Here is a 141,299-nt window from a genome sequence, read left to right on the forward strand (position 1 = left end):
CTGGTTCCCTCCACGAACAACTGCAATGGCCAGGGCCTAAGCTAGGAGCCTGGAGCTTCTTCCAGGTCGCCCATGTGGGTGCAGGGGCCTAAGCACTCTGGCCATCCTCCACTACTTCCCCATGCCATTAGCAAGGAGCTGGATCGGAAGAGGAGCAGCAAGGATTCGAACCTTTGCCCATATGGGAAGCTGGCACCACAGGCAGAGGCTTAACCCGCTACATCACAGCGTCCGGCCCCCCAGTGTCGGTTTCTTGAAAGTGTCTGTGCTGGGGCAGGTGTCTGGTGCAGGGATTAGGACACCGTTGGGGACGCCCGCACCCCACAGCAGAATGTGTGCGTTTCGGTCCGGCTCTGCTTCTGATTCTGTTAGGGAGGAAGGCAAACACCCAGGTGTGTGAGAATGGAAACAGGAAGAAGTGGAAAAGTAGGCCTTGGAAGCTGCCCACCATTTTCACATTAAAAGCCCTACAACAATGTCCCAGGCCTCCTCTGGGGAGTCTTCCCAGCCCTGTGCCAGGGGAGCTATTAGGTCCAATAACACTGTGCTGGTAAAGCCCAGGGAGGGATTCCACAAACTCCATGCCTGGAAAGCCTGTGCCTGGCAATATCACACAAGAAGGGGGCAGGGGAGGAAGAACAGTGGCCCCAACCCATAAACACTCCGGTGTGAACGCACTCTGAGCGCTCGGTTCTTTGCTGAGACGCCCGCCTGGACTGCCAGGCGCATTCTCTGGGTTAAATTTGCTAACACACTTGCTGCTGATTTCTGTCTCATGTCTGCAATTCTTCCCTTACCTGAAGACAGGAAGGTCTGTTCAGCCACCTCTGGTAACGATTCCAGTGTCCTGCCGAGGAGCACCCTGGGAGGCAGCAGGCAACATTCCAGGTGTGGGACCGGGACTGAATTCCTGGCTTCTGGCTTTAGCCTGGTCCAACCGCAGGTGCTGTAAACATTTGGGGAGTGAACCAATGGATGGGAGACACTTCTCTGTCTCTCTCCCTCTGTGTGCGTGTGTATATGAGTGTGTATGTGTATGTGTGTGTGTGTTTCTGTCTCTGCCTGTCAAAAGAAGAGAAATAAATTTTAAAAATTAAGAATAATATTTGTGGCCGGTGCTGCGGCTCAATAGGCTAATCCTCCGCCTTGCGGCACCGGCACTCCAAGTTCTAGTCCCGGTCGGGGTGCCGGATTCTGTCCCGGTTGCCCCTCTTCCAGTCCAGCTCTCTGCTGTGGCCCGGGAGGGCAGTGGAGGATGGCCCAAGTGCTTAGGCCCTGCACCCCATGGGAGACCAGGAGAAGCACCTGGCTCCTGCCATCGGATCAGCGCGGTGCGCCAGCTGCAGTGCGCCAGCCGCGGTGGCCGTTGGAGGGTGAACCAACGGTAAAGGAAGACCTTTCTAAACTCTGTCTGTCTCTCTCTCTCACTGTCCACTCTGCCTGTCAAAAATAAATAAATAAATAAATAAATAATATTTGTGCTGGATACCCCACGGAAAATCTTCATGAACCCTGGCCTGAAAGGGGAGTTATCTGTGGAAGGTGGCCCCAGGACATTAGGAGGGGTCCGTAAACTAAAGATAGTATATGCTCCCCAGCTCTGCCCAGATATGCAAATCACCTGCTTGGAAAAAACTGTTGGGCCACAGGAAACTCACCCTAACTGTAAAGCACTGACATTACAAGTATGCCTCTTGGATTGTTGTCCATATCGCCCCACTGCTCCATTGCAAGCATGTGGCACCAGTCACCCTAAAGAGAGACTACCGCTACGGGTAGATCCCTCAGCTTACAGTCTGTCCCATAACAGCGGCCAGTTCCTATGTTCTGCTGATTTTCTGTGTTCAACAAGTTTAGGGTTACTCTCTAGCTTCCTTGGTGAATTATTTCACCACCTGCAACACCAGCTCCAGTTAGTGACGAGGTAATATATACACAGCAACTTTCACAGTGAGAGAAAGAGGCTGGAGTCTGAGAAATTCCCACTCCGCACCCTCTAGGGCCACCTCAGGGACCCTCTGGCAGGTACTGGTCACTTGCCCTTAGATGGCTGCCTCTTCCATGTGGCCCAGTGCCCAGCCTGGTACCTGGAGGTCGGTAGTGCTTAGGAAATGGTTGACTCACTGGCTACAGGAGCGAGTGAACAGCATTTGGAGGCCAGGTAGTACTTGACCTAGGAAATGGGAGAAGGAGAGAATGAGTATTCCTGAGAGAGTTAAAAATAGAATTTGAAATTTTAAAGGGGCTGGCGCTGTGGCATAGCAGGTAAAGCTGTGGCCTGCAGTACTAGCATCCCATATGGGCGCCGGTTCAAGTCCTGGCTGCTCCGCTTCCGATCCAGCTCTCTGCTATGACCTAAAGGGCAAAAGATGGCCAAGTGCTTGGGCCCCTGCACCCACATGGGAAGGTTTGGAGGAAGCTCCTGGCTCCTGGCTTCAAATTGGCACAGCTCCAGTTGTTGTAGCCATCTGGGGAGTGAACCAGCAGATGGAAGACCTCTCTCTCTCTCTCTACCTCTCTCTCTCTCTCTCTCTACCTCTCTCTCTGTGTGTAACTCTGACTTTCCAATAAATGAATAAATCTTTAAAAAAATAAAGTGAACCTGCAGATGATTCCTGGGGGACCCAGCTTTTCCTCCCAAATAGCATCCTTAAGTCATTGTCCCCTTTTCCCAGAAAGGATGTTGAGGTGGGCCTGCAATTGAAAACCCCCAAAAACAATTGGAAGAGTTGCTATAGAACCCCAAAACTGGGCCCGCTGACCTGATGACAATCACTGACAGCAGAGCTGTGGGAAAAGCAGGTGGGCACTGCAAAGCACAGGAGAAATGAGCCGGGCAGCCGATGCTCCATTCCCAGGCTCCCTGGGGGATGAAGGCAGTGAGTTCCAGCTGGAATTTAGGGATGAGCAGTGCGTGATCCACTCCTGCATGGGCCACAGCGCACGAGGGCTTCCTGGGATGGGTCAGTGCTAGGGGCCAACATGTTTCCTCTGGAGTGGCAAGGGTGGACCTCGGTGTGGTCTAAGGGTAGATTAGGGGTCAGCTCCTTTGATCAGGGCCTCTGAGCTCCTGGAACACTTCTCCACTGACGTCCAGCAGCAGCATGTTAGCTCTAGGGATGATACAGGAACTTCAAGGCCTGCCTGGGAGTTCTTACAAAAGGTCTTAGGGCAGCGAGCACTGTGGTGGAGTGGGTAAAAGCCACTGCCTGCAGTGCCTGCCTCCCATATGGGTGCTGGCTTGAGTCCTGGCTGCTCCTTCTGATCCAGCTCTCTGCTATGGCCTGGGAAAGCAGTGGAGGATGGCCCAAGTCCTTGGGCCCCTGCACCCGCATGGGAGACCTGGAGGAGGCTCCTGGCTCCTGGCTTTGGATCAGCATAGCTCTGGCCATTGTGACCATCTGGGGAATGAACCAGCAAATGGAAGTCCTCTTTTTCTCTCTTTCTCTTTCTCTCTCTCTCTCTCTCTCTCTCTCTCTCTCTCTCTCTCTCTCTGCCTCTCTGTAACTCTGCCTTTCAAATAAAACAATCTTTAAAAAAAAGTCTCAGGATAGAGGCCAGCATTAAACCTGAACTATGCTAACTACAGAGACAACCATGGTGTCACTCCCTTCACTTAATGAGTTAATGTTTAGAGGAAGTGCAGGCTAAGGGAGAGGTCCTGGGACTTGATGACATCTACAGGAGAAGCTTAGGGATGGGGCTTGGTTAGACCTCACCCTGGGTGCACCACTCAAGCAGCCCTCAGGACCAGAACAGAGTGAACCAGCGATCACTGTTTTCCTGTGCACTTGGTTGAACCTGGCCTCTCCTGGGCCCAGAGAGCCTAATTACACGCAAGGTGGACCACACAGGGCAGGGCTGGTCTTGTGTACACAGAAGACCTTTAGGTCTCAAAGCAGATGCTGGTTACTTTCAGAAGCTCAAACAGCCAGCCGCTGGGAGACTTGCCTCCGGGCATGGGGACAGAGCCCTGATCCTCTGGCCCTGCTCCCCAGTCCTCAGTGGCTGTAGCCCTGCCTTGTCTTGCCTTTTTTCTTCTGCTTTGTCCTTTCATTTACTCATCTCCCCCCTGTGTTGTGGGATGGGGTCCCCAGCCAGATTTATCTCAAATCCTTGTCTCAGCATGAGAGATGAATTCAAAGCAGAGACGCAGATAAAGTGCAAGAATGAGAGCAGGATTTATTTAAAGAGAGAGTACCCATTCAGAAAGAATGCGGGCAGCCTCCCACCAGGAGAGAAGGCACTTGCCCCCAAGTTCGATTGCCCCTCTATCAGGTAGAGAGTGGTGCCCTAATTGAATGTACAACTGGGGTGGAGTTTGGGCGGGGCTTCAGTGCACATGGTGATCTCTGGGAAGGTTTCATGGCAACTCAATGGAGAACTCAGCATACACGTGGCCATCATGGAGTCTTGTGCATGTTGAGGGAGCGAGGGCAAGTGGACGTGCCCAATCAGCACACGTGGGGTGGGGATTTAGTAGCTAGATATGAAGTAGGGGAGCTGGGTGTTAATTTTTATTCCATACTCAGATCCATAGAAACTCCAGTCTGAATGCAGACTGGGTGCTTAATTCTTTACTGAGAGGCCCGCCTGGTCGATCAGGTGTATTTCTCTTCATTCACCTCTGCTACCTCACCGTCCGCATCGGAATTCATGCTTGCACAAAGAACCTCTGAGCTGCCATTTCCAGTAGCACTGGCAGTCTCTTAGGGCTGACACATATAGAGGAAACTTTATTCAAAAGGTGAGAAAGTGAAAACACACACACACACGCCCGCACGTACACACACACAGATATGTGTTGTACAGGTTGCCCCACACAGAGGCATACCCATCATGAGTGGGCAGTGGGCCAGAGGAGAAAGGGGAGACAGGGGCAGGACCCCAGCACCTCCTCCAGTTGTACTCTCAGGAGCAAGAGACAGCCGCCTCCCCCCCATCCAGCTGGCCTCTTGTATGAGGTCGGCCAGGGGCCCTCTACAGGTGGTTTTATGACACTTCCGTGAAATTCCAAGTGGAGCTTAATATATTTATCTCCATGGCGGCTTCCCCCAGGTCTTGGATGAAACAGATGCAACCCAGGAAAGGGAGTGCTATGATTGATGTGTAGAATAGAGTTACACATGGGGCAGGGACTTGTGACTTGCAGGTACCTCCAGCTCAGCAGATCCTAAACCAGGTGCCTGCCTTGCCTTTATCAGGTAGCCATGAGCCTGTGTGTGCAAGAGGGGCCAAAGGAAATGGGAATTTTTTTAAGAAAACAGGAGTTTTGCACAATGGAATGCAGAAGCAAGCCCTGGAAGCAGACCAGCAATGGCATCTGAAATATTGCTCTTGTTCAATAACCTTGATAGCCAGGTCCCAGCCTCTGCTGAGGGCCGCTGTGGGGAATGTTCCCCGCCCTGTGCCAAGGGGGCTAGGAGGTCCAATAACACTGTGCTGATAAGGTCCTGGGAGGATTTTTGGGAAAGCCACACCCAGAAAGCCTCCACCCAGCGAGTTCCCAGAGGACGGAGGAGAAGGAGGGGAGGAGAAATGGGGCAGGGGAGGGCTTGCAGGGGGCTCCCATTCCTGCCCATAAAACCCCAGTCTGAATGCAGACTGGGCTCAGTTCTTTCCTGAGATGCCTGCCTGGTCTGTCAGGTGCACTCCCTTCATCACCAGCCTCAATGCCTGCTGGGCACCCAAGCACTTGAGCCATCATCTGCTGCTTCCCAGGTGTTAGCAGGGAGCTAGATCAGAAGCATGGAGTATCCAGGACCATGATCAGCACACCAATATGGGATGCAAGCATCCCAAGTGTTAACCCACTGTGCCACAATGCCCACCCCTAGACCTGTTATATTCATTTGCTTATTAGCTTCACATGGCTGGTGAACAAAACACAAATACAGAGGGAATCAAGTTGATCCTCAGCCTCTCTGGCAGTACAAGAGGTTTCCCTGGATGGTAGAGCACGAGGGCTGATTGGTGTCTTCTCTAAGTTTTCCTTCATCTTCTGAGTTGTTAGCCACAGACCAGATTAGAATGAGTACCAGCTGCTCCTGCGGGGGCACCCGATCCTGGCTTTGTGGTCAAACAAGGCAGGGCCATGACCAATGCCAAAAACGGATTTGGTTGTGCTGAGTTTATAATTATTCCTTAAACTGTACTTGCATGTTCAGTGTGCTCGTAGTGCACATATGATATATTTTACAGTTTAACAACACAGGGCTGCTCCCCAGAGGCAGAGAGCACATGACAGTGGCTTCTGAACACTGTTCTCCAATAAAGGAATCAGGAGTCTTTGGAGAAAGAGCTGATCTAGGGGGTGGGCAGGGAAAAGACAAGATGAGCCCAGAACATCTTGCAGTACCAGAAAGCAAAGAGGCTCTCAAATGGCAAAAGTGTGGGGGCGTGGCCAGGGGACACGGGAGTCCACCTGGGAGCACTCCCCGTGGCAAGCTGGGCAATCCGAGCACCACAATGAATAATGCAGTATTGAACTATTCCCCCAGAGCATAAAACAAATATGCATGTCTGTTCTATGTAAGTAAACAAATAAATAGGGGAGAAGGGATCCCTATTTTTTTTCCAAATATTTATTTAAAAGGCAGAGAGAGAAAAACAAAGAGATCAGTCAATCTTGCATCCAGGAGTTTGTTCCCCCAATATCCACAAGAGCTGGGGCTAAGCCAAGTCAAAGTCAGGAGCCTAGAACCCCTCAATTCTCCCTGTCCAGGTGAATACAGGATAGGCAGGCAGCTAAGTTAGGAGCATGGAGCTGGAAGTCACAAGCCACTCCCTGCCATCATCCACTGCCTCCCAGGTGCATGAGCAGGGAATTGGACTGGAAGCACCGAATCCAGAACTTCCACCAGGCACTCCACTCCAGGGTGCAGGCATCCCAAGTGGTAACCTAACCTACTGCGCCACAACACTTGCCCCATGGACAAAACTTTAAAGGAGAATTCCAAATACTTCCATCCAGGATCGCCTCTCCAAGAGGTGGTTAAGCCCCCACCCCTCTCACCCCTTGAGTGTGGGCCGGACTTAGCAACTTGCTTCAGTGGAACAGGATGGAAAAGGAAGTGGATCAGGCAGGGGGAGGGGAGTGGGTTGGGGCAGAAGTAACTGTCCAGTGGAGGAAGCTGGCAAACTGCACCACGTGCTCAAGGTTAGCGTCGCCAGTGCTATATTCTGTGGGTGGCGTGAGCTGCCTAATGAGCATGTGATGAGAAGGGAACCTCCCCTCTGCGAATTCTTCCCAAAACCCATGACCCTGCTCAAGACAGGAGGGAAACACTGGACAAACCTGCATGGGGTGACGTTCTGCCAGACACCTAGCCAGTGCTCCTTGAGACTGCCAAGGTCATAGGAGCAGGAAAGTTCTAGAAACGCTCACTGACCAGAGGAGGTTAAGGAGATGCAGTGCTAAATGCAACATAGTAGCTGGGGCAGGGCCCAGGAACAGAGAGAGGACATTCGTGGGAAAACTAAGGAAATCCAAGTAAGTCTAGAGTTTAGCTGATGATAATATTTCTTTTCTAAAAAAAGATTTAGGGGCCAGCGCTATGGTGTAGTGGGTAAAGCCACTGCCTGCAGTGCCAGCATCCCATATGGGCACCGGTTTCAGTCCCGGCTCCTCTACTTCAAATCCAGCTCTCTGCTATGGCCTGGGAAAACAGTGGAAGATGGCCCAAGTGCTTGGGCCCCTGTACCCGTGTGGGAGAACTGGGAGAAGATCCTGGCTCCTGGCTTTGGATCAGCACAGCTCCAACCATTACAGCCATTTAGGGAGTGAACCAGCAGATGGAAGACCTCTCTTTTTCTCTCTCTCTCTCTCTTTCTCTCTCTCTGCCTCTCTGTAACTCTGCCTTTCAAATAAATAAATAAATCTTAAAAAAAAAAAAAAAAAAAGATGTATTAGGGCTGGTGCTGTGGCACAGCGGGTTAAAGCCCCGGCTTGCAGAGCCAGCCTCCCATATAGGCACTGGTTGGAGTCCCTGTTAGTAAAATGGTGCCATCTTCCTAAGCCCGGCCTGGCTTACTAGAAGTCAGGTGACCAAATGGCCCAATCCCAAGCATCAGCTCCACCCGCATCCCAACAAGATCTGCCACTCCCACTTCCTCACCCCTGCAAAGCTGTGTAAGACCTGTTTCTCCCAGTACTGGCTGCTGTTCTCTCTGTGCACAGGGAGGCAGCCTGTTTGGTTTCCCTGACCCAACAATGAACCTCCCTTACTCCAGTGTCTGGTGTGTTTTTGTGGAGGCCTTTCCTTTCAGTCCCCAATGCTCCTTTGCTAATGTGCCTGGGAAAGCAGCAGAGGATGGCCCAAGTCCTTGGGCCCCTGCACCCACATGGGAGACCCAGAAGAAGCTCCTGGCTCCTGGCTTTGGCCTGGCTCAGCCATCTGGGGAGTGAACCAGCAGATGGAAGACCTGTCTCTCTGTTCTCCCTCTCTCGGTAACTCTGTTTTTCAAAATAAATAAAATAAAACTTATTTTAAAGATTTATTTAAAGATTTATTTTATTTGAAAGAGTTACAGATGGAGAGAGAGAGAATCTTCCATCCGCTGGTTCACTTCCCAGATGGTTGCAATGGCCAGGGCTGGGCCAAGCTGAAGCCAGGAGTCAAGGCCATTTTCCAGGTCTCCCATGTGGGTGCAGGGGCCCAAGCACTTGGGCCATCTTCTGCTGCTTTCCCAGGCCATTAGCTGGGAGCTGGATTAGAAGTGGAGCAGCCAAGACCACAAAAAAACCAGTGCCTATCTGGGATGTTGGCATTGTAGGCAGTGGCTTCACTCACTACACAACAACACCAGTCCCAGCTAAGGACAACATTTCAATGCTGATGTCTTAGCTTTGAGAAATACAAAAATGGTCAGATCAGATGTTAATGTCAGGGGAAACTGGAGGGGTACACAGGAACTCTCTTTGCAACTTTGTGTACGTCTAAAATGACTCCAAAGGAGAATGTGTTAGTATGTATCACAGTGAGTGTGTTATGTATGTATCACAGTGAGTGTGTACAGAATGAATGAGACCCGAGGGCAAAGACACAAGAGAGAGCAGGTCTGGCTTACTCCAGAGACCTCTGGTGAGGTGGCCTTGCGGGAAGCATGGGGAAGGGCGGGTGGGGTTACTGGCCCAGGGGACTTGCAGGTTATCTCCAAGTCAAGTCACTTTATCTGCGGCAGTGGGGAACCACCACCGACCATTAAGCTGGCGTGTGGCCCTGATCACACAGAGACTCAGCCAGGGTCACCCCTCCAAGCCTCCTGTCTCTCACCCAGCGCCCCTTCCTTCCATTAGCTCCTTCTCCTTGGCCTCCAGAGGCCTAGCTCTGGTCTGGCATGAATCTGTCACCTGCTCGAGATGACCACAGCCCGCCTCCCCCCCCACCAACTTGGTTCAGCCAGCTGCAAAGGAGGGACATACCACACCCATGAGGCCTGCACGCCTTTCCTCACGCCCAGCAGAGAGCCTTCGGCAGGGAGTTGTAGGGTGGAGCCTTCTATAAGATTCCACACCTCCCCACCCGGCTGAGTCACCTCTCACAGCACCCTCCCCCTGCCACTGTGAAGTGAATCCAGTCCGTTGGTGAGGGAAGAGGGAGCTTCCAGACTGAGTCGGGACATCATGGCCAGAACTGTCCATTTTCAGTCTCTCTTCAACGCACCTGCTGGGAAAACACAACTCCATCCAGGTCAGAAGCTGGAGGAGGGACAGAGGGGAGAGAAGAGCAGGGTGAGGGAGAGGAAATGACACTTCTGCCAGCCATAGAACCACGAGTGTTAGAATTAATCCCGCTCAGGGCCGGCGCTGTGCACAGCAAGTTAAGCCGCCGCCTGCAGCACTGGCATCCCAAGTCCCCGGTGCGCCATTCTGATCCAGCTCCCTGCTAATGCGCCTAAGAGAGCAGCGGAAGATGGCCCAGTGCTTAGCCCCTGCCACCCACATGGGAGACTGAAGAAGCTCCTGGCTCCTGGCTTTGACCTGGCTCAGCCATCTGGGGAGTGAACCAGCAGATGGAAGACCTCTCTCTTTGCTTCTCCCTCTCTCTGTGGCTCTGACTTTCAAACAAAACAAATAAATCTTTTGGAGGAAAAAAACCAAATAAGACACATTGAATGCAGAGCGGCTTGGCCCAAAAAGGCGAGGTTTGGGCAAGCGAGGGCAGATTTTGCACAGGCTGAGGGTCACTGGCTGAGAACATGACTGGCGAGTTACAAACAAGTCAGATGTGCCGAGAGTCGGGTGTACAGGAAAGCAGGCCACGGCTGAATTTTTAGAAGGCTGTTTCTGGGCCCCGGTCAGGAACCTGCAGATAAAGAACCCAGGATTGTGCAAGGTGCTGCACACGGCTCAGGTGCAGCCACCCCCATGCCTGCCACCTGTTACCCGGCCCAGCAGCCGGGTCCTCACCTCCTGGGATGCTCTCAGCAGGTGCTTCTCTTGAACAGGTTGCAGGCTTTTTGGAGGCGGTTTGTTCCCACTCCTCATGATGTATTTATAGACGTAGTTCTTTGCTTGTTATCTGTGCCCACCTGCCAGGATGGAAACAGCTGTGAGGTGGAGGATCTGCTCTGTTGTGTTGACGGCTGGATTCCCAGGGCCCAGGAGATGGCTTGGTCCCTAACACACGAGCACGGGATGAATGAAAAGGGCAAGTCCAGTTTCCTTCCCCGAGAGCGTTCGGCCCTCACCCTGCGAAGCCTCGCTGCTCTGATAACCCCTCAGGGTTCCTTCTGCGTCCTCTTCCCCAGCCCAGGGTTGACACAGCACCCATGCAGGTGCTCCAGCCAGAAACCAGAGCTCTGGCTCAGATCACCTGGGTAAATGCCTCAACAGCCTGCCACCCAGGCCAGGATCCTAACGTGGCTTCAAGGTGCTGCCCGACCTGGCCGGCCACTGCCTCGTTTTTTGTTTTTGTTCTTTGACAGGCAGAGTGGATAGTGAGAGAGACAGAGAGAAAGGTCTTCCTTTTGCCGTTGGTTCACCCTCCAATGGCCACTGTGGCTGGCACATCGCGCTGATCTGAAGCCAGGAGCCAGGTGCTTCTCCTGGTCTCCCATGGGGTCCAGGGCCCAAGGACTTGGGCCATCCTCCACTGCCTTCCCGGATCATAGCAGAGAGCTGGCCTGGAAGAGGAGCAACCGGGATAGAATCCGGCGCCCCAACCGGGACTAGAACCCGGTGTGCCGGCGCCGCAAGGCGGAGGATTAGCCTGTTAAGCCACGGTGCCGGCCGACTGCCTCGTTTTTTAACCTCACTCTGCTCCTGCCTGGGTGAATGGCTCCGAGTTCCTCCAATGTGCCCATGGTATGCCTGCTGCTGGGGAGCTGGCCACACCTGCCCAGCACTCAGCTCTCAGCCTGGGTGCCACTTTCTCCTGGGAGCCCTCCCCACGTTCTTCAGCCACAGCACCAGCCCCCATACATACTTTTAATTCTCAAGATTACCCAAGACATAGATATTTTTATTCCCATTATGCACCAGAGGCTCAGGTCAAGTGCAATAACTCGGCCAAGGTCACAGAGATGTGATGACCGTGGGGCAGGGGATCTTTCTGGCACTGTTAAGGGGCTTGTGGCATTCCACCTGCTGACTTGGTCATCAGCTGAGCTGAGTGCAGAGAAGGCAAGAACGCCAAGCCGGGGTCCTGGTCGAGAAGGCGGCTGTCCCGCTGCGGACAAGATGGGCTAAACACAGGAGACTTTTGAAATGGAGGTTAAGGTTTGGCTTCTGCAGATGCAGGGGCTGCGAGGGGTCGGGAGGAGCCCTGGGATACTTTCCAGCCGTGTCAGCACTGAGCCACTGCCCACACCTTACATGAGGAGGGTAGGCTGGGGTGGCAGTTGATGGCCAGAACGCTCACAGGAAGGGGACGGTCAACTGTTCCCAGGGCTCAGCGCCACCTTGACCTGCTCCACCAAGAATTTGATCCTGGAGGAGAAGGTGCAGGATGCATCGTGAGCCGCTAGGTGGCACTGTGAGAGGAGGCCACACAGACGACTCCGCGAGAACTTGTCTGCAGAGCAGAGCGCTCAGGGCCGGGAAAGGTCAGCTCCTCCTCCTCCAGGAGGCTCAGAGATGTTATCCAGCTTCCTAAGTCTGCGCTGGAGCCAGGGCCGAGACCTGGGCCTGCCGGTGACGTCCAGGTCACTCGACCTTTCCAAGCTTATCACGTCGTGTCTAGACATGCGCGTCCACCAATGGTGTGAGCTCACTCAGGACACTGACATCCCCCTGGGCCTCTGTCTTTCCATCCGTGGAATGGAAGATTAGGCTGGATCCCTGATGAGAAAAAGTAGCCACTAGCCACATGCACTATTCGAATTAAATCATTAAACTAATTAAATGAAAAATTTAGCTTTCAGTCACACTAGCTAGGTTTCTTTATTTATGTATTTGAAAGGCAAAGTTACAGAGAGAGAGAGAGATCTTCATCTGCTGGTTCACTCCCCAAGTGACCACAGTGGCCAGGGCTGGGCCAGGTCAAAGCTGGGACCTAGAACTCAGGCTGGGTCTCCCGCGTGGGGGCCAGGGACCCAAGTACTTGGGCCGTCATCTGCTGCCTCCAGGGTGTGCACTAGCGGGCAGTGATATGGGAGGCAAGGGTCCCAAGTGGCTACTTAACTACCACATCGATCACCTGCCCCTAAGCCTGAGTTCTTGACCGTCTGCACTGGGAAATACAGTAGAGAATAAAATCAATAAAAAGCCTCCGTTTGTGAGTTGATATCTCAGTGGGTCTGATTAGAACAAACGACGTCTCCTGGGGCCGGCCTGGCAGCACAGCTAAGCCACTGCTTGTGAAGCTGGCATCCCGTATCTGAGTACCTGATTGAGTCCTGGCTGCTCCACTTCTGATCCCACAACCTGCTGATGCACCTGGGAAGCAGCAGATGCTCATTGCCAGAGTAGCTGGGTCCCTGCCACCCATGTGAAACCTGGATGGAGTTCCTGGCTCAGAGCTTCAGCCTGGCCCAGCCCTCATTGTTGTGGCCATTTGGGGAGTGAACCAGTAGTTGGAAGATCTCTCTCCTTCTCTCTCTTTATCTCACTCTTCCTTTCACTAAATAAATAGATAAGTAAATACTTTAAAACATTAAATAGAGGGGCTGGCGCTGTGGCATAGCAGGTAAAGCCACCACCTGAAGTGCTGACATCCCATATGGTGCCAGTTCGAGTCCTGGCTGCTCCACTTCCGATCCAGCTCTCTGCTATGCCCTGGGAAAGCAGAAGATGGCCGCAGTCCTTGGGCCCCTGCACCCACGTGGGTGACCCAGAGGAAGCTCCTGGCTCCTGGCTCCTGGCTTCAGGCTGGCACAGCTCTAGCCATTGCGGCCAATTGGGGAGTGAACCAGTGGATGGAAGACCTCTCTCTCTCTCTCTCTCTCTCTCTGCCTCTCCTCTCTTTGTGTATCTCTGACTTTCAAATAAATAAATAAATCTTTTTTAAAAAATCCACCATCTATCTATTTTAAAAAATAAATAAAAAAATAAAATAGAAACCACACCACCTGCCATCAAGGTAGCTTAGAACAGTGTGTATTAAACTTTAATATTGAAGTAGATAGGCATCAATATGATGCATATCTAATTAAAATGCAGCTTAAGGACATGGCATAGAGTCCCTGAACTTACATTTATGTATTTTTCTTAAAGATTTCATGTTACAGGGAGAGAGAGAGAGAGAGAGAGAGATCCATCTTCTATCCGTTGGTTTACTCCCCAAATGGCCACAACAACCAGCCTGGGCCGAGTGGAAGGCAGGAGCCAGGAGCTCCATCTGGATCTCCTACGTTGAGTGGCAGGGGCCCAAGTACTCGGGGCATCTTCCACTGCCTTCCCAGGTGCATTAGCAGGGAGCTGGATGGGAAGCGGAGTAACCAGGACTGGAGTTGGCACTCCGAGGTGGAATGCCAGCGTTGCCCACTGTACCCAGTGCTAGCCTCTCTTTTCTTGGAATCTGAATTTCTGATAAGTTTCTGGGTGATGCCAGTGTTGCTGATCGTGTTAGGTAGCAAGTCAGAAATTGAGCCTATGTGTGTGTGTGCGCATGAGACAGGCCTCAAGACCAGCACCTACCGAAGCTCCAGAAGCCCGGCATCTTGCACTTCAAAGTCCTGCTCAGACCCGATAATGATAACCTCCCAGGTGGTCCCAGCCCTTCCCCCAAGGAAAGCTCCTAGGAGAACTCTCTCTCCAAATGGACTACCTGATAATGCGGGGCACTAAAACCTCAGACGCCCTAAGGGAAGCCCCCCTGTTCTGCCCCCAGCCACCAAATCTGGGGAGGAATTTGCTAATTTTCACCCAACAAACCCTTTGGCTAGGGCTCTCCATCCTTTGTCCTTAAAAACCTAGGGAGTCCAAACAGACGGTGAGCTCAGCCCTCAGCCTCTCTGCTGAGCCCGCCTGGCCTGCCCAGGTGAATTCTCTCCACTCAGCCATGTAACCTCGCTCTCCCCCAGTCCAAGAGACTGGGCGCTCTCTGTCCCTTCTGTTCTGATGGAAGCCCTATCCCCAGTAAAGCCTCTGTCACTTTGCTCTCTGTCTCACGCCTGAATTCTTTACGGCCTTTCCTCCGGTGACAGTCCTGGAGCACATTTTAAATAACAAGTGAAGTGGGCGGGGTTAAAATTGCCAGGTTTGTGAGCTGGAAGACCACGCCTTCACCACGCCTCTGTGTGACCTCACACCCTGCCTGGCCACACCTGTGCACCCACCGGCCAATCAGGTTAATTAACCACTCCCCTTTGGAAGTGGATTAAAAGCCTGAGACAGGGTGTGTCTGGCCCTTTCCTCCATTTTCCTCACCCTGGCCTCTTGCCAGGAGGGGGCTGGCTGCAGCCCTGTGCCTCCAGGACCCTTGGGCCACCCACCCCATGCTTCCTGGCATAGATGCTCTTCCACATGGCTGGATCCTGGTACTTGGTATGAATCCAGATGTATCCCTCTCTCTTAGATAAAGCCCTCACTCTCCTATGCACCTTCACACTAAATAAAAGCTTAAAATGTACCATGCTGCTGCATTCATTTATGTGGTACTCAGAATTCTCTAAATATTAGGCAAGAACCCACTTATTAATATGGGGAAATTTAATTAATTAATATGGCTTATTAATATGGGGAAATTATTAATAAGAATATGGTGATATCGTATGGCACCCCAAATTCCGGCATCATATATGGCTCTTTTGGGGGACTTTAAGGAGCCACACATTCTGGTATCATATTTTAGGGGGTCAAGAACGATATCACAAGGACTTACAGAGGTTTGGGGCAAGAGAAAATCGCCATGTGTGAGTTCCTTAATACCAGGTGTTCATGTGTGGCTCTTCCCAGGAGGCCCTTTCTTCCCGGTCCTTAGTCCTAGGTCAGGAAGGCTCTTCTGGGCCTCTCACCCCTCAACTCCCCTGGGCCTTGCCTTTGTCTCAGCTTGTCCCATGCAGGCACAACCTGTGTCAGTCTCTTTCACTTCTTGCTTTAAGATTTATTTATTGGAAAGGCAGAGTTAGAAAGACAGGGAGAGACAGACAGATCTTCCACCCACTGATTCACTCTCCAGATGGCTGCAGTGGCTGGGGCTGGGCCAGGCCAAAGCCAGGAGCCAGGAGCTTCTTCCGGGTCTCCCACATGGGTGTGCAGGGACCCAAGCACTTGGGCCAGCTTCTACTGCTCTCCCAGGAGTATTAGCAGGGAGTCGGACTGAAGTCGGCCCTCTGACATGGGATGCTAGTTTTGAGGCAGTGGCTTAGCCCACTACTCCACAATACTTGCCCCCACACACACTATTTTTTAATAGTTATTAAATTTTTTAAAGTTTCATTTATTTTCATCTACCTGGAAGGCAAAGTGACAGAGAGCAAGAGATCTTTTCATCCTCAGTTCATTCCCCAAATGCTCACAACAGCCAGAGCTGGACCTCGATGAAGCCCGGAGCCAGGAACTCCATCCAGGTCTCCCACCTGGGTGGCAGGGACTCAAGAACTTGAGCCATCATCTGCTGTCTCCCAAGATGCATTAGGAGGAAGCTGGACTGGAAATAGAAGAGCTGGGACTTGAACCAGGCACTCTGGTATGGAATAGAAGCACCTACTGCACTACGATGCCCACCCTGTGATTATTAAACTTTTAGCTGACATGTAATAATTACAGATATCTAGGGGCTATAGCCCTATCTAGGCTATATAGCCCAGTGGTGTAGCAGGTGAGGGCGCCGCCTGCAGTGCCAGCATCCCGTGTGGGTGCTGGTTTGAGTCCCGGTTATTCCACTTTCTGATCCAGCTCTCTCCTATGGCCTGGGAAAGCAGTAGAAGATGGCCAAGTGCTTGGACCCCTGTATCCACATGAAAAAACCCGGAAGAAGCTCCTGGGTCCTGGCTTCAGATTGGCGCAGCTCCAGCTGTTGCGGCCAACTGGGGAGTGAACCAGCGAATGGAAGACCACTCTCTCCCTCTTTCTGCCTCTGCCTTTCAAATAAAATAAATACATCTTTAAAAAAAAAAAAAAGGAAAAATATACAATTCATTGTTGTCAACCAATGGCTTGCCTGTGCTATAGAACATAAGAAGTTACTCTTCAACTGCACCCCTGCAAACATTCTTTTTTTTTTTTTTTTTAGATTTTATTTTATTTATTTGAAAGACATAGCTACAGAGAGAGGTAGAAGCAGAGAGAGAGGGGCCTAAGGACTAGGCTATCTTCTACTGCCCTCCTAGGGCATAGCAGAGTTGGATCGGCAGAGGAGCAGGCAGGACTTGAACCGGTGCCCATATGGGATGCTGGCGCTTCAAGCCAGGGCTTTAACCTACTGCACCCAACGCTGGCCCCGCCAACGTTATGTTTTAAAGAATAGAAGTTCTTAATTTTGATGTTCAATTATTTATATTTTTCACATGGATCACACTTTTGATGTCATATTTAAGAAATATTTATGGCCGGCGCCTCAGCTCACTTGGCTAGTCCTCCGCCTGCAGCGCTGGCACCCCGGGTTCTAGTCCCAGTTGGGGCATCGGATTCTTTCCCGGTTGCTCCTCTTCCAGGCCAGCTCTCTGCTGTGGCCCGGGAAGGCAGTGGAGGGTGGCCCAGGTCCTTGGGCCCTGCACCCCATGGGAGACCAGGAGAAGCACCTGGCTCCTGGCTCCTGGCTCAGATCAGCGCAGAAAAGGAAGACCTTTCTCTCTGTCTCTCTCTCTCACTGTCTAACTCTGCCTGTCAAAAAAAAAAAAAAAAAAGAAGAAGAAGAAGAAGAAGAAGAAATATTTACTTAACTACCTAATTCAAGGTCACAAAGCTTTTTTTAATTATTCCCAATATTTATTTATGTATTTATTTGAAAGGCAGAGAGAAATGGAGAAGGATAGGTAGAAAGAGAGGCTTTCCATCTGTTGGTTCTCTCCCCAAATGGCTGCAATGGCCAGAGCTGGGCCAGGCTGAAGCCAGGAGCCCGGAGCTTCATCCGGGTCTCCCGCAGGGGTGCAGGGGCCCCGCTGCCTGGGCCATCATCCGCTGTTTTCCAGGCTGTGCATTAGCAGGAAGCTGCAACTGGGAGTGGAGGCGGAACTCAAAGGCAGGCACTCCACTCTGCGCACTCGCCAGGCGGCATTTCACCTTTGTGACCGAGCAGTATCCCGCTGTGTGTATATGCCACATTTGCCAGTCATCCCTACACAGACACTTCAGTGGATTTCATATCTGGGCTACTATGAGCAGTGTGGCAATAAATGTGAGAGTGCAGGCCAGTGTTGTGGCTTTGAAGTAGGCAGGCATATAGGTATATCAGCTTGGCAGGTAAGGCCGCCACCTGTAGTACCAGCATCCCATATGGGCGGTGGTTCGGGTCCCAGCTGCTCCACTTGCAATCCAGCTCTCTGCTATGGCCTGGGAAAGCAGTGGAAGATGGCCCAAGTCTTTGGGCTCCTACACCCATGTGGGAGACCCGGAAGAAGCTCCTGGCTCCTAGCTTCGGATCTGTGCCGCTTCAGCTGTTGCAGCCAGTTGGGAATGAGCCAGCGGATGGAAGCCCTGTCTCTCTCTCTCTCTCTCTCTCTCTCTCTCTCTCGGTAAGTCTGACTTTCAAATAAATAAAAATCTTTTTAAAAAAGTGCAAAGTCACTGTATTTTTTTTATTACAAGCATTTATTGCTTGCTATGTGAATTTAGTCCTAAAGTGAATAATTTTTCCAGTTGTATTAACACAGAATCTACAGTGCAGCCAGGTGAAGTAGTGTTGAGTCATTTTGTGAGGACTCAGATCGGTTAATAAGCAGTCTGGAATTGAGGGTGGAAAATGTTCTCCCCAAAAGTTATCCTTAGCGAGGTCAGAAGAGCCTGTCTGCCCACTCCTAGGGAGTTTCCAATCTTATGAGAATAACAAGAGAGTGACGACTTCATTGTGAAAACAAATTAGGTAGCCCACCCTCGAGATGGCTCTTTTGTTTTATCTTGAGCAAGCTAGACAGGATAAAGGATTGCAAAAAGGGTTTTGTCCCCTGTCTTGTAACTGAATGTCAATCAAAATTGAGCTTAAAAATTGCCATGGGCCACTTCGGGCTTTTTCCTCTCTTGGAAGCCCCTCTCCTTGACACTCTGGCTAGAGATCTTTGACTCTAACAAATCTTGCTTTTAAATCTCTCTGCTGGGGCTGACACTGTGGCGTGGCAGGAAAGGCCGCCATCTGCAGTGCCAGCATCCCATGGGGCGCCGGTTCGACTCCTGGCTGCTCCACTTCCAATACAGCTCCCTGCTATGGCCTGGGAAAGCAGTGGGAGATGGCCCTAGTCCTTCTGCACCTGCACCCGTGTGGGAGACCCAGAGGAAGCTCCTGGCTTCAAATCGGCACAGCTCCGATATCGGAATTGCCCCTCTAAAATATATACGAAAATGTGGCCCTTTAAAGTTCTCCAGAAATCCCATCTGGGGTGCCACATGCTATTGGAATTTGGGGTGCCATACGATATCACCGTATGCTTATTAATAAATCCCCAATATTAATAAGCCCGAGTGGGTTCTTGCCTAATATTCAAAGAATTCTAAATACAGGCATAAATGAATGAGGCAGTGTGGTACATATTAAACTTTTATTTAGTGAGAAAGATGCATAGGAGAGTGAGAGCTTTATCTATAGGAGGGAGGGGTAAATCTGGGTTCATACCAAGCACCAGGAACCAGCCACATGGAAGAGCATCTAGGCCAGGAAGCCTGAAGCGGGTGGCCCAAAGGCCGCGCACCCTGGGTGCGCAGAGCTACAGCCAGCCCCATCCTGGCAAGAGGCCAGGGCAAAGAGGCCGGACACACCACGTCCCAGGCTTTTAGCCCACTTCCAAAGGAGAGTGGTTAATTAACCTGATTGGCCAGTTGGTATTCAGGTGTGGCCAGGTAGGGGCAAGCGGTCACATAGGGGCGTGGTGAAGGTATCAGGTAGGGTGTGAGGTCACACAGGGGCGTGGTGAAGGCGTGGTCTTCCAGCTCACAAACCTAATTAACTTTTTTTTTTTTTTTTTTTGACAGGCAGAGTGGACAGTGAGAGAGAGAGAGAGAGAGAGAGAAAGGTCTTCCTTTGCCGTTGGTTCACCCTCCAATGGCCGCCGTGGTAGGCGCGCTGCGGCCGGGGACCGCGCTGATCCGATGGCAGGAGCCAGGTGCTTCTCCTGGTCTCCCATGGGGTGCAGGGCCCAAGGACTTGGGCCATCCTCCACTGCACTCCCTGGCCACAGCAGAGAGCTGGCCTGGAAGAGGGGCAACCAGGACAGAATGAGAGTATTGTAGACATGGAAAGCCAAGACACTCTGGGGGAAAAAAAAAAAAAAGAAGACCTAAATGTAAGATCTATGTGAGTAAGATCCCAGTGGAAAGAATGGGGCCATCAAAGAAGGAGGTACCTTTCTCTGAAGGGAGGAGAGAACTTCCACTTTGACTATGACCCTGTCTGAATAAGATCGAAGTCAGCAAACTCAGGAAGGTTCCATAGCCTTGGCAACTCATGACTAGAGCCTAGGGAGATTACTGACACCACAATCAAGAGTGTCACATTGTTAAGTCAACAACAGGAGTCACTGTGTAGTAATTCTCATGTGGGATCTGTCCTTAATGTGTTGTGCAATGTGAAGTAATGCTATAACTAGTACTGAAACAGTATTTTACACTTTGTGTTTCTGTGTGGGTGCAAACTGATGAAATATTTACTTAATATATACTAAATTGATCTTCTGTATATAAAGAGAATTGAAAATGAATCTTGATGTGAATGGAATGGGAGAGGGAGCGGGAGACGGGGGGGTGCGAGTGGGAGGGAAATTATGGGGGGGGCCATTGTAATCCATAAACTGTACTTTGGAAATTTATATTTACTAAATAAAAAAAGACTGTTTTGTTACAAAGAAAAAAAAAAAAAAAAAAAAAAAAAAAGAATCCGGGACTAGAACCCAGTGTGCCGGCGCCGCAAGGCAGAGGATTAGCCTAGTGAGCCGCAGCGCCAGCCCAAACCTAATTAATTTTAACCTGTATGTCTGCCAACAGATGAAAGACCTCTCTCTCTCTCTCTGTAACTCTGCCTTTCAGATAAATAAATAAATCTTTTAAAAATTAAAAATAAACCTATTTTATTTCTTTGAAAGGGATGAAGAGAGATTCCCCATCTGCTCGCTCACTGTCTAAATGCCCACAAGAGGTGGGGCTGGGCCAAGCCAAAGCGTGGACACTCCACCTTGCTCTCCCATGTGGGTGGCAGGGACCCCAGTTATCAGCGGCATGAGCAGGGCCTTTTAGGGGAATTGGCTGAATTGTTCATGGTGGCTGAGGCCCAGCACAGGCCATCTGCAGGCTGGAGACGCTGGGAGGCCAGCAGCATGGCTCAGCCCGAGTCCAAAGGCCTCGGAAGCAGGAAGATCAATGGTGTAACCTCAGCTAGGGCCAAAAGCTGAGAACCCACTAGTGTCCGCTCCGCAGTCCAAAGGCCGGCAAGCCTGCAGATCTGAGTCCTAACCCGCAGAGAAGAGGTCACGTCACCTCCCGCGCCCTGATTGGCGGCGGCCGCCCACATCGAGGGCGGGTCTTCTCCGCCTAGTCCAATCAGATTCCCACTTAATCTACTGGAAGCACTTCACAGACAAACCCAGAATAACACTTCACCACGTTATCAGGTCTTTTTTTTTTTTTTTTTTTTAGATTTATTTATTTGAAGGTCAGTTACACAGAGAGAGGAGAGGCAGAGAGAGAGAGAGAGAGAGAGAGAGAGAGAGGTCTTCCATCTGCTGGTTCACTCCCCAATTAGCTGCAACAGCTGGAGCTGCACCGATCCGAAGCCAGGAGCCAGGAGCCTCCTCGGGTCTCCCCGCACGGGCGCAGGGGCCCAAGGACCTGGGCCACTCTCCACTGCTTTCCCAGGCCATAGTGGAGAGCCGGATTGGAAGTGGTGCAGCCGGGTCTCGACCTGGCGACCCAGGCCAGGGCGTTGACCCACTGCGCCTCAGCGTCAGTCCCCATCAGTCAACTACACCTTGAATTAGCCTTTAACCCTCTACCTGGAGATGGCGGCTGACCTCACAGGTGCGCAGCTGGGTGCCAGGACCGATCCCTCCACACGCATCAGTCGCCAGCCCCGAGCTGTCTCGCCTGTGACTCTCACTGACAAACCATAACCCAGGGTTCCCACAAGCCCCTCCACACAGCCCACAGAACTCAGGGCAACACTTGGTGATGTTTGCTGGTTTATGAAAAGGGATGTTATAAAGAGATGCAGAGACGCGGAGGGCACGCTGTGGGGGAAGGGACTTGGACTTCGCACACCTCCAGGAACCGCCCGGAAGCACCGCCCCCACTCTGTCCTCTCCGTGTTTTAGGGAGACCTCACTGAACGGCGTGACCGCTGACACTGGGTGGGGAGAGTCAGCATGGTCTGTCCGTCCAGATTCCTCAGCAGTCCATCTCCGGGTGTGGGACAGGACCCCTCTGGAATAAAGAGATTTTGTTTGTTTGTTTGTTTTTTGAGAAATACAAAGAGATCTTTCACTCCCCAAATGGTCTCAACAGCCAGTGTTGGGCCAGCTGGAAGCCAGGAGCCAGGAACTCCATCCAGGTCTCCGACAAGGGTGGCAGGGGCCCAGGAGCCTGAGCCAGGGTGCGCACCAGCAGGATGCAGCCTGATACAGAATGCAGGCATTTTAATTTCTGTGCCGACTGCCTGCTCTTGCATTTCATTTTTAAAGGTTAGAGATCCCCTATAATCGGTTGTAACTGTTTTTGCTTTACTCAGTTGTTTTGAAAAGAGATTAAAAACAAGACAGCTGTCTTTCATGTACGCCTTGGTTTTGTTTTCACTCTCAGTACTCTTCACTGGTCTGTGTGGCTCCCGCGCCCTCTGGCCTCACCCTCTTCACCTTTGCTCACCGAGGTCTGCGTCAGCACCACTTCCCCGCCTTTGTTCCTTGCCTTGCTAGCTTCGGGGCAGCCCTGGACACCTGTGCCACCAGGGAGCAGCGGGGTGGACCAAGCTGCCTGTCCTGTTGGCAAAGAGGGGAGTTATCCTGCTGCCCTGACCCTGCCTCAGTCCCAGGTGGGCTCTGGGCCTCTGAGCCTCACTGCTGCCCTTCTTCATGGCAGCCCAAATCCACCTACTGCTTTTTGAGTGGGGGAGCTCAGACTAGTTTTTTGTTTTGTTTTGTTTTAATACTTACTTATTTGAAAGGCAGAGTTACAGAGAGTCAGAGGCAGAGAGAGAGAGAGAGGCCTTCCATCCACTGGTTCACTTCCCAGATGACCACAATGGCCAGAGCTGCTCCAATCCGAAGCCAGGAGCCAGGAGCTTCTTCCAGGTCTCCCACATGGGTGCAGGGACCCAAGGACTTGGGCCATCTTCTACTGCTTTCCCAAGCAATAGCAGAGAACTGGATCGGAAGTGGAGCAATCAGGACTTGAACTGGTGCCCATATGGGATGCCAGCACTGCAGGTGGCTGCTTTACCTGCTACGCCACAGCGCCAGCCCCTTCAAACTAATTTTACTGCAGGGTCCTGGACCACCAGACTATTTCCTGCCCTTGCTGAAAAAGTGGAGGTTCGTTGCTTCTGCCCCTCCCCCACCCACCCACCCACCACCAGGGGATGTATTTTGCTTCTACTCCTTCCTCAGAAGCAATACATTGGAGTGGGTATTTAGCCTAAGAGTAAAGGCCCCCACATCCAATAGCAGAGTGCTGGGGTCTGGTCCCAGCTATTCCATTTCAGACCCAACGTCCTGCTAATGTGCATCCAGGCGGCAGCAGATGATGGTTTCGAGAACTTGGGTGTCTGACACCCAGATGAGAGACCTGGATGGAGTTCTGGGTTCCTGTTCTTGGCCTGGCTTGGCCCCAGCTGTTGTAGGCATCTGGGGAGTGAACCAGTGGATAGAAGATCCTCTCTCTCTCTCTCTCTCTCTGCCTTTCAAATAAAATAAAAATAAATAAATTAAAATAATTTTTAAATTCTGTAGACTAGAAATGCACCTTTTTTATTTAAAACAAGAATTTAAGGTTTAGCTGATTTCCTGTCCTCTTGGATGGCAGCCACTTCCTCTCATGCTATGGCAAAGGTAATGCAATTTGTGTGTCCCATCACATCTAGGAGAGGATTGTCCCTCTATGGAATCAAATTTACTTGGTTTCCTTGCAAACTAAGCTCTCTAGTGAGCTCAAGAAAAATTGAGGGTTAGGGGGAGTGGCACTGGTACAGCAGGCTAAGCTGCTGCTTGTGATGCCGGCATCCCATATCAGAAACCCTGCTCAAGTCCCAACTGTTCTGCTTTCAACCTAGCTCCCTGCTAATGCATCTGGGGAGCCAACAGATAATGTCTCAGTTACTTGAGTCCCTGACACCCATGTGGGAGACCTGAATGAAGTTCCTGGCTCCTGGCTTTTACCTGGCCCAGATCTGGCCATTTGGGGAGTGGACCAGTGGATGAAGGATCTCTCTCTCTCTCTCTCTCTCTCTCTCTCTCTGTGTGTGTGTGTGTGTGTTGAAGCTTACTTTTTGTTACTGGGCACTATATCTTGGATCTGGCTTTATGGCAGTAGGAAAGGATTTATACAGTAAACCCCAAACCACACTGGCTGTTATGGAGCAGCCCAGCCAGGGGTGTTGCCAAAAATAGTCCCCAAAGCCTCAAGAATGGATACAACAGTTGCTGCATTCCTAGTCTTTGTGCCAGGCACTGCGGGGCAGTGTCCTTCCGTGCACGCAGTAAGCGTTTGCTGAGAGCACCCTGTGTGAGGCACCCACCAGGCTGGTGCTGGAGCGTCTGCAGGCAGACACAGCTCCAGACGTCACAGGGCTCACAGCACGGGGAAGCTGATGGTGAGAAAAAGGAAATCGTGATGGGGGTGATAAGCGGGACAAAAGCGGGAGCAGAGGGTGCCGGGGAGATTCTGACCGGGGAAATCACCCCGGCCTGACATGCAGAGCCTTCCTGAAGTAGAGGCATTTTTGCTGAGAGTGAAAGAGCAAAGTGATGGTTGGCCAGGCAAAGAAAGCAGGTGTGGGAATGCATAAAATTCCTCCAAACCTGATTGGCATGAAGCAGCCATTCCTTGTCAACATGCATTCTCTGGAGCACGGATGTGAGCAGGGTACTGCAGGATGACCCGCCCTGAATCTGGGTCTGGGGCTTCCGCAGAAGGCTTGGCCACTCATCCCGTGGCTGATGCAGGCTCTGGGAGGGGGGTCTCAGCTCTTCCTTACATGGGTCTCGCCCAGTGGTTGCTCTACATGAGCTAGTTTGGGCATCCTTAGCAGAACTGTGAGGTTCCAAGGCAAACATCCCAAAAAAGAGAGCCACACAGAGCAATATCATCTTAAAAAACAAAGCAGACCGGTGCCGTGGCTTAACAGGCTAATCCTCCACCTTGCGGCGCCGGCACACCGGGTTCTAGTCCCGGTTGGGGCGCCGGATTCTGTCCCGGTTGCCCCTCTTCCAGGCCAGCTCTCTGCTATGGCCCGGGAAGGCAGTGGAGGATGGCCCAAGTCCTTGGGCCCTGCACCCACAAGGGAGACCAGGAGAAGTACCTGGCTCCTGGCTTCGGATCAGCGAGATGTGCCGTCCGCAGTGGCCATTGGAGGGTGAACCAGCGGCAAAAAGGAAGACCTTTCTCTCTGTCTCTCTCTCACTATCCACTCTGCCTGTCAAAAAAAAAAAAAAAAAAAAAGCAAAGGCCGGCTCCGCGGCTCACTAGGCTAATCCCCCGCCTGGGACGCTGGCACCCTGGGTTCTAGTCCCGGTTGGGGCGCCGGATTCTATCCCGGTTGCCCCTCTTCCAGGCCAGCTCTCTGCTGTGGCCAGGGAGAGCAGTGGAGGATGGCCCAAGTGCTTGGGCCCTGCACCCCATGGGAGACCAGGATAAGTACCTGGCTCCTGGCTTCAGAGCAGCGCAGCACGCCAACCGTAGTGGCCATTTGGGGGGTGAACCAATGGAAGGAAGACCTTTCTCTCTGTCTCTCTCTCTCACTGTCCACTCTGCCTGTCAAAAAACAAACAAACAAAAAGCAAAACAAAAAAACACATGCTTGATTGAATGAGTTAAAAGGCAGAGTAACAGAGAGAGAAAGAGACTTCAACCGGCGCCCATATTGGATGCAGCATTGCAGGCGGTGACTTAACCTGCTATGCCACAATGCCAGCTCCTCAATACCGTCTTTTATGATCCAACTTTGAAAGTCAGTAGGCATCATTTCTACTCGTTCTAATTGTCGAGGCAGTCAGAAAGTCCCACTCAGCTTCAAAGGAAGGGAAATAAGATGCCATCTTTTTAAAAATGTTTGTTTATCTTTTCATCTGCTTGAAAGGCAGAGCGAGAGAGCCACTTCATCCTCTGGTTCATTCTCCTAATGCCACCAACAACCAGGGCTAGGGCAAGCTACAGCCAGTGGCTTGTAGCTGCACCTGAGTCTTCCAAGTAGGTGGCTGGGGCCTACAAAGCACTTGAGCCACCATCTGCTGCCTCTCTGGGTGCTGAAGTAGAGCAGCCAGGACTTGAACTAGCTCTTGGATGTGGGACGGGAGCATCTCTAGTGATGGCTTACTCCGTCACACCACCACACCCTGCCCATCCATTTTTGATGTGGCAGTGGCAAGATTACAGAAGAGCAGAAATGTTGCTGGGGCAATTTTTGGAGAAGCAACCTGCTACAGTGGGAAGTGATCTCAGGGGCAGGGAATGTGTTTGAGCAAAGCTTTTCCTGTGAGGGGAGGGCAGGACCTGCTGGAGGACCAAAAAGGAGCCATTAGAGCTGGCACACAGCCAAGAGAAGCTGGTGGAAGATGAGGCTTACGAGACCAAACACCAAAATCCTCATCCTCACCTTGGTGTCTCCCTCTGTTTGATGCTCTACAAACAACCACGTGGTTCCTGGACTATTTCCTTGTTTGTTTCTAACAATCTTGTAAGGGATGTATTATTAAACCCATTTCACAGATGAAAAGACCAAGCGTCTGTCGGGTAGAGCGGGAAGTATTTCAGATATTTTAGGAACTACATGGATAAAATTTTATGTGTTAATAATTGTCTTGGGGCCGGCACTGTCACATAGTGGGTTAAGCTGTCGCCTGCTGTGCCGCCATCACATATGGGTGCCAGTTCAAGTCCTGGCTGCTTTACATCTGATCCAGCTCTCTGCTATGCCCTGGGAAAACAGTAGAAGATGACCCAAGTGCTTGGGCCCCTGTGCACATGGGAGACCTGGAAGAAGCTCCTGGCTCCTGGCTTTGGTCTGACCCAGCTCTGGACATTTCGGCCATTTGGGTAGTGAACCAGTAGATGGAAGACTACCTGCTAATGGCCTGGGAAATCAGTGGAAGATATCCCAAGTCCTTGGGGCCCTGCACCCACATGGGAGACTCAGGAGAAGTTCCTGGCTACCGGCTCCTGGCTCCTGGCTTTGGCCTGGCCCAGCCCTGACAGTTGCAGTCATTTGGGGAGTAAACCAGCAGATGGAAGCTCTCTCTCTCTCTCTGCCTCTCTGTAACTCTGCCTTTCAAATAAATAAATTAATCTTTTTTAAAAAAATTAACATCACAGGACCGGCGCCGTGGCTCACTTGGTTGATCCTCTGCCTGTGGCGCCAGCATCCCATATGGGCACCAGGTTCTGGTCCCAGTTGCTCCTCTTCCAGTCCAGCTCTCTGCTGTGGCCTGGGAGTGTAGTGGAGGATGGCCCAAGTGCTTGGGCCCCTGCACCCGCATGGGAGACCAGGAGGAAGCACTTGGCTCCTGGCTTCAGATTAGCATAGCTCCAGCTGTAGCAGCCATTTGGGAGGTGAACCAATGGGAGGAAGACCTTTCTCTCTGTCTCTCTCTCTTGCTGTCTATAACTCTACCTGTCAAATAATTTTTTAAAAATTAACATCTTTTCCATAGAAAAATATGTTTGGGACATCAAACTTGTGATTTCACTAACATTACAGCTGATAAAACAGATAAAAAGAAGTGAATTGATTGTTTCAAAATTTCTTTTAACTTTCTGCAACTACTTACATACATATATTTTAAACAATCTCAAGGTATTTTAAATTTTAAAGTTAAAATAAGGAAAATATGAGCAGTTCATGACACTAAACTCAACTGTTTATGGCACAAGTACCTTTTTAAAAAAAGATTTATTTATTTATTTGAAAGTCAAGGCCAGTGCCGCAGCTCACTAGGCTAATCCTCTGCCTGCGGCGCTGGCACACCAGGTTCTAGTCCCGGTCGGGGCGCTGGATCCTGTCCCGGTTGCTCCTCTTCCAGGCCAGCTCTCTGCTGTGGCCTAGAGGTGTAGTGGAGGATGGCCCAAGTGCTTGGGCCCCTGCACCCCATGGGAGACCAGGATAAGCACCTGGCTCCTGCCTTCGGATCAGCGCGGTGCGCCGGCAGCAGCGCGCTAGCTGCGGCGGCCATTGGAAGGTAAACTAATGGCAAAAGGAAGACCTTTCTCTCTGTCTCTCTCTCTCACTGTCCACTCTGCCTGTCAAAAAAAAAAAAAAAAAGTCAAAGTTACACAGAGAGAAGAGAGGCAGAGAGAGAGAGAAAGAGAGAGAGAGAGAGAGAGAGAGGTCTTCCATCGGATGGTTAACTCCCTAATTGGCCGCAACAGCTGGAGCTGTGCCGATCCTAAGCCAGGAGCCAGGAGGTTCCTCTGGGTCTCCCATACAGGTGCAGGGGTCACACCCAAGGACTTGGGCAATCTTCTATTGCTTTTCTAGGCCATAGCAGAAAGCTGGATCGGAAGTGGAGCAGCCGGGTCTCAAACCGGTGCCCATATGGGATGCAGGAGCTTCAGGCTAGGGCGTTAATCCACTGCGCTACAGTGCCAGCCCTGATGGCTCAAATACCTTAAACCGCAAGTTAGGAATTAAATTCCCTTGTGACTCCAGGCTCTAGTTATATCTTTTTTTCTACTGGTGTTATTTCCATTTTACTCTACAGAAACACTCCCTTCTGTGCCAGAAATGTGACATTAGCAACTCTATTTTTAAAAAAATTAAATTATTCATTTGAGAGGCAGAGTTACAGACAGAGAGGGAGAGAGAAAGAGAGAGAGAGAGCTTCCATCTTCTGGTTTACTCCCCAAATGGCTGCAACTGTCAGGGCTGGGCCAGGCCAAAGCCAGGAGCCAGGAGCCGGTAGCCAGGAGCTTCTCCTGAGCCTCCCATGTGGGTGCAGGGCCCCAAGTACTTGGGATATCTTTCACTGATTTCCCAGGCCATTAGCAGGTAGCTGGATCAGAAGTGGAGCAGCTGGGACTTGAACTGGTACCCATATGGGAAGCCAGGTGCTGCAGGCAAAGGCTTAACCAACTATGCCACAGCGCTGGACCAACAACTCTAGTCTAAAGGGTGAATAAACTTCTACATGTTAATAATTAATATATTAATATATTTTTTCATAGGAAAATGTCTTGCTGGCGCTGTGGCTCAATAGGCTAATCCTCCGCCTGCAGCGCTGGCACTCCGGGTTCTAGTCCTGGTTGGGCACCGGGTTATGTCCTGGTTGCTCCTCTTCCAGTCCAGCTCTCTGCTGTGGCCCGGGAGTGCAGTGGAGGATGGCCAGGTCCTTGGGCCCTGCACCCACATGGGAGACCAGGAGGAAGCATCTGGCTCCTGGCTTCAGATCAGCGCAGCGCGCCGGCTGCAATGCGCCGGCCATAATGCGCCAGCCGTAGCGGCCACTTGGGGGGTGAACCAACAGAAAAAGGAAGACCTTTCTCTCTGTCTCTCTCTCACTGTCTACTCTGCCTGTCAAAAAAATAAATTAAAAAAAAGAAAAATATGTCTGGAACATCAAACTTGTGATTTTTTTAAAAACAATTCTTTTTTATTTTAAATGTTTATTTCTTTTTTTTTTTTTTTGAGTTAAAACGCCTTTATTTTACAACCCCAAACAGTAAGTTAAATCAATACATGTATAAGCTTAACTTTCAGGTACAGTCTGCTGAACTCACAAGTATTAAAATGATTTCCCAAGGACTAGAAAAATTAATTGCTAAGGACATGCTACTGACTAGGTCACAAAACCAAGCTGAATTGGAGAGTTTCTTCGTGTGTGCCTGATGTGTGTGGCATATATGTATGTCCTGTGTGTGCAGACAAAACAGAGGAAATGGGAAAAAGTTCAGTTTCATACCATGCTGTGCTGTGAGACTACTACAAAGTTTTTACTCCAAAAAGTAGACAGGTTAAATGTTTATTTCTATATATAAAAAAGTGTATTTGTTTGTTTAAAAGGCAGTGTTACAGAGAGATGGAGAGACACAGAGAGAAAGATCATTTATCTGCTGGTTCACTCTCCAAATGGCTGCAACTGCCAAAGCTGTACTGATCCAAAGCCAGGAGCCAGGAGCTTCTTCCAGGTCTCCCATGGGAGTGCAGGGGCCCAAGGACTATGCCATCTTCTACTGCCTTCCCAGGCCATAGCAGAGAGATGGATTGGAAGAGGAGCAGTCGGGACTAGAACCAGCGCCCATATGGGATGCCGGTGCCACAGGCAGAGGCTTATCCTACTGCGCCACGGTGCCAGCTCCAAATTGATTTTCTTAAAAATTTATTTATATGAAAGGCAGAGGGATGGAGAGGAGAGACAGGCAGAGACATCTTCCATCCACTGGTTCACTCTCCAAAAGGCTGTTAACAGCCAGGTCTGGACCAAGTCAAAATCAGGAACTAGGAACTCTACCTTCCTCTGCCTTCTCAGGAGCATTAGCAGGAAGCAGGATTGGAAGCAGAAAAGCTAGGACTCCAACTGGGGCTTCCATATGGGATGCCGGCATCATAAGCAGCAGCTTAAACTCGCTGTGTCACAGCACTGGCCCCAGTGAACTGATCTAAAGTGGATGTGATGCTTAATTTTAGATGTCAGCTTGACTGGTTAAGGAATACCTACCGCCTTTTACTGGGGGAAAGGAAAATAATCAGATCTTTCAGGAGCTACTGGACACTGGCTCTGTACTGACATCGACTCCAGGAGACCCAAAATGTCACTGTGGCCCTGTATTTAGAGTGGGAGCTTACAGAGGTCCAGTGACACATAGTGGGTGCAGGGGCCTCTGAACCCATCCTGTGGTCACTTCTCCAGTTCCAGACTGTGTAAATGGAATAGACATGCTTAGCAACCAGCAGAATCCTCATTTTGGATTCTAACTTGTGGAGTGAGGGTGATCATGATGGGGAAAGCCAAAGGGAAGTCAGTGGAGCTGCCTCTGCCCAGGAAACTGATAAATCAAAAATGATACTTGAGACCACTTGGGGCCGGCACCGCGGCTCAATAGGCTAATCCTCCACCTGTGGTGCCAGCACACCAGGTTCTAGTCCCAGTCGGGGCGCTGGATCCTGTCCCAGTTGCTCCTCTTCCAGGCCAGCTCTCTGCTGTGGCCCGGGAGTGCAGTGGAAGATGGCCCAGGTCCTTGGGTCCTGCACCCCATGGGAGACCAGGAGAAGCACCTGGATCCTGGCTTCAGATCAGCACAGTGCGCTGGCTGCAGTGCGCCAGCCGCGGCAGCCATTGGAGGATGAACCAACGGCAAAAGGAAGACCTTTCTCTCTCTCTCTCACTGTCCACTCTGCCTGTCCAAAAAAAAAAAAAAAAAAGATAGTTGGGGCCAGCACTGTGGACTCAGCGGCCAGTTTGAGTCTCAGCTACTCTGCTTCTAATCCAGTTTCCTGCTAATGTGCCTAAGAAGTCAGAGGAGATAACCCAAGTATCTGGACCCCTGCTACCCCTGTGAGAGACCAAGATGGAGTTCCTGGCTCCTGGCTTTGGAATGGTCCAGCCTGGCTATTGCAGTCATTTGAGGAGTAAGCCAGCAGATGGAACATCTCTCTACCTCCACCTTTACCTCCACCTCCACCTTCATCTCCCTCTCTATCTCTATTTCTATCTATCTCTGTCTTTCAAATAAATCTTTAAAAAAAAATACCATATTCCTGAAAGGGATAGAGGAGGTGAGACGCATGCCACCATCGAGAACTTGGAAGATGCAGAGGCGGTGATTCCCACCATGTCCCCTTTCAGCTCTCCTGGTGCAAAGACAGATGGACCCTGGAGGTGGTGGATTATTGTCATTTAACCAAGCCACAGTGCCAGTTGCAGCCCCTGGGCCACATGTGGTTTCCTTGCTTGAGCAGATGAACACACCTTGTGCTTGGTATGGAACGTTTCATCTGGCCAACGCTTTTTCTCCATACTTATCTATACGGCTCACCAAAAGCAGTTTGCTTTAAGCTGGGAAGGCCAACTACCCACCTTCACTGTCCCACCTCGGGGTGTATCAGCTCTCCAAACCCAATTCACAATTTACTTCTCAGGGATCCTGATCTCTTTTCCCTTGTGCAGCCACACGGGTCCCTTACACTGGTGACCCAATCATGATGATCGGATCCGATGCCCGTGGTGCAGCAGCCACTCTGGAATTACTGGTAAGACTCATGTATGTCAGAGAGTGAGAATAAAGCTGACTAAATTCAGGAGGCTTCCATTTCTGTCAAATCCCCAGCAGAGATGTAGGGAGTGTGGAAATGCTCCTTACTAAGGTGAAGGGTAGGTTGTATCTGGCTCCTCCTATAACCAAGAAAGCAGTACAAGGCCCCTTTGGATTTTGGAGGCAGCACATTCCCCATTTGGCTGTGTTACTCTAGCGCATCTACCAAGTGACCCGAAAGCTGCCAGTTTGGAGGGGGGCCCAGGACAGGGAGAAAACTCTGCAGCAGGTGCAGGCTGCTGTGCAGCTTGGGCCATGTGACCTGGCAGATCCCATGGAGCCTGAGATGTTGGGGGCAGACAGGGATGCTGTTGGGAGCCTTTGGCATCAGTAATTGACAGAAGAGGTCCTTAGAGATTTTGGAGGAAGGCCCTGACACTATTCATGGATAGCTTTCTTTTTGGGAAACAGCTCTTGGGTGTGCCACTGGGCTTTCGTAGAAACTGGATGCTTGACCAGGGGCCATCAAGTTACTTGTAACCTAAACTGCCACGTCTTGAACTGGGTGTTATCTGATCCACCAAGCCATAAAGCTGGGTGTGCACGGCAGCACTCTACCACCGCCTGGAAGTGGCATGGGCGTGACTGGGCCCGAGCAAGTCAGTCACACGGAGAGTAGCCCAGATGCCCCTGGATTCCACTCGGGCTATACTGCCTTCCCTGCCCAGCCTGCACCTAGGGACTCGTGAGCAGTAACCTATGTTCAATTCAGTTGAGAGAGGAAACACCTAGCACAGTAGCTGGACTTAAACCAGCACTCCCAAAGGGGATGTGGGATCCCAAGCAGTGGTAACCCACTGTGCCATAGCACCTGCTTTCCCCATACTGGAACAGCCTCTTAAAGTCACAAATACACTACCAGCTGGGTGACAACACCTTGTAAGGCTAGGGAAGGGTTCTCCAGAAGGCTGTATGTACTTTGAATCAGCATCCAATACATGGTACCACTTCTCCTATAGCCAATATTCATAGGTCCAGGAATCAAGGGATAGAAATAGGAGTGGCACCAATTACCATTACCCTTAGGGGCCCACTCACAAAAATTTTGTTTCCTGTTCCCATAATTGTATGCTCTGATGGCCTCGAGGTCTTAGTTCCACAATGAAACTGCTCCCACCAGGATACACAATCATGGTTCCATTATGCTAGAAGCTAGCCACTTTGGGTTCCCCATGCCTCTGCCGAACAGGCTAAGAGAGTTATCAGGGTTGCTGCTATGGCACAGTAAGTTAATCCTCCGCCTGAAGCGCTGGCATCCCATATGGTTGCCAGTTCACGTCCCGGCTGCTGCTCTTCCGATCCAGCTCTCTGCTATGGCTTAGGAAATCAGTAGAGGATAGCCCAAGTGCCTGGATCCCTGTACTCACATGGGAGACTGGGAAAAAGCTCCTGGCTCTTAGCTTTGGATTGGCCCAGCTCCAGCTGATGCAGCCATTTGGGGAGTGAACCAGCAGATGGAAGATTTCTCTCTCTCTATCTCTCCCTCTCATTGTCTGTAACTTTACCTATCAAGTAAATAAATAAATAAATCTTAAAAGGGGGGAGGGGGGAGTTGTGGTTGACCCAGACTACCAAGGGGAAATTGGGCTAGAACTGAACTATGGAGGTGAAGAAGAGTATGTCTGGAAAATGAATGTGAGAGATCCCTTAGGTTTTCTCCTAGGATTACCACGCCTGTGATTAAGAGCAATGGGAAACTATGACATCCCAAAGTCCACACAAGACTGCAAGTGGCCCAGACTCTGAGGACGAAAGTTTGGGTCAACCCACCAGGTAAAGAGCTATATCCAGCCTAGGTGCCCACTGAAGGCAACAGGAATACAGACTTGGTGGTTGAAGGTGGCTACAAACAACAGCCAGGTGACTAGTTACAGAATCAAAGGCTGTTAACTCTTATAACTTAATTGTTATAACTACTGCCTTTTTTATTATTATTTATTTGAAAGGCAGGGTTTCACAGAGAGAGAAGGAGAGACAGAGATCTTCCATCTGCTGGTTCACTCCCCAAATGGCCACAATGAATGGGTGGGGCTGGACCTAAGTCAGGAGCTTCTTCCAGATCTCCCATGTGGGTGCAAGGCCCCAAGCACTTGGGCCATCCTCCACTACTTTCCCAGGAGCATTAGCAGGGAGCTGGATCAGAAGTAGAGCAGCTGGGACTCAAATCAGTGCCCACATGGGATGCTGGTGCTGCAGGCCATGGCTTTAACTCGCTGTGCCACAGCACCAGCCTCTATTGCTTTTCAATTTTGGTAAAACTATACCTGTGTACATATATTGAGCAATATCCATTTTCATTTCTCTTTTGTTCCTTTGTCATGTACGCGCGATTATTGACTTTACATCAGTGTTTAAGAATTGTTGATTTCACGTCGCAGTATTCACGAATCTCAGAAGATGAGCAAACACCACCCAGGACTCTACCTCCTCTCCAGGCAGGAGGGAGTGTGTGTGCAGTTGTACGCAGGATGGCTGCAGCTCGTTAGGTGAAACTATTACCTTGTTGTCTTTATTTGGAAAAAGAGTGTGGTTCTAGGAGATGCATATGGGAGCCAAGTTGACAAGGGACAGGCTCATGTGCTTTATTTTTAGATATCAACTAGATCGGATTAAAGACTATCTGGAAATCTGGAAAAGCATTGTTTGAGCTGTATCTGTGAGGGTGTTTCCAGAGGAGATTAGTGTTGGAATCTGAGTGGTTTAGGTGGGAAAGGTCGGTCTCAAGGTAGGCGGGCACCATCAATGGGCTGGGCTCTGCAAAGAATAAGTTGGTCCCTAGCTCTGAGAGTTGGGATACAGCTAGCTCCTGCCTTGGGCGTCACTTGCTGGCCTTTGCACTCCAGGGCCTGCACCAGCAGCCCCCTTGCTGGGGCTCAGGCCTTCAGCTTCCATCAGAGAGCTACGCCCTCAGGCTCCCTACTTCTGAGACTTCGCACTTGGACCAAGCTTCGCTTCCAGCATCCCAGGGCCTCCAGCCTGCAGGTGGTCTGTGGTGGGACTCGGCTGCCAGGATTGGTGAGTCAGTTACCCTCCTAAGTCCACCTTCATACACCCCTAAACATCCTATGGCTTGTGTCTCTCTACACAACTCTTCCTAACACAGCTGACTTAAAGAAAACTACTGGGGCCGGCACTCTGGTGTGGTAGGTTAAACCTCTGCCCGCAGTGCCGGCATCCCATATAGGCACTGGTTTGAGTCCTGGCTGCTCCACTTCTGATCCAGCTCCCTGCTAATGCACCTCAGAAAGCAGTGGAAGATGGCCAAAGTGCTTGGGCCCCTGCACCCTCATGGGAGACCCGGAAGAAACTCCTGGCTCCTGGTTTTGGCCTGGCTCAGCTCTGACGTTGCGGCCATTTTGGGAGTGAACCAGTGAGATAGAAGACCTCTCTCTCTCTCTCTCTGCCTCTGTTTTGCCCTCCTCGTAACTCTTTCAAATAAATAAATCTAATTAAAATTGTTAAAATGGACACCATCATTGTGGTGCAGTGAGTTAAGCTGCTACTTGGGATGCCAGCAACCCATATTGGATCACCAGTTTGAGTCCCAGCTGCTCTACTTCTGATCCAGCTCTCTGCTAATGTGCCTGGGAAAGCAGTGGAGGATGGCCTAAGTTTTTTGGCCCCTAGTCCCAGGTGGGGGACCCAGAAGAAGCTCTTGGCTTTCAGGCTACCCCAGCTCTGAGTATTGTGGCCATTTGGGGACTGAGCCAATATATGGAAGATCTCTTTCTGTCTCTTCTTCTCTGTATCTGTAACTCTGCCTTTCAAATAAATAAATAAAATTTTTTTAAATTAAAAAAGAAAAGAAAAAGGAGGACAATATATATGACTGTGCCCACACAGTGGAGTCATGGTAAGGATTAAATAAGATAAACACTAATGCTTAGGAACACACTAAAAGTACTCATTAAATATTAATTATTAATAGTAACCCTAGGCCGGCGCCGTGGCTCAACAGGCTAATCCTCCACCTTGCGGCACCAGCACACTGGGTTCTAGTCCCAGTCGGGGCACCGGATTCTGTCCCGGTTGCCCCTCTTCCAGGCCAGCTCTCTGCTGTGACCAGGGAGTGCAGTGGAGGGCCCTGCACCCCATGGGAGACCAGGATAAGCACCTGGCTCCTGCATTCGGATCAGCGCGGTGTGCTGGTCGCAGCGCGCCAGCTGCGGCGGCCATTGGAGGGTGAACCAACGGCAAAGGAAGACCTTTCTCTGTCTCTCTCTCTCACTGTCCACTCTGCCTGTCAAAAATTAAAAAAAAAAAAAATAGTAACCCTAGTCACAGATACAGAAAATGGTAGAGGATTTCAACCTACATTTTCTTTTTTCAATTTTGTTTTTTTTTTTGTTTTTTTTTTTTTTTTTTTGGACAGGCAGAGTTAGACAGTGAGAGAGAGAGAGACAGAGAGAAAGGTCTTCCTTTTTCCGTTGTTTCATCCTCCAAGTGGCCATAGCGGCCGGCGCGTTGTGCCTATCCGAAGCCAGGAGCCAGGTGCTTCCTCCCAGTCTCCCACGCGGGTGCAGGGCCCAAGGACCTGGGCCATCCTCTACTGCACTCCCGGGCCACAGCAGAGAACCGGACTGGAAGAGGAGCAACCAGGACAGAATCTGGCACCCTGACCGGGTCTAGAACCCGGAGTGTCAGCGCCACAGGCGGAGGAATAGCCAAGTGAGCCGTGGCTCTGGCCTTTTTTTTTCAGTTTTAACAGTTTTTAAAAATTTATTTATTTGAAAGGCAGAGCAATAAAGAGACAGAATTCTTCTTTTTTTAAGATTTATTTATATATTTATTTGACAGAGTTACAGACAGTGAGAGAGAGAGAGACAGAGAGAAAGGTCTTCCTTCTGTTGGTTCACCCCTCAAATGGCCGCTACTGCTGGCGCTGCGCCGATCTGAAGCCAGGAGCCAGGCGCCTCCTCCTGGTCTCCCATGCAGGTGCAGGGTCCAAGCACCTGGGCCATCCTCCACTCCCTTCCTGGGCCACAGCAGAGAGCTGGACTAGAAGAGGAGAGACTGGGACAGAATCCGGCGCCCCAACTGGGACTGGAACCCAGGGTGCCGGCACCGCAGGCTGATGATTAGCCAAGTGAGCCACAGTGTCAGCTGTCACTTTCAAATATACAAATGTTAAAAACAAAAACAGGTCTTCCACAGGAACTGACAGGAACCCAGTTAGTTGAGACATGATTTATAGTCTGAATTGAGAGGGAGTTGGAGGGGCTGCACTGTGGCACAGCAGGTAAAGCCACTGCCTGCAGTGCTGCATCCCATATGGGCACCAGTTTGAGTCCCGGCTGCTCCACTTCCGCTCTAGCTCTCTATTATGGCCTGGAGAAACAGTAGAAGATGGCCCAAGTCCTTGGGCCCCTGCACCCATATGAGAGACCTAAATAAGCTCCTGGTTCCTGGCTTACAATCTAGCTCCCTGCCAATGTGCCTGGGAAAGCAGCGGATAGTGGCTCAAGTACTGGGAGCCTAGCCACCTATATGGGAGACCCGGATAGATTCTGGTTTCTAGTTTTGCCTTGGTACAGACTTGGCTGTTGCAGGCATTTGTGGAGTGAACCAGCAGATGGAAGATCTCTCTGTATGTCACTCTGCCTTTCAAATAAATAAATACATGTTTTTGTTTTTAAGGTTGATTTATTTATTTTGAAAGTCAGAGTTACAGAGAGAGTGAGAGAGAGTGATATTCTGTCCACTGGCTCACTCCCAAATGGTTACAATGGCCAGCATTGGACCAGGCTGAAGCCAGGAGCTTCATTCACGTCTCCTACATGGATGACAGGGGCCCAAGCACTCAAGCCATTTTCTGCTGTTTTCCCCAGGCCTATTACAGGGAGTTAGAAAGTGGAGCAGCTGAGACACAACTGGTTACCATATGAGATACTACCCCAACGCTGGCTTTACCTGCTATGCCACAACGCTGGCCCCAATAAGTCTTAGAAAAACGATGGCTCCATCTGTATGAGCTAACAGCCTTTCAAAGGCCCTCCCTCCAAACACCATCACCTGGGGGTTAGGATCTCAGTATCTGAAATTTGGTGGGAATACAAACATTCAGACTGTTACACTAGATTCACTTTTTCATGTGGAATCCAGTTGTTACAGCACTTGTTGGCTTAAACGTCTACCTTTTCAATTCAGTTCAATTCAACTGCCTTTGCTGCTTTATTGAACGTTGATGTGAGTCTTTCCCCGAGTTCTCTACTTGATTTCATTGATGGATTTGGCTATTCTTTCACCAGTACCACATTATCTTAATATTGTAGCTTTAGAGTAAGTCTTGGGGTTGATCAGTGTCAGCCTCCCAATTCATTGGTATTTTAAAATTTGAATTTCATAATTTCACTGTGTTCCACAGCATACTGTGAGTTTCTACTTAGAACTCTTGTTAAGTAGGGTGGTGACGAATGGTCTGCCTTATTTACTGGGCATAAGGAGGCTAAAGAAGCTGCTCACCCAATAGGCAGTGCGCTTGGTTTCTTGGTGCTTCGAGGTACTAACCTGCTCCCTGAGAGCCTTGTGCCCTGCTCCTTGCTCTAACATCAGCGAGGTTAACAACGCTTCCTTATTGCACAGCAAAACCCTGGAATTCTGGGGTGAGTGTTTGGTGCAGTGGTTAAGTCGCTGCTTGGAACGCACATGTCCCATCTTGGAGTGCCTGGTTCGAGGCCCTGCTTATCCACTGTGATCCAGCTTCCTGCAGATGCACACTCTGCGAGGCTATAGTTGATGGCTCAAAGTACTCAGGGTCCTGCCCCCAGCACGGGCAGACCCAGATGGAGTTCCGGGCTCGTGGCTTTGGCCTGGTGCAGCTCTGGCTGATAGGAGCATTCAGAGAGTGAATCAGTGGATGGAAGATCTTTCTCCGCTCTGCTGGATCTCCCCTTTTTGAGCTTGGTTAGCAGAACTCATCTCCCTGATTTTGATTAGCGCCACAGACAGTCTGACCATAGAGAACGAGACTGCCTAAAACCACCAACTCAGAACAATCTGGTGGATGCTCCAAGCTGGTTACTCCAAATTCATTTCTTTTCCTTTGTCTCCTCAGTAAGATAGAGGCTGGTGATGCTGGATAATTGCTCTCAAGACTCTTCCCGACCTATCTTGTGGATAGACGTAGTTACAAGAGATAGTTTGGCCAGTGAGATATAACCAAAAAGCTCTTAGACTTCTAAAGAACTTTTAAAAAGTCAAAAGCAGCTAGTGCCTCTCCCTTTCCCTGCTCTTCTTATCTGGAACATAATATAATACTTGGTGCCACGGCAGCCATTTTGTAATTACAGTGAAAAACAAAGGATCCTGGAGCAGAAAAAGTAGCAATGAGTTATGTTGAGCACCAGAGCTGATGACAACATTCATTTGCCCCAGGACATCTCATGGCATGCAGAAACACAACCTCATATATTTTAGCCCCTGCCAGTCAGGTCACGTGTTACCTGAAACTAATGGCAGTCGTGGGGCCGGTGCCGTGGCGCAGCAGGTAAAGCTGCTGCCTGCCGCGATGGCATCACATGTGGGCGCCGGTTCCAGTACTTCAGACCCTGCTCCCTGCTCATGTGCTGCTGGGAAAGCAGTGGAAGATGGTCCAAGTGCTTGAACCCCTGCCATCCACCTGGGAGACCCAGAAGAAGCTCCTGGCTCCTGGCTTTGGCCTGGTTCAGCCCCTACTGTTGTGGCCGTTTGGGGAGTGAACCATCAGATGGAAGATCTGACTCTCTGTCTCTCCCTCTCTTTCTGTAACCCTGCCTGTCAAATAAATAAACTTTAAAAGAAAGACAGAAATAAACCACTGGCAGTCTTAACTGATCTGCTAACGATTCTAGTGGGGCCATCATCACATAGATATCAGGCATGGCTGGAGTACCTCTTGGGGATACCACAGAATTCCTTGAGATATTCTCTGGAATGTCCCTGCTGGTGGCAGTCATTGCCTTGTTCTGGTTGAAGCAGAGGGAAAAGGAGACATTTAGTCTAGGAAAGTGAAGATTAGGGAGGGAAGGGCAGAAGCGTTTCATTACCTGAAGCTCATTTAAGAGTAAATGGGGGCCGGTGCCACGGCTCACTAGGCTAATCCTCCGCTTTGCGGCGCCGGCACACCGGGTTCTAGTCCCGGTCGGGGAGCCGGATTCTGTCCCGGTTGCCCTTCTTCCAGGCCAGCTCTCTGCTGTGGCCCGGGAGTGCAGTGGAGGATGGCCCAAGTGCTTGGGCCCTGCACCCCATGGGAGACCAGGAGAAGCACCTGGCTCCTGGCTTCGGATCAGCGCGGTGTGCCAGCCGCGGTGGCCATTGGAGGGTGAACCAACGGCAAAGGAAGACCTTTCTCTCTGTCTCTCTCTCACTGTCCACTCTGCCTGTCAAAAAATTTAAAAAAAAAAAAAAGTAAATGGGATTATTATGATCACTTTCCACCAAACTGGCCCAGACCTTTTGCCATTTACACACACATTACCTTATTTAATATACAAAATCCATGTTGTCACAGAGGGCAGAGTTGGGACAAGTAAATGGCAGTAGGAATTATTAAGAACCGGTTAATGATCAGAGTAATTAAAACAAGGAAATGTTGGGTAGGTGTCTGGCATAGAAGCTGCCGCTCAGGATGCCCACATCCTATATCAAGAGTTTCTGGGATTAGCCTCACCCACGCTCCTCATGCAGCTCCCTGCTAATAGGACTGGGAGGCAGCAGGTGTTGGCTCGTGTACTTGGGTCCCTGCCACCCACATGGGAAACCAGGATGAAGTTCCTGGCACCTGACTTCTGCCTGGCCCATCCCTGGCTGTTGTGGCCAGTTGGGGGAGTGCGCAGTAGATGAAGGATCTCTTTCTCTCTGTCTCTCTGGCACGCTGCCTTCCAAACAAATAAAACAAGGTAATGTGTTACCCTTTGAGACAGAAAACTCACTTTCCTGGGAAGGGCTGAACAGAGACCTGACAATGCAGATTAGGACCCACTTGATTCTAAGATTCAGACTCAAATCTGGGGAGTAAGATTGCCTGATTCTTTCTTGGCTTAGCCAGGTGGAGTTTTTGAGAGGGAAGATAAATGGGAGTAGGGGAGTGATTCCAGGTAGAGGCAACAGCTTGAACACAGGCGCACTGTGTGCAGGATAAACTTGGATTCTCTCTATGGGGGAGTAGGACATGAGTATAGAGTTTGGGTCCATGGCAAGACTTCAGGCAAGACACCAAATTGTTCTGGGCCACGTTTCTCCTTGGTCAGATAAAGGGACTAACTAAAATCAATGAGTCTCAACCTTTTCTTATGATGACCTGGATTATACTTTACATCCAGAAGTTGTATAGCTGCAAGTCCTAAAGAAAATACAAGGATAGTAACTCTTTTTTAAAAAAAAGATTTGTTGGGGCAGGTGCTCTGGTGCAGCGGATTAAAGCCCTGGCCTGCAGCACCAGGTCGAGTCCCACTTCTCCACTTCCCCTCCAGCTCTCTGCTGTGGCCTGGGAAAGCAGTAGAAGATGGCCAAGTGCTTAGGCCCCAGCACCCCTGGAAGAAGCTCCTGGCTCCTGGCTTCAGCTTAGCTCTGGCCATTGCCATTTGGGGAGTGAACAGTGGATGGAAGACTTCCTTCTCTCTCTGTCTCTCTCTCTCTCTCTCTCTCTCACTTTACCTGTATCTGTAACTCTATATTTAAATTAATAAAATAAATCTTAAAAAATTATTTGTTTATTGGGGCTGGCGCTGCCGTTTATAAGCACCTAAAGGATGCTGCCAGTTTGATTCTCTGCTGCTCCACTTCTTTTTTTCATTTTGTTTTGTTTTTGTTTTAATTTTTTTTTTGACAGGCAGAGTTAGTGAGAGAGAGAGACAGACAGACAGAAAGATCTTCCTTTTTCCATTGGTTCACCCCTCAAGTGGCCACTACAGCTGGCGCCGATCTGAAGCCAGGAGCCAGGTGCTTCTCCTGGTCTCCCATGCGGGTGCAGGGCCCAAGGACTTGGGCCATCCTCCACTGCACTCCCGGGCCACAGCAGAGAGCTGGCCTGGAAGAGGGGCAACCGGGACAGGATCGGTGCCCCGACCGGGACTAGAACCCGGGGTACTGGCACCACAGGCGGAGGATTAGCCTAGTGAGTCGCGGTACCGGCCGCTGCTCCACTTCTGTCCAGCTCCCTGCTGATGGCCTGGGAAGGCAGCAGAGGCTGGACCAAGTGCTTGAGCCCCTGCATCCACGTGGGAGACTCTGAGAAAGTTCTTGGCTTCTTGCAGCCATTTGGGGGAGTGAACCAAGTACAGAAGATCTTTCACTCTTTCCTCCTCTTTCTATAACTGCTTTTCAAATAAATAAATCTTTTAAAAAGAGAGAGCCAGAGATCTTCTATCCACTGATTCACTCTCCAAATGGCTGCAATAGCCAGGGCTGGGCCAGGCTGAAGCCAAGAACAACTTTGGGGTCTCTCACATGGGTGACAGGGGTTCAAGCTCTCCCATTTAACTTCTTGTACTTTTCTATCCATGTCTGTAAATATCTAAATTTTTATGTTACATCTTACGCAAATATAAAACTAAACTTTCACTATTTTAAACATTTAATCAATTTTTAAAATATTATTTTTATTTATTTGAAAGACAAATGGACAGAGAAAGAGCTCTTCCATTCACTGGTTCACTTTCCAAATGGCCAAAATGACCAGGGCTGGGTTACACTGAAGCCAGAAGCCTGGAATTCCCTCTGTGTCTCCCACAATGATATCAGGGGCCCAAGCACTTAGGCCATCATCCACTGCTTTCCTAGGTACATCAGCAAGGAGCTGAATCGGAAACAGAGCAGCTGGAACTGGAACAAGCACTCCCCGTATAGGATACCAGGATCATAGGTAGTAGCTTCACCTGCCTTGTGCCACAACGCCAGCCCTAAGATTTAGCTATCTCGATTATATGCATGCAAATCACTGAATTGGTTGTGTAGTACTTCCCTGTATGAATAAACTACAATTCATCCAGCCACTTGCCTACAGAAAGACAGTTAGGTTTTGACCTTCTGCTGTTATCAAAGGGTTGGAAGGCGTGTCCTTGCCCATATCTCTGTGTGCACATGTGCGACAGTTCCTCTAGGGTGATAACAAGTAGAATAGCTGAGTTGGAAAATAAGAGCATCTTCTATTTGAGTTTGCATATGCCTGCTTTTGCCCCAGAGTCAAATCAGGAGATGAAAATGGTATACATACCTCTCAGCTCTAGATATTTTGAGATGAACTTAAGAGCGAGCTTCCTAACTGATGGAGCTGGGCTACTCTGGGAGTTTGTGAGCTCTGTCTCTGATAGTATCCATGTATGGAGAGTTAGAGAGAGAGGAGGAGAGTACACGAGTGGGCATGAGAGCACAGGAAAGTACCTGGTAGGAAATAAGCGATCAGAGGCCAGTGCTGTGGCACAGGGGGTTAAACTGCTGCCTGCATCCCATATGGGCACTGATTTGAGTCCCAGCTGCTCCACTTCCGATCCAACTCCCTGCTAATGTGCCTAAGCAGCAGAGATTGGTCCACATGCTTGGGCCTCTGCACCCATGTGAGAGACCTGGAAGAAGCTCCTGGCTCCTGGCTTCAGTCTGGCCCAGTCCCAGCCATTGCGGACATCTGGGGTGTGAATCAGCGGATGGAACATTTTTCCCTCTGTGTCTGCTTCTGCCTCTCCTCTGTATAACTCCATCTTTCAAATAAAATGAATCTAGGAAAAAAGGAAATAATCCATCAATATGAGCTGCAGCTATTATTCATTCATAATCTTAATCTTTCTGTCATCCACTCCCTACCAACTAAAGTTCCTTCTAACAACAAATATTTACATGCCCTAGGCGGCACTGGGGGTCTCAGAAACGTCAAGTGCCCTTCCCAATCTGTGTTTCTGATATCTTCCGTGACCTTGCCAGCCTAGAACAAAGGTGTAAAATGAGGGTTCTGGATTAGAATAATATGGATTTTAAAAATTTATTTATTTTAATTTTATTTCAAAGAGAGAAAGAGATGGAGAAAGATCTACTAATTCACATTCCAAATGCCCACAACAGCCCCAGCTGGGCCACTCTGAAGCCAGGAGCCCAGAACTCCATCCAGGTCTCCCACGTGGGCGGGGCAGGGACCCAAGTACTTGAGCCATCATCTGCTGCCTCCCAGGACGAGCATTAGCAGGGAGCCAGATAAGAAGAAGAGGAGGCCCAGATTCCAACCAGGCTTTCCACTATAGGATGTGGGCATTGCAGGCAGCAATTTAAACCACTGTGCCAAACTCCTGCCTCATAATCTAGGTTTTAATCCTGACTGTACTACTTTCTAATCACATGACTGTGGAGCATTGCTTAATCCACTGGTAAGCACTTGTCTCCCATGATTAAGTATTCACAAAATGTTTGCTACTATTCATCTTATTTGACTTGAGCATGGGGATTTATGGATTTATGATCTCAAAGCTTTCTTCTAGTACTTAAGTCTAGGATTTTTTTTTAAGATTTATTTATTTGTTTGTGAGACAAACAGAGAGAGGGAGAGACAGAGTAAGAGGTCTTCCATTTGCTGGTTTACTCCCCCTAAATGGCTGCAACAGCTGGAGCTGGGCCAATCTAAAGCCAGGAGCCAGGAGCTTCCTCTGGGTCTTCCACATGGATGCAGGGGCCCATGCATCTGGGCCATCTTCCACTGCTTTCCCAGGCCATTAACAGGGAGCTGGATCAGAAGTGGAGCAGCTGGGACACAAACCGGTGCCCATACAGGATGCCGGGGCCACAGGCAGAGACTTTACCCACTACGCCACAGCCCCGGCCCAGTCTATGATTTTTAGATATGCAGTGGAGTAGTTTTGGGGGAGAGATCAGGAAGAATGGTCCATATTTTTAGGAGAAAAGCTTACAAGTCTTCGTGAGGTGCATTCACAAGAGTAGGTTCCCACTCCTCACATGGGGAAAAATCCCCTTTTGGGAGACCACATACTAAATTTGTACTCGTGATATTTGCAGAATTGGGGGAGAAAAGCCAATCAGAGTGATAAACACAGTGTTAGGCTGTCATGAAACACAAACACCGGGTTAGGGAAAGGGTTTATTGGGGAAAACCAGCAGGCTGGAGGGAAGGAGTGAAGAAGGAAAAAGAGAGAGAAGAAGAGTATAAGGGAGAGAGAGAAAGAGAGGAGAGGAGCTAGCGAGAAGAGAAGAGAGAGAGCAGAGAGAAGAGAGACGAGAGAGGGAGAGGAGAGGAGAACAGAGAGAGCAGAGAAGCGAGAGCGAGAGGCGCCGCGTGTTCAGGAACAGGTCCTTTTAAAAATTTTCCGGAGGGCGGGCAGGGAAGCAGGAGCAGTGAATCCCATTAAGATGGGGGTGGAGCTTGACACCGGTGGTTGGGCCAGGCGGCCACCTGGCTTCCAGCAATGGCGGCTGGGGCTAGAGCCTAGGGTGGTGTCAGGGTGTAGATTGCGCCATAGATAAAACTGCACCATTTTCCTAACACACGGGACAAACAGTAACAAATGCTAAATATAAGGGGCTTTCAAAGTTCATGGAGAAAATTGCTTATCCATGTATAGTTTTCCCATAACACATTCCATTATCTTTCGAAGACCCTTGGATTCAAAAAAAATATTTTTTGCACCAAAATACTTATTTTCTAAATTCAGTTTCCCGCGACCTTTCTGAAGCACCCTCGAAGGTTCGTTCTCCTAGGGGTGCGTGCTGCCTGGTTTTCACGGAGGGCCAGGCTGTGTTCAAAGACTGAGACTGGCGCCGGGCCCGTGAGTTTGATTCCCAACTTGCTTCCTTCTCAATTATGTGACCCTGAGCAAGTTCGCTTTTACCCGCCTTATGCTTTAAGTTCCTCTTTTGGAAGCCAGGGACTGTACCCCATAGTGTGAATAAAAGCAAACTGCCCTCCTCATCTGACAGATGACAGACACCCTCCCGAGGAGCGATGTCTCCCCTCTCAGAAGGTGAGGACAAGGTCTCTTTCGGACTGGAGGCTCCTCGTGCGGAACCCTGGCCTGCTCAGAAGTGAAGCGCTTTACCTCCCTCATCACCTTGAACTTCCTCCGAGAGGAGGGTGTCACCTTCATCAGACCTCAGAGGAACAGCGGGGACCCCCAAGTCTCGCCCATCGACCTGGGGGTTCCCAGAGTGTGGCTGCCTCCCCTCCAGGCCACCAGTGTAGGGCCGATTCCTTCCTATCCTCTTCGTCTAGGCCCAAGAGGCGTGAGTTGACTTCAGCAGCCCCCAGAGCAGGAAGGTGTAGACAGGCTCGGCTCTTGGGACGCGAGTCTAAAGGGGTCCTGTAGCCCAGAGGCACAGGAAAGTCTTGTGGGTTTCCTGGGGACTCTGAGGGGCTCTAGACTAGCGTGTGTGTGGGTGTCCCACAAGTGGTGTGAGGGAGTATTTCCCGCGGCGGTGGAGGGGGGGGGTGGTGCGTCTGGGTAACTAATGGCAACCGGGTTGGGCCAGCCCGCTCCGGAGGAGCTCCCCGACGGCGAAAAACTACGACTCCCAGGATGCCCCGGGGCAAAGCCAGGCTTTCCCGCCCGCCCACTGGCTGCCGGTCCCTCGAGCGGCGAAGCGGATTGGCCGCGGCGGAGCGGGGCTCCCCCACTAGCAGGTTAGTGGGCGCCGCCGGCAGCAGACGTTGACCGGGCGCGGAGTGGGGGGGCACGGTGGGGGGGGCCCAGCTCGCCATTCTGGAAGCGGCCCGGCGCCGTCTCCGTAGCGTAGCCGCCGGCGGTGAAGCGCGGGGCAGGGGCGGAGACTGCGTGGCGCAGGCGCGGTGCGGGGCTTCTCCTGGGTCCCCAGACAGCTGGAGGAGATAAACAGAGGAGGAGGAGGGAGGGGAGTGCGTGTGTGAGAGCGCGCGAGGGAGTGTGAGTGTGTGTGAGCGCGGGTGTGAGGCGGTGCGCAGGGGCGGGCGGAGGCGCTGTCCGGCCCCGGCCAGGCGCCGGGCGGGGAGCATGGGAAGGGGCTAGAGCTGCCTGGGCCCCCCAGCCCCCTTCCCGGGATCCGCGCCCGCACTCCCGGGAGAGGGGCCGGGCCCCCCGGACGGACATGGGCTCCTGAAGTTGCGCTGCCGCTGGATCGGGGAAGAGACCTGACAGGTACGGGTCTCCGCCGCCCCCTGCTCTCCGCGGGCTCCGAGGCGGGGACCGGCTCCCGCAGCTCCGGCACACGGGCCGCCCGCTCTGGGCCGGCTCCAGCCCTGCCGGCCTGGGGGCCTGAGCCGGCCCGCCTCGGAGCCCCGGGGTGTCCCGAGAAGGGGGCAGGCCTCGTCGGGGCGGAGGGGCAGAGCGGGCGGGGGCGGGGTGGGGGCCGAGGACTGGCCGGGGCGCGGAGGGAAGGCAGTGGGAGTCCCGGGAGGCACTGCCGAGAGAGAGAGGTGGAAGTCGTCCCACTACGGGACTCTCGCGGAGTTTTTGTTTGACATCTGATCTGGCGCTGGTCTCAGTTAGAAGGGGGCAGGTGAAAGTGCCGGGAGGGTAGCACTGACTTGACCTGCACCTTAGCTTCCCCCACCCCCTCACCCCCCTCCTCCCTCTCTCTCTCTCTCTCTCTTTTCCTCTTTCTCCCCCGTGTGTTGTGGTCAGGCTCTGGCAGCCGCAGATGCCTCCCAGCGACCCATCCTGGCACTAAACTGAACTTTGCCAAGGTGTTTCCACCAGGCCATTGCAGTGGCTGGGAAGGGCCTCTGCCCTCGATTCGGGAATTGGGTACCCACTTCAAAGGGAAACTAGGGAGTGAGGAGAGAGAAGGTAGCGGACCCGTGGGGCTCGGTTCTTGGGACTGAACGCTGCCGTGGGACACCCCCCTGCCAGCTCGGTGCCCTCTGGCTTTCCGCCCCTCGCCTGCGCCAGCAGGGCTTCTGGAGAAGAGCTATCAGGGCTTATGACTAATGTCTAGCAGCACGGAAAGGCTGCCTCCCCGAGAGCTCTTCTGTGACTTTCACCTGCCGCGGCGGTGGTAGAGCAGCTTGGAAGTTCCCTTCTCAGCTCGGAGTTGAGAAGCCTGGTGGGGCGGCTGTGCCGTCTCCATTTGTTCCAGGGGTGAGGTGTGTGATCAGGGTAAAGCGGTGGTGAACACAGCCTCAGACCGGTTTGAGAAGAAACCTCTTCTGAGGGTACCTTCTGACGCAAGACCTGATAAAGCGCCCACATGGTGCACAGGGGTGTCCTTGGTCCGCACCAAGCTTCTCTTTCACTACTTTACAGCCCTTGAGTGGCCAGGCTCTGCTAACTGTGGTGAAGGAACTGCCCAACACTACTTCTGGTTTGAGTTCTGGCTGACTCTGCAATTCCTGTGCCTTTAGAAGGCTTGCATGGGATCTTTGCTGTTGAGTGTCATACCCAGATCCTCTGAACAGAGCGAGGAGTAACTCCTTTGGGCTGCATTGAGACCAGCAGTGGATTTCTTCTTTGTTGTGTTTTATTGGCAGGCAGGAGACAACCTTTTCTGTTACAGTTGCGACTGGGCTGCTTTAAGTCTGGGGGTCCTGCTGTTACTCTTGCAACTTATTTTGGAGACACAGGTTCAAGTCGTATCTCAATTTGCAGTGCTTTTTCTGCAGAATGACTGAGCGCGGTCCATATTTCTGCCTGGTGCTCTCATTCGCCGTCACAGAGGGAAAGAGAATGTATGTATTGATTATGAGGATGGTATTCACGACGGTTTGCCAGTTTTGAGCTTTAGAGTTGTCATGCAATTGGCAGATTTCCTAGCTGAAAGGAATTCAGTATTGACTCGCTGTGAGTGTTTTCACACACCTGGACTTCAGGACCTGGGAGGTCACAACTGACGATCTTTTTTTTTTTTTTAAAGATATATTTATTTTATTTGAAAGGCAGAGTTACAGAGAGAGAGATGGAGAGAGAGAGAGCTTCTATGCACTGATTCACTCTGCAAATGGCCCCATTGATCAGGGCTAGGCCAGGCTGGAGCTAGGATCTAGGAACTCCATCCACGTCTCCCACATGGGTAACAAGGGCCCAGGTACTTGGGCCATCTCTCGCTGCTTTCCCAGGTGCATTAGCAGGGAGCTGGATCAGAAGTGGCTCATATGGGATGCCAGCATTGCAGGTGATAGCTTAAGATGCTGTGTCACAATGCTGTCCCCACCGCTGACCATCTTGAAGCCCACTACCAGACATCTATGAATTGTGAGGGGCCACCTGCTGAGGAGGATACAACTGTGACTTGTTCTTTATTTTTTAAATACTTATTTATTGGCACTGGTACTGTAGCATAGCAGGAAAGGTGCCGGCATCCCATAAGGGCACTGGTTCGAGTCTCAGATGCTGGACTTCTAATCCCACTCCGGCTAATGCACCTGGGAAAGCAGTGGAAGATGGCCCAAGTACTTGGGCCCCTGCACCCAATTGGGTGACCTGGGAGAAGCTTCTGGCTTCTGGCTCCTGGCTTTGGGTAGAACCAGTGGGTAGAAAATCTCTCTCTCTCTCTCTCTCTCTTACTCTGCCTTTCAAATAAATGAATCTTTTAAAAAAATGTTTATTTATTTATTTGAAAGGCAGAGAGAGAGAGAGATCTTTCATCTGCTGTTTCACTCTCCAAATGGCCGCAATGGCTGGGCCTGGGACAGGCTGAAACCAGGAACCTGGGACTCCATCTGGATCTCCCCAGGTAGCAGTGGCCAAAGTACTAGAGCCATCTTCTACTGCCTTCCCAGGTGCCTTACCAGGGAGCTGAATTGGAACCGAGAAGTCAGGACTCAGCTGGCACACCAGTATGGAATGCTGGCACACAAATGGTGGCTTAACCTGCTGTGTCAGAGCACTAGCCCTTAATTATTTTTAAAATTGGGGAAGATGGCCCACATGCACAGTTCTGGGTTGAGAGAGGGGACTGCAGACAACGTATCATTTGGTGATACTGTCTTCTTTGTGCTACTGGTTTAGTCACCTGTCCCGTTTCCATCCTCTCATCTTCATTGTTCAGATCTTCCGCTGGGTCTTCAGGCTGCCACTGTAAATTGCTGGATCCACAGAACCTTGCTCATAGCTATCACCACTTTTTAAAATACTTTTTTAAAAAAAATTTATTTTATTTATTTGAAAGACAGGGTTACAGAGAGAGGTAGAGACAGAGAGAGGTCTTCCATCCGCTGGTTCACTCCCCACATGGCCACAACAGCCAGAGCTGTGCCGATCCGAAGCCAGGAGCCAGGAGCTTCCCCCGGGTCTCCCACACTTGTGCAGGAGTCCGAGGGCTTGGGCCATCTTCTACTGCTTTCCCAGGCCATAGCAGAGAGCTGGATCGGAAGAGGAGCAGCTGGGACTAGAACTGGCACCCATATGGATTCTGGCACTTCAGTTCATGGCATTAATCCGCTGCTCGACAGCTCTGGCCCTGCTATCACCTCTTTTAAAAAAAAAATAGATTTATTTATTTGAAAGGCAGAGTTACAGAGGCAGAGGCAAAGAGAGAGCGAGGTCCTCCCTCCACAGGTTCACTCCCCAGATGGCTGTAACAGTCGGAGCTACACCGATCCAAAGCCAGGATCCTGGCGCTTCTTCCAGGTCTCCCATGTGGATGCAGGGGCCCAAGGACTTGAGCCATCGTCCACTGCTTTCCCAGGCCATAGCAGAGATCTGGATCATAAGTGGAGCAACCGGGACTCGAACTGATGCCCATATGGGGATGCCAGCGCCTTACCCACTACATACAGCACTGGCCCCTAGCTGTCTTGAAAAACCAAGTCCTTGAAATTACTATGAGAAACCAGCCCCTTGATTTTTTTTTTTTTTAAGATTTATTTTTTACTTGAAAGTCAGAGTTACGCAAAGAGAGGAGGAGAGGCAGAGAGAGAGAGGTCTTCCGTCCACTGGTTTACTGCCCAGTTGGCCGCAATGGCTGGAGCTGTGCTGATCCAAAGCCAGGAGCCAGGGGCTTCTTCTGGGTCTCCCACATGGGAGCAGGAGCCCAAGGACTTGGGTCATCATCTACTGCTATCCCAGGCCATAACAGAAAGCTGGATTGGAAGTGGAGCTGCCGGGATGTGAACTGGCACCCATGGGATGCTGGCTTTACCTGCTATGCCATAGCATTGGCCCCATCCCCTTGATTTTAAGATTTATTTTTAGGCACTGGCATTGTGGTGTAGCAGGTAAAGCCACCTCCTATAATGCCAACATCCCTTATGGGCACTGGTTCATGTCTTGATTGCTCCATTTCTGATCCAGCTCCCTGCTAATGGCCTGGCAAAAGCAGTGGAGGGTAGCCCAGGTGCTTGAGAGACCTAGATGAAGCTTCTGGTTTTGGCCTGGCCCAGATCTGGTTCTTACTGCCAAATGGTAAGTGAAACAGCGGATAGAAAATCTCTCTCTCCTGCTCTGCCTTTCAAATAAATAAATAATCTTAATTATAAATATACCAGCTATAGTCCTTATCTTGGCCTATAAGGGTCTGTATTGTCAGCAAGAGCTTAAAAAAAAAAAAAAAAGATTTATTTATCTGAAAGGAAGAGTTACAGAGAGAGAGAGAGAGATCTTCTATCCTGGTTTACCTTTCAGGTCACTGCAATGACCAGGGTTGGGCCAGGCTGAAGCCTAGAGCTTGGAACTCCATCTGTGTCTCCTATGATAGCAGGGGCCCAGGCACACTGGCAACGCTGCTGCCTTCCCAGGCACATTGACAGGGGCTGGCTGGGAAGTGGAGCAGCCAGGTCAGGAACTGGCACTCATCTGGGATGCCAGCATCACGGGCAGCTGTTTAACCCGGCACCACTACTCTGGCCCCAGTCCCTTGATACTGTGTTTCATTCTGGCTGTTTCACTTTGAGAAGTATTTACCACTTGGAGTATATCCCAAGAAGTGACTGCCATTTATTGAGGGTCTAAAAATGTTGAGCTTGATACTAGGTAGTATTCTTTATCTAATTTAAGTCTCTTGTTTATCCTGTGAGGTGAGAATCATTTTTCCTACTATTCAGATGAAGAAACTTTCAGAAAGGTTAAGAAACTTACTTAATCACACAGCTAGTAAGAGAAAATGGGAATTTACCCCCAAGCGTGTCTGCTCTGTGACACTGAGCTGCCTCTGGGACTGTGACACATGAGGGAGAGCCAAAAAGATCGAGGCTAAGAGCTGGGGACACAATACCTGCCTTCAGAGACTTGCAGCATTGTCAAGAGAGCTGGTCTTTCTCTATGTGAGTCTAGAAGGCAGAATCAGGATTAAAGGACAGAAATTCCAAAAGAGTGGTTTGACATGAAAGAATCTGGCCATCTCCCATCCAAGTACTAACCAGGCCCAACCCTGCTTAGCTTCTGAGATCAGACTAGATGAAGTGAGTTTGGGGTAGTGTGGCCATAGATGAGTACTTGGTTTTCTGAAAGCAAAATGGGCTGCCTTGTAAGAGAGTGAGTTACCCATCATTGGAAGTATTCAAGCACAGGCTTTGCTGCTACTTTCCAAGATATGGTGGAGGAGGGGGGTCATACTTACGTAGGTAATGGTACTCCATGATCTTTTAGTATTTAAAGTCTGTGATTCTGTGGAATGATATGAAACATTTTATCTGTAAAAAAACTGACATATATTAACTACCTACTGGTTCTAGATACTTTCTATAATATTTCATTTCTCAGAAAACCTCTGTAAAGTAGCAATTATCATTATCCCCACTTTACATATGAGGAGACTGAGGCTCTCAAAAGTTGAGAATATGCTGAGATTAGGCAGCTAGTGATGGTGGGCTGATATTTGAGTCCATGTCTGCCCCTTCTTGGCCTAGTGACCTAGACTGAGTCGTGTGCTCTGAGCTATGGTTTCCTTCTCTGTAAAATGAGGCTGTGACAGTACTTGCCTTATAGACGGTTTAGGAGGACAGAAGGACATAACGTGTGCTTCTCAGCAGACCTCCCCAATTGCCCTCGAGACCCAGGGCTTGGGCTGAAGGAGACTACCACCTTGGCTTCCTCAGGGTGGATGCAGGCCTGCCTGGAGCCCTGCGAGGCTGGGACTCATTCTTTGTGCTATTAGTAATAGTTGCAGACTCCTCAAAGGGCTTTGTGGCATTTGTGACTAATACCTTAAAAACTTGAAGCCTGGTCTAAGGGGAGGATTCAGCCAACAGGTCAGAGTGTAGGTGGCAGTGTCAGAGCCCTGTCCAAGGAAAACGCTTAGCCATTCCAGTAGAGCCGGAGTCAGGGCTCACCATTTGTTTTTATGTTTACTATCTTTTACGATGAACAAGGTCACAACTACTAGAGCTGTGCCAGAGCTGCTACAGCAATGCCAAGAATAATGACCCTTAATCCTCCCTGTGGCCATCTGGGGAGGTATTAACCCCATTTTCTTGGGGGGCGGGCAGGATCATACCTTGCCCATGTGCTGTCCAGGGGCTCTTGAGGGTAGAATCTCTGCCTTATTCATAACCCCTAGATGTATTTTCAGAAAGAATAAAGTTGCTTATCTCTGAACCTTTTAGGGAGCCTTTCTCAGAATGGGAGCCAGGCATTTCTGGTTGGGGAGCCTTCACAAGGCTTGAGTGCCCAGTGCCTACCTGGTTGCCTCGGAGTCATGCACCTGGCTGTAGCCCAGCTGCAACTGAGATAGAAAGGAAGTTATCTAGGCCGGCGCCGTGGCTTAACAGGCTAATCCTCCGCCTTGCAGCGCTGGCACACCGGGTTCTAGTCCCGGTTGGGGTGCCGGATTCTGTCCCGGTTGCCCCTCTTCCAGGCCAGCTCTCTGCTATGGCCCGGGAAGGCAGTGGAGGATGGCCCAAGTGCTTGGGCCCTGCACCCGCATGGGAGACCAGGAGAAGCACCTGGCTCCTGGCTTCGGATCAGCATGATGTGCCAGCCGCAGTGGCCATTGGAGGGTGAACCAACGGCAAAAAAGGAAGACCTTTCTCTCTGTCTCTCTCTCACTATCCACTCTGCCTGTCAAAAAAAAAAAAAAAAAAGAGGAAGTTATGTTCAGAATCATTGGCTTGGTTTACCTTCACCTTCCTACTAAGACTGGAGTTAGAGGGTGGAACTTCAAAGACTTTCCTTTTAAGAGGTACTCTGAATTGTGCCAAAGCTCAGAAAGATGCCAGTAAAAAGTTGATACTCCTTTAAAAAAATTATTTATTTGTTTTTTTGTTTGAAAGACTGAGTGACAGAGGGAGAAACACAGAGAGAGATGTTCCATATGCTAAATCACTCCCCATAGGACCACAAACAGCCGTGTCTGGACCAGGCCAAAGCCAGGAACCAGGAACTCCATCCTGGTCTCCCACATGTGTGGCAGGGACCCAAGTACTTGAGCCATCTTCTGCTGCCTTCCCAGCCACATTGGCCCCTACAAGTGGATACCTTTTTTTTTTGAAAGGCAAAATTATACATAGAGAGATTTTCCATCCTCTTTTTCACTCTCCAAATGCTGCAATCGCACCAGAAGCTAGGAACTTCATCTGGGTCTCCCGAATGAGTGGCAGGGGCCCAAGCACTCTGGCCATCTTCTGCTGCCTTCTCAAGGGCATTAGCAGAGAGCTAGATTAGAAGCGGAACAGCTGAGGACCGGCCTTGTGGCATAATAGGTAAAACCACCCCCTGTGACATCAGTATCCCATATGGGCACTGGTTCAAGTACCAGCTGCTCCACTTCCAGTCCAGCTCCCTGCCAATGAGCCTGGGAAATCAGTGGTGGATGGCCCAAGTACTTGGGCCCCTGCACCCATGTGGAAGACCCAGATGAAGTTCATAGCTCCTGACTTTGAACTGGCCCAACTCTGGCCATTTGGGGAGTGAACCAGTGGATGGATGACCTCTCTCTCTAACTCTGCTTTTGAAACAAATAAATAAAGAAGGGCTGGCTCTGTGGTGTGGTGGGTAAAGCTGCCACCTGCTGTGCCCAGCGTCCCATATAGGCATTGGTTCAAGTCCTGGCTGCTCCGCTTCCTATCAGCTCTCTGCTATGGCCTAGGAAAGCAATGAAAGATGGCCCAAGTCCTTGGGCCCCTCCACCCACATGGGAGACCCAGAAGAAGCTTCTGGCTTCAGATCGGTGCAAGTCTGGCTGTTGCGGCCATTGGGGAAGTGAACCAGTGGATGGAAGACATCCCCACCTTTTCTCACTCTCTCTCTCTTATTCTCTGCCTCTGCCTCTCTGTCACTCTCTTTCAAAGAAAAAATAAATAAATCTTTTTTTTTTTTTTTGACAGGCAGAGTGGACAGAGAGAGAGAGAGAGAGAAAGGTCTTCCTTTGCCGTTGGTTCACCCTCCAATGGCTGCTGCGGCCGGCGCACCATGCTGATCTGAAGGCAGGAGCCAGGTGCTTCTCCTGGTCTCCCATGGGGTGCAGGGCCCAAGCGCTTGGGCCATCCTCCACTGCACTCCCGGGCCACAGCAGAGAGCTGGCCTGGAAGAGGGGCAACCGGGACAGAATCCGGCACCCCGACTGGGACTAGAACCCGGTGTGCCGGCGCCGCAAGGCGGAGGATTAGCCTATTGAGCCACGGTGCCGGCCTAAATAAATCTTTTAAAAAATAAATTTAAAAAAAAACTATATATATTTTTTTATTTGAGAGGTAGAGTTACAAAGATAGGGAGAGACAGAGAGAAAGGTCTTCCATCCACTGGTTCATTTCCCACATGGCCACAACAGCCAGAGCTGGGCTGATCCAAAGCCAGGAACCAGGAGCTCCCATGCAGGTGCAGGGGTCCAAGCACTTAGATCATCTTCCAGTGCTTCCCCAGGCCATATCAGAGAGCTGGATCAGCAGAGGAGCAGCCTGGACATGAACCTGTGCTCTTATCGGGTTCCGGTGCTGCTGGCAGAGGCTTAGCCTGCTACACCACAGTGCTGGCCGCGATAAATAAAATAAAATAAATGGAACAGCCAAGACTCGAACTGGTGCTCATATGGGATGCCAGCAGGGAAGGCAGCTGCTTAACCCACTGTGCTGCAACACCAGCCCCTAAAGGTGGATACTCTTAAATAGGACAGCATTAACAAGATGTGTTCCCTTTTGTCTTTCTGTCCCTTCTACTACCTTACGAAATACCCTATGAGAAGGCAGCTAAATTAGCTGTGGTCACTGAAAAGCAAGGTTCTGAAAAAATCTAAGAAATATTTCCACAAGGCTCAATTGGCAATATAGAGCCCATTTGGGCAGAGGAGATGCCAAGGTGAGTTTCCATCCAGAGCCTCCCAGAAAATGAAGCATTCCTTAGCATGGACTCCACAGAGAAAGTTTCAGTCAGTCCCATATGGAATCATTTCAGACAATGGCCTTAGACATGGCCAAGGACTTTTCCAAAGATGCTTTGCTATTGGGTGTGTCCTGCCAGCCCCACCTTTTCCAGAAACTGCCTTTTAGCCAATTTGGTTCATGACCCTGACATGGTCTCCTTTATATTTGCGTTTAATTCCAACACAGTCAAGGTAGTTGTGATTCCTTAACTATAAAGAATGATAAGAAATGGGCCAGTGTTGTGGCACAGCAGTTAAGCCACTGCCTGTGATGCCAGCATCCCATAGGAGTGCAGGTTCCAGTCCCAGCTGCTCCACTTACAATCCAGCTCCCTGTTGCTGTGCCTGGAAAAGCCACAGAGGCTGGCCCAAGTACTTGGGCCCGTGCCACCCCTGGGGGAAATGTGGATGGAGTTCCTGTCTCCTAGCTTCAGCCTGTCTGAGCCACAGCTGTTGGCAGCCATTTGGAGAGTAAACTAGGCAATGGGAGATCTCTTTCTCTCCCTGTCTCACCCTCTCCCTCCCTCTGTGTCACTCTGCCTTTCAGGTTAAAACAAAACAAAACAAAATGAAAACAAAAGTTTCCTTCAGGCTTGGCTACTAGGACATGGTCTGACTTAAAGTAGTAAGGTTGTTTTTGTTTTTTTAAAGATTTATTTCATTTGGAAAACACAGTTGAACTAAGAGGGAAATGGAGTGGGGGGCAGGGTTTGTTGCACTAGGAAAGAGAGAGAGAGAGAGCGCTTCCATCAGCTGGTTCGTTCCCCAAATGGCTACAGCTGCCATTGCCAGGCCAGGCCAAAAACAGGAGACTGCTGCTCCATCTGGGTCTCTCACATAGGTGGCAGATGTTTGACCCATCTTCCACTGCTTTCCCAGGCACATTAGCAGGGAGCTGAAGCAGAAGTGTAGCAGCTGGGACTTGAGCCAGTGCTCATATGGAATGCTGGCATCACAGGTGGCAATTTAACCTGCTGTACCACAATGCCAGCCCCTAAAAATAATATTTTTTTTTGGTGCAAAGGCTTGCTCTCTGGAGTCAGATTATCTCAGCTGATTCTCCATCTAGTAACTATGGGACTTTGGTAAGATTAACTTTCCTGTGCCTCAGGTCCTGCATCTGTAAATGAGGCTATGATATGACCTGTCTCAGGACAGTTAGAAGGAATCTGTGAGGTAACACTTGGATGTTGCTTAGAGTCTTCTGTAAATACTATTATTTCTCAGTCTCAGCGCCAGGCATTTTATATGTGTCCTCTTCTATTCCTCATCACCCTGCAAAGGTAGATAGTATCAGATTGGGAAACTGAGGTTTGGAAATGTTATGTCCACAGAAAATAAGCAGATCTGGGACTAGAACCTTAAGTATGTTAGGTTCCATAGGTCAACCCTAGATTTTATTTTACTGCTTCCAATGACCTTTATGCTTTGAAAGTGCAGCCCAGGGGCCGGCACTGTGGAGTAGTGGGTAAAGCATCACCTGCAGTGCCGGCATCCCATATGGGCACCGGTTCATGTCCTGGCTGCTCCACTTCTGATCCAGCTCTCTGCTATGGCCTGGGAAAACAGTGGAAGATGGCCCAGGTCCTTGGGCCCCTGCACCCACAAGGGAGATCTGGAAGAGGCTCCTGGCTCCTGGGTTTGGATTGGCGCAACTCTGGCCATTGCAGCCAGTTGGGGGAGTGAACCATCAGATGGAAGACCTCTCTCTCTCTCTCTCTCACTCACTCTCTCTCTCTGCCTCTCCTCTCTCTGTGTAATTCTGACTTTCAAGTAAATAGATAAATCTTAAAAAAAAAAAAGTGCAGCCCAGTCCTACCTTTGTTGCATTTTTCTTCCTTTCAAAGGATTGCTCCAGGAGGAAAACCACTAGAAACAGAGTGAAAGGAAACTTGCACATATCTTTTGCATAACTCAGAATGTTGAAAGGGAGTCAGTTGTCACCCTGGCTGGGCCACCTCCCTGCTGTGGGAAGCAGCATGTCCAGAGGAAAGAGAATACAGATGCCTGGAGTACTGTTTTTGGTTTGCTGCTAACTAGCAGTATATCCTGAAAATCGTAGAATAGTGTAATTGACAGCTCATCTGAGTCCACCTCTCACTTTACAGATAGGGAATCAGAGGGCAGTCATAGTCAGGGTCATGGAACCAAAGGCAGGGCTGGTCTGCTGCACCAGGCCCTTGATCATAGCCCAGTGTGCTTCTGTTCTCTCTTGTTAAATAGGGATAATAACATTTTCATAGCTTCCTCACAGGATTATTGTGAGGGTCAAACTAAAACCAAGAATTGAGATGCTTTGATAGGTATAAAGTACTCCATGTATGCAAGGTAGTCATGCTATTTTCATTCAGCAACTAATTATTGTCACATGCTAAGTTCACACATCACTCATGCAAAACCTGGGAGGTTAACAGGTAAATCAGTTTAAGAGCTGGTCTTGTGGGGAAGCTTTGGAAAGTCAACCAACTGCAGACAGACATAGGAAAAGTTAAGAACTAAATTTTTCTTTTTATAAGTTGTGATTATAAGGTAGAAAAAAGAAGGCATTTGAGAACTTTTGTTTCTTTTATAATTGAGATGTAATTCACATAACATAAACTTTACTTTTTTAGCAAAATATTTATTTATTTGAGAGGCAGAGTAACAGATAGAAGGAGAGACAGAGAGAAAGGTCTTCCATCTGCTGGTTCACTCCCCAATGGCTGCAATGGCAACGCAGGGCTGATTGGAAGCCAGGAGCCAGGGGCTTCTTCTGGGTCTCCCATGTGGGTACAGGGGCCCAAGTACTTGGGCGGTCTTCCACTGCTTTCCCAGGCCATTAGCAGAGAGCTGGATCAGAAGTAGAGCAACCAGTACTCAACCTGTGCCCATATGGGATGCTGGCACTGGAGGCAGAGGTTTAACCTACTATGCCACAGTGCATGCCCCCAAATTTACTTTAAAAAAAAATAATAATTGGAGCTGGTGCTGTGGTGTGGCAGGTAAAGCCACCGCTGTCAGTGCCAGTAAACCATATGGGTGCTGGTTCGAATCCCGGCTTCTCCACTTCCAATCCAGCTCTGCTATGGCCTGAGAAAGCAGTAGAAGATGGCCCAAGTCCTTGGGCCCCTGCACTCACATGGGAAACCTGGAAGAAGCTTCCTGGTTCCTGACTTCGGATTGGCACAGCTCAGCCGTTGCAGCCATATAGGGAGTGAACCAGTAGATGGAAGACACCCCCCCCCCCCGCCTCTCTGCCTTTCAAATAATAAATATGTCTTTAAAAAATTATTTGTTTAAAAGACAGAATGACAGAGGAGAGAGAGAAATCTTCAGTGTATTTGTTCACTCTCCAGATGCTCACAATAGCTGGTGCCAGGCTAGGCCAAGGCAAGGACCTAGGAACTCCATCCTGATCTCTCACATGGGTATCAGGGACCCAAGCACTTGAGCCATCATCATCCTCCCTTCCAGGCTCATTAGCTGTATCCAAAGTGGAGTAGCCAGGACTTAAATTGGCACTCCCATATGGGATACTGGCAACAGCTTAACCTGCTGTGGCACATGCTGGCCCTGATATGTATACTTTTTGAGTTGTCCTTTTTCCCTCAGGATTGACATGAACATATATATTAGCTATATATAATTAATGATTTTCCAATTAGTATTCCACACTTTAACTGACACTAATAGGAAAGATTTTTAAGAGGACATTATTGGGACCGGTGCCGTGGCTCGCTTGGTTAATCCTCCGCCTGCAGCTCTCTGCTGTGGCCCAGGAGGGCAGTAGAGGATGGCCTAAGTGTTTGGGCCCCTGCATCCTCATGGGAGACCAGGAAGAAGCACCTGGCTCCTGCCTTCGGATCAGAGCAGAGCTGGCCGTAGCGGCCATTTGGGGAGTGAACCAGCAGGGGGAAGACCTGTCTCTCTCTCTCTACCTGTCAAATTAAAAAAAAAAAAAAAAAAAAAAAAAAAAGACATTATTGGGAAGAATTCCAAATATGCACAAAGTAAACAGAACACCCATCATCCTGATTCATGAATGCCTTCCCTACTTTCCACCTTCTGTTTGATTTTTAAGGTAAAATTCAAAAATACTAGTAAGTATACTCACATTGATTGTATAATTCTGACAATTAGATATACTGATATAACTGATATTCCAATCAATATACAGAACCTTTCTCTAACTCTGGAAAATGTTAGGTGTTCTTCCCTTGTCAATCCCTAGTACCCTAGACAAAACTTCGCTATAGATTTGCCTGTTCTAGAACATTACATAATTGGAGTCATATAGTATTCTCCTGTTTTTTATATCTAGCTCTGTCACTCATCTGAGATTTATTCTTATTGTCTGTCAGCAGTTCCTTTTGGGTTTGTTGGTTGTAACAACTTCATTGGGATATAATTCACATAGCATACAACTCACACATTTAAAGTATACAATTAAATAGTTTTTAGTATATTCACAGATATGTGCAAAATTCACCAGTCTTTTTAAAAATGATAATTTATTTATTTAAAAGAGCAATAGAGAGGCAGAAACAAAATGAAACCTTCCCTGTGCTAGTTTATTCCCCAAATGGCCACAACAGCCAGGGCTGGGCCAGGCCAAGGCCAGGAACCAGAAACTCCATCTAGGTCTGCCACGTGGGTGACAGGGACCCAAAGACTTGGGCCATCCTCTGCTGCTTTTCCAGGTGCATTAGCAGGAAGCTGGATCAGAAGTGAAGAAGCAAAGAAGCATCTGCTGGCATTGTGGCTAGTGGATAAAGCTGCCGACTGACAAGGGCATCCCCTACGGGCGCCAGTTTATGTCCCGGCTTCTTCACTTCCGATCCAGCTCCTACTAATGGCCTGGGAAAGCAGCGGAAGATGGCCCAAGTGCTTGGGCCCCTCCTGCCCACATGAGAGACCTGAAGAAGCTCCTGGCTCTTGGCTTCAGCCTGGCCCAGTGCTGGCCGTTGACCATCAGGGGAATGAACCAGTGAGTGGAAAGATCTTTCTGTCTCTCCCCCTCTCTGTAACTCTGACTTTCAAATAAATAAAATCTTTTTTTTAAAAGAAAGAAAAAAGTGGAGCAACAGAACTCAAACAACTCTGTGATATGGGATGCTGGCATCGCTGTCTGTGGCTTAGCTCTTTGTGCCACAGGACAGCCCTGAATTATATACTTGAAAGTGATTAATTTTGTGTTTTGTGAATTTCACTTTAATTAAGGGAAAAAAATCCTTTAGCTATCATTCCTATCCCCACCAGCTCTAAGCAACCGTTAATGAACTTTCTATTTCTATAGATTTATAAATTATAGACATGTCATATAAATGGACTTGTACAATAAATATGAAGGTTTCTTTGACTTAGTGTAGTATCTTCATAGTTCACCTATGTTTTAGAATGTATCAACAATTCATTCCTTTTTATGGTCAAATAATATTCCAGGGGTGGGTGTTGTAGCACAGTGAGTTAGCCACTGCTTAGGGTTGCCCTCATCCCATATTTCATATCAGAGTTCCAGTCCTGGCTACTCTGTACATCCCATGGGGCTTTTTGTTAATGTATCTGGGAGGCAATGGATGATGGCCCAAGTAGTTGGGTTCCTGCCACCCACCTGGAAGACCCAAGTGGAGTTCCTAGCTTTGGTCTGGCTTAGCACTGAGCATTTGGGAAGTTACCCAGTAGATGAAAGATCCCTCGCCCCCAAACCATCTCTCCCTCTCTTGTCACTGTGCCTGTTAGATAAATATTTAAAATAATAATATCTCATTGTATGGAAATACACATTTTACCTGCCCATCAGTTGTTGGACATCTGAGTTACTTCTACCTATTTGCTATTATGAATAATGCTGCTATAAAACATTTCTTGCTTGAATTTTTGTGTAGAGTTACTTTTTTTTATAAGATTTTTTTCCTTTTTTTTTTTTTTTTGACAGGCAGAGTTAGACAGTGAGAGAGAGAGAGAGAAAGAGAGAGAGAGAGAAAGGTCTTCCCTCTGTTGGTTCACCCTCCAAATGGCCACTACAGCCGGCGCGCTGCACCAATCTGAAGCCAGGAGCCAGGTGCTTCATCCTGGTCTTCCATGCGGGTGCAGGGCCCAAGCACCTGGGCCATCCTCCATTGCCTTCCCGTGCCACAGCAGAGAGCTGGACTGGAAGAGGAGCAACCGGGACTAGAACCCGGTGCCCATATGGGATGCCGGCATCACAGGCGGATGATTAACCAAGTGAGCCACGGCGCTGGCCTCAATAAGATTTATTTATTTGAAAATCAAAGTTACAGAGAGGGAGAAGCAGAGACAGAGACGTCTTCTATCCACTGGTTCACTCCACAAATGCTGCAGTGCCCAGGACTGAGCCAGGCCAAAACCAGGAGCCAGGATCTTTATCTGGATCTCCCACATGGGTGCAGGGGCCCAAGCACTTGGGCCATCTCAGCTGCTTTCCCAGGCTCGTTAGTAGGGAGCTAGACCAGAAGTGGAGCAGCCAGGATTCAAACTGGCACCCATAAGAGATGCTAGCACTGTAAGCGCTGTTAGGCAGTCTCTTAACCAGCTGCACCACAGCGCCATCCCTAGAGTTTTTAACAAAGCAGTGTTTTCCTTCTGATTGTGCATTTCAAAGCTGACAAAAGGTGAAGTTCCTGGATCCTAGCTTGGGATCCGCCCAGCTCCAGTGGCCGATTGAGGAGTAAACCAACAGATGGGAGATTCTATCCTCCCCACCCCCCAATCTCCCTGTATCTCTGCCTTTCAAATAAATAAATAAGAGTTTAAAACAAAAAAGCTGACAAAAGATGATGAAGACATCCTACCCTCTGTGATCTGGAACCCCCAATGTCAGCTCCATGTCTGGTAGGGAAATAAGGGAGAAATGGTGTATTCCATGCTCTGAGCAAATATGACAGGAGTCACCAGATTAAAGTAGTTTCACATTTGGCAAAAATCTGGGCCGGCGCCGTGGCTCAACAGGCTAATCCTCCGCCTTGCGGTGCCCGCACACCGGGTTCTAGTCCCGGTCGGGGCACCGATCCTGTCCCGGTTGCCCCTCTTCCAGGCCAGCTCTCTGCTGTGGCCAGGGAGTGCAGTGGAGGATGGCCCAAGTGCTTGGGCCCTGCACCCCATGGGAGACCAGGAGAAGCACCTGGCTCCTGCCATCGGATCAGCGCGGTGCGCCGGCCGCAGCGCGCTACCGCGGCGGCCATTGGAGGGTGAACCAACGGCAAAAGGAAGACCTTTCTCTCTGTCTCTCTCTCACTGTCCACTCTGCCTGTCAAAAAAAAAAAAAAAAATCTGTTGAGCACCTACAATCAGGTACTAAAATGTGCTTTCATATGTGTGTGTGTGTGTGTGTGTAATCTTTTATGAGTGTTTCTCGCAGAACCCAATGAAGTAGGTGTTAGCATCCACATTTTACAGTCAAGGAAACTGAACTCAGAAAAGTAACTTGCTGAAGGAGGTATTGAGGGTGCTGGAATTCAGGCTTAGGTACCTAAGTATTCAGTCTGCTTTGCTTTTTATTCTACACTGTCCAGAGCTGAACAAGGGCAATGGCACACATGAATTGGGTGGTTCCTCATATCTGGACAGTGCCCTTCAATTTTTGGTTCCAGATGAGTAATCTTTACAGATGGACTTTATTCTAAAGCTAGTTCACTTCAGGCTCTTATATTGCTAGCACCCTTTGCATTATGGATAGATTAATTCTAAGTTGAGCTGTTAATTGAATTTTCTTTTTTAAAAATTTTATTTATTTGAAAGGCAGAGTGAGAGACAGAGGTGTTCCCCCACAGGTGTACTCCCTATGTTCCTGCACCAGTAAAGGCTGGACCAGGCTGAAGCCAGGAGCCAGGAACTCCATGCAGGTCTCCCATGTGGGAGGCAGGAACCCAGGACCTGCTGTCTCCCAGGATGTATATTAGCAGGAAGCTGGATCAGAAGCAGAGGCAGGACTCAATCCTAGGCATTCCAGTATGGAGGTTGGCATCCCAAGCCGCAGCTTAACATCCATCCTGAATTTTTTTTATTAACTTTATAATAGCAGAGATTTTCACATAGAATAGTTTCCCTGTAGCCTAAGTTAAAAGTTTGTGAATGGGAGGCAGGCATTGTGGTACAGTTTGGGATGCCTATATCCCATATCCTACATAGGAGTGCCTGGTTTGAGTCCAGGCTACTGCTCAATCTAGGAGACAGTAGATGGTGAAATAAGTACTTGGGTTCCTGCCACCCACCTAGGAGACCTGAGTGGAGCTCCTGGCTCCTAACTTGGCCTGCACCAGCCCTAGCTGTTGAGGGCACTTGGGGAGTGAGCCTAAGAACAGAAGATCTCTCAATCACACTCACTCTGTCTTTCTGCTTTTCAGATAAATAAATAAATCTTTTAAAAAGGTTGTGGGAGGGATGGGGTTAAGTGGGATATGCTATGCATTTTGGACCTCCAGGAATAGAATACTTTTTGAGAGGTGTAACATCTGCATAGCAACTCCTGTGTTTTTAACAACATTATGTCATATGTTTTCCTCTGTGCCTTAGGTATTTTTTTTTTTTATATTTTTCATATTCCCAGCTGTCACAATTCAGTTTCCTTTTTCCTCCTTTTCATTGAATGTCTACATTGCAGTAGATAGCACTCTTAAACCTTTGTACTCTGGCTAAAGAAAGCTTTTGTTGAGCTTTCGTATTCTACTGACGAATTAGCCCTCAGTGTTAGAGCTTGGAGTGTGAAAATCAGGCACATGAGCAGCTCTCCTGATCGTGAAGAATGCATACTGAGATTACCTGCGATCTGTTGTATTCCTACAAATCTGGTGTAGTCCCCATTTTCTGTTAGTGATTTCCAAGTTACCTTCATGCTCTGCTCATGTACATTTCGTTTATTTCCTCCACTGTCGTTTTTTGCTTTCTTCTAAGTTGTGTGAATAAACAAGTATAAACAGCGTTTAGTTTATTATTCCATGAGTTCCTTCTGAATTCGCTGTCCTAGCTATTCCTTTTCAGTAATTTGGTTAGATTTAGCTTTTTCAGTCCCTCTCAGTCCCTCCGTAGTGCTCTGATTACAATGGCCTTGGTGTCACTGATACTCGGTTAAGGACAATTATATCGTGTGCTCCTGAAGAGAAGGCTTGTTCTCTGATGTATTTTCAAAGTATAGCACTATTTGGGCATAGCAGACATTGAAATTTTTATTTTTGGTATTTTTTTTAATTAAAGAAATGGGTTGGCCGTTTGACCTAGCATTTAAGATACTGCTTTGGGACACCAGCATTCCGTATCAGGGTGCCTGAGTTTGAGTCCCAGCTCCACTGTCAATTCCAGCTTCCTACTTATGTGCACACTAGCAGGCAACAGTGATGGCTCAGGTAGCTGGGTCCCTGACAGCCACCTGGGAGAAGTGGATTGAGTTCCCAGTGCCTTGCCTCAGCTGTGGGCATTTGGGGAGTGAGCCCACAGATGAGGTCTCTCTGTCTTCCATCACTCGACTTTCAAGTAAGTAAATAAATAAAAAGTTATGAAAGAAAAATTTTATTATGAATTCTTGAAGTCACCAGTTTCAGCTGCTTGCCTCTTTTTTTTTTTTTAAGATTCATTGATTTATTTGAAAGTCAGAGTTACACAGAGAGAGGAGAGGCAGAGAGAGAGAGAGAGAGGTCTTCCATCCGATGATTCACTCCCCAATTGGCCGCAATGGCTGGAGCTGCGCTGATCTGAAGCCAGGAGCCAGGAGCTTCTTCTGGGTCTCCCACATGGGTGCAGGGTCCCAAGGACTTGGGCCATCTTCTACTGCTTTCCCAGGCCATAGCAGAGAGCTGGATCAGAAGTGGAGTGGCTGGGTCTCAAACCGGTGCCCATATGGGATGTTGGTGCTTCAGGTCAGGGCATTAACCACAGCACCACAGTGCAGGCCCCAGCTGTTTGCCTCTTTTTGTAACTGAATATTGTGAAATTTGTGTACCAATCCAGAGAGAAATCCTCTTGATGTAGCTTTTTTCTAGGTTTTATAATCATGTATACATCTTGTATCAGTAACAAATCTCTCATTTATATCATTCTATATCTAAGTGCCTGACTATTTCAGAATCCTTAAAATGATGCTTTTAAAATTTGGCTGTGGGAACAGGTATAGCAGTTAAGATGCCACACAGGATACCCATTTCCCATACTGGAGTGTCTGGGTTTGAGTTGAGCTCTACTCCCTAATCCCGCTCTCGGCTAATGCATGCCCTGGGAGGCAGCAGTTGATGACTCCAAATATTTGGGTCCCTGCCACCCATGTGGGAGCTCTAGATTGAGTTCTAGGTGCCTGGCGTTAGCCTGGCCCAGCCCTGTGGACATTTGGGCAGTGAATCAGTGGGTAGAAAATCAATCACTCTCTCTCTCTGCTTTTCAATTTATATATATATATAAATATACATATATTTATATATATATTATATATATAATTCATATATATATAAATCAGATAATCAGATTATCTAAATTATTTGAAGATGGGATTTAATCATGTCAGATGTATCTTTTAAAAAGGCATAGAGACAGATATCTGATGTGCTGGTTCACTCCCTAAATTCCCTTGATAATCAGGGCTGGACCGGGCCAAAGCCAAGAGCTGGGAACTCAATCCAAGTCACCCACATGGGTTGCAGGGACCCAAATATTTGAGCCATCACCTACTACCTCCCAAAATGTGCATAAACAAGAAGCTGGAATTGGAAATGGAGCCAGGGCTCACACCTAGGTACCCTGATATAGGGTATAGGCATCCCCATCAGTGTCTTAACTTCTGTGCTTAATGGCTACCCCTGAGATACTTTTGGACTGAAAGATTAAAGAAGTTATGGTCCTTGATGATTTTAAGGGTATTTCCTTGCTGTTGTGAGCATTTTAAAGTTTGTGGGAGGGGCCAGCGCTGTAGCGCAGCGGGTTAAAGCCCTGGCCTGAAGCGCCAGCATCCCATATGGGCACTGGTTCTAGTCCCAGCTGCTCCTCTTCTAATCCAGCTCTCTGCTATGGCCTAGGAAAGCAGTATAAGATGACCCAAGTCCTTGAGCCCCTGCACCCATGTGGGAGACCCAGAGGAAACTCCTGGCTCCTGGCTTCAGATCGGCTCAGCTCTGGCCGTTGCGGCCATCTGGAGAGTAAACCAGCAGGTGGAAGACCTCTCTCTCTCTCTCTGTCTCTACTTCTCTCTGTAACTCTGACTTTCAAATAAATAAATAAATCTTAAAAAAAAAAATAAAGTTTGTGGGAAGGCACTGTTTCCTTGAGAAGGGCAAAGATAGGCCATGCTCTAGGATGAGCTGTTGGCCTATATGCTATCATTTCTTCTCTGGGGCAGAAATGTTCATCAAAATGTGAACTAGGCATTAGTTGTATTAAATGTTGACATTTTGGTTTTGTAAACCTCTGCTTGCCATTCTGATCCCAACATGCTTTTTACAACCTACCTGAACTGTGGCTTTCTGCTTGTCTGGTCACCCCCCACCCCCCACCCCTTGTTGTTCTTTTTTAATTTTTCCAGGCATACACCAACCTTAGCTAAAACCCCTTGCCTTTGATAGTGAACTCTTTGTATCAGTACTATGTATTTTATCTCAATATTCTCCTGTGTCTAGCACAGTGCTTGATAAATAAATAACATTTTAAGAAAATTAATGAAGTGCTGGTGCTGTGGTGCAGCAGGTTGGAGCCCTGGCCTGAAGTGCCAACATCCCATATGGGTGCCAGTTCTAGTCCCAGCTGCTCCTCTTTTGATCCAGCTCTCTTCTGTGGCCTGGGAATGCAGTAGAAGATGGCTCAAGTCCTTGGGCCCCTGCACCCATGTGGGAGACCTGGAGGAGGCTCCTGACTCCTGGCTTCAGATCGGCCCAGCTCTGGCTGATGTGGCAATCTGGAGAGTGAACCAGTGGTTGGAAGACTGACCTCTCTCTCTCTCTCTCTCTCTCTCTGTGTGTGTGTGTATCTGTGACTTTCAAGTAAAATAAATCTTTTTATAAAAAAAGAAAATTAATGAACGAGGGGCAGTCTAGGTGGCTCTTTTGGTGGCTTCTCCTGGTGACTGTTCTCTGGAGACTGCACTCCAGTCGTGCTGTAATGGTGAAGTGCATGCATTTTGGAATCATGCAGCCCTGGACTTTGTGCTCCAGTTCTCTTTGCTATTCCTGTGACCTTGTGAACATATTTTCACTTTGTGAATGTATTTTTCTGTAAAATAATGATGCTGAAAGCATCTGCTGTCCACCACTCTGTAGTCTTAGCCCTCATCCTTGTGAGCATCTTCTCCTGGTTCTCTGCTCCTTCTTGCCCTTCATGTTTCAGTTTCAATGTCATCTTCTCAGAGAGCCCCTCTGTATATCAGGTAGGATTTGTGATTGTAAGCAACAGAAATCAACTCTGCCTGCTAATTGAAAGGATATCAGGGAGACTCACAAAACCCCAAGGGAAAGCCAGGGTTGAAGAACAGAACAAGGGGACCTGGGTAGCAACCAGGACCCATGTCCAAAATTATTCACAGCTCCAGTCCAGTGAGGACACTGTTGCCAGCACCACATGCACAGCTTAACCATGATAGCTACCCCTTGCCACACCCCTGCATGGACGGTCTGTGGTCCTCTATGTGTTGCTACATTCCATTTCAAGCTCCAGAGGTGATGTGTCTGGTTGGCAGAAACTGGGCCATGTATGCACACTGTAGCTACAAGGGAGCTTCAGAAAATCTCAGTCACCACCTTTCTTCATAGAGTGAGGGAGTTCTGCTTCTCATTAGACTCATTAGATAGAGAATTTGCGAAATATGGGAAAGGATTTGGTGAACAGTCAGAATATTCCACAAGTGTCCAGTGCATGTTCTTTGACGTCAGGTGTAAAAGGAGCCCGCCATTCACTGCCGCATCAGTGTATTATTGTATCATAGGACTTTTCACTGCCACATAACTTTATCTGTATTGTTTGTTGCCTGACCCTTCCTGCTAGACTATAAGTGAAAGCAAATATCTTGTCTGTTTTGCTCAATGCTTCCTGCTTATCCCCTCAGCCTGGAACAGTCCTTGGCATATAGAAGCTTCTTGTTAATTTATTCATAGCATTTTTTTTTCTTGCTGGTTAAAAATTAATATGTAGAAAATTTTTGAGAACATCAAAAAGTAAAAGCAAAAAATAAGTCATGTAAGTAAAAAATGTAAGTCATATATGTCAGATAGTGCATAGGTGTGCATTAGCAGGGTACTGGTTCAGAAGTGAAGAAGCCAGGACTCAAACTTGTGCTCCCGTATGGGATGCCAGCATCCTGAGCAATGGTTTTTATATAGACAGAGGAAAAGATAGAGAGATCTTCCATCTGATGGTTGACTTCTCAAATGGCTGCAACAGCCAGGGCTGGACTGGGCCAAAGTAAGGAGCCTCTTCCAGATCTCCCACATGGGTACATGGGCCCAGGCACTTGGGCCATCTTCTGCTGCTTTCCAAGGTGCATTAGCAGGGAGATGGATTAGAAGTGGAACACCTGGGACATGAACCTGCACCCATATGGGATGTCCATGTCACGGGCAGCAGCTTTACCCACTATACCACAATGGCAGCCCCATATTCACTTTTTAAGCATCACTGTGATAATAGTGTTAATTGAAAAAGCAGTATGTTGTTATTTTGATAGGACATAAGCATATTCCTCTCATAATTAGCATTTCTTATTTCTGCCTAATATGTGGCAATTCATTATTTAACCACTCCTGTATTCCTAGAAACTGAGGTCATTTTAATTTTTTTACTGTTACAAAATCTGTGAATATATTTGGTATGGAGCTTTATTTCTTATATTTTGGATCTTTTGTGGTAACATCTCAGAAATGGGATTACTCGGGGCCAGCATTGTGGCATAGTAAATTAAGCCATCTGTGACACTGGCCTCCTCTGTCAGATTACTGGTTAAAATCTTGGCTGCTCCCCTTCTAAGCCAGCTCCCTGCTAATGTACCTGGGGAGGCAGTTGAAGATGGCTCAAATGCTTGGACTCCTGCCACCCATGTGAGAGACCTGGATAGAGTTCCTGGCTCCTAGCTTTGACCTGCCCAGTCCCCAACCATCAAGGCTATTTGGGAAGTACACCAGTGGATGGAAGATCTCTTTCTGTCTCTTCCCCTGCCCCTCTCTCATTCTGCCTGTCAAATAAATAAAATAAATCTTTATTTAAAAAAAGAAAAAGGTGAGATTAGTTGGTCTTTCTACTTATCTTTTCCACCCTTTTATTTCACACCTATAGCAGAGAGCTGGATCAGAAGTGGAGCAGCCAGGTCTTGAACCAGCAGCCATATGGGATGCTGGCGCTTCAGGCCAGGGCGTTAACCTGCGCCACAGCACTGGCCCCCTTGTCAGGGTTTTATAACACAGAAATAAGTTGCTTTGAGAAATGGTGAATGAGTCTGGAGTTTGACACAGTGGTTAAGATGATGCTCTGGATGCCTGTGTCCCATATCAGAGTGCCGGGGGCTGAATCCTGGCTCTGCTTCAGATTCCTGCTTTCTCCTAAAGCACACTCTGGGAGGCAGCAGATAATAGCTCAGATACTTGGGTTCTTGTTTTGTGTGTGGGGGACCAGGATTAAATTCTGGGCTCCTGGCTAATTGAATTCTGGCCCAGCTGAGGCAGACATTTGGGAAGTGATCCAGCAGGTGTAAGATCTCCATGTCCCTCTTTCTCTTTCTCTTTCTCTTTCTCTTTCTCTTTCTCTTTCTCTTTCTCTTTCTCTTTCTCTTTGTCTTGAGAGAGAGAGAGAGAGAGAGAGAGAGAGAGAGAGAGAGATGGGAGGAGGGGAGAGAGAAAAGGAGAGAGAGAGAGAAAGAGAGAAAGAAAAAGAAAGAGAGAGGGAGGGAGGGAAGGAAGAGAGGAAGAGGAAGGAAGGATTTTAAGACCTCTCATTTAAAAAAAAAAAGGTGATGAGACTAGAAGACAGTTTCTGGAGGTACTGGGATTTCTTTATTGTGTTCAATTATTTTTAATTTTTTCTTTTTTTCTCATTTTTGGTTTTGGTTTTGCTTTTATCTTCTTGTATCGGGTTGGATCTTAGACATGGTCACCATTACATTTCCTTTCCACTCTGATTCTGTGAATCTCTCAGGAATAGGCAACCTTTTTTCTGCCAAGGACCATTTGGATATTTATAACATCATTTGCAGGCCACACAAAATTATCAACTTAAAAATTAGCCTGCTGTAGATTTATCAAATTTCAAGTCTCCTATGGGTGCCTTGGCAGGGCCAAGCTAAATGATTTCATGGGCATTATACATCCCACGGGCCGGATGTTCCCCACCCCTGTGAGGGTTAAGTGTTCTGTCTGATGTCGATTTGATTTTGGGGACAGCCAACCTGAAGGTCATGAATTCGAAGCATAATTTAAGGTTTGGCATGGCTGCCATTGATGCCCAGTGAGCAAGTCAATTTTGACTCTAGTTGTATGTCTTATTTGTACTTTCTGGATATGCTACCATTTACCTTACGCCTACGTGTTATACACTTATTTTCTGGTGGGACCTACGTGACTCCTTCAGTGTTTCAGTGTTTTCCTGTGGCTGTGAGTCACCATCCTCCGCACCCCTTCACCCATCCCAGAGGTTGATCAATACTATGGAGCAGGGCCAGCTCATCATGCCATAAATTACCGCAATAGCCAGACCACTGGGTGGGTGGGTTGGCTGTTTCAAGGGGCAGAATCAGGGCTCTGAAGTCACCTCTTACTATCTCACAAGGTTTGATTTTTCCCTCCTGCCCTCCGCCTTCAGGTAATTAAATGTGTGTCTTGTGGACCTGGGCTTGGCTGGAATGCTCAAGGGTCCTGAAGATTCTTCTATAGTTTCCTTCTGTTGAACCCATTAAGAGAAGATGGCAAAAGTCAACATAACTAGAGACCTCATCCGCAGGCAGATCAAGGTAAGCAGCCCAGATCTTTGAACCAGAGCATTCTCCCCCACAGCTGCATTTTACTGATGAAAAAAAAAATGAGACCTAGAGTTAATTATTTGCCTGAAGTCACATAGCTAGTTAAGCAGCAGACCTGGAACTAGAATCAGGGCCTCTTGCCTTCCCCATCTTCTTTTATCCAAAAGCATGAGCTTTGTGGAGACTTCTGTGTCTGAGCACTTGTGCCTGGGCAGCTGAGATTAATGTGGGCCAATGAGGGGTCATCAGTGTGTTGTGCATGGGCTTGCACACCCATGTGTTGGTAGGAGCTTGCAGAGTAAGTACAGAGAGCTTCCTCATGTTGCTCCAGCTGCTAAGCTGTACATAAACTAGAATCCAGGAGAGGCTTAGTCCCAATTCTTAGATTCTTCCTTTACTAAAGGTTCACCGTACTGAAGCCTGTCCTTTGCAGTCTATATGTAGAATACAACCTGATGCCAATGAGATGAATGGAAGAGGGGTCCTCAAGTCAGTATGAGAGCCCCAGGATTTGTAAGGGAAAACCCTTAGAACTGGAGGCACAGAGGTTCAATGGAATCGACTCAACCAAGGGGGGATGCACTAAAGAACCTCAGCTGGATCTGGAGCTGACTCTCACCACTGTTTACCTCCCTAGGACTAGTTCTTTTACCTCCCTGTGCCTCAGTTCTCTGTGAAGTGATGATAATGCTTGTCTGCCTGCTAGCAGATACAGAGAATGAAATCTAAATGAACATGAGAAAGTTCTTGCAAAAAGTTAAGCATTGAAAATTTTTTTGATTGAGAATTTTTATTAGAATGCAGCTTGAGCTACGGTCACCATTAGAATTGAGTGTGTGCCTCATGAGTCACATTAGTCTACATGGTTTTTGTTTTTTGTTTTTTCTTTTTTTCTTTTTGACAGGCAGAGTGGACAGTAAGAGAGACAGACAGAGAGAAAGGTCTTCCTTTTGCCGTTGGTTCACCCTCCAATGGCCGCCACGGCCGGTGCGCTGCGGCCGGCGCACCGCACTGATCTGAAGGCAGGAGCCAGATGCTTCTCCTGGTCTCCCATGGGGTGCAGGGCCCAAGCACTTGGGCCATCCTCCACTGCCTTCCCGGGCCATAGCAGAGAGCTGGCCTGGAAGAGGGGCAACCAGGACAGAATCCGGCGCCCCAACCGGGACTAGAACCCGGTGTGCCGGCGCCGCTAGGCGGAGGATTAGCCTGTTGAGCCACTGGCGCTGGCCTAGTCTACATGTTTTGTACATTTCCCCTGTATCTTTGAATCCTTTTAGCTTTGTGAGCTCTCTCTGTGTGTATGTGTGTGTGTGTGTGATTTGATCAGACTGGATGGCCCCTAAGAATGAGGACAGAATCAGCAGGTTGTTTTTTCCTTACATTGTATTCTAAACTGATGCTCCCTTAACTCAACAGCACAATTTAGTGCTTAAATAGTATACTTTGTTCTATTCTCTAATCCCTCCCAGGAATAGTGCAAGCTCCTACAGGCCAGCTTCTTGTTATCTTTTCTAACTTCTGTGATGCCTAGCATGGGACTCAATATCTAATAGGCACATAGTAACCCTTGTTGAGTTGAGTCCATGTAACCGTGAGTTTGTTTCTGTCCCCCAGGAGCGGGGCGCCCTGAGCTTTGAGCGGCGTTACCATGTCACTGACCCCTTTATCCGGCGGCTGGGCCTGGAAGCAGAGCTGCAGGTAGGAGATCCAGCCTGCTGTCCTCTGCCTGCAGAGAATCATCTTGGCATTATTCAAGACCCAAATCCATTTTTCTTCATGGGTTATACCTGCAAGTTATCTCATTCTATTAGACAGCTAAATCTGAATCAAGATCAGTAGTTGACATGATCACAAAAAATTATTTGTTGTATTACTTATTTTGTGCTTGGAAAAAGTTTGAATTTCATATCATTCTTTTTACTAATGACTTGGACAGTAATGATTCTTATCTGTATACAGTAATTTAAAATTCACAAAATGTTTTCCTACACATACACATGCACACACACACCGTGCACACACATATACATTTTCTCATTTATCTTCAAAGCAATGCTATGGGGATGTGCATAGGGAATAGGTTATTGTGGGTTTTGTGTGTGTGTGTGTGTGTGTGTATTGTTGTTGTTGTTTTGGTATTTCAGAAAACAAACAAAAAGAACAAATTTAGAATGGCTAAGAACCTTGTTCAGGTTTTCCTTGCTCAGTCCACAGAAAAGCCAACCTTTGGTCCAAATGGTCAGCTTGGTCATTGTGTCTGACATAGACACTCCATAGTGTTAGTTCTGTTCTTGTTCCTCTTTCAAGATCATGGTTTGAATCCAACTTTTAGCTGTCTTACCCAACTTAGTATCATGTGAAGGTTGAGTAAGAATCTTCTTTCCTTTAGGTTAGTATTTACAAGTGATTAAATTGATCTTAGAAAAGACTAGAAAGAAATTCATTGAATATTAGTGATGTTATCTTGAGTTGTGAGATTATGGATTATTATTGCTTTCTTTAAATTATAAACTTATAAAATATAACTACATTAATAATAATATAAAAAAGAGGGGAAATCACTACTTATTCTGACCTCCCTAATTATTGTTAATATTTTACATACTTCCTCTTTATTGCCACATATTTTTGCATAATTGTAATCATACTTTGCATTGACTTTTTTTTTTTAACAAAAGATTTATTTATTTGAAAGGCAGAATTACAGAGAGAGAAGGAGAGATAGAGATCTTCCATCTGCTGGTTCACTCCCCAAATGGCTGCAACAGCCAGGGCTGGGCCAGGCTGAAGCCAGGAGCCAGGAACTCCATCATGGTGTCAGGGGCCCAAGCACTTGGACCATCTTCTGCTGCTTTCCCAGGTGCATTTGCAGGGAGTTGGATCAGAAGTAGAGCAGCTGGGACTCAAACCAACTTCATACGAGATGCTGGCATCATAGGCATTGCTACACGATGCCTGCCTCCTGTAGACAAGACAGTAACCATTTTCTCTATTTACCAAGTAGTTATGACTCCTGGAAGCAGTCTTCCTTTAGTTAGACTTTAAAGAAGTTTGCACAAATGGAAAAAAGGGGCTGGTATTGTAGGGCAACAGGTTCAGTCACTGCTTGCAACACTGGCAAACCATATCAGAGTGCAGGTATGAGTCCAGCTATTCTACTTCCAGTGCAACTTCCTGCTAACGTACCTGGAAAGGCAGCAGGATCACAGCCCAAGTAGTGAGCCCCTGCCACCTACCTGGGAGACCTAGATGGGATTCTAGGCTTCTGGCTTCAGCTTGGTCCAGCCTTGACTACTGTAACCATCTGGGGAATGTGAACCAGTGTATTGAAGATCTGCTTCTCTTCTTTCCTCCCTTTATCCCTCCCTCCCTGCCTCCTTAAAAAAAAACACACACACACACACACTGATTGATTGATTGCTTTTAAAGTCAGAGTTACAGCTGGGCCAGAATGCAGCCGCCATAAATCTTTTTTTTTTAAATGGAAAACAATGTCATTCTTTTCATTAAATTATTTTGTCTTAAAATGTTAGTGGCAGGCATATAGCCTGGAAGTTAAGACACCCATGCCCTGTAATAGAGTACCTGGGTTTGATACCCAACTCTGTCTCCCAGCTCCAGCTTCTTGTAATGCAGACTCTGAGGGGCAGTAGTGATGGCTGAAGCAGGTGGGCTCCTGCCACCTACATGGGAGATGTAGGTTGAGTTCCCAGCCCCTGGCTTCAGCCTGGCCCAGTCTTGGCTGTTGTAGGCATTTGGAGAGTGGATGGGAGCTCTTTTTCACTGCCTCTCAAATGTATTTTTCCCATTATTTTATATCAATACATAAAGATATTTCTAATTACTTCTTTCATGGATTCAGAGTGTTGTTTGAATGTACCGTAATTTGTTTCAACTGCACTTACCAGTGGACATGTAGTTTACTTCTGCTCTATTGTCTATACAGGTTATTCCATGCAATATCATTTGGCACACATGGGTATATATCTGTAAGACAAATACCCAGAGTGGGATTAGTACGTCTTGAGGGTGTATGCATCTGTGATTTTGATAAATATGACCAAAATTGCCTGCTGTGGAGTTTGTATTAGTTTATACTGCTGTCATACTCCTTCACTCTTATATCAAGCCTAACACTCAACAAATGTTTGTTTTCTCCCCAACCCCATTGTGACCATCGTTATTCTGAGAGATTTCACAGATGAGTGCAACATGACAGACCACAAAGACCTCAGTTCAGCCCCTGAGCTGAGAAAAATGTCTTGGCTGACACCTGAAAGATGGATGGGAGGAGCTAACTAGCTTGGACGGGATAGCAAGAGAAAATGTTCTAGACTCACCATAGTATGTGAGTGATTCAGGAGAGGGTAGAGGGTGCTCAGTTCACGGGGACGAATGGTCAGACTCCAGCTGGGAGAGGTATGACAGATGAGGCTGCTGAGGTATGAGAGAGATGTTCACAATGAAGGATATTAGAAGCTGTGTTGAAGACTGCAGTCTTAAAGACACTGGGGCACTCATTGAAGGGTCTTTAGGAACAACATGATCAGTTGTATTTTTAAAAAATTCATCTTGGCTTCAGAATGAAAAACTGATTTTGTAGGACTTTAAGCTGGAGCCAGCCAGAACCAAGTAAACAGCCATCACAGTGATTCAGGAAGATGTAATGAATGATCTAATGAACTAAAACACTGATAGTTTGGATGGAGAGAAATCAGTAAATTTGAGATTTTGTTGAGATTTATTTTTATTTATTTGAAGGGAAAGAGAGAGGGAGAGACAGAGAGAGGTCTTCCAACCGCTGGTTCACTCCCCAAATAGCCATAATGTCCAGGACTGGGCCACGCTGAAAAAGGATATTCCTCTGGGTCTCCCACATGAGTGCAGGGTCCTGAGCACTTGGGCCATCTTCCACTGCCTTCCCAGGCACATTAGCGGGGAGCTGGATCGGAAGTGAAGCAGCTGGGATTGAACCAGTGCTGCAGGTGACGGCTTAACCTCCTATACCACAGTGCTGGCCCTTTGAGAGACATTTAAGAAGTAGAATTAATAGAATTTTTGGTGACTGGATGTGGAAAAGTAGGAAAAAAGAGGAGTAAAAGATGAAGTCACGTTTCTGGCTTAAGTGGCAGGACAGAAGGTGGTATCCATTGCTAAGTTAGGGAACACTGGAGAAGGAGTAGGTTTGAGGGGAAAGGTAATGTGTTTGGTGATAGATGTTCTGGAGCTCTAGATGTGGATTGTCCAATTAGTGCTGTCTGGAGAGCTGGTTGGGGTATTTGGGTTTGAGTTTAGGAGAGAGTTGTATGCTAGAGGTGTTGATTTGGCTTCAGTGAGTACTGTGTATGTTGGAGCTGTGAAAGTAAGTTGTGATTGACCTTGGGGAGTGTGTAGTGTGACAAGAAAGTACCTGCATATATTTTGCAAATAGAAGCACAAGATGGATAAGCGGAAGTGAATGAACTTGGTCACTTCCAGGACTGGAGGAGAGGCATAAGGTGGCGGGGTAGAGAAAAGGGCTAACCCTTCTTTGGACCTCTTTGTAAGTTTCACTTTTACAGTCATTATTTCTACATATTCAAAAAAAGTCAAATTAAGTCAGCAAAGATGGGAAGGGGGATATCAACTAACATCATTTTTAACATAGCACTCTGACTGTGGACTGTATATTTGCAGTGTGAAGACAAAATGATCTTCAAAGAAATCTTGAACCCGATGGTTTTGTTATTTGTAGTGGTATATCTCTAGTGATTCTGTAACTATTTTTTGTGTGTTGTAGAATTGGGCAAATAAGTAAACATCAATGTTGGGAGCCAGAGCTTTCATTGGGAGAAGGGAAATTCAAACAGGAATAGGGAACAGCAAAGAACTCGGGTGTTGCAGTGGAATGAGAAGTCTAATGTGTGTGCTCGCTTCAGCAGCACATATACTAAAACTGGAAAGAGTCTCAGTGTGAACTCAGGACCACAGTTATGTGTCATGGCCAGCTGTGCCACTGGAAAGGTCTAGAAGCAATGGCACCTCAGGAGTTCTGAGTTACTGGATTCTAAATATCGTTCCCCAGTAAGAGGAAACAGGAGTCCTTGGAGAAATAACTGGTTCTAGGGCTGGGACAGAATGCATCTGTAACATCTTGTGCTAGGAGATAACGAAAAACTGAAAAATTATAAGGATGTAGGCAAAGGACACAGGAGCTTGAAAGGTGTTACTAGCCAAATCTGGAATCATTTAAGCATCAGGGTGAATAATGACAGTAATGATTTTAAAACCCCTGAATAAAAAATATGAGTCTGTACTGGGTAGGGGGTACACTTTGTTTTAATAGAATGCCAGCCACTAAATAAAGATGATAGAATTAGAAAATCACCATGCCAATGAATGATTCAGGCTAGAATAATCAATGGGTGATTAAAACCACAGAGTGAAAATTTGATGGATGGAGTATTTGCCCGATGTGAAGTATTTTTTCCCAGATAACAAACAGGGTAAAATAATATGTTATAGTGAAGGTACCACTTGAAACAAGACAGACAGACATCAGATGGCAACTGATCCTGTGCAGTAAAGATACAAAATCACGAGGTAGTACTTCTGTCGAAACGCATTGCCTGAATCTGATCCTGAGGAACGGATGAGCCAAATCCAAACTGAGACGTTTCTTTAGCACAGCTAATATATTCTTCAAAAATGTCAATGTCATAAAAAAAAAAGATTGAGGAGCTGTTCCAGGTTAAAAGAGACTAAAGAGGAAATCACAGCTAAATGCAGTGTGGGATCCTAGATTGAATCCTAGATCAGGAAAATTAAAAGGACACTACTCAGAAAGTGGCAAACACTAGATACTAGGAGTGTTCTTTCAATGCTGAACTTCCTATTTTTGGATAACTATGTTCTGGTTAAATAAAAGAACAAAGAAACTAAAGTATAAAGGGTCTTAAAATCTGCAACTTGTTCTCAAATGGTTCAGGCAGAAAAGTGCTTTCAAGTATGTAGGTGGAGAGAGAGAGAGAGGGAAAGAAAGCAAGTAAGAAATATTAACAATAAGGTGAAGTGTGTATATGGGTGTTCATGCATTATTCTTGCAACATTTTACGTACTTGAATTTGTTTAAAAATGCTCATTAAGGGGGCCGGCACTGTGACGCAGTGGGTTAACGCCCTGGCCTGAAGTGCCAGCATCCCATTTGGGCACCGGTTTGGGACCCGGCTGCTCCACTTCCAATCCAGCTCTCTGCTATGGCCCAAGTCCTTGGGCCCCTGTACCCGTGTGGGAGACCTGGAAGAAGCTCCTGGCTCCTGGTTTCAGATCGGTGTAGCTCCGGCCGTTGCGGCCATCTGGGGAATGAACCAGTGGATGGAAAAACCTCTCTCTGCCTCTCCTCTCTCTGTGTAACTCTGACTTTCAAATAAATAAATAAATCTTTAAAAAAATGTTCATTAAGTAAAACATGTTGATTAAGAAGATTGATAGGTTAAGCTTTAGCATTGTCTCACTGTGGGGTAAGCTGCTTCCGGTGAGGCAGGTATCGGATCTAGGAGTGGAGCTGCTGCTGAGCCTGGGAAGACAGTGGAGGGTGGCCCAAGTGCGTGGAGCCCACTGGTGAGGCCATCTGGGAAGTGACCCAGTGGATAGATCTCTCTCCCTGTCACTACGCCTTTCAAGTAAGTCAGTCTAAAAAAGAAAGAAAATACAAAGAACTGTTCTAGTGCTGAAAAATGTGTAAGAGTGAGAAGGGAAATTGAGCTTAGAAAATTGTAATTTGATGTTAACTGGGACTAATTTCACCTGTTCTCTATAAAACCAAACCACTTTCCCATTTCCCTTGATCATCTTTGCAGAGCACTCACTCCACACCCCTCTTTTTACCTGTGCTAGCTCATGTTCACTGGGTGAGTTTTACTGCTCTAGACTGAGCATTCCTGAGGGTATGTAAGTGGTGGAAATAAGATTAATAAGCTTATGTCAAGCCTTTCTGGCTCCAAAGTTCTTATTGTTTTCACCTCAATCACATGTCTGTTTTGTTTTTTACCTTTTTTTTTTTTTTTTTAGTTTATTTATTTTATTTGAAAGGCACAGTCACAGAGAGGCAGAGGGAGAGAGAGCGAGATCTTCCATCTGCTGGTTCACTCCCCAAATGGCCACAATGGCTGGAGCTGAGCCAATCCAAAGCCAGGAGCCAGGTACTTCTTCCGGGTCTCCCATGTGGGTGCAGGGGCCCAGCGATTTGGGCCATCTTCTGCTGCTTTCCCAGGCCATAGCAGAGAGCTGGGTCAGAAGTGGAGCAGCCAGGACTCAAACCAGCGCCCGTATGGGATACTGGCACCACAGGCGGTGGCTTTACCCACTATGCCACAGTGCTGGCCCCTATTTTTTTTTTTAAAGACTTATTTTATTTATTTGAAAGGCAGAAATACAGAGAGAGATCTTTCGCCCCCTGGTTTATTCTCCAAATGGCCACAATGGGCACTATTGGGCCAGGCCAAAGCCAGGAGCCAGGAACTCTATCTGGATCTCCCCCATGGGTGGCAGGGGCCCAAGCCCTTGAGCCATCACCTGCTGCCTTCCCAGGTGCATTAGCAGGGAGCTGGATCAGAAGTGGAACAACCAGGACTTGAACCACTGCTCAGATATGGAATGCCGGCATCACAGATGGCAGCTTAACCTGCTGTGCCACAAAACCAGCCACATGCGTCTACTATTTTTAAAGGGCTTAATAGTTATTGGCTTAATAGATTTACTTCCTTGCCTTATTAATTTTCTTAATATTATCCTTCTTAGTATCTAGAAGTAGGTGGGTGGAGAATTAGTTCCAGAACCCCCACAGATACCCAAAGGATATTCAAATCCCTTATAAAAAATGATGTTGTATTTGCATGTGCACATCTTCCTGTATGCTTTAAACCATCTCTAGATTGCCTGATGCAATGTAAGTGCTGTGAAGACAATAGTTAACCTGTGTTGTTTGGGTGAGAATGCTAAATGTGAAACCTTCAGTATAGACTCGACCATCATAGTCCGAATTACATTTTCAGCCCACAGTTGGTTAAATCCATGGGCAGAACCCATGGATGTAGAGGGCTAATTGTCTGTCTGGCTGCATTGCTTTTTGTTTCTATTTTCATTCTTATGTAATTTAAGCATAAATTCAAGTTATGTATTTATGGAAGCAAGTTAAATCAAACTAGGTTGATTTTCCTTTTTGAACTGAATTGGTAAAGCAGAACAGTTCCATAGGCATAATGTAACATGATTCTAACAGACTTGGCAGAGGACTTTTGGTTTTAATGTGCACTTTGGGAGGCAGCAGGTGATGGCTCAAGTACTTGGGTCTCTGCCTCCCATGTGGGAGATCTGGATTGAGTCCTAGCTGTTGGCTTCAGCCTGACTTAGGCATTTGAGGACTGCTAGAAGCATTGGAAGAGTGAACCAGCAAATGGGAGCTGTCTGTCTCTTATTCTTTTTCTATTTCTCTGCCTTTCAAATATAAATAAGTAAATAAAATAAGAAAATAAATAAGAGGTCAGCAAATTACAACCTGTGGGCCAAAACCAGACTGCTACCTGTTTGTTTGCTTTTTATGTAAGTCTCTGGTTTATTTATTTTTTTTTTGAAATTGTTTATTTATTTTTAAAGACAAAGTTGTTTGTTTATTTGAAAAGCAGAATGACAGAAGGGGAGACAGAGCAAGAAAGAGATTTATCTGCTAGTTCATTACCCAAATGCCTACATAGCCAGAACCGGACCAGGTTGAGACCAAGAGCCCAGAATTCCATCCAGGTCTCCCATGTGAGTGGGCTAGACCCAAGCACTTGAGCCATCATCTCCTGCCTCCTAGGATACATTAGCAGAAATGGAGTAGGTGGGATTCAAACCATCACTCCAGTATGGGGTGTGGGCATCCCAAGCAGTAGCCGGACATGCTGTGCTACAATACCTGCCCCATCAGTTTTTACTTTTGTTTTAAGGACTTTTGTTGTTGTTGTTTTTTGTGGAGTATTATTATTAGGCAGAGAAGTCAGAGCTGGGAACTGGGAAATCACAGGGTTATTTTATTTTAAGATTTATTTATTTATTTATTAACTTAAAAGGCAGAGTTACAAAGAGACAGAGGGAGACACAGAGAGAGAGAGGTCTTCTATCCACTTGTTCAACCCCCAAATGGCTGCAACAGCTGGAGCTTGGCCAGTCCAAAGCCAGGAGCCTGGAGCTTCAGCTGGGTCCATTTTGAATTAATTCTTATATATGTTGTGAGGTAGGTATCCAGCTTCATTCTTTTGCATGTGGATATCCAGTTGTCCAAGTCCTTTTGTTGAAATGACTTTTTTTTGTTGGTTTGTTTTTTGGTTTTTTTTTGCTATTGAATTATCTTGGCACTCTTGTCAGAAACCAGTTGATCGTAAATGTATGGTTTATTTATGAACTCTCATCTATTCTGTTGATGTACATAGATGTCTGACTTTATACTAGTACCACATCATTGCCTTTGCAGCAGCATTTTACTAAGTTATAAAATCGGGAAGTGTGAGTCTTCCAACTTTGTTCTTCTTTTTCAAGATTGTTTTGGCTATTCTAGGGCCTTTGCATTTCCATATGCATTTAAAATCTATTGCCACCTGTTTTTATAAATAAACTTCTATTGGAACACAGCTACCCTCATTCATTTATGTATTGTCTATGTCTGCTGTAGAGATCCAGCAGCAGAATCGAGTAGTTCAGACAGACCATATGGCCTGCAAAACCTAAAATATCTGCTATCTGGCCCTTCGTGCTTTGAAACACCAGAGGGCCACTCATCAATTCAGTCATATATTCAGAAAATACTGAATTGTCTTTTATATTCCAGGAATGTCCTAGTCGCAAGGAGATGAATACAGCAGTAAGACCAAACCAGTTCCTGGCTTCATGAATCTTGATACCGTAGCCTATAAGAAACCCTCAGATTCAGGCCTGAGCTCATCCTGTCCGGCCTCTTTGTCACTGCTGTCTTCCATTCTATTGCTGCCGCAGACCCAGACTGTTGCTACCTTGGTGCTGGTTCTCCAGCTGGGAGTGCTTTCCCTTTGGGTCTTTGTGTGACTACTGCTTCTCTGCATTTAGATTTCACCTCAAATATCCCTTCCTCAGAGAGGCTTTCCCTTGCCACTGGCCACCATGTCTAAAGTATGTCCCATTGCTACTTTTTATATGCTTCACAGCAGTCATGCATTTAACTTATCTAACTCCTCATTGCGCTAGACTTCTCTGTCTTGTTTTTTTTTTTTTTTTAGACAGGCAGAGTGGACAGTGAGAGAGAGAAAGGTCTTCCTTTTTCCGTTGGTTCACCCTGCAGTGGCCGCTGCGGCTGGCACACCGCGCTGATCTGAAGCCAGGAGCCGGGTGCTTCTCCTGGTCTCCCATGGGGTGTAGGGCCCAAGCACTTGGGCCATCCTCCACTGCACTTCCGGGCCACAGCAGAGAACTGGCCTGGAAGAGGAGCAACTGGGACAGAATCCAGCGCCCGAACCGGGACTAGAACCCGGTGTGCTGGCACCGCAGGCAGAGGATTAGCCTATTGAGCCGCAGTGCCGGCCTTCTCTGTCTTGTTTACCACAGTATTCTTTTTTTTTTTTTTAAGATTTATTTATTTGTTTGAAAGGCAGAGTTACAGAGAGGCAGAGGCAGAGAAAGAGAGGACTTCCATCTGCTGGGTCACTCCTCATTGGCCACAACAGCTGGAGCTACACCGATCCAAAGCCAGGAGCCAAGAGCTTCTTCTGGGTCTCCCACGCAAGTACAGGGGCCCAAGGGCTTGGGCCATCTTCTACTGCTTTCCCAGGCCATAGCAGAGAACTTGATTGGATGGAGGTGGAGCAGCCAAGACTCAAACCAGTGCTCATGTGTAATGCCAGCACTGCAGGTGGTGGCTTTACCCACTGTGCCACAGCGTCAGCCCCAGCACAGCATCCTTTGCATGTATAAGAATGCCTAGCGCTCTTTCCACCATCTTACCATGCTGCCACAATGGCGTGCATGAACGTCCTGGCTGATGCTCTCAAGAGCATCAACAATGCCGAGAAAAGAGGCAAACACCAGGTGCTTATAAGACCGTGCTCCAAAATCATCATCAGGTTTTGAATTGTGATGATGAAGCATGGTTACATTGGCAAATTTGAAGTCATTGGTGATCATAGAGCTGGGAAGATTGTTGTGAACCTCACTGGCAGGTTAAACAAGTATAGAGTGATCAGCCCCAGATTTGACGTGCAGTTGAAAGATCTAGAAAAATGGCAGAATAATCTACCTCCCACCAGTTTGGTTTCATTGTACTGACAACCTCAGCGGCATCATGGCCCATGAAGAAGCAGGATGAAAACAGACAGGAGGGATGTAACACGCGCATCCAAATAAAAGCTCAATGGACAAACAAAAAAAGAATGCCTAGCATATAGCAAGTGCTCAAATAACAGTTAAAAAGATTAAGTAGGGGGCTGGTGCTGTGGTGTAGCAGGTAAAGGCGCCGCCTGCAGTGCTGGCATCCCATATGGGCACTGGTTCAAGTCCCGGCTGCTCCACTTCCAATCCAGCTGTCTGCCACAGCCTGGGAAAGCAGTAGAAGATGGCCCAAGTGCTTGGGCCCCTGCACTTTCGTGGGAGACCTGGAAGAAGCTCCTGGCTTCGGGTCGGTCCAGCTCTGGCCGTTGCGGCTACTTGGGGAGTGAACCAGTAGATGGAAGACCTCTTTCTCTCTGTGTGCCTCTGTGACTCTGCCTTTCAAATAAAATAAACAAATTTTTAAAAAAATAAAGATTAAGTAGGGGCCTATGATGTGGCATAGCGGACTGAGCCTCCTCCTGCAGTGCCAGCATCCCAGATGGGCACTAGTTCTAGTCCTGCCTGCTCCTCTTCCAATCCAGCTCTCTGCTATGGCCTGAGAAGGCAGTGGAAGATGGCCCAGGTGCTTGGGCCTCTGCCACTCATGTGGGAGACCCGGAAAAAGCAGGTTCCAGGCTTCAGATCTGCCCAGATACAGCCATTGCGGCCATTTGGGGAGTAAACCAGTGGATGGAGGACCTTTCTGTCTCTCCCTCTCTCTGTCTGTCTATAACTGTACATATCAAATAAATAAATAAATGTCTCTAAAAAAAGATTAAGTAATGACAGCCTGGAGGCATAGACAACAGATAAAAACTCAGAAAACATATAGAAGGCATATATGAAACATATAGAAAACATAGTAGAAAGGCAAGGAAGAAAAAAGAAAAGACTCTTCCATGGGTCCAGCATTTTGGCACAGCAAGTTAGGCTGCTGCTTGCAACATCAGCATCCCATATTGGAGTGCCAGTGAGTCTCAGATGCTCTACTTCTGATCCAGCTCCCTGCTAATGCACCTGGGAAGGCAGCAGATAATGGTTCAAGTGCTTGGGCCCCTGCTACCCATGTGAGAGACCAAGGTGGAGTTTCCAGCTCCTGACTTTGGCCTGGCCTAGACCTAGCTGTTAAAACCATTTGTAGAGTGAACAAGGGGATGAAGATCTCTCACTGACGTTCTGCCATTCAAATAAATGAATGAAAAGGGAGGGAGGCAGGGATCTTCTATCCACTGATTCACTCCCCAAATGCCCACAACAGCTAAGGCTAGGCCAGGCCAAAGCCAGGAGTCTGGCCGGCGCCGCGGCTCACTAGGCTAATCTTCTGCCTTGCGGCGCCGGCACACCGGGTTCTAGTCCCGGTCGGGGCACCAGATTCTGTCCCGGTTGCCCCTCTTCCAGGCCAGCTCTCTGCTGTGGCCAGGGAGTGCAGTGAAGGATGGCCCAAGTGCTTGGGCCCTGCACCCCATGGGAGACCAGGAGAAGCACCTGGCTCCTGCCATCGGATCAGCGCGGTGCGCCGGCCGCAGCGTGCCAGCCGCGGCAGCCATTGGAGGGTGAACCAACGGCAAAGGAAGACCTTTCTCTCTGTCTCTCTCTCTCACTGTCCACTCTGCCTGTCAAAAAAAAAAAAAAAAAAAAAAAAAAAAAAAAATCCAGGAGTCTGAAACTCAACCCAGATCTACCATGTAGGTGACAGGGACATGACTACCTGAACCATCCCCTGCTGTCTCCAGAATGCACATTAGCAGGAAGTGGATCTAGAAGCTGAGTCAGGAATCTAACTCAAGCACTCTGGTATAAAATGTAGGTGTCCTAAGTGATACACCAAATGCCTGTCCCCATTTGTTGTACTTTATGGACAATTTCATAGATTTTTCAAGGGTAATTAGGACAGAGCCTAACTCACAGTAAGCTAAATTCCTATAACCATTACTCCTCTAAATAGTAATTCTTAGGCACACTAAAAGTTGAGAAACATTGTATTTTAAAGAAGGAACAAAGATTTAATGGAACTATCTGGATAATTCATTCTGCCTTTAAGATAACTATCATATCATTAAGTTAATAGAATGTAAATGAAGAGCTTTAAACAATTTCCTTTGCCTTTAGGACTTATTCTGTTATAATATCATGCTTGTGTAACCTTAAAACATGCTGATAAATATGTGTAATGTGAAGCTTAAGTGAAATTTCTGAAATATTAGCACCTGGCCTGGAATTTAGTGGGTGCTGTGTTTGTTTTCTGGCATTTAACCTACATCTTGATTGCCTAGACTCATTCACACTGAGTTTTTTTGTTTTGTTTTGTTTTTTAATTAATTAATTAATTTAGGCAGAGATACATAGTAAGAGAGACAGAGTTATAGACAGTGAGAGAGAGACAGAAAAGTCTTCCTTCCGTTGGTTCACTCCCCTAATGGCCGCCACGGCCGGCGCTGTGCTGATCCAAAGCCAGGAGCCAGGTACTTCCTCCTGGTCTCCCATGTGGGTCATCCTCCGCTGCCCTCCTGGGCCACAGCAGAGAGCTGGACTGGAAGAGGAGCAACCGGGACTAGTACCCAGTACCCCAACTGGGACTAGAGGGTGCCGGGCACCGCAGGCAGAAGATTGGCCAAGTGAGCCACGGCGCTGGCCTTTGTTTTTGTTTTTAAAGATTTATTTTTCATTTATTTAAAAGGTAGAGTTACAGAGCGAGGAGACACAGAGAGATCTTCCACCTGCTGGTTAACTCCTCACATGGCCACAATGGCCAGGGCTGGATCAGGCTGAAGCCAGGAGCCTGGAGCTTCTTCTGGGTCTCCCAAGTGGATGCAGAAGCCCAAGTACTTGGGCCATCTTCCACTGCCTTCCTAGGCACATTAGAAGTCAAAGCGCATGATGTCATGAGCTGTTCAGTGGAGCTTCCACAAAAAAATGGCAACTAGAAAGGACAGGAAGCAGAGGGCCAAGTGTTACTAACTTCTTCTAAAAAAAAAGCATGAGAGACCAGCGTTGTGGTGTAGCAGGTTAAGCTTCTGCCTGCAATGCCAGCATCCTATATGGCCACAGTTGGGGACCCGGCTGCTCCACTTCCAATCCAGCTCTCTGCTATGGCCTGGGAAAGCAGTGGAAGATGGCCCAAGTCCTTGGGCCCCTGCACCCACGTGGGAGACCTGGAGGAAGCTCCTAGCTCCTGGCTTCAGATCGGTGCAGCTCCGGCTGTTGCAGCCATCTGGGGAGTGAACCAGTGGATGGAGGACCTCTCTCTCTCTGCCTCCCCTTCTCTCTCTGTATAACTCTGACTTTCAAATAAATAAATCTTTATTTTTTTTTTTTTTTTATTTTTTGACAGGCAGAGTGGACAGTGAGAGAGAGAGAGACAGAGAGAAAGGTCTTCCTTTTTGCCGTTGGTTCACCCTCCAATGGCCGCCGCGGTTGGCGCGCTGCGGCCGGCGCACCGTGCTGATCCGATGGCAGGAGCCAGGTGCTTCTCCTGGTCTCCCATGGGGTGCAGGGCCCAAGCACTTGGGCCATCCTCCACTGCACTCCCTGGCCACAGCAGAGAGCTGGCCTCGAAGAGGGGCAGCCGGGACAGAACCGGCGCCCGACCGGGACTAGAACCCGGTGTGCCGGTGCCACAAGGCGGAGGATTAGCCTAGTGAGCCGCGGCGCCGGCCCAAATAAATAAATCTTTTAAAAAAAAAATCCTTTAAGCTTACTCTTAAACCCTGAAATCTCTGTCTTCTGAGTTTGTTTGGTATCTCTCCTTCCTCTATTATGGTAGAGCTTTGTCTCATATTGCTGGAAACACGGGCCTTTCTATGTTTATCCTATGTTCTATTCCCTCTTCTCCCAGTACTGTATACTTAAATGAGTTATCTGTTTAGTGTTGCTCGAGGTAGTAACTTAATAATTATAGAAATATCCTTTTTGGGCCGGCACCACAGCTCAATAGGCTAATCCTCCGCCTTGCGGCAGCAGCACACTGGGTTCTAGTCCCAGTCGAGGCGCCGGATTCTGTCCCAGTTGCCCCTCTTCCAGGCCAGCTCTCTGCCGTGGCCCAGGAGTGCAGTGGAGGATGGCCCAAGTGCTTGGGCCCTGCACCCCATGGGAGACCAGGATAAGCACCTGGCTCCCAGCTTCGGATCAGCACGGTGCACCGGCCACAGCGTGCCGGCCGCAACAGCCCTTGGAGGGTGAACCAACGGTAAAGGAAGACCTTTCTCTCTCTCTCACTGTCTACTCTGCCTGTCAAAAAAAGATAAAAAAAGAAAGAAAGAAATATCCTTTTTGAAAAACAGATAAGTAGAAAGGAGTCTGGTTGTTCCAGGTGTGCACCTTGTGTAGTATCCTAGCTATTGTGAAAGGCTCACTGATAGTGGGACCTGGAAGGGGCACACATAAGTTGGTAGGAGAGGGCTTCTGAGGACTAGCTCTAAGGGCAGAATCCAGCATTTGCCAAAGTATGCTGGGCACCTTGCATACCTCATTTGTTCTTCACAGAGATCTTGTCAAGTTGATATATTATCATCTCCGTTTACATAATAAAATCTGTGGCTTTGGGAACTTAATTTTTTTGAAAGGCATAAAGAGATTTTCTACACACTGGTTCACTCCCCACATGCACACAAAAGCTAGGGTTGGGCCAGACCAAAGCCAGAAGCCCAGAAATAAATAAAGTCTCTCCATTAGGTGGCAGGGACCCAAGTACTTGAGCCATCACTTGCTGCCTCATTGAGTATGCGTTAGCAGGAAACTGGAGTCAGGAGCTGAACTGGGATTTGAACCCTGGCACTCCAATATGGGATGCAGGCTTCCCAAGTGAAGCCTTAACCAATGCACCAAGCGCTCACCCACTGGGAACCTTAAGTGACTGACTGTCCATGCAGCTAGAAAGGGTCTAGTCAGAGCTGAACCCTGACAGCTCTTTCATGTTACAATTCTGCCTTTCACTCACCAGCCTCACATTCTCAGCTTCCTCTTATGAAATAACAATTTGCACAAAAAGATCTCTAGCCCTTTTTATTGTCCCAGGATAAACACAGATTTGCAGGCTTCCTAGTTACTATGCTTCTTCTTTTTCTATACTTTAGTGTAATGGGTTCCAACTTTTTCCCTGGCAAGAATGACTTTTTTTTTTTTTTTAAGATTTATGTATTTATTTGAAAGTCAGAGTTACACACAGAGAGGAGAGGCAGAGAGAGAGAGAGGTCTTCTATCCGCTGGTCTACTCCCCAAATGGCCGCAACAGCCGGAGCTGAGCCCATCTGAAGCCAGGAGCCTCTTCCAGGCCTCCCATGCAGGTGCAGGGGCCCCAGAACTTGGGCCATTTTCTAGTGCTTTCCCAGGCTGTAGCAGAGAGCGGGATTGGAAGTGTAGCAATGGGACTTGAACCAACGCCCATATGGGATGCTGGCACTGCAGGCCACGGTTTTACCCGTTACACTACAGTGCTGGCCCCAAGAATGACTTTTATTATTTTGATCCTCTAGACCCCACTTTTCGATACATTGTTGCCCTCTAAATTGTATTGATTAATAAGGTTTCCCACTTTAAAACACTGTTCTACACTGAGCTCCCTGAGCAGTATGGGTTACAATGCATATTTTCTCTATTCCCAACCAAATGCAAGAACCATGGTGTTGTGTGTGGTCGGGGCCTCTCGGTCACCTGTAAATGGTCTTCTCCCACTGGGTATTTAAAGCACATCAGTTCACCAAACTCAGAACTATCTTCAGTGTACAGTGCTAAGGGAGAGGTGAATAAGTATAATTTCACCTTTGGAGAAATACTCTGTAGTAATTGATACCTATGAGGAGAACATACTAACATGGAGGAAGCTAATGTTAAAGGAGTATGAAGAGGGGCAGGCACTGTGGCGTAGCGGGTAAAGCCATCGCCTGCAGTGCCGGCATCCCATATGGGGGCCAGTTTGAGTCCTGGCTGCTCTACTTCCACTCCAGCTCTCTGCTGTGGCCTGGGAAAGCAGTAGAAGATGGCCCAAGTGCTTGGGGCCCTGCACCCATGTGGGAGACCTGGAATGAGCTCCTGGTTCCTGGCTTCAGATTGGCATAGCTCCGGCTGTTGCGGCTAACTGGGGAGTAAACCAGCGGATGGAAGACCTTTCTCTCTGCCTTTCCTTCTCTCTCTCTATAACTCTCTGACTTTCAATTAAATAAATAAATCTTAAAAAAAAAAATTTAAAAAAAGGAGTATGAAGAGCAGGAGAAAACAGCTTCCACCAGCTGCAGAAAGGCGAATGTGACTGACTCCGTGTCTTCCTGAACTCAAAGTGCTGGCACAGAGCAGGCTCTAAGACCTAAGAGAGACTTGCTCCAAATAATTAAAAGGTAGTGAGGCATCACGGGTAAAACTCAAGCTCTGGTATCTGCCAAACATGGGCTAACAGTCTGGCTATGCATTAACTTTTTCTTCTGAAAAGTGAGAAAAGTTATGTTGCCCCATGACAGCATAGTTGTAAAGCACGTGTGGCGGCGCCGTGCTGGTGCAGGTGCACAGTGAGATGGGGCGTGGTGTGCACTGGCTGCTACTATTGCTGTTGTGAAGACTCATTTTCTTTCTTTGGTCATTGTTGTACAATTTATATAAAAATCAGTACCTGGGTCTTAACTATTGATTTAGATGAGTTTTGACAATTGTAAAACTAGCACTCACAACAAGTAGCAAATATTTCCACCTTAGAATGTTCTCATTGTACCCTGTTCCAGTTATCCCTCCTCCTTTGAAGCATCCACTTGCTGGCTTCTGTCTTCATAGATTTATTGTGTCTGCTCCTTGTATTTCATGTAAATGAAATGGTATGGTAAGTATTCTTTTGTGTCTGTCTTTTGCTTGACTAATGTTTTTTGAGTTTCACCTGTGTTTTTGTATATTATCCATATTGTTGTGTGTATCTATAATTACTTTCTTTTTTTGCTGAGTCTTTTCCAGTGAGTAAATATACCACAGTCTCCTGTCCAGCCACGGGATTTTAAAAATAAAATGGTTTTGAATGCTCTTATACCAGTCTTTATGCATATAAATATGTTTATTTCTGGCAAGTAAAAATATCTAGGATGGAATAGCTGGGTCAGAGGGTAGATAGAGCCTTAACTTTATAGGAAATTGCCAAACAGCAGTTCTCTAATGTGATAGTAGCAATGGAATCTTTTTTTTTTTTAAATAAAGATTTATTTATTTATTTGAAAGTCAGAGTTACAGAGAGGGAGAGACAGAGAGAGAGAGAGATCTTCCATCCGCTGGTTCACTCTCCAAACGGCCTCAATGGCCATAGTTGAACCATGCAAGAGCCAGAAGCTTCTTCTAGGTCTCCCATGTGGGTGCAGGGGCCCAAACACTTGGACCATGTGCTGCTGCTTTCCCGGGAATATTAGCAAGGAGCTGGATCAGAAGTGGAGCAACTGGGACTCGAACTGATGCACATGTGGGATGCCAGTGCCACAAACAATGGCTTTACCCACTATGCCACAGTGTCACCCCCAGCAATGAATTATTTTTAAAGATTTATTTATTTATTTGAAAGACAGAGAAGGAGAGGCAGAGAGAGAGAGATCGATCGATCGATCTTCCATCCACTGGTTCACTCCCCATATAGCTGCAACAGCTGGAGCTGCACCAATCTAATGCCAGGAGCTAGGAGCTTCCTCCAGGTCTCCCACGTGGGTGCAGGGGCCCAAAGACTTGGGCCACCCTCCACTGCCCTCCCAGGCACATTAGCAGGGAGCTGGACAGGAAGTGGAGCAGCCGGGACTCAAACCAGTGCCCACGTGGGATGCCGGCACTGCAGGTGTCCGCTACACCACAGCACTGGCCCCAGTAATGCAATCTTTTAAAAATATTATTAAATTTTATTTTTTCTTAAAGGCAGAGAGACTAGGGAGAGATCTTTCATCTCTGATTCACTCCTCAAATGCCTGCAAAGGCAAGGATAAGCCAGGATGAAATTAGGAGCCCAGAACTTCATCCAAGTCTCCTACATGGGTGACAGGAACCCAGATACATGGGCTGTCACCTGCTGCCCCCCATCCCTAGGATATGCATTAGTAGGAAGCTTGAATCAGAAGTGGCGCCAAGATGCAAACCCATGCACTCCAGTCTGGGATGCAGTTGTCCTAAGTGCTGTTTTGACTGCTTCACCAAATGCCCATCCCCCAAAAAAAATTTTTTTTAATTTTTTTAAAGATGTACTTACTGAGGTCAGCACTGTGTCTGTACTAGGTTAAGCTTCTCCCTACAGCACTGCCATCCCATATGGGCACTGGTTCAAGTCCCAGGTGCTCCTCTTCTAATCCAGCTCCCTGCTAATAGCCTGGGAAAGCAGTAGAAGATGGCCCAAGTCCTTGGGCCCCTGCACCCACATGGCAGACCCAGAAGAAGCTCCTGGCTCCTGGCTCCTGGCTCTGGATTGGCGAAGCTCTGGCCATTGTGGCCATTTGGGGAGTGAACCAGTGGATGGAAGACCTCCCTCTGTAACTCTGCCTCTCAAATAAATTTAAAAAAAAAAAAAGTTTTTTATTTATTTGAGAAGCAAAGTTACAGAAAGAGAGAGAGGAGAGACAGAGAGAGAAATCTTCTGTCTGCTGGTTCACTCTCCAAATGGCTACGATAGCCTAGGCTGTGCCAGGTCAAAGCCAGGAGCCAGGAGCTTCTTCCGGGTCTCCCATGTGGGTGCAGGGGCCCAAGCACTTAGACCATCTTCCACTGCTTTCCCACGTGCATTAGCAGGGAGCTGGATTGGAAACAGAGCAGCTGGGACTTGAACTAGCACCCATATGGATGCTGGCACTGCAAACGGCAGCTTAACCCGCTGCACCACAGTGCCAACCCCCTGAAATCTCTCTAATATAGGCAGGAGTAAGCATGGTATTTGAGGTAGTACAGCACAGCCACATAAATTCTCTGGACTCATTGACTGGCCATCACCTGGGTTCTCACATTTGCAATTTGTGTGCCCTTGGAGAGGTTATTTAATATTGCTAAGATTTGGGCTCACCTTAAAAAGGGAGTAATAATGGGATCATGTATATAAAGATCTAGTACTGTAGCTAGCAATGTCCTACCAAGGTGGGGACAGTAGTACAGGTTGTGAGGGGGTGCATAGTGTCCAGGATATTTAAAAGCAGGGGGCTGGTATTGTAGCATAGAGGGTAAAGCTACTGCCTGTAACAACAGCATCCCATTTGGGTGCCAGTTCATATCCTGGCTGTTCCACTTCCAATCCAACTCCCTGCTAATGATCTGGGAAAGGCAGTGGAAGATGGCACAAGTGTTTGTGCCCTTGCCACCCATGCGGAAGACTGGATTAATCTGATTTCTGCTTAGCCTAGTGCTGGTCATTGAGACCATCTCGGGAGTGAACCAGCTAATGAAAGATTCTGTCTCTGTCTCTCCCCCTTCCCTCTCCCTTTCTCTCTGCAGCTCTGTCTTTCAAAATAAATAAAATCTTAAATTTAAAAAAGAAAGAAATTTAAAAGCAGCAATAAAGCCAACTGAAAGTCCATTCTCTTTTTTTTTATTTATTTTTTTATTTTTTTATTTTTTGACAGGCAGAGTGGACAGTGAGAGAGAGAGAGAGACAGAGAGAAAGGTCTTCCTTTTTGCCGTTGGTTCACCCTCCAGTGGCCGCCGCGGCCAGCGCACTGCAGCCGGTGCACCGCGCTGATCCGATGGCAGAAGCCAGGTGCTTATCCTGGTCTCCCATGAGGTGCAGGGCCCAAGGACTTGGGCCATCCTCCACTGCACTCCCTGGCCACAGCAGAGAGCTGGCCTGGAAGAGGGGCAACCAGGACAGAATCGGTGCCCCGACCGGGACTAGAACCCTGTGTGCCGGCGCTGCAAGGCGGAGGATTAGCCTATTGAGCTGCGGCACCGGCCCCATTGGCTTTTATTATGATTATGCTCCTACAATTCTAAGCAGTGTTAGTAATAAAATACTTCTTCCTGCCTCCTCCTCCTATGTACTGTGCTACCTAGCAAGGACTAGAGACTTATAATAAATAGTGATTATGCTCAGTATTTTTAATAAGGTTAAGTAGGAACTGAGAGTTCTTATAATTTGGAACACAGGTGAGCTTTGGACCTTTTATTGTGGGCTCTTTCCCTGCAACAATTCCCATTTCCTCCCCTCCCCGGGTGCTAAGCTCACCCTAAGTAGAAACATTTTCATCTCTAACAGTTCTCTCCACTTGATCCCCCTTCTTTGTTAACCCACTCTTTACCTTTGATGTCACCAGCATGTTCTCTTCCATTTAATGCTTCCACAGATTTCAGAGTGTACCTATAGCCAATCCAGACTTCATGGTCGAACCCAAAAATAAATCCTCTTAAACACTGTGTTCATTGTCAAGTATGCTATCAAATGTGTATTCTAACTTGTTAGTAAGCATCATATTAATATTTCTATAATAGTCATTTTGTCTTTGTAGAGCTCCAGACCTTCTTTCTTTACTTTCTCCAATTAACTTGTGTTTCAGCTATTTTTTACCAGGCAAATATGAATGGTAAGTGTCGTATTTGTCCACTGTGACCCGTGTCTTCTGCACTTCTGAGGACGAGTACCGTTACTCAGATGTCACTTGAGAGTGAGCTGTGGAGTTCAGACTTTGCATCCTGTCACTGTTAACTGTGCCACCTTAGGCAAGTTACCTAACCTCTCTGAGTGTTGTTTTTCTTGTTTGTGAAGTGAGTAATGATACCTCTTTCTCAGATGAGATAATGGACATCTAAGTGTATAACAAATGACCACAAACTAGCTTCAAACAGCACAAAAGTATTATCTTAGTGTTCTGTAGACTGGAGGTTTGACACAGGTCTCACCAGGCTGCACTCAGGTTGTTGGCAGAACCGTGTTCTTTCCAGAGGCTGTAGAGTGGAACCCTTTCCTTGCTGTTCCCAGCTTCCAAAGCCCACAGCATTTCTTGGCTTCAGTCCCTTTCACAACCTCACCTCTTTAATTCTCTGCAGCCAGAAAGGTTTTCCAATTAAGGATAATCAAGGATAATCTCACGCTCTCGAGTTCCTTAACCTTAATCATACCTGCAAGGGCCCTCAGCCACCTAAAATAACATATTCCCAGGTTTCAGAGGATTAGGACACGAACATCTGTAGGAGGCCGTTGATGGCTGTAAGTGCTGATCTTAGCACTGTGCCTAGACTTTTGCAAGCCTCAGAGAGTCATTGTCACTCTCGGTGAGAGTCCAAGCTGATGCTGTGACACCCCCTGCAGGCACCAGTCTCCGGTGGGAAAATGAGAGGCCTAAAGACAGAAGTGAGTCTGACTCAGAAAGAGTGCCTAGAAACCTATGTGTGGTTTCAACCGAGGGTCATGGGAGGTGAGAGGCCTCCGTCAGCAGGTGGCCCAGTGGACTTGAAATGCACGTCCATAATGTATTTACGTTGAGAACCCAGATGAGAACCTCTACAGGGCAAGGGGTAAGAGGGGAAAAGGTGGACGAAAGGTCTTTTATTACTTGGCGGTTGGGAGATTAGGTTTGTTCAGGTTTCTCAATTCTTCCCACTGAACTCTTATGCTTATTTAGGCAGCAGATACCAGTCAGGCCCTATACCTGGCCTTGCAGATGCAGCAAACATAATCCACAGAGCCTGCTTGTTCAGGGCTCGGTCTGGGGGAAGCAAGCAGCCACGCTGACACAGAGCCTTAGAGCCGGGCGACAGCAGAGCCTGCAGGAGGATACCCCTTCCTCCCCGATTAGCAGTCCTGAAGGAGTCCCTGTAGATTGCGACCTCAGGTTGCTTTGGGGCACGGCTGAAGCCCATCTCAAATTGTCTTAAATACTATTGAATGGATTGGCTCACTTAACTAGAAGTGCAGGAGTGGGTAGTGTCAGGATTGGTCAGACTCCATTATCCCATGATTCCCTGGCCTGCTCTCCTGTGTGTTGGTTTCACCTTCCTGCTGGCAGCCTTCATGGTTTCAAAGTGTATGCAGCAATTCCAACTGTCATGTCTAGACCCAGCATCCAGAGGAAGATGGGCATCTCTTCCATAGACTGAGACTAGAATGAGAACTTCTAGAAGCTCCCAGCAATTGCCCCTGCTTGTTTATGGTCCTGTCCCTGTGGCCAAGTGAGAGCCACATCCTATTCAGTTTAGGCCCAAGTTCCTGAACCTATCACTGAGGCAAGGATAATGGGTTTATGTTTCCTGAAATACATGGTCTGATTTGTGGTGGGGACATAATTAGGACGGAGGGAGGTGGAAAGAACAGGATGTAGGAATGCCTAGTGACTTAGTCTCTCCTTCTGTGTAAGTTTGCGTTCTCACAGCTCTAGGTTTGCCATGACTTACCTCTATTGCTTTCACTTCACCAGCTGCTGTGAACTGCCTCAGTTTCTCCATGTTTCTCAATCTCCACCAACTTAAAGTGAGCCCCAAGGACTGGGGACTTTATTTGCAAGCTGCTGTAACCCTAGTATCTGAGCAGTGCCTGGCATGCAGTAGGGGCTCTAAACACACATGCTGAATGAATGAGAGAGGAGCCTCTCAGGTGACTGGCTGCCTGTGGGTCAGCTACTCCCCTGAGCAGATTTTCTGTGGCTAAAGGGATGTCCCTTGAAGGGATTGTTGACATATAAGAGTTTTTGTTTTTCTTTTTAAGATTTACTTTGTTTGAAAGGCAGAGTAACTTAAAGACAGAGATCTTCCATTAAGTGGTTTATTCCCCAAATGCCCCAATTCCTGGGGCTGGGCAGGAGCCTGAAACTCCATCTAGGTCTCCACACAGGTGGCAGGGACTCAAGTAACTGGGCCATCATGTGCTGCTTTCCCAGGCACACTAGCGGGAAGCATGATCAGAAGCAGAACAGCTGGCACTCAACCTAGTGTCCCTGTGGGATGCTGGTGTTCATGTGTGATGCTGGCTTTGACATATAAGGATATTTTAAAAGCTTCATGATAAATGAAATTAAAATAAACACACATTTTCCTTGCACTTTTAAAAATATATATTTATTTATCTAAGAGGCAGAGCTACAAGCAGAGAGACACACTCACAAAGAGAGACCTGCCATCTGTTGGTTCACTTCCCAAATGACCACAGTAACCAGGACTGAGCCAGGCCAAGGCCATGAACCTGGAATTCCATCCAGGTCTCCCGTGTGATGGCAAGGGCCCAAGCCCTCAGCCATCTTCCACTGCTTTCCCAGGCACATTAGCAGGGAGCTGGATCAGAAACAGAGCAGCTGGGACTCCAACTGGCACTTATATGCCAGCCTCACCCACTGTGCCAATGCTGGCACCTTCCATACACTTTTGTATCAGGTGATATTTTGACTATGAAAGTACTTTGCAGGTTGTAAGGTGCCAGTTTAAGTTAGTTCTAACCACTCACATGCCCTTGGAAAACGCTAAAGAGAAAAGCCAATTTACTTACTCAGTTCAAATTCCTGGTGTTGAGTTTCCCATGACAACCTCTAACCAACTCTCTTCTTGTCTCCCTCCATTTGCTCCCCTAGGGTCACTCAGGGTGTGTCAACTGTCTGGAGTGGAATGAGAAAGGAGAGTGAGTATTTGCTGGGAGACCTAGAGTGTGCTGGAGAAGGGGTCCTTTCTCTCAGCAGGTCTTTTTTTTTTTTTTTAAAGTTTTATTTATTTATTTGAAAGGAAGCATTACAGAGAGAGAGAAGGTAATATATATAGAAAGATCTTCCATCCACTGGTTCACTCCCCAAATGGCCACAACAGCAGGGGCTATGCCAGGCTAAAGCCAGGAGCTTCTTCCTGGCCTCCCATGTGGATGCAGGGGCTCAAGCACTTGGGCCGTCTTCCGCTGCTTTCCCAGGTGCATTAGCAGAGAGCTAAATTGGAAGTGGAGCGGCCAGGACTTGAACTGGCATCCTATGGGATGCCGGCACCGCAGGCTATGTCTTAACCTGCTATACCCCCTGCTCTCTGCTCTTAAGGTTGGTCTGTCCTTTCTGGCACACAGGCCATTAATCCTAGGTAATAGTAAGCTGAAGGATCATCCAAGCCCTCGTTTTTAAATAAGCTAATCTGTTCAAAAAATCATGCAACATTCTCAAGACAAAATAGTCTGGGAACACAGGATGGGGAACCTGATGTGAGATAAGACCCCTTACTCTGTTTACAGCTTGTTGGCCTCCGGTTCTGATGACCAGCACACAATTGTGTGGGACCCGCTGCACCACAAGAAGCTGCTCTCCATGCACACAGGACACACTGCAAATATCTTCTCTGTCAAGGTGAGTGGGAAACCGCACTCACCTTGAGAGTGAGTGAGAGAGGTGACTGAGCTGTGACTGTGGCCGTGTCCTATATACGCACCCCTGGGCTCATAGACTCCCCTGTGGTCTTGAGCTGCTGGTGGTGAGGCCCAAAAGCCTATCTCTTTTTCCGTGCTTGTCTTCCTGTCATAGAACCAAGAGGCCAACAATAGAGGAGTTTATGATTATGTCAGTGGTGACCAAACAAACATGGGTCTGAGGAGGAAAGAATTGCCTGCTGCTTAGAGCTACTGGAAAATGCTTCTCGGGACGTAAATGGCCTAGCCCTGCAATGGTCTACTCAATGGCACTTTGTTAGACACATTTAAACTATGACCAACACAGAGTGCTTTCTGCCCCTTACAAGTGTTAGGACCAGTATGAGTCTGCCTCTGTCCTGGGGAAGGGGACACGGGAGCCCTCAGTCTGGCATCACAGAGCTCAGAATGTTGTTCGGAGGTCAGAATTTGTCAGTGCTGTTGGCATTCCTTGCTGTTAGGACCTGGAGCAAGGCACTCATACCCCGGACCCAAAGCCTCCTCTTGTGTTGTAAACAGTGGAAGAGGGTTCTCTCTGCACAGTCAGAACACTACAGATAGCCCATGCGCTCCCCCTGGTGGCAACTGTAGTGTGTGGCTCGTGTGGCAGCACCCATAGGCCCCCTTGCAAGGGCTCTCCTGTTCATTTCTTCTGGCATGGAATACATGCTGTCTCCAGACAGGTTTAAAGACTTCCTAACATAGATAGATTCTACGTATTTCATCTGTGCCCCGTGCTAAGGAGCCATGAGAGAAGTGTGGTTGGATGGAGCGAATCGTTGCTCCTGCAGGAGCATTTGCAGTCAGGTGGGGTTTCAGTCGTTTAACTACAGAACAGTGCCCCACCCCCGGCACCTCTGCTCGGCTTTACTGTGAGTTGGGAGGAGCATTTCAACTAAAAAAAAAAAAAAAAAAAAAAAAAAAAAAAGGATATTTCATTCATTTGGACTCGAGATGAGAAGAACTCAACTAACATCACTCCCAAACATTGTTCTTCCTCAAAGTTAGGTGACAAAACTGTGCACTTTGTTTTTTGCTATGTAAGGCTATTTGTGGCTATTGTGCTCTTGCAGGTGATGACTGGAGTGTTGTCCTTGACCTCTCAACGGGGGCTCCCCACTCCATCACAGCTGCACAGACATGTCTCCCCTTGCTGCTCAGCCCACCCCACTCAAAAAATGTTGCTGGGGACATTTCTGCATGTCTCATTTTTCTTTAATTTTTATTTGAGACTTAAGAGACACAGACAGTGCTCACACTCACTGGCCTACCCCCTGAATGCGCACAATGGCAAAGATTGGGCCAGGGCTCTCCACTGGCCATCTAGTTCTCCCGCATGCATGGCAGGGGCCCGAGCACTTGGGCCATCTTCCACTGCCTTCAAAATAGGCTTGTCTTCAGGATCAATGAGATAAAGTAGCTCTCCAGGTGACTAGTGCGTTCAAACACCTGGTAAATGCTGACAGCTAGGATTATCATCCACTCAGTTCTCACTTGGGATGAGATCAAAGGAAAAAGCTTCCCTTGGGAGTCCTACTTGGGGTAGGTCAGGACCATGCTGGTAAAGTAGAGGGTGTGTCTTTAACCTTTTGGCTGTCGCTCAAAGTCCCAGGTTTGGTTGGTGGGTTTCGTTGGATGGGCTCATGTTCTTATCTGATGTGGAGAGGGAAGTGGGTGCTGACAGCCAGCCTGGTCTCCTTTGACCAGCTCTGTCCCCACCCCCTAAATCCTTTCTCCAACCTGTCCTGGCCAGTTCCTCCCTCATGCTGGGGACCGCATCTTGATCACGGGGGCAGCTGACTCCAAAGTTCACGTCCACGACCTGACCGTAAAGGAGACCATCCATATGTTCGGAGACCACACAAACCGTGTGAAACGCATCGCCACAGCGCCCATGTGGCCCAACACATTCTGGAGTGCTGCTGAGGATGGGCTCATCCGGTAAGGGGCCAGAGCGTCGAGGGCCGTGCCTCCCCTTCTCCCACTGCGTGGTGGGCCCCCACCCCATCTGCTCATTGAGCTTCCTGTCACAGGCCTGACTCCTTCCCTTCAGCACAGGTCCGGGCCCATTGTCTGCCCAGAGCAGCTGTCTGTGTGCAAACATAGCTGGGAATATTTGTTCACCTCCCTCCCTCTTTGCCTGCACTACCACCAACCCCTTGGCCTCCTCTTACCCCCTCGGGAGCCCAGGACATTTGCACCTGCTGATTCTGTCCCTGGCTCATTCTCTGCCTGACTCTGTCAGCTAGGGAGGTCACTCGGAGTCCCTTCCTCAGAAGCACCTTCCCAAAGCGTCCTGTTGGAAGCGGAGGGACAGCACTCCTTGTCCTGTCTCTTCTGTGATTCTAACCACTTCTGTGGTCAGCTCCTCTTATTTTTATTTGTTGGTTTGCTTTTCTGTCTGTATCTTCTCTGAGTTGTTAATTATTTCAGAGCAGCTCATGTCTGGCTTGTCCTCAGTTGTGTCCCTAGAGCCCTGCACGGTGCATAGAGGCCCTTGGGACACTTCTATGAGTAGTTGGTCTGTGGGTATGTGCCCGGGAGGGGCAGAGCCAACCAGAGTGATGAAGTGGACTGGCCTCTTTCTAGCATCCTCTACGGGAACGCTGTGCCTCTGCTGCCTCCTCAAAGCACAGGGTCGGTGCCCTGTTTAGCTGCCTCCTGATGCTTTTTTTTTTTTTTTGGATAGGCAGAGTGGACAGTGAGAGAGACAGAGAGAAAGGTCTTCCTTTTCTGTTGGTTCACCCTCCAATGGCTGCCGCGGCCAGCGCACCGCGCTGATCCGAAGGCAAGAGCCAGGTGCTTATCCTGGTCTCCCATGCGGGTGCAGGGCCCAAGCACTTGGGCCATCCTCCGCTGCACTCCCGGGCCACAGCAGAGAGCTGGTCTGGAAGAGGGGCAACCGGGTCAGAATCCGGCGCCCCGACCGGGACTAGAACCTGGGGTGCCGGCACCGCAGGCAGAGGATTAGCCTATTGAGCCACAGCGCTGGCCCCAAGCTGCTTTAACCTGCCTCTCCTAAGATCCCATGGGATTTTGTGTCCTCTTCCCTTAAGAGCAGAGCACTGAAGTCAGACCCAAGGTCAATCTTAGCTCTCTCACTCTTTCTGACTGGTGCAAGTCGCTTCACCCCTGATCCTTGGTTTCTTCATCTGTAAAATGGGAATAATTGCAGTGTCTCCCTTGTTGGTCTGAGCATTGAGATGTAAAACCTTACCGCAGTACTCAGAAGACAGAAAGCCCATGGTCAGTGGCAAGTCTAATCGTGTTGCAGTTGCCCTTGACCAGATTGTACCAGGGCTACCTGGCAGAAGCCTAAGTATTTAGGCACAGGCACAGTCAAGCAGGGAGTGCTAGCGCAGGGGAGCATGAGCTGGGAGAGGGTTGGGTGGGCATGGAGGGGCAGGGTGCACTCCGCAACATGAACAGGTTTGTGAAGGCAGGGCACTAAGTGTGTCACATGCAAGATAAAGAATTCTGTAGTTACAGCTGGCCCACGTCTAGAAAACTGGGAATAGGATGAAGAGGTTTGTGAATCAGGCCTTAAAATCAGAGCAGGAGCCTGGCAAAAGGAGACCTGGACATGTGCTAGAAGCATTGAGGAATCTCTGCGGTGTGTGAGCAGGAGAGTGATGTAAAACAGTATTTTAGGAAGAGCAATCTGGTGAGGACAGCTTAGCGAGACAAGGTGAACAGCAAAGAGATTGTTACAGCTGTCTAGGCAGGAGGTGGGCGAGCAGGGGGGTGGCGTCCTCACCCTGGACGGTACCTGAGAGTCACTACGGAAGCTCCCCGATCTGGAGAGTGGGAGGTTGTTGCTGCTGGGGGGCTATTAGCGGCGTTTTCACCACATGGGTTTTTGTTTTCCCAAGAAGCTCTCAGATGACCTGCAGATTCTCTTTCTGTCTCCTCCATACTCCCTTTGTTTCCTGAGAGAAACCAGATTAGAAAGAAGCAGAATGGCTGAAAGGTTGCATCAGGAGGCAGGCCCGGCTCTGCATTTCCTGCCTGAGCCATCCAGGCAGTCATTTGGAGTCTTTGGACCTCGAGGTTCTGATGGTACCCAGGGATGGTGTTAGGATATAATTAAATGATTCATATAAAATAGCCAGGGAGAACGCCCGACACAAAGCCCTGTCTCACTCGAGTAAGTGGTGCAATAGTGGCGTGCTGGCGCGGTACATGACCTACCGTCAGGGGCTCTGTGTGGAAAGCCTCCTGCAGACGCCTGGCACACAGTGGGCACTCAAGGAAAGGGAGTGCTGTGCAGCTTCTCATTTACAGACCGGTTCCAGGCCCCTCCCAGTCCACTTGCATCACAAGGACTTGGCTTCTCCCCTGCCTTCCACACAAGGACCCTGACCCCTAACCCTGTCCCACACAGGAACCTGGTTTCCCACACTCTGTCCTCTCTCACAGCCAGTATGACCTTCGGGAGAACAGCAAACACTCAGAGGTGCTGATCGACCTGACAGAGTACTGTGGCCAGCTGGTGGAGGCCAAGTGCCTCACCGTCAACCCCCAGGACAACAACTGCCTGGCCGTCGGGGCGAGCGGGCCCTTCGTGAGGCTCTACGACATCCGCATGATCCACAACCACAGGTGCGGCCGGCGCGGCCCTGGGAGGCTGCTCTCTTCACCCACATCCCCTCCCTGCCGCTTCTTTTCTGAAGTTCTTGGGTTTTGTTTTTAATTTTGTGGCTTAAAAAAATATAACCTAGGCCTGTTTTAGAAGATATGAAAAGCCCAATAAAGAAATTCTCTCTAATGCCGACACCTAGAAGAATCACCATGCATAGTGAGGCATAGTTCCTCAGCCGTGATAGTTTGTACAGATACATACATATATAAAGATTTATTTAAAAGGCAGAAAGAAATCTTCCAACCACTGATTCACTCCCTAAATGGCCGCAGTGGCCAAAGCCAGGAGGCTGGAACTTCATCCAGGTCTCCCACATGGGTGGCAGGAGCCCAAGTACCTGGGCCACCTACTGTTGCTTTCCCAAGCACATTAGCAGGGGGCTGGATTGGAAGCAGAGCAGCCAGAACTCGAATGGACACTCTGATGTGAGATGCTGGTATCACAGGTGGCAGCTTAACCCACCGTGCAACAATGCTGGCTCCTGTATATCATTTTTAATACATGTAATTTTATTAAAAAAAAAAAAAAAAAAAAAAAAAAAGAATATGCCCAGACCAAACCTGAGAGTCCTCTGCAGCTGGGTTTTTCTGTGACTCTTGGGACAGGTGCAGGAATGCTTGGCCTGCTTTACTTTCATTCATAGGTCTGGGTAACCACCACCTCCCCTCACGCACTGCATGGCTTGGAGTGGCCTTGGACCGTAGCTACCTCAGCTGTAAGGTGGGGATGATAAGGTGAACCTGAGGGCCCCGACGATTTACAGGCCCAACTTGTTCAGGCCCTGCGGTCTATGTGTCTGCCAGCTGGCCCTTTGGGCTGCTTGGACAGGGAAAATTCCCCTCCTGCATTTCTCAGGGACAAGCTTGGGTTTCCTCTCAGGCATGTGATCTGGTCCACCCGGGGCTAGCGCTGCAGTTCTAACCTGTCTGACCTTCCTGTCCAGAAAGAGCATGAAGCAGAGCCCTTCAGCAGGCGTGCACACCTTCTGTGACCGGCAGAAGCCCCTTCCCGACGGAGCAGCCCAGTATTATGTGGCAGGTAGGGCTCAGCCCGGCTGTGGCCCCAAACTCTTGGCAGGACACTGACTTTCCTAGGGCCACACAGGGAGGGAGCAGGGCATGATGGTCAGGAGCAAGGGCTTTAGAGTCTGACAGACCTGGGCCTTAATCCTGACTCTGCCGTTGACCAGCTGTGACCTTCAGCAAAAGCACTTAACCTTGATGAGATTCTTTCCTAAAAAATGAGGTTTAATGACTAAATGGGGTAAAGCACAGACAGCATTTGGCCCAGTGTGGATATTAAGGGCTCAACACTTAGAGCTGCCTTTATGATGGAGATGGTTGTCTTTTCCATATGGCTAACTTTACCCCCTCTACCCCTCTGAGGGGGACTGGGAGCCTCATCCTCCGGTGACTGGGCTGTCTCTTTAGGTCACCTGCCAGTGAAGCTGCCTGACTACAACAACCGTCTGAGAGTGCTGGTTGCCACCTACGTGACCTTCAGCCCCAATGGCACGGAGCTGCTAGTCAACATGGGAGGGGAACAGGTACGTTCAGCCACTAAGGTCTCTCCCCCACTGTCCCCTGTCCAGCAGCCGGCACCATGTGTGCCTTACATCTGTTGCACAAGGTCAACAGAAGCAACAGGCTTATTGTAAATTGCATTCCCATGAGTGTCATGTGTCACTGGGAATTCCTGGATAAATACACTAGCTTGGTCTTTTTCTCTTCCTTTCTTTTTATTAAAGAATTAGACCAGCGTATGATGGACTGACATTTAGGTCAAGAACTTGGGTTTTGGGATTGACAGATGGACCCGTCCTCAAGTGCTGGCCTGCCACTTACTAGCTGTGTGCTGTGATTTTGTCTCTCCATTGTTCTGAACCTTGGTTTCCTCATGTGCCACTTCCCTAGGAGAGCGCAGCCAGGCTATAGTGCGGGCCTGCTTACAAGGTGGTCTTTAATAATGGCAGGGTGCTCTCAGTTTGGGGCTCTCCGGATATTTAGTAAGGCTTAATAAATGTATGCAACCAATACTGACCGCTAGCTCTGGGACTGGCACCCTAGACATAAGAGAAGCAAATGTGAAATTGATCCATCCCCAGGGCCGACAGGAGATGGGGCAAGTGCAGTGCTGATGACCTCATACGGCAGGGCGTGCATCACACAGAGAAATGAGATGGAGAGTAGGTGACTGCCTGATGCCAGGAGAGGGTTCTGGCTCCCAGAGCGAAGCGCTCACCTGGCCTGAAGGTAGCATCTGGCTGTGGAGAGAGGCGGTCTAGCAGAACCGTTAGGAGCTGGACAGATCCAGGTGTGAGTCTTGGCTGCTGCACATGCTGCTCTTGTCACTCTGGATAAATGACTTAAACTCTGAGCCTCCATGTCTTCATCTGTAAATGGGGTCATTGTCAAAGTCTACGAGAAACAAGGAAAATCATGTAAAAGATTTAGCAGGGTTTTGAAACAAAAGTAAGAATACAATACATGTTAAGTGGAAATGGCTCATGTTAATTTACTGAGGGAAGAAACCAGCGGTGTTACTTTAGGCAAAGTGCTGCCCCTCTCTGAGGCTTCAGCTTTCCCGTCAGTAAAATGAAACATGGCTCTGTGACCTCCGAGGACCTTTGTAGTTTAAGCAGGTGATTCTCGTTAATGACAGTGCCCATCCTGAAGGCCTGGGACTAGGCAGGTTTTCCTGCCCAAGGTTTGCTTCCTGGACACAACTTCTGGCTGGGCTCCAGGGCTCCAGGCCCCACACTCCCCACGTCCTAGAACCCTGGTTCCTAGGAGTCAGCAGGGCCTTGCCGGGGCTGCCACGGGTCCTCACATCACAGGCTCTTCCCTTGACCCCCTCACTGTAGGTCTATCTGTTTGACTTGACTTACAAGCAGCGGCCCTACACTTTCCTGTTGCCCAGAAAATGCCACTCCTCAGGAGGTAAGCTTCCCTAGGGGTCCCCACTGAGGGGTGAGGGGCTTGCATGCACCCCGCCTCTGCTGACAAGCCCGTGTGACGCTCTGGACCTTGGCTGCAAGCCTTGGAGAAGAGAGCGTCCAGGCCCTCTCCCCGGTAAGGAGTCAGTCGGGCAGAGAGCTCTCCCCAGGGGTTCTGCGTCACGGCTCTTGTCACCTCCCTCTGAAAAAGACAGGTCCTTTCTGTGACTTGCTCTTAAGACCTGAAGTAGCTGCCCTTCCTCTTCTTCCTGGGGTCTGCAGTTGATTCAGGCACCACCACCCCTCACCCCTCTCCTCCCACCCCTCCTGTCAGCTGAGGGTAGTTCATGCTGGAGCTGTGTCTCTCGCCAGCCAGCAGAGGGCGCGCAGGCCTTGCTTATGCCACTGCCTGCCTGGCTCTCAGGCATGGACCTTATCCTCAGGCCCTCAGTGGAACTATCAGACCCTGTGGTGGAAGTGGAAGGGCTGCTAAGAAAACACAAGGGCCTCTTCCTCAATTGTTGCTTTCTCTTCACCCCATGCCAGAAGTTCAGAATGGCAAGATGTCTACCAACGGCGTGTCCAACGGCGTGTCCAATGGCCTGCACCTTCACAGTAATGGCTTCCGGCTGCCAGAGAACAGGGGACATGTCAGGTGAGGCCAGTGGGCTTGTCCAGCCCTCCAGGCCCCAGTTACACCTCATGGACTGGAGTGGGGGGTGTGTCCTGTCCTGCCTCCTGACACACATGCGAGCATGCGCCCTGAGTGAGGGGTCTGGGTGGGCCAAAGAGGCCTCTTGAAAAGAGACTCATAGTCCCAATGCACTCTACCCAGGAGGGCACCGGCCACACTCGGCCTCAAGCTCTGGTCCCTGGGTCCCAGTGGCTGGGGTCAGGACCCAGAGACAAGCCGCCTCTTAGCACTGAGCTCTCTCTCAGAAGGGGATGGGCCTCCCCATTATGTGCCCCATTCTACAGCAGATTCTCGCCTCTGTGCTCCTAGAGGCCCTCTCCTGGGTTTTGCATTGGTTCTCAAATTCTCTCGCCCTCAAGGGAAATGCAGTGCTTCGTGAAGGGAGGGACTCGGGTGGTCACAGGGATCAGCTCTGGGTGGAAGCAGGCGAGGGCAGCTACTGTCACGCCCAGGAGTTTAGGACTTACCCTAAGCCTGACCCGGACAGCTTTGTTTCTGCCTTCTTTTCCATGGGCTCAGAGTATTTGGAATTGTGCTTGTTCCCTCTGTGGTGAGAGGTGGTGACCCAGGCTAGGGACAGGCATGCGCCCCCCTTCTAGATGGCAGAGCAGATCCCAGGGGACAAGAAGATGTGGGCAGCCCTCAGGCAGAACCACAGGCTTTGAAAGGAGCTGTTCTGAACCTTTTGTGACTGATCTGACTTGGCTGTGTTTTCCCAGCAGCCCCCAAGTAGAGCTGCCCCCATACCTGGAGCGAGTGAAGCAACAGGCCAATGAGGCATTTGCCTGCCAGCAATGGACCCAGGCCATTCAGCTCTACAGCAAGGCCGTGCAGAGAGCTCCTCACAATGCCATGCTGTACGGAAACCGAGCTGCTGCCTACATGAAGCGCAAGTGGTGAGTGGGCGCCACAGAGGGAGGGGCAGGGCCGGGACAAGGGGCGAAGCAGCCGGACCATGGGCGGCAGGCTTGATGGGGCCCAGTTGCTGAGGTACCCGTGGAAGGCAGCAGTGCTGCTTTTTAGGCCTTCTCAGGCCTGGGCCTCCTCCCACCTCCAGGCTCATGGGGGAGGCACCTGACCTCTACTCAGGAAGTCTCAGGCACTGGGGCAGCTCAGAGTTGAGCGGGACGTGTTCTCAGCTAACTGTGTGGTGCTCTGTTACTAAGTGCTGTGCCGCTGAGGGCGCAGGAGTTGACAGGATGGTTGATCCAGCTGTTGGAGAATCGGACCTTGAATTGGGCTTTGAGAGAGCTAAGTGGAAATGAGGGGCTTTGTGAACGGAATTTGTGTCTGTCTAAAATGATTCGGTAGCTCCTTGCCCCTAGGGCTTGCTTGAACCCAGCACTGGAAAGATCCCAGGGAGCCGAAGATGGCTGTGGGCCGGGCTGGGCTGCGGTGGCTGGTGGTAGAGGAGCTGGTCCTTGCCCTGAGGAACCCCTCATCTTTGGAGACCATCAGAGCCCCCAGCCCTTCTGCCTGCAGCACCAGCCGGCAAGCAGGCAGGCAGACCCCTCCCCCAGCCAGGGCCAGGATGAGAGATGGATAGAGCTGGGCCCACAGCCATTTCTGCTCCGTCTGGCATCCGTCGACTCTGCCCAGACAGACAGGCCAGCTGGTGTGCCATCGTCTGGCTGCAACGAGGCAGGCCGGAGAGGGAGGCTCCAGAAACCCACCCAAGTCAGCAGCATGGCAGTGGGGGCAGGGGAGGATGCCCCCCCACCAACATGGGCCTCAGCTCAGGCACAGGGAGTTTGCCCAGGGCTCGGGTGGCAGCCAAAGCCAGGAGGCGACTTTCTCTGTCCCCATCATTGGGCAGAATGCAGCTGCGCTCATCCAGAACCAGCCTGAGAGCTCAGCTTTGCTCCTGCATTCTCGCTGTGAGAGGCTGGTGATTTCCCAACTCTCGTGTGTCCGCAGCACAGTTCTCTGAGCGCCTACTATGTGCCAGGTACTAGGGACAAAAGTCCCTTACTCAAGAGCAACTAGCCTTGGACAGAGATGGAGTCACCGAAGACTTCTGAATGGCCAAGTAACATGCTGTGGGCACCAAGAAAACTGGGGTCACTTTAGCGTCAGAAAGACACGGTGTCTGAATGGCTATACGTGCGGGCAGGCTGAGACAGGAGACGGAGGGGAGGAGGGGACTGTGGGGGAAGGACATTCCAGGGAGATGAAATGGTGTGAACAAAGACGTGGGGGCGGGGGCTGACTGAAGAGCTTGCAGCAGAACAGCAAATCCATTTGGCTGGAGCAGAGGGTTCGGGAAGGGACTGGCAGGAGATGAGCCTGTGAGGTAGCCTGGGGCTGGCCTGGGAAGGGCTTGGGATGCACACAGAGGGGTTTGGCCTCAATTCAGTGCCTGATGGGCAGCTATGGAGGGTCTCAAGCAGGGGAGGGCTGTGCCTAGGGCCGTCCTCTAAGGGAAATTGATCTGGCAGTGAGCATAGGGTGGGCAGGCCCTGGGGCCAGCTTGCTCCGCCCCCCCATCCCCACATGCCTGCCAATGACCCCTAGAATGTCACATTCTGTCTTAGGCCAGTCTCCCCAGGGCTGCCATCTGCTCCTGGATGCAGTGGGAGCTGTCACCCTCTGGCTCCTGGCTGGTCTCGGGTCTGGCTTTCCCCAGGAGCTCAGAGGGGCACCTTGCAGGCGGTAATTGGGTTTCTACACAGCGCCTGCTCCTTCGTCATAGCCACTCGTTCTGACGCATGCCATGCCATTGAAGCAGCTCTGGCTGCTCTGCCCCCACACCGGCTGGCTGAGATGCTGGTTCCGAGCCTGAGTGTGGCTGCTCCAAGGCCAAGTGCTCCCTCTGAGTGCAGTAGGAGAGGAGAGGGTTGCAAGGAGCCTTCCAGTCGGGCCTGCATTGACCATGCAGGAGGGCTGCTAGCTGTGCCCTGGGTGAAGGGGCCAGCAGCGCAGGCAGTGCTGCCTACTGCTCGGCCAAAAGCAAAGAAAAACCACTTCCACGGGAAAAGCGGCTCCCGTGACCCCCCTGCTCTCCAGGGCCAGGGGCATGTCTCTTACACTCTGACACAGGGTGCAAAAAGTGGACTTCTCCCCAGACATCCCTGCCTAGGGAAAGCACTCCCACCTCCCTTCATCCTACTGTGGGAGGCTGGAGGAGTGAGGGGAGGATCTGAGCTCCTGGCGTGCGCAGCCCCCTTGCCATCAGCTTCCGGAGAGCTGACTCTGCCAGACTGTCAGCCCCATCCTCCAGCCCCGGGAGGTAGAGGCCACAGCTGCTGCGGATCAGTCAGCCAGGACAGAGGGGGGTCTGGCTGAGGGCTTGCTGCCTGCTGGTCAGACCCTGAGTCCCCAGCCTGGCACTTCTGGCTTCCCCAGACCACAGAACTGTCCTTGAGGGCCCCCTGCCTCGGATGTGGCTTTGAAGGCCAGCCGGGGGGATTTGAGGAGGTGGGTGGAGGAAGAAAGAAGGAGGGCTTGGGGAGCCTGAGGTGGGCAGGATGCCAGGCCTTCTGCTGCAGAGCTGCGGGTGCCTGGGGTGAGCAGGCACGCAGTTGCACTCTGTTCCCAGCAGAGGGCATCCTGACACCAGGGTTTGCCACCCCCAAACCTCTTCAGGGTTCCTGGCTTACTCCTTAACTATCTCCTGGGGAGGGAAGCCTGGGCTAAGCCAGAATTCTTTTCATCCCCAAGTTCCTTAACCCTGAGATCTGTCAGAGGAGAGATAAGCTGGGCAGCCACAGGAAGCAGAGAAGACAGAGGAGCCAGTGCTGCGGCTCAATAGGCTAATCCTCCGCCTTGCGGCACCGGCACACCGGGTTCTAGTCCTGGTCAGGGTGCCGGATTCTGTCCCGGTTGCTCCTCTTCCAGACCAGCCCTCTGCTATGGCCCGGGAGCGCAGTGGAGGATGGCCCAAGTCCTCGCACCCTATGGGAGACCAGGAAAAGCACCTGGCTCCTGCCTTCGGATCAGCACGATGCGCCGGCCGCAGCGGCCATTGGAGGGTGAACCAACGGCAAAGGAAGACTTTTTTCTCTCTCTTTCTCTCTCACTGTCCACTCTGCCTGTCAAAAAAAAAGAAGAAGAAGAAGACATAGGGGAGGGGGACACCCCTGCTTGCCATGCGGCCCAGCTCTAAGCCGTTTTCCCCTGTCTTCCCAGGGATGGGGACCACTACGATGCCCTGAGGGACTGCCTCAAGGCCATCTCCCTAAACCCATGCCACCTGAAGGCACACTTCCGCCTGGCCCGCTGTCTCTTTGAGCTCAAGTATGTGGCCGAGGCCCTGGAGTGCCTGGATGACTTCAAAGGGAAGTTCCCGGAGCAGGCCCACAGCAGTGCTTGTGATGCCCTGGGCCGCGACATCACAGCTGCCCTCTTCTCCAAAAACGACGGTGGTGAGTGGCGCTGAGGAGGGGCTGTGTGGCATTCTGGAGAAGACATGGCCCTGGGATTGAGGAGGATTCCGCTGGCTGACTCATGGCAGTCACTTGGTCACTCTGAGGCTCACTTCCCTCCTCTGAAAAGGGCCAGCTCCTCCCACTGAGAGTTTCTGCTGAGGGTTGCAGGAGCATGTGTGAAGCCCCTGCTCGCAGACAGGGCCTTGGTGGCTCCCCTTGGGCCCTCGAGAGAGGCAGTAGCTGGTTGATGGTTTGTACACAGGGGAGCAGGGACAGTAGCACAGGTACCAGCAATGCCTCAGGCCTCCAGTCTCAGCTCTGCCACATGGTACCCGTGTGGCCTTGCTGAACCCACTGCCTTAGCTGCACAAGAGAGTAGGACTGCCCTGCCCGGACTGTGCTGGTGGTATTGGTGGGGGAGCAGGTCACGGTGAGGTGCTCTGTGAAAGGGGAGCTCACTGGAGGCAGGTGGATCCTCACCCCTCTGCAGCCTGGCCATGTGACTGCCTCATTGAATGAGCAGTGCTCACCCTGCCCTGTACCAGGCCTTGTGCTGGGTCCAGAGAACACAGCCGTAAACAAGTCAGGTGTGATTTCTCTGTTCATGGGGTTTACAGCCTACTGAAGGGGCCGAGAATAAGAGTGCCTTGGGCCTGAGTAACACTGGGGGTAGAAGCGGGGGAGGAATGTATTGATCACCAGTTGGGGTTCTTCAGGAAGACATTTTAGCCAGGCTCCGAAGCAGGCAGGGGAAGAGTTAACTAAAGAATGTGGTTGTGGAAAGTGAAGAGTTCCTGGCGTGAGGTCCAGCTTGTGCAAAGGCCTTGATGCAGGGAGGACTAAGGCACTTGCAAGGAACTGAGAAAAACACACATGGTTTACCCATCAACCAATCAGTGCCTCAGCTGGGATCCACAATAGCTTGTCTTCCAGAGAGGAAGAGCTTGGTCCTTTGTACCGTAACAGCTGTGAATCTGTAAAAGTCCCTCATTCGAGGCTCTCCGCTGGTGCCTCACTTAGCTCCCCCCTGCCTCCTGCCTCCATAGAAACAGACTAAGCATCCTCAGGGCCTGGATTCCAAGCTGCATCTTCCCCACAAGACGTTCCCCGTTTTCCAGAGTAGAGACAGAGGCAGTCGCACTGTATCAGCAGGACTTGAGCGGAAAGCAGGGCCGTGGTGGGGAAAAGGTGCGGGCGAGGGAACGCTCACCTTCCTTGGTTTCTGCCCCCAGAGGAGAAGAAGGGAGCTGGCGGCGGCCCTGTCCGCCTCCGCGGCTCAAGCCGCAAGGACTCCATCTCTGAGGACGAGATGGTGCTGCGGGAGCGAAGCTATGACTACCAGTTCCGCTACTGTGGCCACTGCAACACCACCACGGACATCAAGGAGGCAAATTTCTTCGGCAGGTCTGAGCCCTAAAGAGGAAGAGGGCACAGGCCAGTTGCGGTGGGGGAGGGGTGGCGGCAGGCACAGGGGCATAATGCTTCTAAGAAGGAGTCTCAAGCCCTCGCTCTGCATCGGTACCGCCTTGGGCAGATGGATCCACCTCCGTGGCCTTCGGCTTCCTCGCCCATGAAGTGAAACCTCCCTCCCTCAGGCCAGAGCAAGGGCTGAATGAGAGTGAGATGTCCAGCACAGTGCCCAGCCTCTTCCTGTCCCCACCCGCCCCCTTGGCTGCATGTGCCAGAGCCCAATTTCTGTAGCCAGATGTTGGACTTTTCTCTGCTAGAGGAGGAGGCGGGAGCCCACAGAGGCTGGGGATCTGACAGTCCTGTTGTGTGCCCAGACTGTGTCCTTATCCCAGACGCCATCACCCTCACCCTCCTCTGTAGATTCTCCCACTTCCTTGGAACCTCCACCATGATCCCCTGTAGACACCAGCCAGGTGTGAGGCGCCGTACTGTTCATGGATCAGGAGATTGGGGTCTGGAACCAGGAAGCCTCGGACTCGGGACAGCTTAGATGAGGCTGTTCTTAGAGACCTAAGGCCAGATAAGATCTGATCCTGGCCCCATGGAGATGAAGGAATATTTTAGGGCAGACAATCTTGGAGGGACCCAGGCAGTCCCTGACCCTGGGTTTAAGAGAACAGCAACTCTGGCTCAGCAGTGTGGAGAGGATTCCCATGCGCATGACCCCAGAGTGTGGAGGACCGAGTGGATCCAGACTTCCCTGCTCCCTAACAGCTTCCACCTGAGGCTGAAGGGCACTGCTCACCTGACATCCTGCCCTTTTCCTCCTGCCAGCAATGCTCAGTACATCGTCAGTGGCTCTGATGATGGCTCCTTCTTCATTTGGGAAAAGGAGACCACCAATCTAGTCCGCGTGCTTCAGGGGGACGAATCTATTGTCAACTGCCTGCAGCCGCACCCGAGCTACTGCTTCCTGGCCACCAGCGGCATCGACCCTGTTGTGCGGCTCTGGAACCCCCGACCAGAGGTAAGGGTACAGGCAAGGTGAACAAAACCCAACAGGGAAAAAAGTAGGCACCCCTATGCAAGGCCTTTGGCTGAGCCCACAAAGAATAGACAGAGAAATAAACTCTGAGTGCAGAGCTGCTGGGCTGAGTCAGCTCTTACCCTGGGGTCCGAGGTTGGGTCGAGGCAGGAGCCCTCAGGTCCGGGAGACTCGAGATGCAGCGGGCACTTCCAGGAACAACAGCCGCTCCTGGCTTCCTGGAGCAACTCCTCGAGCCAGTCGCAAAGATGTCTGCATGGAGACCACGACCACGGATGGGGTGAAGGAGGGCAGAGAGGGAAGCAGATCAGCCCTAGTCCCCCTCATCAGAAAGGTGCCCCGGGCCCTCCAGCCACCGGGAAGTATGCAGGCTGCACCGTCCATTGGCCTAAGTTGGAATCGCACACTTTCACTCCCTGCCTGCGAGACTTAACCACCCCTACCCACGCCTTTATCTCTGCGCCTTGGGGATGGGACTGGCTGCAGTGAGGATCGACGCGCTGCCTGACTAGTCCAGCACAGAGACACTCGGGGCAGTGTGGCCCCTCCACGCCACCCCCCACCCCGTGTGGGCAGCCAGGGGAGCCACGGCCCCTGCCCCACCTCCTCCCCCTTCCCAGCTGCCAAAACAGAAGTCAAGAAGTGGATCTGATGCCCAGAGTAATCTGTGGTGACTTTTAAAGAAAGGCCTCTCCAGGATCCTCCCTTGAGGAGAGAGCAAACACACAGGAAGGGCTGTTGTTGGGAGTGGTGGCAGAGCAGATGGAGGGGGGTCTCCCAGGGTATGTGCTGTCCCCATGTGTGTCGCACAACGTGTGCTACTCCGTGTGCTGTCCCTGTGTAAGTGATGGAGGGGTGTTCCCTCCCCACGAGCATCTCCCGTGTGTTCCTCCCCGACGGGCAAGTGCAGTCTGTCCCGCTACCTGCTGCCTCCCTCGCATGTCCCTGTGTCCCCTGTCCCCACCAGAGTGAAGACCTCACCGGCCGCGTTGTGGAGGACATGGAGGGCGCTTCTCAGGCCAACCAGCGGCGCATGAACGCAGACCCGCTGGAGGTGATGCTGCTCAACATGGGCTACCGGATCACCGGCCTGAGCAGTGGGGGCGCCGGGGCCTCCGACGACGAGGACAGCTCCGAGGGCCAGGTGCAGTGCCGGCCCAGCTAGGCCCTCCTGGCCCCGGTCCCCCGGCCCTGCTACTGACTGGACCCTGTGCCCTGGGCAGGAGGTCAGGGGGTCCCGTTTTGGTTTGTCTTCCCGCCCCTTATTTTTTCATTTCCCCTGTTTTATTTTGTTAGTTTGGCATTGGGGGTGGGGGTTGCTACAACTTGCCAGCTTTCAGACTCTTGGGCTGATTGTCCCCGGACTGTCCCCAGCCTTGAGTAGAAGAGCAGGAGGGGCGGCCCCCCACACGCCCCCATCTTCTGCTTCCACATCCCTGGAGGGCTCTGGAGGGCTCCTGCAGGCCTCAACCCTCTTCTGCCTCAGGGGAGAGGCAGGCCTGGAGCTGCTGTCAGGGACTGCCCTGCCCTTTGGTTGCCAGCAGCGAAGGGCAGGGAATTCCCAGGGGGTAAGGGCTAGCCCTGGCTGTTGCGCCCTGTGGGCTCCAGGGAAGGTTCTCACAAAGGGTGGGGTCCCACCATCCCTCCTGAGCCACAGTGTTAGATGCAAGCCTGGGGAGGAAGGGGAGCCCAGGAGCCTGCCAGCCCAGGCCACCCACCCTGGTCAGCAGAGCCTTCTCACCCCCTCCTGTCTGGGCATGGGCTCCGGCCCTGAGCCTGCTCTCCCTGACCAGCTCTGGGGGCTCTGTCCTTGCTAGGGGCCCCGGCAGAGGGTGGGGCACCACAGAATACCCCACCCGCCGGTGCCAGCCCTTCCACATGGCGGCGGCCACTCTCCTCCTGGGCGCTCCTCGGCCTCACTGTGACCTCTCTGCCAGAGCTCCCAGCTGGGCCCCTCTGCTGAGGTGGCACTTCCTGCAAAGGGCCCGCTCTGCCCTTTCTGCCCTCCTTCCCACCCCACATGCTGAGCCGCCACAAAGACCAAAGAAGTGATGGCTTTTCTCAGTCCCCTGCTGCTCTGGGGGGAGGGGCGGCTCCGACTGGGAAGTCCTGGCTCAGCCCTCCCTCCTCAGCAGCCTGAGCTTTACACTGGACACAGCGGCCCCCACCACGCACCCAGCCTTCTGCTCCCTCGGCCCCCTCAGCCCCCTCGGCTCTGCGCTCCCAGCTGCTCCAGGGAGCCGGTTCCTTCCTCGTCTCCCCCGCCCCTCAGTGCTTACTTGGCTCCAGCCCTCCAGCTGCAGCCTCTGGGGAGAAGCAGCCTCCCTTCTTCTCTCCCTCCCTCCCCCTGCCGGTCCTCCTCCCTCCCCCAGTCTCTGCCAGGTGCCTCCTCTCAGTCAGGCTTCAGAGCGGCCCTGGAGACAGGAGGGCCATGTTAAAAGCTTTTTCACAGTTTTAAGAAGGCAAGGGGGGTGAGGATAGTGGTGGGGGGCCTGGCACCATCTCGTTGCTTTAATCCCAGCCACACAGGTGGCGGCTTCTCTCCCTTCCTCCCCACCCCAGTCCCTCTTGCCTCCCCTCTCTAGCTTGGTAATGAAGTATATTTATTGGTGAAGGAAACAGCTGCTGCTGCTTCTCCTGCTGCTGGGACTTGCTCCCCGTCTCTTCTCCATGACCTTTCTCTCTCCAGGGGGCGGGGGAAGCAGGAATATCCGGGCTGGGGCCCAGGGACGGCCAGGGCCCGGAGCTTACCTGTGTTCCACCACCGCCGCCATTTCCTCCCTCTTCCCCTGCCTCCGGCTGCCAGTCCCCTGCCTGCCCAGCCTGGGCCCTGCAGTGTGGAGGGACACTTAAGCCTTACTGTCCTCTGGGGGCAGGAGCCCAGCCTTTTTGTTGCTCCGCTCCCAGGAGAGTGAGGGTGATGCAATTGATTAAAACCATTTTGTTCTAGGTGTGACTGGTGGCATTTGTGGGATACAGATGGGTCTTGGGGCCAAAGGGAGTGAGGACACCTGTCCCTCACCTCTAGCCCTGTACTTTGAGTGACCACACCTCTCACTGAGCGGAATGAGGCCTGCCTTGCAGGGTCCCTGCGTGCAGAGCCAGGCCCTGTGCCTATGATTTGCAATAATTAGCTCTCACTCTCCGGCTGTTTTCTCATCTGTAAAATATGATGCTTGGAATCTTAGTGGTTTTCAAGCTTTTCAATCAGAACCCAACTATGAAACAGACACTTCCCATTGTGATCCAAAATACACATGCTTACTTGTCTGTATGCAGTGAACAGTTTTACACAATGCTGTGTACCCTTACTACACGCCATGTGTTCTAGTCACCTTTGTGTTTTGTCAGGGGAAAAAAAAACTACCGACTGTAAGCCACAAAATTCGTTTCAGAACCTTTCGTGTTTTTGGTGTGCTGGATGAGATGATCACCAGGATCAGAGGTTCTGGACTTTCTTGACTTAGCGCCGTTGACGTCTCAGTAATTGTTTCACAGAGCTCCTAAAGCAAAGGAAGTACTGGATAGTTCAGCGCACTAAGTAGTTAAGCCCAAACCCCTTAGTAAGTATTTATGCCTTCACAAGTTAGTTGCTGTTTTTAAAATGATGTATATAAATTGGAAGGAAAAATATTCTTATTTCCTTCTTAAATAATACAGTCACTCCTGGGATCTGTGCACCTGTTGGGCACTACACAGTGAGTCGAACTTTCTCATCAGCGCAGATTCCACCCCTTCATTTCCTGTTCCATATTGGCGTGTACCTGCTTTTTATCACAGCAGCCTAAAAAACACAGCTCCTGAAAGATGACACCATCCAAAGGGATATCGTGTTGCCGGAGGAACCTGCTAACTACCCTGAGCTGGTAGCTTTCACAGAAGCCAGCAGATGTTGGGTGGCCCTCACATTTTAAATATCCTGCTTTAGCCTCTGTGGACTTGCCATGGTGTTCTCATGGGCCTTGATTCACAGTTTGGAAATTGTAGTTCAGTGGTATGAGAACAGGAACTCTGTTTATACATTTGGAAAGAAGCAGGTGGGGCCAGCTGATCTGGCTTGTACAGGAACGCGGTCCTGCCACAAACACAGTAGATGGTATGAATAGGTGAGATACAGGTTGGTATCATTCTTCTGTGTTCCCGGATCGAAGCCTGTAGGAGCATCTTGAAGGTATCACCAGACCAGGTGAGCTAGAGACCCTGTTCCATGCCAAGGGAGTCGTGCAGAGTCCCGGATCCACTCATGTACCCTGAGTGACTCGGTTTGGCTGGTGGTGGACTGGGAGGTGGTCAACTTGTAGATGCTTGAAGGCAGGAGGGGCCGTCAGAAGAATTCACTAGGGACTCCCTTTCTTTTGGAGTTGGTGCTTTGAAGATACTTATTTGAAAGGCAGAGTGACAATGGGAGAGACATCTCCCTAAATGTCAACAACAGCCAGTGCTGGGCCACGCTAAAGGCAGGAGCCAGAAACTCCATCTGGGTCTCCCAGGTGAGGGTCAGGAGCTCAGCTGCTGCTTCGCAGGTACAGTAGCAGGAAGCTGGATCAGAAGCCAAGTAGCTGGGACTGGCACAAACATTCCAACATGGGATGTGGGCGTCACAAGTGGAGCTTATCCCACTACACCACAGCACCTGCCCCTGGTACTCTTTGAAAAATTAAGAGCCATTATTTTCAAGCACATGAATCTCATACCATCTCTCAATGACTCAATGTTTCCTATTATTAATATTTTGCATTAGTGTGATACAGTTGTAGCAATTAATGAGCCAATATAGAAACATGGTGATGAGCTGAAATCCATATTTTATATTAGGATTCACTCTGTCGGACAGTACTGTGGATTTTGACAGTTGTCTAGTCACGTCCACTACACTAGCATACCAAATAGTTCCACGGCTCGAAAAATGCCCTGTGCTTTCTGTTCAGCCCTAATTAGCATGAAGAAAAACCACATAGGAATAAATAACATTGTACAAGATCCATATGAACAAAACTGCAGATAGTCCATGTTCATGAACAGACTAAATATTGCTGCAATGTCACTTCTTTCCAACATGGCCTACAGCTTCAGCATAATCCCAATCAAAGTCCCAGAAAGTGACTTTGGGACTGTCAGCAGGCCATTCTAAAGTTTCTGTGGAAAGGCAGAAGACCCAGAACAGGTGCCACAAGACTGAACAACGGTCAGAGGATTACTACTACCTGGTCTCAAGACATTCTGTAAGGCTACAGTAGGCAAGACAGTGTGGCCTTGGCCAAAGAATAGACCAGGAGAGAGCCCAGAGACAGACCCACAGAAATGCAGCCAGCTGGTCTTTGACAAAGATGCCAAATCAATTCAGTGGAGAAAGGAAATTCAGCAAATGGTGCCGGAGCAACTGGACGTCCAGATGCAAGTAAATAAATATGGACCCTGACTTTATACCTCTGCCAAAATTGACTCAGACCTAGATTTAAAACACTTTGTGGGCCAGAGCTGTGGCATGGCAGGTAAAGCTGCTGTCTGCAGTGCCAGCTTCCCATATGAGTGCCGGCTGCTCCACTTCCCATCCAGCTCTCTGCCATGGCATGGGAAAGCAGTAGAAGATGACCCAAGTCCTTGGGCCCCTGCACCCACATTGGAGACCCAGAAGAAGCTCCTGGCTTCAGGTCAGCACAGCTCCAGCCATTACAGCCAATTGGGAACTAGCAGATGGAAGAGTCTCTCTCTCTCTCCCTCTCCTTCTCTCTGTAACTGTGACTTTCAAGTAAAGTAAATAAATCTTAAAATATATACACACACAAGGGCAGCGCCGTGGCTCACTTGGCTAATCCTCCGCCTGCGGCGCCGACACCCCGGGTTCTAGACCCAGTTGGGGCACCGGGTTCTGTCCCGGTTGCTCCTCTTCCAGTCCAGCTCTCTGCTGTGGCCCAAGAGTGCAATGGAATATATATATATATATGTACACACACACACACACACACATATATATACACACACTTTTAGAAGGTAACATAGGGGCCAGCACTGTAGTGCAGTGGGTTAAAGCCCCAGCCTGCAGCACCAGCATCCCATTTGGGCATTGGTTCATGTCCCAGCCGCTGCACTTCCAGTCCAGCTCTCTGCTGTGGCCTGGGAAAGCAGTAGAAGATGGCTCAAGTCCTTGGGCCACTGTAGCCATGTGGGAAACCTGGAAGAAGCTCCTGGCTCCTGGCTTTGGATCAGCTCAGCTCTGGCTGTGAGGTCATCTGGGGAGTGAACCAGGAGATAGAAGACCTCTCTTTCAAATCTTTTTTGAAGAAAAAAACAGGTAACATAGGAGAAAATCTAGATGGCCTTGGTTTTGGGAATGAGGTTTTAGGTAGAACAGCAAAAGCACAATCTAAAAGGTGATAAGTTGGACTTCATTTAAATTAAAAACTTTCTGCTCTGTGAAATATACAAGTGCAAGACAAGCCGGCTGGTGCCGCGACTCACTAGGCTAATCCTCCGCCTGTGGCGCCGGCACACCGGGTTCTAGTCCCGGTCAGGGCGCCGGATTCTGTCCCTGTTGCCCCTCTTCTGGGCCAGCTCTCTGCTGTGGCCAAGGAGTGCAGTGGAGGATGGCCCAAGTGCTTGGGCCCTGCACCCGCATGGGAGACCAGGATAAGCACCTGGCTCCTGCCTTCGGATCAGTGCAGTGCGCTGGCTGTGGTGGCCATTGGAGGGTGAACCAACAGAAAAGGAAGACCTTTCTCTCTGTCTCTCACTGTCCACTCTGCCTGTCTAAAAAATTTTAAAAATAAATAAAAAAATAAAAAGACAAACCAAGGATGGGAGAAAATATGTGCAAAATATGTCAGATAAAGGACCTGTATCTAAAATATACAAAGCACTCATAGAATTCAACAATAAGGAACACCCAAATTTTAAAATGGGCAAAAATTGGGTGGACAGTTGGCCTAATGGAGGCACTGCAGAGCAACCCATAGCCCATGTTAGAGTGCCTGAGCTCAAACCCAGCTCTGTTCCAGGTGACAGCTCAAGTGGTTGGGTTCCTGCCACCCACATGGGTGTTGGACTGACTTTCTGTCTGGCTTCTGCCTTGGGAGTAAAGCAGTGGACAGAAACTTGCTCTTCCTCAAGATAATAAGAATTCAGAAGTAATAAAAATGGGCAAAAGGTCTAAGCAGATACCTCCCCAAGAGTGATATGCAGGGGCCTACATTTTGGCATAGTGAGTTAAGCCACTGCCTATGATTCTGGCGTCCCACATCCAAGTGGCCGCTTGAGTCTCAGCTGCTCCCCTTCCCATGCTCCATGCCTGGGAAAGCAGAAGATGGCCCAAGTACTTGCGCCCCTGCCAGCCATGTGGGAGAGCTAGAAGAAACTCCCAGTTCCTGGTTTCCGCCTGGACCTACCAGCCCCAGCCTTTGCAGCCATTTGGGGAGTGAACCAGCAGATGGAAGATCTCTTTCTCTTTTAGGAAAGTGCAAATTAAAACAAAAAGATTGCTCAGTGCACCTATCAGGGTGACTAACGTTGAAAGGAACTGATAATACCAGGTGCTGACCAGAATGGAGCAACAGGGACTTTTCATGGTGGGAATAAGTGCTCAGCCACCTACTGCGGAGGACAGTTTCCTCCACTCCGTGGTATTTACTTGAAGGAGTTGAAAACACGTCCACACAAAAGTGGATAGCTTTGTTTATTCATGATTGCCAACAAGTGGGAGCGGCCAAGATGTCTGCCCTTCAAAGAGTGAATAAGCAACCAGCCATGCAGTAGAATGATATTCAGACTTTGAAACCATAAAAAGATAGGGAGGGGGTCTCCATGTGTGTTGCTTAGTGAGAGAAGCCAGTATGAAAGGGCCACGTGCCCTGAGATTCCAACTCTGACTTTCTGGGAAGACAGAACTACAGAGGTAAAACATCAGTGGTGCTCTATTTTTAAAGGGCTTCCATGTGAGTGATGTACCCAAAGCTCCTACCAGCCCTGCTGATACAGTCCCTGGAGCTCAGATAAGCCCACACTGGCAATGTACAGGCAGACACACAGTGGAGTTGGGACTTAGTGTTGTTGTGGAGAGGTGTGGCCCTGGAGGCCTGTTGCCTGTGTCTGTGCTCGGGAGCCTGCCAAAACGTGGTGGCAGAACTTAAAATGCAATGAGAAGTCATCCCAGACCAGAGGGTCAATTCCCCCAGGATGCTTAAAGAAAAAATTTTTTAATTAAAAACAGGCCATGCCCCCGTAGAACCTGGTTTCTTGGCCTGAGGTGTAGGCCAGATTCCCACCCATTTTATTTTATTTTTAAAAATTTATTCATTTGAAGGTCAGAGTTACAGAGAGAGGGAGAAACAGAGAGATTCCATCTACTAGTTTACTCCCCAAATGGCCGCAACAGCCAGGGTTGAGCCAGGCCAAAGCCATGAGCTTCATCTGGTTTCTCACATGAGTTCAGGGGCCCAAACACTTGGGCCATCTTCCACTGCTTTTCCAGGCACATTAGTAGGGAGCTGGATCAGAAGTAGAGCAACAAGGCGGCGCCGTGGCTCAATAGGCTAATCCTCCGCCTAGCGGCGCGGGCACACCGGGTTCTAGTCCCGGTCGGGGCACCGATCCTGTCCCGGTTGCCCCTCTTCCAGGCCAGCTCTCTGCTGTGGCCAGGGAGTGCAGTGGAGGATGGCCCAAGTACTTGGGTCCTGCACCCGCATGGGAGACCAGGAGAAGCACCTGGCTCCTGCCATTGGATCAGCGCGGTGCGCCGGCCGCAGCACGCCAGCCGCGGCGGCCATTGGAGGGTGAACCAACAGCAAAAGGAAGACCTTTCTCTCTGTCTCTCTCTCTCACTGTCCACTCTGCCTGTCAAAAAAAAAAAAAAAAAGAAGAAGTAGAGCAACAAGGTCTCCAACCAGTGCCCATATGGGGTGCCACCCAAGGTGGCAGCTTTACCCACGACACCACAACACTGGCCCCCTTACCCATATTTATTGATTTTTTGAAAGAGTTACAGTGAGTCAGAGGCAGAAAGAGAGAGGTCTTCCATCTGCTGGTTTACTCCAAATGGCTGCAAAGGCCAGAGCTGGGCCAATCCGAAGCCAAGAGCCAGGAATTTCTTCCAGGTTTCATCTCCTCTGCAGTGCAGAGACGCAAGGACTTGGGCCATCTTCTTCTTCTTCTTCTTCTTCTTCTTCTTCTTCTTCTTCTTCTTCTTCTTCTTCTTCTTCTTTTTTTTTTTTTTTTGACAGGCAGAGTGGACAGTGAGAGAGAGAGAGAGAGGTCTTCCTTTTCCATTGGTTCACCCCGCAATGGCCGCTGTGGCTGGTGTGCTGCGGCCGGCACACCGCGCCAATCTGAAGCCAGGAGCCAGGTGCTTATCCTTGTCTCCCATGCGGGTGCAGGGCCCAAGGACTTGGGCCATCCTCTACTGCACTCCTGGGCCACAGCAGAGAGCTGGACAGGAAGAGGAGCAGCCGGGACAGAATCTGGCGCCCCAACCGGGACTAGAACCCGGGGTGCCGGCACTGCAGGAGGAGGATTAGCCTAGTGAGGCGCAGCGCCGGCCGGGCCATCTTCTGCTGCTTTCCCAGGCACATTAGCAGAGAGCTGGATCAGAAATGGAGCAGCCAGGACTCAAACCCACACCCATAACGGGGTGCCAGCACTGCAGGCAGCAGCTTTACCCGCTACGCCACAGCGCCAGCCCCTGCATTCATTGTAATGTGTGGCCAGAGCTGTTAATCGCTGCTGTAGCCCTGGCTATGTCATACAGGTAGGGACAGTGGGTTCAAAGAGGGGCAGAAGAGGGGATAGGTTTTCCTGATGACCCCCAGTGAACTAGAAGCAAGGCCAGGACTGGATCCCTGATCTCTGATTTCTAGTTCAACTCTAAAAATTATTTTGTGATGATTTCATAATTCCTGATGCTTTGGGAGCTCCTACCATGTGCATGGCATTGGGCTGGGCTTTGGCCTAATGAAAATACAAAAAGCATACATAACAGAGTCCTGTCCGCTCCTCCACTTCCAGCTGGTCTGGAATAGCAACTACGGGCATGTGTGCGCCGTGAAGCGTGAGGTCGCCCTTGTACATTCTGCCATCACTGAGTGCCCCCAGGTGCCAGGCTCTTAGCTGGACAGACAGATACAGACTTATCTGGCAGGGGAGGTAGTGGGAGGACTGCTTGCCTGGCACGATGGTAGCCAGGTGCCACCTGGCTGTTCTGCCTCCTGCTCCGACCCATTTCTTTGTTGTTATTGTTTAAAGACTTATTTGAAAGGCAAAGTTACAGAGAGAGAGAGAGTGAGCGAGAGAGAGAGAGATCTATCATCTGCTGGTTCACTCCCCAAGTGACTGCAAAGGCTGGATTTGCTCCCCAAATGGCCAGTCAGGAGCCCAGAACTCCAAGCTGGTATCCCACATGGATGCAGGGGCCAAAAGACTTGGGCCATCTGCTGCTTTCCCAGGCGCATTAACAGGGAGCTGGATCATAAGTGGAGCAGCCAGGACTTGAACCAGTGTTCATGTGAGATGCTGGCGTCACAGGCAGCAGCTCAACTTGGGCCTCAGTGCCGGCACCTGTTGTTGGTTTTTGGTTTTTGTTTTGTATAAAATAGGTTCTGGTCCTAACGAGGCCATAACTGACACTTACTGGTGGTGATTCATAGATGCTCAGGCTGCTCTCCCCTCACCAAGCTGCAATGGCCCTAGAAGGGGTCACCAGCGCAGCCGGCCCAGGATCAGAATTGCAGACCCTAACTCTGTCTGCTCACAGGGTGTCCTGCGGCCTGCTCTGCCCGCCTCCCTGCACCGTAACGAGGGTGCACATCACAGCGAGGGGATGCACATCAAAGTGGATCAGGGTCCTCCCGTGGCGACGGTGGGCTTAGCTGCCGTATGGGTAGCTCTGAATGTTCATTTAGGCCAGGCACCGTGCAGGTACAGGCTTTGAAACCTCAGAAGACCCACTGCAAGATGTAGAATATCATTTCCCATTGTGGGGAGTAGGAAAACTGACACCCTGACAGGCTCGGTGCCTTTCCTAAGGTGTAACAGCCACAGGCAGGGCTAAGGTGCAAACCCTGGGCTGCTGGCCTCCTCTGGAGTCCACATGTGGAACTTGATGCTTTCCTGCCTACCCCAAAGCCCACCTAGATTCTGGGCCTCACCGTACTTTCTGTAGCCTGGGTAAGTTAACGAGTGGAGGCCCGGTGGGCCCGGCAGCAGCTCCCACCTGCGGTCCTGCAGGCCGGGCCCTGGCCCGTTCCCCGACCAGGGGGTTTTGACTGAGGTGATCCTTCCCCAGGGCCCTGCCGGAGACCATCTGTGAGCAACACAGAGCTGCGCTGACATTCCCTGCGCACTTCGTGTCTGCCAGGTGCCCTGCTGGCTGCAGAGACCAATAGAGCCAGTCAGGCCCCTTCTCCAGGAGTTCCCAGTTCTCCTGGGGGACACAGACATGTAAACAGCTGATGCTAATGCAAGCACACATGAATATTCAGCAGGCAGAAGCACAGCCTTCGTGCTCTGGGAGCAAAGAGGAAGCATTTGCCTGAAACCTCGAAAATGCACGGGAGGGAGGGGAAGGGCATGCCGGTGGGGAACAGCGTGAGCGAGGCTTGCAGCAGGACGTGCGGAGCTTGGTCCCGAAGGGCAGACAGGCCAGTGAGGCGGACTCCAGGCGAGTCCTGAGGGAGACAGAGAGATGAGCCTCGAAAGGAAATCTGGGATCAGACCAGGGGAGCCCTGGAACGGCAGAATGACCGAGATGGCTTGAGAGAGGACGCTGCTGAGCCCTGGGGACACATGCATGGGGCCAACTGAGGGGGGGCCCTGACTCCCGCCAAGACAGGAAGTGGCCCAAGCTCTCCCTTGCACAAGCGGTGTCTCAACCTCGGAGGTCTCCCAGCTTGCTGGTTCCAGATCTGCCATCCTCCCCTGCCCCCACCAGCTCCATAAGCAGATCCAGATGGTCATTCCTATTTTAGGTCAGAGTGTGTTGGGGGAGGGGTGGCTCTGAACCCTATCAATCCTGTCCCCAGCTCTCCAGCCGAGGAGCTTCTTCCAGGACCCCGCTGTGATCCTCTGAGCCTGGAAGGCAGTGCTAGTCCTAGGTGGAGCTTGCCCATCTGTCTATGCAGAGGAGGCAAGGGCACAGGCCAGGAGGCCGTTCTACTGGGTGAACAAAGCATGGCCATGTGTGTGAGAGAAGGGGCCCTGTGGGTGGCTTCTGGAGGGAGACAGCCTGGGAAAGAGGCCCCAGATGAGTCAACTCAGTCCCTGGGTATCTGGTCCTCATGCTCCTGCTTCCGCCACTGCCTAGGCCAAAGGTAGAATGGTGTGGGCCACAGGGAACAGAGCTGACACCTCCGACCTGCTCAGTGCCCACCAACTGCCTTGAGCCTTTTAAAAAGGCTCAGGGCACTGAGAGGTAGCAGATAACCGGCCAGGTTCCTGCCCTCAGACCATTTAGCATGTGATACTAAATCTATAAGCATTTGCCATTCAATTTAAGGAATATTTATTTTTTTAAAGATTTATTTATTTTTATTTGAAAGGCAGAGTTACAGAGAGAAGGAGAGTCAGAGAGAGAGAGAGGTCTTCCATCTGCTGGTTTACTCCCCAAATGGCCACAACGGCTGGAGCTGCACCAATCCGAAACCAGGACCTGGGAACTTCTTCCGGGTCTTCCATGTGGGTGCAGGGGCCCAAACACTTGGGCCATCTTCTACTGTTCTCCCAGGCCATAAACAGAGAGCTGGATTGGAAGAGGATCAACCAGGACTAGAATCGTCACCCATAAGGGATGCCAGTGCCACAGGCAAAGGCTTAGCCTGTGCCACAGCACCGGCCCCAGAAATATTTACTAAGCAAATACCATGCACTAGCCACTGTACTAAGCATTGGTTTTACAGAAGTGAGCAAGATTGGGTCCCCATTTGGGACACCCACATCCCATAGTGGAGTGCCCATTCCAGTACTGGTTACTCCCCTTCTAATCCAGCTTCCTGCTAATGCATCCTGAATACAGAAGATGGTGGCTCAAGAACTTGAGTCCCTGTCACCCATATGGGAGACCAGGATGGGATTCTGGGCTCCTAGCATCAGCCTGGTGCAGCCTTGGCTGCTGTGGGCATTTGGTATTTGGGGAATAAACCAGCAGATGGAAGGGGTCTCTCTCTCTCTCTCTCTCTCTCTCTCTCTCTCATTTTAGAAATTTGAGTAAGCAAAACTTTTAAGATTTTTTTTTTATTTGAAAGGCAGAGATACAGAGAGGAAAAGAGAGAGAGAGAGAGCTCTTCCATCTGCTGGCTTACTATCCAAATGGCCATAACAGCTAGGGCTGGGCCTAGCCGAAGTCAAGGGCCTGGAATGCCATCTGGGTCTTCCACATGAGTTGCAGGGGCCCAAGCACTTTGTCCATCATCTGCTGCCTTCCTAAGTGCATTAGCAGGGAGCCAGATTGCAAGTAGAGCAGCCAGGACTCGAACCCTCAAACCAGTGCTCAAATGGGATGCCAGCACTGTAGGTGGTAGCTTTCACACACTGCACCACACTAGTCCCTCTCTGTCTGCCTTTCAAATGTTTTTTAAAAAGTGAGCAAGACAGGCGGGCGCCGTGGCTTAACAGGCTAATCCTCTGCCTTGCGGCGCCGGCACCTTGGGTTCTAGTGCCTGTTGGGGCGCCGGATTCTATCCCAGTTGCCCCTCTTCCAGGCCAGCTCTCTGCTATGGCCCGGGAAGGCAGTGGAGGATGGCCCAAGTGCTTGGGCCCTGCAGCCACATGGGAGACCAGGAGAAGCACCTGGCTCCTGGCTTCAGATCAGCGAGATGCGCCGGCCGCAGCGGCCATTGGAGGGTGAACCAACGGCAAAAGGAAGACCTTTCTCTCTGTCTCTCTCTCTCACTATCCACTCTGCCTGTCCAAAAAAAAAAAAAAAGTGAGCAAGACAAACATCTGGCCTTCAGGGTTTCCAAGTGAGCCGGGGGAAGCAGACGAGAGCTTGCTGCAAGGGGAATGAGCAGGGTCTAAGACCTGGAGACCAGGGATGGGCTCTCAGAAAACAACATTCAGTGTGCTTGAAGGACGAGTGGAAGCCAGTTCACTTAAGTGGGTAGACAGCGTCTGGGGTCGTGGTGTAGCAGGCTTGGCCACTGGCATCCCATGTGGACATTGGTTCATGTCTGGCTGCTCCACTTCCTATCCAGCTCCCTGCTGGTGTGCCTGGGAAAGCAGAAGATGGCCCAAGTTCTTGAGTCCCTGCACCCATGTGGGAGACCCAGATGGAATTCCTGGCTCCTGGCTCACCCTTAGGCACTGCAGCCATTTAGGGAGCGAACCAGTGGATGGAGGATCTCTGTCTCTCCCACCCCCACTTTGCTTTCAAAATAAATGACTAAATCTTAAAAAAAAATGGGGAGAGAGCACATTTCAGGTCCAGGGGAGCAGTGTGTGCCTAGACCCTGGGGTTGGAAAGGGCATGACACAGGAGAAGAACTGGGAAAAGCCAGCGAGTTGGTGTGTTTGCAATCACTCAGGGCCGTGGAAGCCATGGCAAGACACTTGCCCTTTACTCTGTGTGTGTGTCAGCACCAGCAAAATAGCGGTGGTCCGAGATGCCCACCTTGGCGCTTATTCATCCACAAACACAATAGAGGTGCAAGGGGTACACAGCAGCCTGTGCTGGAATTACGGCGGACAGTGAAAGCAGAGGGACGTCTCGAGCACCGACCCCGCCAAGGGGCTGTGGTCCAGAAGAGACTAGGCCAGCTGCAGCAACAATCAAGAAGTGATGTGGGGCTGGTGCTGTGGCGTAGTGGGCTAAGCCTCCGCCTGCAGTGCCGGCATCCCATATGGGCGCCGGTTAGTGTCCCAGCTGCTCCACTTCCGATCCAGGCCGTGGCCTAAGAGAGCAGTGGAAGAGAGTCCAAGTGCTTGGGCCCCTGCACCCACATGGAGACCCGGAAGAAGCTCCTGCTCCTGATCAACCCAGCTCCAGCCGTTGTGGCCATTTGGGGAGAGAACCAGCCTCTTTTCGTCTGTAACTGCCTTTCAAATAAATAAATAAATCTCAAAAAAAAAAAAAAAGAATATGTGATCTACCCCTCAGCAATCTTAGACGGCATGGCCTGTGCTCCGTGCTGGCTGATGCCCATCAATGCCCGCACACAGCGTGGGGTCACAGGAGGGCTACAGCCATGCTCGGCGAGTTGGGAGTGGGTCAAGTTCATTTCAGCTGTGGTATCTGAAAGGTCTTTATTAAAAAATCCATTTTTGTTTGATACCTCAATCAACACCTAGTGGGAGTCCGCCCTGCAGAACTGTGCTAGCTACTGAATTCGGGAGCTTGAATTTCCATAGCAGACACACATCCCAAAGGCGCAGGTTAAAGCAACACAACAGGTCTTCTGCAGACCTGCCTTGGTGTTGGGGGGGGGGGGGGGCGGTAATCCAAGGGAAGGAAGGCGCAGCTCCCACCTCCTGGGGGGTCGCGTCCACACCCTCCTGTGGCCTTCCTGCCGGCCCCACTCCCCTCCCCACGGCCCCAAGATGGCCTTGGGCTGTTTTGGCATCCCTTAAAAGACCCAAAAAGGTCTGCACACGGCCTCTTTCTGAGTATGGCTGTGACGATGAACTTCCCTGAGCTCAGCTTTCCCGTTTGTACAAGGAAGGGATGGGACTCGCATCTAAGGTTTGTGATTTGCTCCAGCCAGGCACTGTCGGGCACGCCCCACCTGGCAAACATCAAGACTCAGCTCCTGCGTCTTCCAGTAAGAGACACACATTCTCTCTCTCTCTCTCTCTCTCTCTCACACACACACACACACACACACACACACTCTCATCTGCCCTCGTGCTACCACTGCCTCGTGAGGCCAGGAACGAAAGGAGCAAGGCAAATGGAAAGACTTGGGGTTCAGCCCTGGCCGCTGGCTTCGCCTCCTGAGCCTTCAGCCCACCTGCCGCAGGCTAACGCCTACACTCGCACGTCTAATCAGCGTGGGGGTCAGAAACAACGTATGGCCAGTGCTTGGCACCTAACAGGTGCTCAGTACATAAACCCGGTACCACAGCTCCTAGGAGCCCTCGACGCCCTGAGCCCGAGCGTTCTTGGCGGGTCTCCGGCGCCTGACTGCGAGCAGCCTGAGGGCATCCGCTCGGCCGCCGCGCAAAGACGCGGGCCTGGGCAGGTACCGAGGGCCCGGGAGAGCCTGGCCGGGCCCAGACGGACGCGGCTCCAATTCCCGGGGGGAAGGCCAAGCGGGCGGACCCCTCCTCCAGGAAGTGACGCCACGGGGCCGAGCGTCGCCGGAGCAGGGGCGGGCCGGGGCGGGGCGCGCACAGCATGGCGGAAGCGGAAGGGAGTTCTCCGCTCCTGTCGCCGCCGCCACCACCCCCGCCCGGGATGGCGGAAGTGGAGGTTCCGACGGCGGCCGAGACGGACATGAAGCAGTACCAGGGCTCCGGCGGCGTCGCCATGGACGTGGAGCGGAGCCGCTTCCCTTACTGCGTCGTGTGGACGCCCATCCCGGTGCTCACGTGAGTCTCCTCCGGCGTCCGCCCGGGGACCAAGAAGGTCCGGGGAAAGGCGAGGCTAGCGCGGCGTCCTCGGGTGGGCCCGGCCTCCCTCGGACCCACAGCAAGCCCTTGGCGGGGGTCCGGCCCGCACACCTCGTCCGGTCACCAGAACTCGCCGCTCGCGCGGTGCCGGTTTCCGCTGGTGGCTGCACGATTGCAGGCTGGCGGGAAAGGTCGGGTGGCTGGGAGGCTCAGCAGCTGCGGGCGTACAGGGGAGGAGGAGGGCTCTTCATTCATTCACTGGCGTATTCATTCATTGAGCAGATGCTCACATCCTGCTGGACCTGGAAACAAGGGTGGGTTTGGTTGGGGCCACGCCGCCTCCGGGCATCTGGGAGTCCAACCCCCTGTCCCACATAGCATCTCAACTGCAAAGGGGGCTTAGGTCCGAGGGGTTCCGCCTCCATACCAGCGTTCTTCCTGTGCATCAGGCTGTGTCATGTGGGGGGGTTCCTTTTTTTCTTTTTTAAGGTATTTATTTATTTGAAAGGCAGAGTTAGAGAGAGAAAGAGAGAGAAAAGTTTTCCATCCGCTGGTTCACTCCCCAAATGGCAGCAACAGCTGAAACTGGACCGATCTGAAGCCAGGAGCTTCTTCCTGGTCTCCCATTGGGTGCAGGGGCCCAGGCACTTGGGCCATCCTCCACTGCTTTCTCAGACGATACCAAAGAGCGGAGTTGGAAGCGGAGCAGCCGGGACTCGAACCGGAACCCATATGGGATACCGGCACTGCAGGCGGTGGCTTTACCCACTGTGCCACCGCGCTGGCCCGCCAGCCCGCAGGGGGTACTTCTTGCAGCCTTTCAGCAAGAAGCCTCTGGGTGGGGGGAGGTGACGTGCCCTCCTGCCTCGCCTTGACAGCCGGTGACAGCCACTCCTCAGCTGCTGGACAGTTTGCGAAGCTCTGACACCCATTTTCTCTGACTTCACAGCCAGGTTCACAGTCAGACTGTCTTCGGCTGACCTTCTTACAGCTTTCAGCGTGCTGGTCAGGTTCACATTCCCATAGCAAAGGCATGCCCGACTCTGCCTTCTGCCGGTAACCTGCTCTTTTCCGACCGCATCTTACCCCCCTCAGCCGGTGGGGTGGATTTGCTCCCCCATCAAAAACAGCCAGATGGTGGTGTGGAGAAGGATGGAGGCAGGTTTTTTAGGCTTTATATGTTGCTGGTCCTAAAATGACTTTAATCTTTTTATTGTGTTAAAATAATTGAATTGTTTTGTGCTTTCACATGCATTTGCACTTGCTTAAGAGCATCCAAGTCTGGGTCCTCTAAAAATATTTATGAAAGTGTGTTAATTCATTCAGCGTGTGTTTAGCACATTTGCTAAGACTCCCATGTGCCCGGATAGTTCTGGATGAGATAAGAGGATCCTGTGGTGCAGGAAGCAGGTATGGTGCTGGCACTTGTGTCTGAGTCAGGAGGAGAGGATTAGGTTTTAAGCACAAGCTCTAAAGAGAGAGCTCATAGTGACCTGTGTTAGGAGGAAAATGAAATGTCATGTGAAGGTGATTGGGAGGGATGCTCCCGCTGAAACCTGCCTTGCTACCCTGAGATCTCTGGCCATTCCCCGTTCTCAGAAATGCCGTGTGTGGCGTGGTCCTCTGCTCCGCAGAGAACTGGTAGCAATGTGATGTGAAGGCCCCACTGTTGCCAGTCATTTGAGCCAAGGCAGCTTGTGCGCATTTCTATTCAGATCTCTGCTCAGGAGGTCAAGAGAGCAAGATGGGTAAGGCACCACGCCCCCATCAGAGGGCTGTGCCCCTCACAGCGACTCCCCCTCCAGCAAGGGGGAGCGAGAAACAGGTGAGGTCACTTTTGAGGACGTGGCGCAGTGCTAGGAACGGACGTGGTGCAAGGTGCCCTCTGTCATGGTTGGGGCGAGGGGACCCCACCCCCACCAGAGATGTGGATAACTGCCTGGAAAGCCAGATAATAGCCTCTGCTATGAATAAAAACTGCAGGACTGGATGCTGACTCTGTCCTGGGTTCTGGTTCTAGTGCCACTGTCCTGTCAGATGTGCAAACTCCAGGCCTGGAAGACCTCGAGCCTGTCAATTATATGAGCCAGCCCAGTCTTCCCATTCAAGATCTTTGAATCTGTGGCTTCTCGCCCACTCACCAGCGGCACTGTGGTCAGGACCACCACCATCTGCCTGGCTGCAGCAGCAGCCTCTGAGCCGGCTTCCCTCCTGCCCACCACACCTCTCCCCATCCCATCCTCCAGAGACAGGCAACCCCCTTACTGCTCTGGGGTTTTGTTTGCTGCTTATTGATACCCTGTGCTTTCACAGGTCAAGGTTAAAAGTCGCTCTCTGTGAAGTCTGCTGACTCCACCCAGTGCCATATACCAGCTTCCCTGAGCGCACCACCTCCCTGGCTGCTTTGTGCTCATGTTCGGGTGTCCTTGACACCAGGACTGTAGCCTGGGGAGACCTTCTCCAGCTGGGCCAGGCTCTCTAGCACCCAGCCCTGTAAGGGCCATGGTTCTCGGGCTACAGACAGATCTGAGGTTCCTATGTATTGCATAATGGGGTCCATCTGAGATTGGGGAGGGGATGTTCTTTAATGCCCGTGGCTGCTAAAAAAAAAAAAGTGACCTTTTAATTCCTGGAATGTACCGTGCTTTTGTTCTGATCTCTACTCTTGCACATACTGTTTCTTCACTTCCTTATGCAACCTCTGAATTTTTTTTTTTAAAGATTTGTTTATTTATTTTGAAAGAGTTACAGAGAAAGGGAGAGACAGAGAGGTCTTCCATCTGCTGCTTTTCTCAGGCCATTAGCAAGGAGCTGGATTGGAAGTGAAGAAGCCGGGGCATGAACTGGCTCCCATTATGGGATGCCAGTGTCTCAAGTGGTGGCTTTACTTACAATGCCACAATGTCGGCCCTTAAACTTTCTTAATGAAATATAACTTAAAATATGTATATATTTATTTTATTTGAAAAAGTTACACAGAGAGAGAAAGGTCTTCCATCCACTGGTTCACTCCTCAGTTGGCCGCAATGGCCAGAGCTTTGCCAATCCAAAGCCAGGAGCCAGGAGCTTCTTCCAGGTCTCCTACGTGGGTTTAGAAGCCCATGGACTTGGGCCATCTTCTGCTGCTTTCCCAGGCCATAGCAGAGAGCTGGATTGAAAGTGGAGCAGCCAGGACTCGAACCGGTGCCCACATGGGATGCCAACACTGCAGGCAACAGCTTTACCTGCTGCACCACAGCACTGGCCCCAATAATTTTTTTTTTTTTAAGATTTATTTTATTTGAAAGGCAAAGTTACAGAGAGAGGGAGAGACCAAGAGAGATCCTCCCGCTGATTCACTCCCTAAATGGCTGCAATGGCCAGGGCTGTGGCAGGCTGAACCCAGTGGACAGGAGCTTCCTCCAGGTTTCCCACATGAGGTGCAGGGGCCCAAGAACTTGGCCAATCCTTCACTGCTTTCCCAGGTACATCAGCAGGGAGCTGGATTGGAAGTAGAGCAGCCAGGACTCAAACCAGTGCCCATATGGGATGCCAGCACTGTCGGCTTGCTTAACCTGCTGTGCCACAGTGCTGGCCCCATGTAAGGTATAGTGCAAGGTGCACAAATTGTCAGTGTGCAGCTCTGTGTACATCGTGTAACTAGTATGTGCACAGGTGGCGAGCTCATTTCCAGGACCCAGTAGACCCCTTGTACACCCTCAGCCAGTTCTCCAAGGACAATCTCTCTCTCTCTCTCTCTTTTTTTTTTTTAAGATTTTATTTGAATAGTAGAGTTAGAGAGAGAGGTCTTCCATCCACTGGTTCACTGCCCAGATGGTTACAATGGCTGAAGCAGGGCCAAGCTGAAGCCAGGAGCCAGGAACTTCTCCTGGTCTCCCATGTGGGTGCAGGGGCCCAAGCCCCTGGGCCATCTTCCACTGCTTTCCCAGGCCATAGCAGAGAGCTGGATTGAAAGAGGAGCAGCCAGGACCCGAACCAGCATCCATATGGGATCCTGGCAGCACAGATGGTGGCTTTACCAGCTACGCCACGGCTCCGGCCCCGACAACTTCACTTTTGATCTCTAGTTATAGGTTAGTTTTGCCTTTTCTTTTCTCTTTTTTTGAGATTTATTCATTTGAAAGGCAGACTGACAGAGGAGAGCCAGAGAGAAATCCTCTATTTACTGACCAAATGACCACAACAGCCAGGGCCAGACCAGGCCACTCCAGTTCCTGGGAGCCAGGAGCTCCTATCTGAGTCACCTGTGTGGGTGGCAGGAACCCAAGTACTTGAGCCATCATCCACTGCCTTCCCAGGATGCATTAGCAAGAAGCTGGATTGGAAACTGAGCAGCTGGAACTCAAAGTGGTGCTCTGATATGGGAAACAGGATCCTAGCAGCAGCTTTGCCTGCCCTGTCACAGTGCCCACCCCTAGTTTTATCTCCGCTTGAACTTTGTATAGATGAAATACTACATTATGTAGTATTTGAGTAAGTTTTCTCTCACTCAGCCTCACATCTCTGAGAGTCTGTTGTATGTAGCACAAGTTTCACTTGTTATGTGTTATTTCATATATGAGTACTACAGTTTACTTACCTATTTTACTGTTGGACCTATGAATTATTTCTAGTTATTTTCTAATCATCTCTATTAAAACATCATTTGCATTCAATAAGATGTACACGTTAAGAGTACAGTTCAGGGGCTGGTGCCATGGTGCAGAAGATTAAAGTCCCAGCCTGCAGCGCCAGCATCCCTATGGGTACTGGTTTGATTCCTGCTGCTCCACTTCCAATCCCACTCCCTGCTAATGCTCCTGGGAAAGAAGTGGAGGATGGGCCAAGTCTTGGGCTCCTCCACCCACATGGGAAACCCAGAAGCTCCTGGCTCCTGGCTTCGGATCGGCGAAGCTCTGATGATTGCAGCAATTGGGGAGTGAACCAGTGGATGGAAGACCTCTCTCTCTCTCTGTCTCTTGCTCTCTGTAACTCTTTTTTTTGTTCGTTTGTTTGTTTTTTGACAGGCAGAGTGGATAGTGAGAGAGAGAGACAGAGAGGAAGGTCTTCCTTTTGCCGTTGGTTCACCCTCCAATGGCCGCTGTGGCCGGCGCATCTCGCTGATCCGAAGCCAGGAGCCAGGTGCTTCTCCTGGTCTCCCATGCGGGTGCAGGGCCCAACCACTTGGGCCATCCTCCACTGCCTTCCCGGGCCATAGCAGAGAGCTGGCCTGGAAGAGGGGCAACCGGGATAGAATCCGGCGCCCCAACCGGGACTAGAACCCAGTGTGCTGGCGCCGCAAGGCGGAGGATTAGCCTGTTAAGCCACAGCGCCGGCCTCTCTGTAACTCTTAAAAAAAAAAAAAAAGAAAGAAATTCACTCAAAAAAAGTACAATTCAATTAGTTTTGGCAAATGTTTCCCACTTTTTTTAATTTGAAAGGCAGAGTGAGGAGAAAGAAACAGGTCTCGCATCTGCTGGTTCACTTCCCAGAGGTGGGGACTGGGTGCTCTCATTCCCCCGTCCGTTCAGTGTTGTTCTGTCAGCTCCGGCTATCCTGGGGTGGAGTGGGGGGTTCTTCACATTGCTGTCCCCTTGGACAGTCATCCGCAGCTGCCGCTGGGGACACCTGCGGCAGACACTCATCCCACAGCGCGTGTTCGCGTACTTCCTCTTGGGATGTCTCCAGTGTCTGACTGGCTGAAGACCCTGACCCGTCCCTTCCTTGTCCTTCCCTGCAGGTGGTTTTTCCCCATCATTGGCCACATGGGCATCTGCACATCCACAGGAGTCATCCGGGACTTTGCTGGCCCCTACTTCGTCTCAGTGAGTCCCTTCAGCCCCTCTGGAGGGGTCCAGGGCTAATGAGGGAGGCTTCCTGTCTTCCTATCTTCCCGATCCAGGAGTCACAGACAACACAGAGCCCCAGCCCCCGGCCCTGTGGCCCTCCCCAGCGTGTGACCCTCTCCCCCTTCTCTCGCCTCCAGGACAGGCCGGGAGGGCACTGTGGCCAGAAGGATTCTTAAGTAACTGCCCTAGCCCTTGCCCCCACCCCTGGGGTATGGAGACATGGGTAGGGGTTAGAGGCAAGAATGGAGAGTCAGACCATCCAGGAAGCACATCTCTGGACCTTCAGAAGGTGGGAGTCACCGCGGGCGGCAGTGGAGGCTGACATGGTTCCCTGGGGATGGCTGCAGAGAAGAGGGGGTGCCCTGTTCCCCTGGGATGGACCAGGCCTGCCCCCCCCCCCCCGGCTAGTTTCTGATGAGCATGCATGCACCATTTGCCTGTGTCCAGGTGCCAGAGGCTGGAATGAAGGAGAGGAGGCACCCGTGGGTTTATATTAATAGGTGTCACGATCGTCTCAGCACAGCAGAAGTCTGTCACTTGGCACTTGAAAACGCTTTCACACACACTGCTTTCACTACCTGTTTTTTGGGGGGTGTGGGAGGGAGTAATTCCTCTTGGACCAGCTCTGTGTGCAGGGTCTCCCTGATTCTGACCCTCAGTCCAACTGCGCATAACTCCCCAATCCCCAGGTCTTATGTGGGGAGTTTGGGACTTGGCTGCCGAGTCGCCCCCACAAGAAGTCTCTGGAGGCCCAGAAGCCCCTGGCGTGCTCAGAGGCTCCACCCACAGAGATTGGCTCCATGTGGGCTGCTGAAAGGAACCATCTGCCCGTGACTGAGTGTCAGAGAAGAGTGACCAGAATACCAGGAAAAACAAGAGAAGGGCAAGAGAAGTCCCTGGGTGCCAGACAGAGGGCGAGGTGGAGGTGACAGGAGCCCAGGCTGCGGCCTCCAGTGCGGTGCCCTGTGTACTTCTGCCCTCAGAGGAGCCCCGATCGGCTCTTCGGATGCCATGGCAGCCCCGAGCAGGCCTGAGCCTCGCTCCCGCCCGTGCCAGGCATACTGCCATCCGTGTCCCTCCGCTTCAGCCACTGACCCAGGTTTGTCATCCACCTGGATGTGGGTTTCCTGCTGACCTCTGCTCTTGTCTCTTAACAGGAAGACAACATGGCCTTTGGAAAGCCTGCCAAGTAAGTGACGAGCACCCGTGCGACCGGCCCCAAGGCTGGCTTCCTCCTGCCTGGGCCAGACCAGGCCTGCTGGGGTACACCAGGGCCAACACCCTGAGGAAGGGGTGTGGAGGGGAGGGAGGGCCAGGTGTGCCACAGCAGAGCAGCCCTGTGCTGGCACCTGCTGTGCCAGTCCTGGCTCAGGCCTTTGCCTGTGGCCCATCCAGGCCTTGCCTCAGCTCTGCAGGTCATGCTTTTGACCCCAGGCCAGGGTAAGGAACGGGAAGAGACTGGGTCTGGCGTTCATGCCCACGCCTGGCCCTCCACAGCCCAGACTCACTCCTGCCCCTGGGAGGGGGCACTGGAAGCGTTCAGGGAGGCAGTCAGGCCTCGGGGGGGTAGTGCTGCTTTAGTTGGGGACCTCGTTTTTTTCAGCCTGCAGGACTCAGCTGCAGGCCTGGTGACAATGCATCAGCCGTCAGTATTCTCAGAAAAGCGTCCAGTGCCCTGTCGCCCAAGGGTGCACCAGGGCGCCGGGGCTGAGGAGGAGGTGGTGACCCTCGTGGCAGAACCAGCTCGCAGCACGGCTCCCAGCCCTGTTCTGTCTTCCTCAGCTGCTGGAAACGTGGGCCACGGGTCTGGGCCAGGAGTGAGCGGCCAGGCTACCTTTTTTATTTTTTTTTTTTTAAAGATTTATTTTATTTATTTATTTGCAAGGCAAAATTACAGAGAAGCGGATACAGAGAGAGAGAGGTCTTCCCTCCAGTGGTTCACTCCCCAAGTGGCACCAAAGGCCGGAGCTAGGCTGATCCTTAGCCAGCAGCCAGGAGCTTCTTCCAGGTCTCCCACGTGGGTGCTAGTGGCCAAGTACTTGGGCCATCTTCTGCTTTCCCAGGCCATAGCAGAGAGCTGGGTTGGAAGAGGAGCAACCGGGACTAGAACCGGCGCCCATATAGGGTGCTGGCACTGCAGGAGGCTGCTTTACCTGCTACGCCACAGCGCCAGCCCCCAGCCTGCTTTTCAAAGACAGTTTTAAGGAAGTCCTTCCCCAGGCAGGAGCCCTGAGCAGCCCCTCCCCGCCCAGCAGCCAGGGCGCACTGACCTCCCAGTGCTCCCGGGCAAGGGCCCACGGGGGCGTAGCACTGCCTGCAGCACCAGTTCTCGCCCGACCTGGGGACCAGCAGTCAGCTGCCCTGGCGTCTCTCCCACTGTGCCCCCCCTGCCTTCTGCCACCTCTCCTGAACACTCCAGCAGGAGACTCTGGGACACGTGGCAGGGTCTCACCTCTCACCGAGTGCACAGTGTCCCTTCTGCCCGGAGCACGCCCCTCCCGTCTGCCTGGCTGCCTCAGGAAGCTGCCTCACGCCTCACCTTGGTCGGTTCAGGCTGCCGTCGCAGAGCGTCGTAGGCTGGTGTCTTAGAACCCAAACTTGTGGAGGCCGTGAAGTCCGGGCGAGGCAGTAGTGGATCGCGTGTCCGGCCAGGGCCCCCGTGCCTTCTCATTGCCTCACACAGTGGAAGGGGCCCAGGCGCTCTCTGGCCTTTCCCTCGGGGCACTAATCCTGTTCGTTTGGGGCTTCACCCATGACCTAATCACCCCCAAAACCGCCACCAATCCCCGTAATGCCATCACCTTGGGGGTTAGGATTGACCTTAGGGGGCCAGAGACGGGCGGCAGCACCATGTGACCAAGTGAGTGCCATCCCCCAAGGTCTGGCATTGCACTATGCGCCTCCTGAGGAGTTGGAGTTAGCTGCCCTGGGTCAGGCTCACCCCACGGCCTTGGCAGCCAGCTCTGGACCAGGCAGAGAGAACTCTGAGAACATTAGAGCTGAGCCAGCGCCCAGAGTCCCTCTCTCCTCAGGTACTGGAAGTTGGACCCCGCTCAGGTCTACGCCAGCGGGCCCAACGCGTGGGACACGGCCGTGCACGACGCCTCAGAGGAGTACAAGCACCGCATGGTAGGGACCAGCTCTCCTGAGGCAGGGCCAGGAGGGAGGTTCCGCTGCAGCCGTCCTGACCCAGCCTTTCCTGCCCACAGCACAACCTCTGCTGTGACAACTGCCACTCCCACGTGGCGCTCGCCCTGAACCTGATGCGCTACAACAACAGCACCAGCTGGAACATGGTGACGCTCTGCTTCTTCTGCCTGCTCTATGGGAAGTACGTCAGGTAAGCAGCCCTTTGCACACTGTCCACGAGGCCCTCTGGGCTGCTCCCCAGTCAGCAGGGACAGAGCAGATGCCTGTTGCAGCCGTGAAGGTTCTAGAATGTTGAGCCGAGTGCCCTGTGCTAAAGTCCACCTCCACTTGGGGGTCCCAGGCCCAGCTCTGCTCCTTGCTTCCACTGAGGCCTCTGCACGCTGCAGCTGTCCTTGGGCAGGTGGGACAAGGATCCCAGCTCCTCTGAGTCTACTCAGGCAAAGGGAAGAAGTAGGTCCCCATGGGAGGACGTGGTGGCCTGTCAGAGGTGAGGTTCCGGGCAGGTGGACCCAGTGGTGACCCAGGCAGACCTGGAAGCTGCTGTCTGATGCTTGTGGGGTTGGAGGCATTTGTCCCAGTTCACAGGTGAAGAGGGAGCTCTGGGAACTTGGGTGAGCTGCCCGTGTCCCAGCAGGGCCCCGACTCGGGAGCCTGGGAGCTGGCCTGGCTGCCCCTCCAGGCTGTCCTCCTACCTGTCATTAAGCTTGTCATTAAGCTTCTGAAAAGGGGACTAGCGGGAAGGCAGGTCCAGGTCCCCTGAGAACAGAACTGTGTTCATGTTCACGGAGACTGAGGCAGCGCCAGGGTGGAACCCAGCCACGCCCTCTACCAACAACTCTCGTCCTCACCCCCACCTTGGGGGCCCCCATTGTGAGGGCCGTGGACTGAGGACACTCGTGGCCCCACACTCGCCCTGAAGCTCCTGGTTCCCTTGCTGGAGGCCTCTTCCCAGAGACAGGTGCTTAGGGACAGAGCACTGAGGCCAGGGAGCTGAGCTCGTCTCCTGCCCAGCCAGTGAGGGGTCAGTCGGCACCTGGCACGGCCCCTCTGTGGGGGAGACGTGTCTGGGTCCTGTCTCTTGATTGACCAAATCTGGGGCCAAGGGATCCCAGGGGCCTCCTCAGGGGCGGCAGCGCTGTTGAGGTCCGGGAGGATGGTTTTGTGAGCCACACACCTGCTCACCTGGCTGTGCCCACCCGTGCTATCCTCACCCTGTCAGCGTCGGAGCCTTCGTAAAGACCTGGCTGCCCTTCCTGCTTCTCCTGGGCATCGTCCTCACCTTCAGCCTGGCCTTGAACCTGCGGTGATGGCTGCCAGAGGCCCTGAGCCCACCAGACCCTCAAGAAGGCAGCTGCTACCCTTTTTGGTTCCAGATTCTCCTCATCCCCACGGGCAGGGTTGGCCTGCTATTTCGGACCCATGGGTCTGGGCTGGGTGGGATGGAAGGGCTGAGGGTGCGCGTGAGACAGGGTTGGGTGTCCGCTTGCCCTGCCACTCACCAGCCGTCACAAGCGCCCTGTGCCTGCCCCGGACTCGTGATCCCGCCCCTGTAGCAACCTCTTGGTTCGTCTGTTAGAAAAGCTGCAGCTGCGCGGTAGAGCTCCTCTCACCACTGCCTGCTGGGTCAGCCCAGTGCCAGGAGGGAAGGACGTTTGGCCCCAAGTTCAAGGCAGTGCAGAGATGGCAGCTGGGTTAAGAGCCTTCCCCCGCTGTTAGCTCCGTGGTAGGGTGGGGCCCACTGAGAATCTAAGCTGTCCTGGAGCCTTGGCCGCCTGGGCCCCAGGAGTGGGCCTAGGGGCTGGCTGGGCCCTCCTTCAGTGCCTGCCAGCAGCTGCCCTTAGGGCAGTTTGGGCCCCACCTGCCGGCAGCCTCCTCACCTCCCTCTGCTGGGACCTCCCAGCACTCGGTTTTGGGGCCTGGCTGGTGGGGTGAGGCAGGGCTGGCTTGTGCGGAGTGGCCCTCTGTAGAAAAGGCCCAGCTGTGGACGTCCTACGGGGGTGGCATCCCTTAAATCCAAAACGT

The 141,299-nt window shown here is 50.4% G+C and overlaps 2 protein-coding genes across 4 annotated transcripts in view; both read left to right on the forward strand.

The window, feature by feature from the left end:
* Positions 1–46,747: 46,747 nt before the first annotated feature.
* On the forward strand, positions 46,748–116,726 carry WDTC1 (WD and tetratricopeptide repeats 1). Of its 2 annotated transcripts, none has more exons than XM_062190724.1 (16): positions 46,748–47,055; positions 71,897–72,044; positions 73,668–73,751; positions 97,877–97,923; positions 98,512–98,623; positions 100,436–100,623; positions 103,102–103,284; positions 104,268–104,362; positions 104,755–104,870; positions 106,188–106,263; positions 106,806–106,914; positions 107,673–107,849; positions 111,082–111,317; positions 112,553–112,724; positions 113,565–113,757; positions 114,743–116,726. In XM_062190724.1, the coding sequence occupies exons 2-16, from the start codon at positions 71,997–71,999 to the stop codon at positions 114,938–114,940; spliced, it is 2,034 nt and encodes a 677-aa protein (XP_062046708.1). In that variant the 5' UTR covers positions 46,748–47,055; positions 71,897–71,996; the 3' UTR covers positions 114,941–116,726. The 2 variants fall into 2 exon arrangements, with proteins under 2 accessions (XP_062046708.1, XP_062046710.1); XM_062190726.1 differs by having other exon boundaries at positions 107,676–107,849.
* Positions 116,727–130,074: 13,348 nt separating this feature from the next.
* The window catches only part of TMEM222 (transmembrane protein 222), an 11,354-nt gene continuing 129 nt past the window's right edge, over positions 130,075–141,299 (forward strand). The window contains exons 1-6 of one of the 2 annotated variants that reach the window (XM_062190727.1): positions 130,075–130,278; positions 136,019–136,103; positions 137,285–137,316; positions 139,160–139,256; positions 139,337–139,467; positions 140,497–141,299. The exon at positions 140,497–141,299 is cut by the window's right edge and continues 129 nt beyond it. In XM_062190727.1, the coding sequence (XP_062046711.1) occupies positions 130,085–130,278; positions 136,019–136,103; positions 137,285–137,316; positions 139,160–139,256; positions 139,337–139,467; positions 140,497–140,584 (627 nt within the window). In that variant the 5' untranslated portion in view covers positions 130,075–130,084 and the 3' untranslated portion in view covers positions 140,585–141,299. The remainder of the gene's footprint in view (positions 130,279–136,018; positions 136,104–137,284; positions 137,317–139,159; positions 139,257–139,336; positions 139,468–140,496) is intronic. The other variant, XM_062190728.1, reaches the window with a different exon arrangement.

The sequence above is a fragment of the Lepus europaeus genome, chromosome 5 (assembly GCF_033115175.1).
Source record: "Lepus europaeus isolate LE1 chromosome 5, mLepTim1.pri, whole genome shotgun sequence".
In the NCBI taxonomy this organism is placed as follows: Eukaryota; Metazoa; Chordata; class Mammalia; order Lagomorpha; family Leporidae; genus Lepus; species Lepus europaeus.

Coding starts and splice junctions, on each gene's coding strand:
- WDTC1 (XM_062190724.1), top strand. CDS start 71,997: ATGGCAAAAGTCAACATAACTAGAGACCTCATCCGCAGGCAGATCAAG. Junction 104,363..104,754: donor AGCCCAGTATTATGTGGCAG/GTAGGGCTCAGC, acceptor CTGTCTCTTTAG/GTCACCTGCCAGTGAAGCTG. Junction 107,850..111,081: donor GCCTACATGAAGCGCAAGTG/GTGAGTGGGCGC, acceptor CTGTCTTCCCAG/GGATGGGGACCACTACGATG.